The sequence below is a fragment of the Calliphora vicina genome, chromosome 5, assembly GCF_958450345.1.
Source record: "Calliphora vicina chromosome 5, idCalVici1.1, whole genome shotgun sequence".
Lineage (NCBI taxonomy): Eukaryota > Metazoa > Arthropoda > Insecta > Diptera > Calliphoridae > Calliphora > Calliphora vicina.
Genome location: NC_088784.1, coordinates 18,450,699 through 18,559,672, shown reverse-complemented (window position 1 = coordinate 18,559,672; position 108,974 = coordinate 18,450,699). Strand labels below are relative to the sequence as shown.

The 108,974-nt window shown below is 28.8% G+C and overlaps 2 protein-coding genes across 2 annotated transcripts; both read left to right on the top strand.

Moving 5' to 3' along the window:
- The first annotated feature begins 23,156 nt into the window (after positions 1-23,156).
- Positions 23,157-25,514, top strand: LOC135962096 (P protein-like). Its single transcript, XM_065513836.1, has 2 exons — positions 23,157-23,310; positions 23,370-25,514. Exons 1-2 carry the CDS (start codon positions 23,212-23,214, stop codon positions 25,512-25,514), a joined length of 2,244 nt encoding a protein of 747 aa, XP_065369908.1. The 5' UTR covers positions 23,157-23,211.
- An 11,126-nt stretch (positions 25,515-36,640) lies between these two features.
- LOC135961913 (D-beta-hydroxybutyrate dehydrogenase, mitochondrial) lies at positions 36,641-108,357 on the top strand. The gene is made up of 9 exons (XM_065513561.1): positions 36,641-36,726; positions 41,295-41,366; positions 48,306-48,551; positions 97,960-98,166; positions 98,225-98,393; positions 98,478-98,552; positions 102,827-103,008; positions 107,376-107,477; positions 107,885-108,357. Exons 2-9 carry the CDS (start codon positions 41,343-41,345, stop codon positions 108,050-108,052), a joined length of 1,173 nt encoding a protein of 390 aa, XP_065369633.1. The 5' UTR covers positions 36,641-36,726; positions 41,295-41,342; the 3' UTR covers positions 108,053-108,357.
- The last annotated feature ends 617 nt before the right edge of the window (positions 108,358-108,974 follow it).

The following is a 108,974-nucleotide window of genomic DNA, read 5'->3' as shown; positions in this document are numbered from 1 at the left end:
TTTTAATTAAAAATTCGGTTTAACAAATTTGACTAATAGCAGCCACTAAGAGCCAATTAAATAGAATATTTGTTTTAATTTTATTTTTCTAAAAATAAAAATAAAAACACAAAATAACTGTTGTGTTAAAACTTACAGCTCAATTATAACAATCAATCAATTATGCATGCAAATATTTTATTTGATTTTCAGTTTTTAAATAAAAATATGAAAATATTTCATTTTATTATTTTTCGTTTTTGTTGCATTCTAAAAGCTTTTTTGCAATATATATAAAATACATATGTTAGTAATTGCAACAGGAAGTTATTGATATAAAATACACAAATACTCACTCACTCACTCATACATTTACCACAAAATCTTTTCACTCACACTCAAGCACTCAATCCTCGTCCCTCACTCACTCACACTCATACATAACACTTATACACATTTGAGAAGCAATTTAAAAGTCAATTTCTTTTGCACTTGAAATAAATAAATAATGAATTAAAAATCCTTAATAAATATTAAACAATTATAAAAAAAAAGTGTTTTAATTTAAATGTAAATAATAACAAGATAAAAAAATTATAAAATATTTAATTTGATAAAAATTAAAGTTTATTAAAAAAATAAAATGAAAACAAACTTTTTTATTTCTTTAAATATAAATGTATTTGAATTAATGTTTAAATTAAATTTTCGTTTAAATAAAATGGGTTGTTTTAAATATTGTTAAAACAAAATATTAAAAAAAAATAAATTTAAGAAATGTGGAAAAAAAATTTCAAAATATTTGAAAAAAATTTTGAAAAAGAAAATATAAATTTTCAAAAATAAAACCAAATTTTGAAATTTACCCAATAAGCATTTTTTACTGGAACTCAAGTTCAAGGCAAGTGTAATTCAAGCCTTGAATTACAGCTGTTTACACTTTATTTCAACAGCATGCTCCAGTAAAAAGGTAACATAAATTCAATTAATAAATTCTGAAATTTAGAAAAAATTAAATCAATACTCTTTAGAAAAAAATTATAAATCTTGAGATTTTGAATTTGAATATTTTAAATATTTTAATTTAAAAATCTAAATTAAAATTCAAGTTTAGAAAAAAACAATTAAAAAATTGTATTCAAATCAATTTTAAAAAACTTTATTTAATTTTGAAATTTGAATAAGTTTTAAAATATTAAAAACTGTTTAAAAATTTTTTTAAATTTTTTAAAAAAAAATATATTTTTTACAAATTTTGGGAAAATAAAAACAGTTTAAAAAATATATCCAAAAAATTTTGAAATTTTAAAAAATTGTTATTTATTTGCAAATAAAATAAAAATTTGCAAATATTTATTAAAATTTAAATAAAGCAATTCTGAAATTAAATAATTATTGGATAAGCTTTGTGTTAAAGAAATTTACAAATATTTAAATTTAAATTATTGACATTTTTAAGAATTTGAACTAATTTCGAAATTAATAAATTTCTATATTTTGAAAGATTAAAACTTAAAAAAAAATTGGACATTTGAATGAGTTTAATAAAAATTGTTCAAAAAAATTTACAATTTTAAGATTTTGAATTTGAAAATTTAATAAATTTTGAATTAATTTGACATTTCTAAAATTTAAATAAAACAGTTTTGAAATTAATAAATTTTTAAATACAAAAAAATAAAAATTCTGAAATTTAAAATTTTTAAGATTTTTTAATTTATAAAATTAAAATTTAAATTAATTTTGAAATTTTAAAAAATTTTAATTATTTTGAAAATTTTTAATAATAATTTCAATAAATTTTGAAATTAATTTGACATTTCTAAAATTTAAATAAAACAGTTTTGAAATTAATAAATTTTTAAATGCAAAAAAATAAAAATTCTGAAATTTAAAATTTTTAATTTATAAAATTTAAATTAATTTTGAAATTTTAAAAAATTTTAATTATTTTGAAAATTTTTAATAATAATTTCAATAAATTTTGAAATTAAAAAACATTAAAAAATTAATTATTAATTTTAATAAATTTTTTAAAAAAAATTTTTGAAAAATTGTAATTGACACCAAGTCTGGTTATGTGTTAAGTAGTAGTTATAGTGACAGTTTTCACACAAAAATAATTTTAACCGAAAGTATAACTATTAGTTAACACATAACCAGGATTTGTGTTAATGGGCGGGATAAGAAATTTAAAAATATTTAGTTAAATTAAATTCATTTTTAAATTTTAAAACAAAATTTTATTAATTTCAAGATTTGAATATTTTTTTTTTTTGAAAGTAAATAAATTTTTAAATTTTGAAAAAAAAAATGTTGACATTCGAATTAATTTGAAATATTTAAGCATGTAAAAGAAGTTGAATTAATTTGAAATTTTAAAAATATTTAATTAATTTCAAGATTTTAAAGAATTTGAATAATTTTCTTTGGAAAAAAAATTTCAATAATTTTTCTTTTGAAAGTAAATAAATTTCTATACTTTGAAATATTTAAGAATTAAAGAGAAATTTTAATTTTGAAATTTTAAAAAATTTTAATTAATTTTTTAAATTTTTAAAAAAAATTTAATTAATTTCGAAATTTAATAATTTCAATTATTTAAAAATATTTACTAAATTTAAATGAAAAATTTTTGAAAAATATTGAATAAATTCTGAAAATTTTGGAATTCGAATTATTTAGAAATTTGAATTAATATCAAAATAAAAATTCTAAAAAGAATTTTTTGGATTTAACTAATTTTAAAGAATTTGAAATAATTTTGAAAATTTAAAAATATTTTGTAAAATATGAATAAAATAGTTTTGAAATAAATTAAATTTTGAAAATAATTTAAATAATTTAAACTTTGTATGTCAAAAAATATAAAAAAGATTTTAATTAATTTTAAAATATTTAAGAGTTTAAATTTTAATTGAAAAGAAGTTTAATTAATTTTGAAATTTTTAAAATACTTGAATTAATATCGAAATAAAAAAAAATATTTTGAGTTAATTTTGAAGATATTTACTAAATTAAAAAAAAAAACAGTTTGAAAATTTCAATAAATTTGAAAAGAATTTGAATAATTTTATTTTTTGAAAGTAAATAAATTTCTATATTTTGAAAATATAAAACTTTGAAATATATAAGAATTTAATTTTGAAATTTTAAAAAATTTGAATTAATTTTTAAATTTTAAAAAAATTTTAATTAATTTCGAAATTTAAGAAAAAATTCCATTATTTAAAAATATTTAGTAAATTTAAATAAAAAAGTTTTAAAAATATTGAATAAATTCTGAAATTTGAATTCTGAAAATTTTGGAATTCGAATTATTTTGAAATTTGAATTAATATCAAAATAAAAATTTTAAAAAGAATCTGCGATTTAAATTAAATTTTTTTGAATTTAACTAATTTTAAAGAATTTGAATTAATTTTGAAAATTTAAAAATATTTTGTAAAATATGAATAAAACAATTTTGAAATAAAATAAATTTTGAAAATAATTTAAATAAAACAGTTTTAAAACTAAATAAATTTCTAAATTAAAAACTTTATATGTCAAAAAATATAAAAAAGATTTTAATTAATTTTGAAATATTTAACAGTTTAAATTTTAATTGAAAAGAAGTTTAATTAATTTTGAAATTTTTAAAATACTTGAATTAATATCGAAATATAAAAAAAATATTTTGAAATAATTTTACAAATATTTAGTAAATTTTAAATAAAACAGTTTGAAAATTTCAACAAATTTGAAAAGATTTTTTCAAAAAAATCTGTAATTTGAGTTTATTTTGATATTTTTTAGAATTTTAATACATAAATTCAAAAAAAATCTGAAGTTTGAATTAATTTAGAAACTTTTTAGAATTTTAATCTATAATTTGAAAATAAAAAAAAATTGATTTAACTTTAAAATTTTAAAAATATTTAGTAAATTTTTACTAAATTCAATAAATTTTTAAAAGATTTCTTCAAAATATCGAATTTTTTTAGAATTCCAAAATTCATTAATTTTGAAATTTTAAGCATTTTAATTATTTTTGAAATTTTAAAAATGTTTTGTTAATTATAAATAAAACAGTTTTGAAATTAAATAAATTTTGAAAATATTTTTTTAAAAAAATTTAAAAAAAAAAAAAATTTGAAAATATTTTGTTAAAAAATTTTGAAATTTTGAAATTTCAAAAAATTTAAAAATCTTGTAAAACTTCAAACAATTTTCAAAACAACCCATTTTTTATATTTTTATAGTTTTATGATTTCTTTAAAACTAAACAACAAAAACCAAATTAAAAAAAAAAACTTTAAAAATACTTGATGTCTACTAAATTTAACAAATTATAAAAAAAAAACACAAAAATTCGCACCTTAGCACTGCACTGTATTAATGTGATATTACACCACAATTGCACTTAATTATTAATATACAAATATAATTTTTGAGTTTTAAAAATAAAAACAAAAAAAATAAATTTTAAACCAAAAAATATTCGTAAAAAACAACAAAAATTAGCACCGTTTTTTGGCAAATATTTATTATTATTACAATTATAATTATACAACAGCACGTTTTAAAATTTAAAATTTACAAAAACCAAATATTTTAAATATAATTATTAAAGTTAAACAAAATGCACCAATTTTTATTATGATTTTTTTTAAATTTTGAAAAAAAAAATTTATAAAATTTAAATATCAGTTGCCTAATTAAACTCAAGAAAGGTAAAAAAAAACACATAATAAAATAAAACCTAAAAAGTAAAAAAATAAAAGTCACATGTACCTAATGATGATATAAAGAATTAATAACAAAACTAACAGTTTTAAAGATAACTAAAGGAAATTTTAAATTTTTAATTCATTTTCACTTAAAAAGTTTCATTATTAAGCTTGTCTTTTGAATTCCTTTTTTTTTGCAAAATTCTCCAACTAACAAGTTTTGCTTTCCTTCGATATTCTAACATAATCCGTCCTTAACTCAAATAAAACATTTTTCAAAACTTTTATTTTCCCCAAAAAACATTTTGTGTTTGCCCACAGTGTTTTCGTTTAACCAAAATGCTTAAACAAACATTCAACAAAATGAACCTCACGTTTAAACAAAAAGCTAAAAAGAAGACATTTAATAAAAAAAGAAGAAAAGAAAATGCATTAAATAAACAAACATAAAAAGCCTTAAATGTAAAATCAAACAGTTCTCTTTACAACATAAAATTTACCAAAAAAAGCAAATAATTTATATTAAAAAAGCCACAAATTATTAACCAAAGAACAAAAAAGCCTTAAAAAAACACACACAAACTTTAACATTAAAAATTTCATAAAAATTTAAACAGAGAAAGATATAATTTTTATCCCTATTTACCCAGAATACAAGTATACAAGAAATATAGAAAAAAAACTGAAGTCTTAAAGGAGTTTAAAATGTATGTATGTAGCTTTAAATGAAGAAAATTATTAAACAAAAAAAAAATTAAAAAAGAAATAATACATTCGTATTTATTTATTTATCTATCTTTTTAAATAATGTCATTAAAACAATTTGCCTTCTAGTTCTGTTCTAGTTCTGTTCTAGTTCTGTTCTAGTTCTGTTCTAGTTCTGTTCTAGTTCTGTTCTAGTTCTGTTCTAGTTCTGTTCTAGTTCTGTTCTAGTTCTGTTCTAGTTCTGTTCTAGTTCTGTTCTAGTTCTGTTCTAGTTCTGTTCTAGTTCTGTTCTAGTTCTGTTCTAGTTCTGTTCTAGTTCTGTTCTAGTTCTGTTCTAGTTCTGTTCTAGTTCTGTTCTAGTTCTGTTCTAGTTCTGTTCTAGTTCTGTTCTAGTTCTGTTCTAGTTCTGTTCTAGTTCTGTTCTAGTTCTGTTCTAGTTCTGTTCTAGTTCTGTTCTAGTTCTGTTCTAGTTCTGTTCTAGTTCTGTTCTAGTTCTGTTCTAGTTCTGTTCTAGTTCTGTTCTAGTTCTGTTCTAGTTCTGTTCTAGTTCTGTTCTAGTTCTGTTCTAGTTCTGTTCTAGTTCTGTTCTAGTTCTGTTCTAGTTCTGTTCTAGTTCTGTTCTAGTTCTGTTCTAGTTCTGTTCTAGTTCTGTTCTAGTTCTGTTCTAGTTCTGTTCTAGTTCTGTTCTAGTTCTGTTCTAGTTCTGTTCTAGTTCTGTTCTAGTTCTGTTCTAGTTCTGTTCTAGTTCTGTTCTAGTTCTGTTCTAGTTCTGTTCTAGTTCTGTTCTAGTTCTGTTCTAGTTCTGTTCTAGTTCTGTTCTAGTTCTGTTCTAGTTCTGTTCTAGTTCTGTTCTAGTTCTGTTCTAGTTCTGTTCTAGTTCTGTTCTAGTTCTGTTCTAGTTCTGTTCTAGTTCTGTTCTAGTTCTGTTCTAGTTCTGTTCTAGTTCTGTTCTAGTTCTGTTCTAGTTCTGTTCTAGTTCTGTTCTAGTTCTGTTCTAGTTCTGTTCTAGTTCTGTTCTAGTTCTGTTCTAGTTCTGTTCTAGTTCTGTTCTAGTTCTGTTCTAGTTCTGTTCTAGTTCTGTTCTAGTTCTGTTCTAGTTCTGTTCTAGTTCTGTTCTAGTTCTGTTCTAGTTCTGTTCTAGTTCTGTTCTAGTTCTGTTCTAGTTCTGTTCTAGTTCTGTTCTAGTTCTGTTCTAGTTCTGTTCTAGTTCTGTTCTAGTTCTGTTCTAGTTCTGTTCTAGTTCTGTTCTAGTTCTGTTCTAGTTCTGTTCTAGTTCTGTTCTAGTTCTGTTCTAGTTCTGTTCTAGTTCTGTTCTAGTTCTGTTCTAGTTCTGTTCTAGTTCTGTTCTAGTTCTGTTCTAGTTCTGTTCTAGTTCTGTTCTAGTTCTGTTCTAGTTCTGTTCTAGTTCTGTTCTAGTTCTGTTCTAGTTCTGTTCTAGTTCTGTTCTAGTTCTGTTCTAGTTCTGTTCTAGTTCTGTTCTAGTTCTGTTCTAGTTCGGTTCTAGTTCTGTTCTAGTTCTGTTCTAGTTCTGTTCTAGTTTTGTTCTAGTTCTGTTCTAGTTCATAGCTTCTTCAAACTAAAAGTACTTTAGTGACATTTTTACTATAATTTTGTTTTAATTTTCGATAATTCTAAAATATATATATACTAGCTGCACTTTTTAGTCCATAAATGTTGTGATTTTTTGCACCGCCTTTTAATATTTAATAGAACAAACAAAAAAACCCTAGAAACCATAATAATGTAGAACCTAAAACTAAATTTAAAAATTTTTGCACTTTTTATAAAAAAATTAAATTTTATAAACATAAAATGTCAGCACAAATTTATTTATTTTACAAATTAAAACAAAAAGTATTAAAATTTATAAAATTAAAACCAATTATTACAGAAATATAAAAATTTGATTTTAAGGAGAGATTTTCTTTAACAAAAAACCTTTATGATTTTTAATTCTGAAGAAAACATTTTAAGAAAACTTAATATTAAATAATAAAAATTATATATATAAAACAAAACAAATAAAACTTTATTAAATGTTTATTTCGTACTGATAAAAATTTAAGTATAAAGAATTTGTCTGAAATACAAAAAGTCTGCAATTATTTCTTATGTAAATTTAACAAAAAAAATATATAAAATTACCAAAAAAATCCTAAGAAAATTTAAAATTTTTTTCAATTAAGTTTAATGTAAATATATTTTTTTTTAATAAAATATAAAAAATAACATGTAAATACTTAAATAAAAAAAAAACACTTGATACCTAACTTTTTTTCTCCCCCTTTAACGAAACAAAAAAACCAAAATATTTTTAATTTTATTTTTTTATTTAAAATTTATGTTCGAAATTCCTTAAAAAGTATCTAAAAAAAACAAACAAAATTATACATACCTTAGATATTATATTATATATACATAAAAAAATATATATAACAACAAAATAAAAGAAAAACAGACCTCCTTCCCTTTTTGAAATTCCACAGAGATTCAATTCAAACTTAAGCAAAAAGATATGCAGTCAAATCAGTTGTAGGATTTAATGAACCCAAGACAAAATGTAAAGTCTTTTACTATATATTTAAACAAAAAATGTATTTGATTTAGTAAAAAGTTGTTTAAAGAAAATTAAAATAAACAAATGAATTACCAAAAGTATGTATAATGTAAAAACAAACAAATCCCAATTGAGAAAAAAAGTATGGTACGAGTATTAATAGAGCAAACAAAACAGTATGTCGTAAATATTAACTGAAAAAAAAAAAATATCTTAATAAAAAATTGAAATAAAATACAAAAAAAAAAAAAAATATTTATGAAATTATATATGTAAAAAAATAAAAACCAAAAAAAAAATAAATAAAATGCCTCAGTCAGTATAAAAAAAATAATTCAAAATGTCTTTGATTTTGTAAAGGAAATTGCAGATAATAATGGTAAAGTATAAACTTTTAGTTCAGGTTCTTATTCAAGTTCTAGTTCAGTTCTAGTTCAGTTCTAGTTCAGTTCTAGTTCAGTTCTAGTTCAGTTCTAGTTCAGTTCTAGTTCAGTTCTAGTTCAGTTCTAGTTCAGTTCTAGTTCAGTTCTAGTTCAGTTCTAGTTCAGTTCTAGTTCAGTTCTAGTTCAGTTCTAGTTCAGTTCTAGTTCAGTTCTAGTTCAGTTCTAGTTCAGTTCTAGTTCAGTTCTAGTTCAGTTCTAGTTCAGTTCTAGTTCAGTTCTAGTTCAGTTCTAGTTCAGTTCTAGTTCAGTTCTAGTTCAGTTCTAGTTCAGTTCTAGTTCAGTTCTAGTTCAGTTCTAGTTCAGTTCTAGTTCAGTTCTAGTTCAGTTCTAGTTCAGTTCTAGTTCAGTTCTAGTTCAGTTCTAGTTCAGTTCTAGTTCAGTTCTAGTTCAGTTCTAGTTCAGTTCTAGTTCAGTTCTAGTTCAGTTCTAGTTCAGTTCTAGTTCAGTTCTAGTTCAGTTCTAGTTCAGTTCTAGTTCAGTTCTAGTTCAGTTCTAGTTCAGTTCTAGTTCAGTTCTAGTTCAGTTCTAGTTCAGTTCTAGTTCAGTTCTAGTTCAGTTCTAGTTCAGTTCTAGTTCAGTTCTAGTTCAGTTCTAGTTCAGTTCTAGTTCAGTTCTAGTTCAGTTCTAGTTCAGTTCTAGTTCAGTTCTAGTTCAGTTCTAGTTCAGTTCTAGTTCAGTTCTAGTTCAGTTCTAGTTCAGTTCTAGTTCAGTTCTAGTTCAGTTCTAGTTCAGTTCTAGTTCAGTTCTAGTTCAGTTCTAGTTCAGTTCTAGTTCAGTTCTAGTTCAGTTCTAGTTCAGTTCTAGTTCAGTTCTAGTTCAGTTCTAGTTCAGTTCTAGTTCAGTTCTAGTTCAGTTCTAGTTCAGTTCTAGTTCAGTTCTAGTTCAGTTCTAGTTCAGTTCTAGTTCAGTTCTAGTTCAGTTCTAGTTCAGTTCTAGTTTAGTTCTAGTTCAGTTCTAGTTCAGTTCTAGTTCAGTTCTAGTTTAGTTCTAGTTCAGTTCTAGTTCAGTTCTAGTTCAGTTCTAGTTCAGTTCTAGTTCAGTTCTAGTTCAGTTCTAGTTCAGTTCTAGTTCAGGTTCTATTTCAGGTTCTATTTCAGGTTCTATTTCAGGTTTTATTTCAGGTTCTATTTCAGGTTCTATTTCAGGATCTATTTCAGGTTCTATTTCAGGTTCTATTTCAGGTTCTATTTCAGGTTCTAGTTCAGGTTCTAGTTCAGGTTCTAGTTCAGGTTCTAGTTCAGGTTCTATTTCAGGTTCTAGTTCTGGTTCTAGTTCAGGTTCTAGTTCAGGTTCTAGTTCTAGTTCAGGTTCTAGTTCTAGTTCAGGTTCTAGTTCTGGTTCTAGTTCAGGTTCTAGTTCAGGTTCTAGTTCTAGTTCAGGTTCTAGTTATCCGTTATCTCTCTATTACCCTGAATTTTTTGTCTCCTTCCTTAGTTTTACTTACGCCAAACGATAATGCTAAGCTATTGAACTGCCTTCAGTACATAACCAGAGATATAGTTAAATAATTACCAACAGCCAACTAATGGACTGAATATTTGCAGCTGATATCTGATTGAATTAAATAATATGAAATTAATTTGTTTGTTTAACCATTCAGTTCTCTATTTCAGTTACTTTCACTGTCTGCCGTTCTCTGTATGGTGTTTATTCATAATTAAATATTAAAAATAATTAAAATTTATGACACCTGTTAGTGAATATTTGTACACTACTTACATACAAGCAAACATATGAACAATGTACAAACCTATGTACATATAAATTGTTTATGCTGCTACATAATATGTTTGTATTTTACAAAAACCAGGAAAAAAAAACACTCGGAAATTCAATTATGTATATCGTGAATATACATGCAAACATCCTTGTACATGTGGATATTTACATATCTACTTTGCCTTGTCGTTACTGTTGTAAATTTTAATATTAATTTAAAACAACATAAATAATGAGAAAATTGCCTTTAAGCCGTTAATAAATAAAACATTGTACTATCATCCAAAGCCTGGCAATTTGATCACAGACAACATCAATGCAAATTATGAAAAAAAAAACAAAAACAAAAGCTGATTAATTGAAAGCTAAATGAAAGGGAAATGGATGAAAGCCAGATACAAAAGAATATGATTTAAAAAAAGAAAATTAAAAAAAAATGAAGAAAAAATCTATAAATAAAACTAGGGGAATTAACAATTCAAAGTATAAGCAGGAAGTAAATAAGATGCAAATTAAAGAAAATAATATACAAGAGACTACACTACAGCCTATACTACAGACTAGACTAGAAACAAGAGACTAGCCTAGAGACTAGAGAATAGACTAGAGACTAGACTAGAGACTACACTACAGCCTATACTACAGGCTAGACTAGAGACTAGACTAGAGACTAGACTAGAGACTACACTACAGCCTATACTACAGGCTAGACTAGAGACTAGACTAGAGACTAGACTAGAGACTAGACTAGAGACTATACTAGAGACTAGACTAGAGACTAGACTAGAGACTAGACTAGAGACTAGACTAGAGACTAGACTAGAGACTAGACTAGAAACTAGACTAGAGACTAGACTAGAGACTAGACTAGAGACTAGACTAGAGACTAGACTAGAGACTAGACTAGAGACTAGACTAGAGACTAGACTAGAGACTAGACTAGAGACTAGACTAGAGACTAGACTAGAGACTAGACTAGAGACTAGACTAGAGACTAGACTAGAGACTAGACTAGAGACTAGACTAGAGACTAGACTAGAGACTAGACTAGAGACTAGACTAGAGACTAGACTAGAGACTAGACTAGAGACTAGACTAGAGACTAGACTAGAGACTAGAGACTAGACTAGAGACTAGACTAGAGACTAGACTAGAGACTAGACTAGAGACTAGACTAGAGACTAGACTAGAGACTAGACTAGAGACTAGACTAGAGACTAGACTAGAGACTAGACTAGAGACTAGACTAGAGACTAGACTAGAGACTAGACTAGAGACTAGACTAGAGACTAGACTAGAGACTAGACTAGAGACTAGACTAGAGACTAGACTAGAGACTAGACTAGAGACTAGACTAGAGACTAGACTAGAGACTAGACTAGAGACTAGACTAGAGACTAGACTAGAGACTAGACTAGAGACTAGACTAGAGACTAGACTAGAGACTAGACTAGAGACTAGACTAGAGACTAGACTAGAGACTAGACTAGAGACTAGACTAGAGACTAGACTAGAGGCTAGACTAGAGACTAGACTAGAGGCTAGACTTGAGACTAGACTTGAGACTAGACTAGAGGCTAGACTTGAGACTAGACTAGAGACTAGACTAGAGACTAGACTAGAGACTAGACTAGAGACTAGACTAGAGACTAGACTAGAGACTAGACTAGAGACTAGACTAGAGACTAGACTAGAGACTAGACTAGAGACTAGACTAGAGACTAGACTAGAGACTAGACTAGACTAGAGACTAGACTAGAGACTAGACTAGAGACTAGACTAGAGACTAGACTAGACTAGAGACTAGACTAGAGACTAGACTAGACTAGAGACTAGACTAGAGACTAGTTTAGAGACTAGACTAGAGACTAGACTAGAGACTAGACTAGAGACTAGAGACTACACTAGAGACTACACTAGACTAGAGACTAGACTAGAGACTACACTAGACTAGAGACTAGACTAGAGACTAGACTAGAGACTAGACTAGAGACTAGACTAGAGACTAGACTAGAGACTAGACTAGAGACTAGACTAGAGACTAGACTAGAGACTAGACTAGAGACTAGACTAGAGACTAGACTAGAGACTAGACTAGAGACTAGACTAGAGACTAGACTAGAGACTAGACTAGAGACTAGACTAGAGACTAGACTAGAGACTAGACTAGAGACTAGACTAGAGACTAGACTAGAGACTAGACTAGAGACTAGACTAGAGACTAGACTAGAGACTAGACTAGACTAGAGACTAGACTAGAGACTAGACTAGACTAGAGACTAGAGACTAGACTAGAGACTAGACTAGAGACTAGACTAGAGACTAGACTAGAGACTAGACTAGAGACTAGACTAGAGACTAGACTAGACTAGAGACTAGACTAGACTAGAGACTAGACTAGAGACTAGACTAGAGACTAGACTAGACTAGAGACTAGACTAGACTAGAGACTAGACTAGACTAGACTAGAGACTAGACTAGAGACTAGACTAGAGACTAGACTAGAGACTAGACTAGAGACTAGACTAGAGACTAGACTAGAGACTAGACTAGAGACTAGACTAGAGACTAGACTAGAGACTAGACTAGAGACTAGACTAGAGACTAGACTAGAGACTAGACTAGAGACTAGACTAGAGACTAGACTAGAGACTAGACTAGAGACTAGACTAGAGACTAGACTAGAGACTAGACTAGAGACTAGACTAGAGACTAGACTAGAGACTAGACTAGAGGCTAGACTAGAGACTAGACTAGAGGCTAGACTTGAGACTAGACTTGAGACTAGACTAGAGGCTAGACTTGAGACTAGACTAGAGACTAGACTAGAGACTAGACTAGAGACTAGACTAGAGACTAGACTAGAGACTAGACTAGAGACTAGACTAGAGACTAGACTAGAGACTAGACTAGAGACTAGACTAGAGACTAGACTAGAGACTAGACTAGAGACTAGACTAGAGACTAGACTAGAGACTAGACTAGACTAGAGACTAGTTTAGAGACTAGACTAGAGACTAGACTAGAGACTAGACTAGAGACTAGACTAGAGACTAGACTAGAGACTAGACTAGAGACTAGACTAGAGACTAGACTAGAGACTAGACTAGAGACTAGACTAGAGACTAGACTAGAGACTAGACTAGAGACTAGACTAGAGACTAGACTAGAGACTAGACTAGAGACTAGACTAGAGACTAGACTAGAGACTAGACTAGAGACTAGACTAGAGACTAGACTAGAGACTAGACTAGAGACTAGACTAGAGACTAGACTAGAGACTAGACTAGAGACTAGACTAGAGACTAGACTAGAGACTAGACTAGAGACTAGACTAGAGACTAGACTAGAGACTAGACTAGAGACTAGACTAGAGACTAGACTAGAGACTAGACTAGAGACTAGACTAGAGACTAGACTAGAGACTAGACTAGACTAGAGACTAGACTAGAGACTAGACTAGACTAGAGACTAGAGACTAGACTAGAGACTAGACTAGAGACTAGACTAGAGACTAGACTAGAGACTAGACTAGAGACTAGACTAGACTAGAGACTAGACTAGACTAGAGACTAGACTAGACTAGAGACTAGACTAGAGACTAGACTAGAGACTAGACTAGACTAGAGACTAGACTAGACTAGAGACTAGACTAGACTAGACTAGAGACTAGACTAGAGACTAGACTAGAGACTAGACTAGAGACTAGACTAGAGACTAGACTAGAGACTAGACTAGAGACTAGACTAGAGACTAGACTAGAGACTAGACTAGAGACTAGACTAGAGACTAGACTAGAGACTAGACTAGAGACTAGACTAGAGACTAGACTAGAGACTAGACTAGAGACTAGACTAGAGACTAGACTAGAGACTAGACTAGAGACTAGACTAGAGACTAGACTAGAGACTAGACTAGAGACTAGACTAGAGGCTAGACTAGAGACTAGACTAGAGGCTAGACTTGAGACTAGACTTGAGACTAGACTAGAGGCTAGACTTGAGACTAGACTAGAGACTAGACTAGAGACTAGACTAGAGACTAGACTAGAGACTAGACTAGAGACTAGACTAGAGACTAGACTAGAGACTAGACTAGAGACTAGACTAGAGACTAGACTAGAGACTAGACTAGAGACTAGACTAGAGACTAGACTAGAGACTAGACTAGAGACTAGACTAGAGACTAGACTAGAGACTAGACTAGACTAGAGACTAGTTTAGAGACTAGACTAGAGACTAGACTAGAGACTAGACTAGAGACTAGACTAGAGACTAGACTAGAGACTAGACTAGAGACTAGACTAGAGACTAGACTAGAGACTAGACTAGAGACTAGACTAGAGACTAGACTAGAGACTAGACTAGAGACTAGACTAGAGACTAGACTAGAGACTAGACTAGAGACTAGACTAGAGACTAGACTAGAGACTAGACTAGAGACTAGACTAGAGACTAGACTAGAGACTAGACTAGAGACTAGACTAGAGACTAGACTAGAGACTAGACTAGAGACTAGACTAGAGACTAGACTAGAGACTAGACTAGAGACTAGACTAGAGACTAGACTAGAGACTAGACTAGAGACTAGACTAGAGACTAGACTAGAGACTAGACTAGACTAGAGACTAGACTAGAGACTAGACTAGAGACTAGACTAGAGACTAGACTAGAGACTAGACTAGACTAGAGACTAGACTAGAGACTAGACTAGAGACTAGACTAGAGACTAGACTAGAGACTAGACTAGAGACTAGACTAGAGACTAGACTAGAGATTAGACTTGAGACTAAAATTGTTTTTTTTTAATATTTTGCTTAAAATTATTTGTTGGGTTGTGACCAATTGTTATGTTACAATTGTTCGGATGCAACAAACATGATTTGATTTATGATATCAGAAGGTTTTACAAATGTGCAAAAATTACTTGATTAAAATTCAAAACAATAATACATTTATAACTAAATAACAATAAAAACAAAAAAAATAAAATGAAATATTGTGGTAGAGTTGTAATAAAATAATAAATGTACAACCATAATACCAATAATTTGTTTTCGTTTGGAATTTGTAAAGTTTTATTAGAAAATTATTTAGTTTGCTTTGTTGTTGTATTTTTTAATTGGTTTTGGTTGAATTGTTGAAATTTGTTTAATGTTTACAATAGAACTTGCAAGCATCGTATGTAATATGTAAATATTGAAAATTAGTAAAACCAGCAGGTCGTTTAAAATAAATTCTGGATGTTTGCTGACATATGTATATAAATAGCTATAATCTAGTTTGTGTTTACATAGGCCTTGCCAATTACAGACGACTAAAAAATTCCATAAATTATTTATCCACATACATTGACTCTTTCAAGTTTCTTTAAATAAACACCAGAATATTAATTTAGTTATTTAAGTATTTGCTTACATTTTCATAATACATTTCACAATACATTTAGTATTTTAATCAAAAGGTTCTTTTATAAAATTCTTAAATAAATCATTGTTTATTTTTTGACACATACATCCCGAAAATTCGTTTCATTTTATTTTAAATCTCTGATGAACATGTTCATTTATATGACATGTATGTCTGCCTTCTTGTCTGTTTGTTTATATGATTTTGTCTTAATAATTCAGCAGAGTTGAAGTTACTTAATAACTGGATTAAATGATGAAACAAAATCATTTTAAGAATGAAAACTTAGAAGGACTTGTCAAATCCATTAACAGGATTTAGACAAAAACACATGAGCTTAGACAAAATAAATTCATAAGCGGACTTCAATGAAACTACAGGGAAATATTACAAGAGGTTCACAAACAATACAATATGTTTTATTTTTTTCGGTTATAATGGACATTTAAATAGTAAAATTTCAATACAACCGTGGTTCTTTTAATACTAAATTCTTTCTATAATCAAGGTTCTTTTAATACAAAATTTTACTTCACAATCGAGGTTCTTTTAATAAAAAAATTTGCTCCACAATCGTGGATCTTTTAATACAAAATTTGGACCCAAAATCACGATATTTTAATACAAAAATTTTTCTCAACAATCGTGGTTCTTTTAATACAAAATTTTGCTCCACAATCGTGGTTCTTTTAATACAAAGTTTGCTCCACAATCGTGGTTCTTTTAATAAAAAATTTTGCTCCACAATCGCGGTTCTTTCAATACAAAATTTTGCTCCATAATCGTGGTTCTTTTAATACAAAATTTTGCTCCACAATCGTGGTTCTTTTAATACAAAATTTTGCTCCACAATCGTATTTCCTTTAATACAAAATATTGCTTCACAATCGTGGTTCTTTTAATACAAAATTTTGCTCCACAATCGTGGTTTTTTTAATACAAAATTTTGCTCCACAATCGTGGTTCCTTTAATACAAAAGTTTGCTCCATAATCGTGGTTCTTTTAATACAAAATTTTGTTCAACAATCGTGGTTTTTTTAATACAAAATTTTGCTCCACAATCGTTGTTCTTTTAATACAAAATTTTGCTCCACAATCGTGGTTCTTTTAATACATAATTTTAGTCCACAATCGTGCTTCTTAAAAACAAAATATTGCTCCACAATCGTGGTTCTTTTAATACAAAATTTTGCTCCACAATCGTGGTTCTTTTACCACAAAATTTTGCTCTACAATCGTGGTTCTTTTAATACAAAATTTTGCTCCACAATCGTGGTTCTTTTACCACAAAATTTTGCTCTATAATCGTGGTTCTTTTAATACAAAATTTTGCTCCATAATCGTGGTTCTTTTAATACAAAATTTTGCTCTATAATCGTGGTTCCTTTAATACTGAAATTGCTTCTATAATCGTGGTTCTTTTACTACAAAATTTTGCTCCACAATGGTGGTTCTTTTAATACAAAATTTTGCTCCATAATCGTGGTTCTTTTAATACAAAATTTTGCTCCACAATGGTGGTTCTTTTAATACAAAATTTTGCTCCACAATGGTGGTTCTTTTAATACAAAATTTTGCTCCATAATCGTGGTTCTTTTAATACAAAATTTTGCTCCACAATGGTGGTTCTTTTAATACAAAATTTTGCTCCACAATGGTGGTTCTTTTAATACAAAATTTTTGGTCCATAATCGTGATTCTTTTAATACCAAATTTTGCTCCACAATCTTTGTTCTTTTAATACCAAATTTTGCTCCACAATCGTGATTCTTTTAACAAAAAATTTTGTTTCACAATCGTGGTTATTTTATTATAAAATTTTCTTTTTTCAATCGTGGTTCTTTTAATACAAACTTTTGCTCCACAATCGAAGCTCTTTTAAACAAAAGTTTGCTCCACAATCGTGGTTCTTTTAATACAAACTTTTGCTCCACAATCGAAGCTCTTTTAAACAAAAGTTTGCTCCACAATCGTGGTTCTTTTAATACAAACTTAATACAAAATTTGGATCCAATATCGTAATATTTTAATACAAAATTATGCTTCACAATCGTGGTTCTTTTAATACAAAATTTTGCTCCACAATCGTGATTCTTTTAATACAACATTTTGCTCCACAATCGTGGTTCTTTTAATACAAAATTTTGCTCCACAATCGTGATTCTTTTAATACAACATTTTGCTCCACAATCGTGGTTCTTTTAATACAATATTTTGCTCCACAATGGTGGTTCTTTTAATACAAAATTTTGCTCTTCAATCGAGCTTCTTTTAATAGTCAAATTCCGTCTTCAATAGTGGATCTTTCAGTAGTTAAATTCCTTCTTCAAACGTGGTTCTTTTAATAGCCAAATTCCTTCTTCAACATGGTCAATTTGATAGTCAAATTCTTTCTTCAAAAGTGGTTCTTTTAATATTCAAATTTCTTCTTGAATCGTGGTTCTTTTAACAGTCGAATTCTTCCACAATCGTGGTTCTTTTATTAGTCAAATTCCTTCTTGAATCGTGGTACCTTTAATAGCAAAATTGCTGCTACATTCGTGGTTCCTTTAATAGTCAAATTTCTGCTATAATCGTGATTCCTTTAATAGCAAAATTGCTGCTACATTCGTGGTTCCTTTAATAGTCAAATTTCTGCTACAATCGTGATTCCTTTAAAAGTTAAATTTCTTCTTTTTGTGAGTGGTATTAAATTCGGCTCAACCAAAGATTTTAGTGATGAAATATTTGTTATTTGAATTTATGAATGAATTTACATTTTTAAGCATTTAATGTCAACAGTTATTTAAATATTTATTTACTTGTGTGACAGTGAATAACAAACAATTGCTAAATTCATAATATTTCTTCAGCAGTTCTTCAACAAATTTCAACTAAAATCCTAGTTCAATTAAAACAAAAATTAATACTACTATCGTAGTTCTTTTAAAATAATATTCGTGTTTATTTTGTCGAACTTTAATGATTTAATATTGTGTTAGTAAATGATTAGGGCTAAATATTAAAAGAAATTATCTCAATATTTTGTCAGCCACTGTTGCTGAAATATTTACATTTGAAAATATTTCGAACAAAAAAACAACAACTCACACATCACCAATGAATGGAAATTTTATATAATTTTGTTGTTAATTTTATTTTTAATATTTTCAAAAAGCACAATATTTGTGTTTATTTCTATTTAGTTCATTCATATTTAAATTCAAGTAAAAAATCTATTTTTTCTTCATCTTTTTTCTGCTCACTTTTAGTTGTGTGTAATGTAAATAAATGTGCATGAATGAATTTTGACAATTAGTATTTATGAGAATTTAAACATTTCAATTCTAATGAAGTTTTCAAAGCTAAAAATAGCTCATGTTCATATGCCGCATGCTAACACAAATCTTAGAATAGGGCATAATTTCCTAGGGTTTGTGGCTATAGAAGAAGAAACTTTAATTTTGTTAAACTTAGAAATGTTTGTGTGAGACCTTATAAAATATTTGTCTAGATTCTAAGATTATGTGAAATTCTAAGACAATCTAATTAGGGGGGTCTAGATGCACATCTGTATATTTTATTTACTAAAACAACCACGATTGTAGAGGAGATTTCAGTATTAAAAGAACCACGATTGTAGAGGAGACTTCAGTATTAAAAGAACCACAATTGTAGAAGAGATTTCAGTATTAAAAGAACCACAATTGTAGAGGAGATTTCAGTATTAAAAGATCCGCTATTGTAGAGAAGGTTTCAGTATTAAAAGAACCACGATTGTAGAGGAGATTTCAGTATTAAAAGAACCACCATTGTAGAGGAGATTTCAGTATTAAAAGAACTATGATTGTAGAAGGAATTTTAGTATTGAAAGATCCACGATCATAGAGGATATTTTTTTATATTAAAAGAACCATGATTGTAGAGGAGATTTCAGTATTAAAAGAACCATGAGTGTAGAGGAAATTTCAGTATTAAAAGCTCCGCTATTGTAGAGAAGATTTCAATATTAAAAGAACCACGATTGTAGAGCAGATTTCAGTACTAAAAGATCCACGATCGTAGAGGATATTTTAGTATTAAAAGAACCACGATTATAGAGGAGATTTCAGTATTAAAAGAACCACGATTGTATAGGAGATTTCAGAATTAAAAGAACCACGATTGTATAGGAGATTTCAGTATTGAAAGATCCATGATCGTAGAGGATATTTTAGTATTAAAAGAACCTCGATTGTAGAGGAGATTTCAGTATTAAAAGAACCACGATTGTAGAGGAGATTTCAGAATTAAAAGAACCACGATTGTATAGGAGATTTCAGTATTGAAAGATCCATGATCGTAGAGGATATTTTAGTATTAAAAGAACCTCGATTGTAGAGGAGATTTCAGTATTAAAAGAACCACGATTGTAGAGGAGATTTCAGTACTAAAAGAACCACGATTGTAGAGGAGATTTCAGCATTAAAAGAACCACGATTGTAGAGGATATTTTAATATTAAAAGAACCACGATTGTAGAGGAGATTTCAATATTAAAAGAACCACGATTGTAGAGGAGATTTCAGTATTAAAAGAACTATGATTGTAGAAGGAATTTTAGTATTGAAAGATCCACGATCATAGAGGATATTTTTTTATATTAAAAGAACCATGATTGTAGAGGAGATTTCAGTATTAAAAGAACCACGATTGTAGAGGAGATTTCAGTATTAAAAGAACCACCATTGTAGAGGAGATTTCAGTATTAAATGAACCACGATTGTAGAGGAGATTTCAGTATTAAAAGAACCACAATTGTAGAGGACATTTCAGTATTAAAAGAACCACGATTGTAGAGGAGATTTCAGTATTGAAAAAACCACGATTGTAGAGGAGATTTCAATATTAAAAGAGCCACGATTGTAGAGGAGATTTCAGTATTAAAAGAACCATGATTGTACAGGAAATTTTAGATGTAAAAGAACCAATATTATCGAGGAGATTTCAGTATTAAAAGAACCATGATTGTAGAGTAGATTTCAGTATTGAAAGAACCACGATTGTAGAGGAGATTTCAGTATTAAAAGAACCACAATTGTAGAGGAGATTTCAGTATTAAAAGAACCACAATTGTAGAGGAGATTTCAGTATTAAATGAACCACGATTGTAGAGGAGATTTCAGTATTAAAAGAACCACAATTGTAGAGGAGATTTCAGTATTGAAAGAACCACGATTGTAGAGGAGATTTCAGTATTGAAAGAACCACGATTGTAGAGGAGATTTCAATATTAGAAGAGCCACGAATGTAGAGGAGATTTCAGTATTAAAAGAACCATGATTGTACAGGAAATTTTAGATGTAAAAGAACCAATATTATCGAGGAGATTTCAGTATTAAAAGAACCATGATTGTAGAGTAGATTTCAGTATTGAAAGAACTACGATTGTAGAGGAGATTTCAGTATTAAAAGAACTACGATTGTAGAAGGAATTTTAGTATTGAAAGATCCACGATCATAGAGGATATTTTAATATTAAAAGATCCACGATCATAGAGGATATTTTAATATTAAAAAACCATGATTGTAGAGGAGATTTCAGTATTAAAAGAACCACGATTGTAGAGGAGATTTCAGTATTGAAAGAACCACGATTGTAGAGGAGATTTCAGTTTTAAAAGAACCACGATTGTAGAGGAGATTTCAGTATTAAAAGAACCACGATTGTAGAGGAGATTTCAGTATTAAAAGAACCACGATTGTAGAGGAGATTTCAGTATTGAAAGAACCACGATTGTAGAGGAGACTTCAGTTTTAAAAGAACCACGATTGTAGAGGAGATTTCAGTATTAAAAGAACCACGATTGTAGAGGAGATTTCAGTATTAAAAGAACCACGATTGTAGAGGAGATTTCAGTATTAAAAGAACCACGATTGTAGAGGAGATTTCAGTATTAAAAGAACCACCATTGTAGAGGAGATTTCAGTTTTAAAAGAACCACGATTGTAGAGGAGATTTCAGTATTAAAAGAACTACGATTGTAGAGGAGATTTCAGTATTAAAAGAACTACGATTGTAGAAGGAATTTTAGTGTTGAAAGATCCACGATCATAGAGGATATTTTTTTATATTAAAAGAACCATGATTGTAGAGGAGATTTCAGTATTAAAAGAACCACGATTGTAGGGGAGATTTCAGTATTGAAAGAACCACGATTGTAAAGGAGATTTCAGTTTTAAAAGATCCACGATTGTAGAGGAGATTTCAGTATTAAAAGAACCACGATTGTAGAGAAGATTTCAGTATTAAAAGAACCACGATTGTAGAGGAGATTTCAGTATTAAAAGAACCACGATTGTAGAGGAGATTTCAGTATTAAAAGAACCACCATTGTAGAGGAGATTTCAGTATTAAAAGAACCACGATTTTAGAGGAGATTTCAGTATTAAATGAACCACGATTGTAGAGGAGCTTTTAGTATTAAAAGAACTACGATTGTAGAGGACATTTCAGTATTAAAAGAACTACGATTGTAAAGGAGATTTCAGTATTAAAAGAACCACGATTGTTGAGGAGATTTTAGTATTAAAATAACCACAATTGTAGAGGAGATTTCAGTATTAAAAGAACCACGATTGTAGAGGAGCTTTTGGTATTAAAAGAACACGATTGTAGAGGAGCCTTTAGTATTAAAAGAACCACGATTGTAGAGGAGCTTTTAGTATTAAGAGAACTACGATTGTAGAGGAGATTTCAGTATTAAAAGAACGACGATTGTAGAGGATATTTCAGTATTAGAATAACCACGATTGTAAAAGGAATTTTACTATTAAAAGAACGACGATTGTAGCGGATATTTCAGTATTAGAAGAACCACGATTGTAAAAGGAATTTTACTATTAAAAGAACCACGATTGTTGAACGAATTTCAGTATTAAAAGAACGAATATTGTTGAGGAAATTTTAGTATTAAAAGAACTACGATTCTAGAAGGAATATTAGTATTGAAAGATCCACGATCGTAGAGGATATCTTACTATTAAAAGAACAACGATTGTAGAGGAGATTTTAGTATTGGAGATTTCAATATTAAAAGGATATTATAGTATTAAAAGAACCATAATCGTAGAGGAAATTTTAGTATTAAAAGAGCCACGATTGTAGAAGGAATATTAGTATTGAAAGATCCACGATCGTAGAGGATATTTTACTATTAAAAGAACCACGATTGTAGAGGAGATTTCAGTATTAAAAGAACCACGATTGTATAGGAGATTTCAGTATTGAAAGATCCATGATCGTAGAGGATATTTTAGTATTAAAAGAACCTCGATTGTAGAGGAGATTTCAGTATTAAAAGAACCACGATTGTAGAGGAGATTTCAGTATTAAAAAAACCACGATTGTGGATGAAATTTGACTATAAAAGCTGAGTTTTAAGCAGTAGCTTAGTATTATATTTTTGATTTATAAAATGTGGTTTTGTCTCAAAAAATGTAGTGTTGTAAAATTATTATATTGTTCAAAAACTCTGGCATTTTCCTATTGTTTATAGAAAATCATAACAAAAAGTCATTAAAAATAGAAAAAAAATTAAATTTTGTTAAGAAAATTTATTTAAAAGAATACAAAAATCATTTACAAATGTAAAAAATTATAACAGGAATTTAATAAAATCAATATTTTGCTATAAATTTCAAGAATCTTTTATATAAGAACATATTATATGGCCACAGGGAGCAATAAAACAATTAATAACAATTTAAATTTACAAGAGAAATCCTTAGAAATTAAACCAATAATCATAGAGTTACAAAAGGAAAGGGTAATTTATATTTTGGAAAAAATGCAAGCTAAATATTTAACTTATAAAATGTTTTGAAGGGTCATTATGATTTCGATGATTTGCGCCTAAGAGCTGGCATGGAGGCTACAACTTCGGAAGATAGTTTGTCTTTGAGTGATATCCCGGAGGAGGAAACATTTGGCTCTACAAGACATTCTAAGCTGTTGCACAAATTACTGCTTTATGGCCAACAACTCATTATGTTGATATGTTGGCTGACCTTTACCTATTTTCTAATGGCCAATAATGAAACTGAATATGAAGCCAAGACACTAACCGTGCCAGCTGGCAAAGAAGGTCTTAAATATCTTATAACAAAGGAGGTGCATGATTCAAGTTTGTGCCTGAGATTATATGGTCCTTTTACCAAGACCACTTTTAGATTCAAAGAACTGCAGACAAGTCATTTTGAGAGTCCTTTTATGGCGGTGGTTTTGCAAGAGTTGGGTAATGGTGGTTCTGTGAGAACTATAAAATCTGTGCTGCATCTGCACTTGGCAGACCAGCAATTGTGGCAGCTGCCCAAAATCGAAATGGTGGAAAAGATTATAGAAGATGTCACCCTAGACAATGGCAAATATCAATTGCATTTTTATACCAACATTAATGCAAGCATACCCTTGCAAGTGGCCTATGAATTTACCATGGTGTCCAAGAAATCGGGCCTAATATTAGGTTTGATTTTACTATTCATTATCTATATAGCCATTGTATTTGAGCTGGTGCATCGTACGGTGGCGGGAGTAATATGCTCCACTTTGGCGGTGGGCATTATAGCAGCGGTCCATTTAAGACCTCCATTGTCCATAATATTCAATGAATGGGGTAATATCGATACCATTATGCTGTTTTTTGGTGCCTCCATTATTATAGAAATGTTGTCGGAAACAGGTTTGCAAGATCATTTGGCTGCAGTCAGCTATGAACTGTCGAATGGCCATATATGGCCCATGCTGAATTGTGTACTACTGGCTACATGCCTGCTCTCCAATGTGTTTGATGAAATATTGCTGGTGCTATTCATTGCCCCCATTTGTTTGCGTTTATGTGAAATTATGCAATTAGATTGTACTCCTGTTTTAAGCTGTCTGATAATAGCCATAAATGTGGGCTCCACTTTAACACCCATCAGTTCCATAAGCAATAATCTCATAGCAAATTCTCCGTTTCTACCCAAGGCTCATATCCAATTTAGTGAATTCATGGCTCACATGTTTCCAGCCACCATACTCACCTTGGCCCAGTCCTATATACACCTAAGACTACAGTTCCATGACTCCGATAAAATGCGCAATTTTGAACCCTTCCAGATAAGAAGGCTTAAGCGTTTGATAAAGGTATGGCGTCGAGCTTCCTTGCGCATGGGTGATTATACCTGGGATGATAGTTTGGCTCGCCAGACGGTGAATAGACGCATAGGCAGTCTGCGTAAACGTTTAAAGCGTTTGGGTAAAATGCCCGAAAAACCTGCTGGTTTTGAGGAGAAAGTCCAAAATCTACGTGCAAATTTTCCCATCAAAAATATCTCCCTACTCGCTGTCTGCCTAATGGCTTTATTTATAACTCTGCTGTTCTCAATTTTGGCCAGGATTCCCAATCTCCTAAAAGTCTCCAAAGGTTGGATTGCTATTTTATCCGCCTTATTGGCTTTATCCCTGACCAACTATGAAAACATTGAGGGCATGCTAACACGCATAGATTGGTCCACCATGCTATTCTTTGTTACCCTCTCCATACTCATGCAAGTCTTAATCAGTTTGGGTCTATTGGAAAATATTGGCCTGATGCTGGAGCATTTAATCATTAATGTCAGTGAAGACAATCGTTTGACTGTGGCAATTCTAGCTATCATATGGATTTCGGCCATTTTAACCACCTTTATCGATAATGTACCCGTGGCCGATATGATGATGCGCATTATTGGCACTTTGTCGCTTAATCAACACATTAATCTACCCATTATGCCTCTGGTATGGTCTCTGGCATTGGGCTGTACCTTGGGTGGCAATGGTTCGATTTTGGGTGCCTTTGCCAATATCGCTTGTGCTGGAGTAGCTTCTCGTCATGGCTATAGATTGACGTTTTTTGGTTATTTTAAAATTGGCTTCTTTGTAATGCTGGGTAATGTTGTAATGGCTTCTGGTTATTTGCTGTTGGTGCATGTGGGCTGCCAGTGGCACTGAGAAATAAAAAATAATAAAATTTTGTAAAAGTGAAAAACAACATAAAAAATTTGGGTTTTATTATGCATTAAAGAAGAACGTATTCATTTTGCCGGAATTCGCCCTAAACTTGTTTAACATAAATTTATGTCTGATATAAATTTTTTGTCTGACATAAGTTTTTTTTAGAAAATTTTATGGCCGACATAAAGTTTTTATAGAAAATTGTATGGCCGACATAAAGTTTTTATAGAAAATTTTATGGCCGACATAAATTTTTTATATAAAATTTTATGGCCGACATAAAGTTTCTATAGAAAATTTTATGTCCGACAAAGTTTTTTTATAGAAAATTTTATGTCCGACATAAAGTTTTTATAGAAAATTTTATGTCCGACATAAATTTTTTATAGAAAATTTTATGGCCGACATAAAGTTTTTGTAGAAAATTTTAATGCCGCCAAAAAGTTTTTATAGAAAATTTTATGGCCGACATAAAGTTTTTATAGAAAATTTTATGGCCGACATAAAGTTTTTATAGAAAATTTTATGGCCGACATAAAGTTTTTATAGAAAATTTTATGGCCGACATAAAGTTTTTATAGAAAATTTTATGTCCGACATAAAGTTTTTTTATAGAAAATTTTATGGCCGCCATAAAATTTTTTATAGAAAATTTTATGTCCGACATAAAGTTTTTTATAAAAAATTTTATGTCCGACATAAAGTTTTTTATAAAATATTTTATGTCCGACATAAAGTTTTTTATAGAAAATTTTATGTCCGACATAAAGTTTTTTATAGAAAATTTTATGTCCGACATAAAGTTTTTTATAGAAAATTTTATTTCCGACATAAAGTTTTTTATAGAAAATTTTATGTCCGACATGTTTTTTATAGAAAATTTTATGTCCGACATAAAGTTTTTTATAGAAAATTTTATGTCCGACATAAAGTTTTTTATAGAAAATTTTATGTCCGACATAAAGTTTTTTATAGAAAATTTTATGTCCGACATAAAGTTTTTTATAGAAAATTTTATGTCCGACATAAAGTTTTTTATAGAAAATTTTATGTCCGACATAAAGTTTTTTATAGAAAATTTTATGTCCGACATAAAGTTTTTTATAGAAAATTTTATGTCCGACATAAAGTTTTTTTATAGAAAATTTTATGGCCGCCATAAAGTTTTTTATAGAAAATTTTATGTCCGACATAAAGTTTTTTATAGAAAATTTTATGTCCGACATAAAGTTTTCATAGAAAATTGTATGTCCGACATAAAGTTTTCATAGAAAATTTTATGTCCGACATAAAGTTTTCATAGAAAATTTTATGTCCGACATAAAGTTTTCATAGAAAATTTTATGTCAGACATAAAGTTTTCATAGAAAATTTTATGTCAGACATAAAGTTTTCATAGAAAATTTTATGTCCGACATAAAGTTTTTTATAGAAAATTTTATGTCCGACATAAAGTTTTTTATAGAAAATTTTATGTCCGACATAAAGTTTTTTATAGAAAATTTTATGTCCGACATAAAGTTTTTTATAGAAAATTTTATGTCCGACATAAAGTTTTTTATAGAAAATTTTATGTCCGTCATAAAGTTTTTTAAAGAAAATTTTATGTCCGACATAAAGTTTTTTAAAGAAAATTTTATGTCCGACATAAAGTTTTCATAGAAAATTTTATGTCCGACATAAAGTTTTCAAAGAAAATTTTATGTCCGACATAAAGTTTTCATAGAAAATTTTATGTCCGACATAAAGTTTTTATAGAAAATTTTATGTCCGACATAAAGTTTTTATAGAAAATTTTATGTCCGACATAAAGTTTTCATAGAAAATTTTATCTATAAAATTTATGTCGGACATAAAATTATCTATAAAAATTTATGTCGGACATAAATTTACCTATACAAATTTATGTCAAATACAAAATTTTCTGTAAAAATTTATGTCAGACAAACAATTGTCTATAAAAACTTATGTCGGACATAAAATTGTCTATGAACATTTATGTCGGACATAAAATTGTCTATAAACATTTATGTCGGACATAAAATAATCTAGAAATTTTAGCAGCACGAGCTACTATAACAGCAAAAGTAATAGTAGTTCCATAGTAAAACATGTATATCCCAATAATATTCTTATTTATCAGTTTTTTTTTATCTATAAATATTAATTTAGTTCCCTAATGTCTTTCGCAAATGTTAGCACATGTCAAAAACATTCTATTCCCCTTTCCAGTGAAGCATATGTAATTGTTGAAAATAAATTTCAACACATATATTCATAAACACAAACAGTCAACTTTTGACATTCAAACCCACTAAAAATGAGAAATTGAATGAATGAAATGAAATGAGTGACTGGGTGAGGAATGAATAGATAAAAACAACAATACAATAAAATTTACAAATATCTCGATCTAATATTGAAACAAATAATAAAAACAAAACTACAAAACTAAATTGAACTATAACAATTTGCGCTGTTGTTATTTTTCAATCAACTTTTGACACACAAACACACCGAAACAATCAGCCCTATGCGGAAAAATGTGAAGTAGGTATGATTAAGAAATGGTAAATCATTAAATCATGTTTTAGAAAAGATTTAAATATATTTTATTTATACAAACCAGGAGCTAAAATTGCTAAAATTTCATATTTCAAAATGGTGCAGGTGACAACAGGAATATGGCTGAATATTTGGTGTACACCTTCACTTCCAACTTGTGTTGGCAATGTCAAAATATTGTCATGTTTTGTTTGTGTCATTATGAAACATAAACACCCGCCTACACTCACACATTTCCATAATTTTCGAATCCTAAACTAGACTTTTTTTTCCTATATATTTTTTTATTATTTTCTAACATTAAAAAAAGATAGCAAAGGTACTATGGTTGTAAAAGGAATAGCATCTGAGAGAAGAGAGTGTGAATTTACGACGACAATACATTTTTATGTCATTTGTATTATGCCACCTAAATATGTCAGCTGGTATTGAAAGAGTATTAGGAAATTTTAGGATTAACTTTTCACATTTTTTGCTGTTTTTATTTTTCGCAAAAAAATTAAATAAAAAAAGTATTTTTCTGAACGAAAAAAAAAAAGAAAAGTTTCCTGCTTTGGAAGCTGCTATTATGTTTTTCTTTATGCTTTCATTAGAAATATTTTAATAAAATCAAAATTATGTGTAACAATAATAATAACAATTACATCAAATCAAAATTAACACACGTGTAAATCTGGGTACAGTGGATAAAGGAAAAATGTGGTTAAATTAACTAAATATTTTTATATACAAATTTACTATGGACATTTGAAAATTTTATACAGAAACTTAGGAACGACATAAAAATGTAGGACATAAAATTGTCTATAAAATGTATGACTATGAATATTTATGTCAGACAAAAAAATTTTCCATAAAATTTTCTGCCAGACGAAAACTTTTTCTATAAAATTTTATGTCAGACATAAATAAAATGTCTATAAAAATTTATGTCCGACATATAAATGTCAATAAAAATTTGGATATAAAGTTTTCTATGAAAACTTTATGTCGGACATAAAATTTTCTATGAAAACTTTATGTCGGACATAAAATTTTCTATGAAAACTTTATGTCGGACATAAAATTTTCTATGAAAACTTTATGTCGGACATAAAATTTTCTATGAAAACTTTATGTCGGACATAAAATTTTCTATAAAAAAACTTTATGTCGGACATAAAATTTTCTATAAAAAAACTTTATGTCGGACATAAAATTTTCTATAAAAAAACTTTATGTCGGACATAAAATTTTCTATAAAAAAACTTTATGTCGGACATAAAATTTTCTATAAAAAAACTTTATGTCGGACATAAAATTTTCTATAAAAAAACTTTATGTCGGACATAAAATTTTCTATGAAAACTTTATGTCGGACATAAAATTTTCTATAAAAAAACTTTATGTCGGACATAAAATTTTCTATAAAAAAACTTTATGTCGGACATAAAATTTTCTATAAAAAAACTTTATGTCGGACATAAAATTTTCTATAAAAAACTTTATGTCGGCCATAAAATTTTCTATAAAAAACGTTATGTCGGCCATAAAATTTTCTATAAAAAACTTAATGTCTGCCATAAAATTTTCTATAAAAAACTTTATGTCGGCCATAAAATTTTCTATAAAAAACTTTATGTCGGCCATAAAATTTTCTATAAAAAACTTTATGTCGGCCATAAAATTTTCTATAAAAGCTTTATGTCGGCCATAAAATTTTCTATAAAAACTTTATGTCGGACATAAGATTTTCTATAAAAACTTTATGTCGGACATAAAATTTTCTATAAAAACTTTATGTCGGACATAAAATTTTCTATAAAAACTTTATGTCGGACATAAAATTTTCTATAAAAACTTTATGTCGGACATAAAATTTTCTATAAAAATTTTATGTCGGAAATAAAGTTTTCTATAAAAACTTTATGTCGGACATAAAATTTTCTATAAAAACTTTATGTCGGACATAAAATTGTCTATAAAAACTTTATGTCGGACATAAAATTGTCTATTAAAACTTTATGTCGGACATAAAATTTTCTATAAAAACTTTATGTCGGACATAAAATTTTCTATAAAAACTTTATGTCGGACACACAATTTTCTAAAAAGTAATTATCTCGGACATTTTATTTTCTATAGAAATTTATGTCTGCCAAAAATGTTTAAAAAAAAGTATTCAATATCATATAGAATTTATTTCAGACATAAAACTGTTAATTGAAATTTTGTCAGACATAAATATTTCAATATTTTCTATAAAAACTTTATGTCAAACAAAAAAATGTTTAGAAAAATGTTCATTCACATTTGCTCAACTTTTGTCATTCACTATACAATTATGTAGGATTGCCTTAGGATTTAAGATTTCAATTTGCATGTATGTTAATTTGATGTTCCTTGATAGGGCTTCCTTTGTACGCCTCTTTCTTTTTTAAATGCTAATGAAGTCAAAAAATTTAAAAAAAAAAACAACCCAAAATAATATTTCATTAATAATTCGGCAACATTTTCGACATAAAATAAACAATAAGATTAATATGTTGATGTATGTATTTAAGACAAAAACAAAGGAAAATTAATTTTAAAACTCGTGTGGAATGTTTATAATGCTTTACAATTTTTGGCGGTTTTGACAATTTAATTAAAGAACAGCTAAAAATATTGTGTTTGTGCTTAATTTTTAATTTAATTAATTAACTAATTAATGAACAGAAATAAATAATAAATGAAAATAAAATTGGTTTAAAAATTATATTGTAACGATGATTAAAGGCCAGCCAAATAATTGACAAAAAAAGTAAAAAATCTTACAACCAAAATAGCAAAAGTAGTCTATTTTTAGTTATTTTTTTTTTTTGACTTTAAAAAACAGCTTTACTTGTTACAATTTACTTACATTTTTGACAAGCGTATTGAGGTTAATGGCTTTAAAAAGAAACTAAACTGGCCGCCACACCACATGCCACATACTATTTACTAGACACACATAAGTAAGTAAAAAATAATAATTGTATTGAAAATCAGGTTAAGACGCATTGACTGGACAACAACGACAACAACAAGCAATCGGAAAAAAAATATCAAATCATTTATTTGTATGTTTTTAATAAAAGAAAATTTTTGTTCAATATTTTGCATTTTGCGTTAAAAGAAATAAAATTCCAAGGACGTTTATTGCCACTTTAAAAGTGTTACAAGGGGTTGCCAAAAATAAAAGAAAGCAATATAAATAATTTGGAATAAAATAATATTTGTCGAGAAAAACTGGTCAATATTCTTAAATAAATACAAAATAAAATTTATGATGTTTTATTTTTCGACATGAAACAAATGCAAATTTAGCTGCAAAAAAAAAATAACATGCATACTGAAAATGTTTAACATAAAAAACAAATAGAGCAAAAATGATGGAGTAATTTGACAAATGGTCAAAAGAGAATAATGGGGAAAAAACAGAAAAAATGCATTAAAAAGGATTTAGCACATATGAGTAATAACATATAACAATTTTAAAGAACGGCCACAGTAGAGGGGACATGAAAGAAATGTGAGAAAACATATTAAACATAAAGACAGTATAAAAATGTGTGTCAGACTAAAACATTCAATAAAAATGTATGTCGGACATAAAATATTCTATTGAATTTTATATCAGACATAAAATTTTCTATACAAATTTATGTCGGACATAAAACTTTCCATACAATTTTATGTGTGACATAAAATTTTCTAAAAAAATTTATGTCTGACATAAAATTTTCAATAAAAAATGTTCAATACAAATTTATGTCTGACATAAAATTTTCAATAAAAATTGATCTCGAATATAAAATTCGAGATCATTTTATGTCGGACATAAAATTTTCTATGAAAACTTTATGTCGGACATAAAATTTTCTATGAAAACTTTATGTCGGACATAAAATTTTCTATGAAAACTTTATGTCGGACATAAAATTTTCTATGAAAACTTTATGTCTGACATAAAATTTTCTATGAAAACTTTATGTCGGACATAAAATTTTCTATGAAAACTTTATGTCGGACATAAAATTTTCTATGAAAACTTTATGTCGGACATAAAATTTTCTATGAAAACTTTATGTCTGACATAAAATTTTCTATGAAAACTTTATGTCGGACATAAAATTTTCTATGAAAACTTTATGTCGGACATAAAATTTTCTATGAAAACTTTATGTCGGACATAAAATTTTCTATGAAAACTTTATCGGACATAAAATTTTCTATGAAAACTTTATCGGACATAAAATTTTCTATGAAAACTTTATGTCGGACATAAAATTTTCTATGAAAACTTTATGTCGGACATAAAATTATCTATGAAAACTTTATGTCGGACATAAAATTTTCTATAAAAACTTTATGTCGGACATAAAATTTTCTATAAAAACTTTATGTCGGACATAAAATTTTCTATAAAAACTTTATGTCGGACATAAAATTTTCTTTAAAACTTTATGTCGGACATAAAATTTTCTACAAAAACTTTATGTCGGACATAAAATTTTCTATAAAAACTTTATGTCAGACATAAAATTTTCTTTAAAACTTTATGTCGGACATAAAATTTTCTATAAAAACTTTATGTCGGACATAAAATTTTCTATAAAAACTTTATGTCGGACATAAAATTTTCTATAAAAACTTTATGTCGGACATAAAATTTTCTATAAAAACTTTATGTCGGACATAAAATTTTCTATAAAAACTTTATGTCGGACATAAAATTTTCTATAAAAACTTTATGTCGGACATAAAATTTTCTATAAAAACTTTATGTCGGACATAAAATTTTCTATAAAAACTTTATGTCGGACATAAAATTTTCTATAAAAACTTTATGTCGGACATAAAATTTTCTATAAACACTTTATGTCGGACATAAAATATTCTATAAAAACTTTATGTCGGACATAAAATTTTCTATAAAAACTTTATGTCGGACATAAAATTTTCTATAAAAGCTTTATGTCGGACATAAAATTTTCTGTAAAAACTTTATTTCGGACATAAAATTTTCTATAAAAATTTATGTCGGACATAAAATGTTCTATAAAAATTTATGTCGGACATAATATTTTCTATACAAATTTACGTCGGGCATAAAATTTTTTACAAAAATGTATGTCGGATATGAAATGGTCCATAGAATTTTATGTCTGACATAAAATGTTCTATAAAAATTTATGCCTGACATATAATGTTCTATAAAATAGCATGTCTGACTAAAATGTTCTATAAAAATTTATGGCAGACATAAAATTTTCAATAAATATTTATATTTATAAATTTTCTATAAAAATGTATGTCGGGCAATTATTTTCTATTTCATTTTAATTTTTTACACTACCAATAAAACTCTCCCCAGGTTTTCTAAAATTTTCATCATACATAATTTCGCTTAATTAAAATAAATCTACTTTCAAATTGCGTGTTAACAGATATATTAATAATTTGCTTGTTTCTTAATTACTCAGACATAAAATAAAAAACATTAAACCAATAATTAAAATTTACACAATTTGTTTGTTGAAACAGCTCATTAGGCACACTTTGTAAATAAATAATAGTTTTTTTTATAGCTCTAAATTTTAAAAGAAATTATTACTTTAGAAATTTTAATAATATATTTTGTTGGAGGAAATAAATTTGCCTCGAACCCAAAAGCAAAGAAAATATTGCAGTATTTAGAATTTTAATGAATATATTTCAAATACTTGTATAATATTATTCAATCTAATACAGCTAAGTACCCACACACATGTGGTTTACTAATGGTTAATCATAAGCATTAGGCTGGTAGGTTATTTTTGCAAGTTTTCAAATTCTTGTATGATTATTTATCTAAATAATAGCAAGTTCTTTTGGATATCTTTGGTACGGCCTTAATAATTTTGTACATCTTTTATTAATATCTTTATTATAAAAATAAATACGTTGTTTTTGCACATTTATAATATTTTCACTTTAAAAAAAAATACCTCACAAAAATGTTTACATATACACATAAATAATACACATACATTTTACGAGTATTCCAGCTGTTTTATTTGTATTCGAAGGAAAAAATTTGGTTGCCACAGCATTTATAACGAATTTTGTGAATCCCTACAGAACTAGAACAAGAACAGAACAGAACTAGAACAGAACTAGAACAGAACTAGAACAGAACTAGAACAGAACTAGAACAGAACTAGAACAGAACTAGAACAGAACTAGAACAGAACTAGAACAGAACTAGAACAGAACTAGAACAGAACTAGAACAGAACTAGAACAGAACTAGAACAGAACTAGAACAGAACTAGAACAGAACTAGAACAGAACTAGAACAGAACTAGAACAGAACTAGAACAGAACTAGAACAGAACTAGAACAGAACTAGAACAGAACTAGAACAGAACTAGAACAGAACTAGAACAGAACTAGAACAGAACTAGAACAGAACTAGAACAGAACTAGAACAGAACTAGAACAGAACTAGAACAGAACTAGAACAGAACTAGAACAGAACTAGAACAGAACTAGAACAGAACTAGAACAGAACTAGAACAGAACTAGAACAGAACTAGAACAGAACTAGAACAGAACTAGAACAGAACTAGAACAGAACTAGAACAGAACTAGAACAGAACTAGAACAGAACTAGAACAGAACTAGAACAGAACTAGAACAGAACTAGAACAGAACTAGAACAGAACTAGAACAGAACTAGAACAGAACTAGAACAGAACTAGAACAGAACTAGAACAGAACTAGAACAGAACTAGAACAGAACTAGAACAGAACTAGAACAGAACAGAACTAGAACAGAACTAGAACAGAACTAGAACAGAACTAGAACAGAACTAGAACAGAACTAGAACAGAACTAGAACAGAACTAGAACAGAACTAGAACAGAACTAGAACAGAACTAGAACAGAACTAGAACAGAACTAGAACAGAACTAGAACAGAACTAGAACAGAACTAGAACAGAACTAGAACAGAACTAGAACAGAACTAGAACAGAACTAGAACAGAACTAGAACAGAACTACATGTTACATATAATATATTATACCATCTTTACCTCAAAAAGTAATACAAATCTATCTTAAGGACAGGAAAAAACAACATTTAACAAGTTGAAGAAACAAACAAATAAAAAATAAAAGAAATCATGTTAATTGTGTTGATATTTTTGATTCATTTTATTTTTTTTCTTGCTGCTTCTACATATTTCCATTTTCTTTGTTTTTTTGCTAATGAAAATATGTAGATTTTTGTTGTGCGTTCGTTTTTATTTTCCCTCTCAGCTTGTTTTTCTTGGCAACAGTAGAACTTAAGGCTTTTTCTTCAGTTTTCAATTCTATGCTTTTTTCTATTTACTTTCGAGTTGTTTTTTTTGTTAATAATTTTAATACATGCATAATGTTTATGATTTTATTTGAAACAGTTTATTAATATTTTATGAGTGTTTATGATAGCAAATTGAATATATTTCAGAGATTTTGAATAAGTAAGATAAAAGTTAATGGAAAATGTTAATAATAGTATGCTGATTGTTATTATTAAGACAATAAAAATCTGTTTAAATTGTCTCCACTTATTTGTGGAATAATTGTGGTCTACAATAGGGCTGTATTATACAGATATTTTAGTGCATTCTGAAGGATTCTTTTGTTTTAATTTGTTCTTGTTCAGTTTTACTTAATGTATTGTCTTAAATATTAATATTTGCTGTCAGTTTATTGGTCCTATTGTGTCATGCTGCTGTCAAACCCCATTAAGAATGTGTTGCCACATAATTCAGCTATGATTAGATTGCACCTACCTCCACTGCCTGCTTTGCTTTCAAAAATAATTTATTAATGTTTCACCTCCACTACTAATTTAGTGAAAATCTGAGGCATGTAAATTGGAATATTTTACGCTTAAAAACTTTGTCATTTTAAATAAATATTCCCAAAACATAAAGTGTCTATGCCTTTATTTTCAACAATAATTACAAATAAAGCTAAAAATAAAATTTAGTAAAGAAAAAAAATGATAATTTTTGTGTGGGTTTGGAAAAACATTTTTTAAAAATATATGCAGCATACATATAAAATATGTAGCTAAAGGCACGGCACGTATTCTTATAAAAAATATTAAAAAAAAAATTTTAAATAATTTTTCTTTATACTTTTTAAAAACTGTCTCCATATTATATGAAATAGATTTATATATCTATATATATTTAAACGAATGTAGCTATCCAAAATGTTGCCTGCAGTTAGCACTGCTGAAATGAAAATATTTTGTTGTTGAAAGCAAACACACAAAACGATCATGTACCACAATCATATTGAATAAATGATCTTCTATGTATTATATAGCTAATAGGAACTACAACAACAACAACAGCAACAATATGATGATCTATATCTGCAAAGACTACTGTGTGTTTTTGTTTTTGTTATTGTTGTACTTTTGTTGTTGTTTGAATGATTCGTTTGGTCTCATCTTCAACAAAATTGTTGGCCACTTTAGTTGTACGACGCGATTCAAAACGTAAATATCGGCCACAGACACACAATTTTTATTGTCAAAAAGTATTTAAACAAACAAAAGTTTTTTTTTTTTTTGAAAAACTTTATACATTTAGTTAAAAAGGTGAAAAATATTAAAATGTTAATTATTTCATTTAAAAAATAATAAACAAATACAAATCGAAATGGAAAAAGAAAATTAAAATACTTTTAAATATAAAAGAAATTCAAATAATTATTAATAACTGAATTTGAAAAAAAATATTAAAAAATAAAATATGAATTCAAAATTATGACATAATAGTGCTAAAATTAAATTTAAAAAAAACATTTTTATAAAAAAAATTTATAGAGATTTTTTACCAATTTGTAGATATGAATAGTGAAAATATTATTTAAAATACCGAAATAAAAACCACTCATTCAAATTAAGGGACATTTTAAACAATATTAATAATAATATAAAACATATTAAAATGAAAAATAAAGAAATATTTTAAATGAATTTCAATATTATCAATAACAAAATATGCATATAAATTGTGATCCATTAAAAACTGTTGAAATAAATAATCAAACACATTCTCGGCTATAGAATATACTATAGAATCGAATATAGGCACGACTATAGAATCGACTAAAGATTCGTCTATAGACTTGTCCAAAGACTAGGCTATAGATGAGACTGTAGACTCGATTATAGACTTGACTATTGACTAAATTATACATTTGCGTATAGATTCGATTATAGATTCGACTATAGTGTCGACTATAGACACGTCTTTAGACTCGGAAATAGACTCAACTATAGACTCGACTAACGACTCGACCATAGACTCGACTATAGACTGGACTATAGACTCGACCATAGACTCGACTGTAGACTCTCCTATAGATTCGACTATAGATTCGAGAATAGACTTGATTATAGACTCGACTATAGACTCGACTACAGACTCGATTAAAAACTCGACTATAGACCCGACTATAGACTCGATAATAGACTCGATTAAAGACTCGACTATAGACTCGAAAATAGACTTGACTATAGACTCGATTATAGACTCGACTATAGACTCGACTATAGCCTCGACTATAGACTCGATTAAAGACTCGACTATAGACCCGACTATTGACTCGATTATAGACTCGATTAAAGACTCGACTATAGACCCGACTGTAGACTCGATTATAGACTCGATTAAAGACTCGACTATAGACCCGACTATAGACTCGATTATAGACTAAACTATAGACTCGATTGTAGAATCCACTGCAGACTCAACTATAAACTCGAATATAGACTCGATTAAAGACTCGACTATAGACTCGACTAAAGACTCGGTTAAAGACACGACTATTGACTCGACAATAGACTCCAATATAGACTCGACAATAGACTAGAATATAAACTCGATTATAGACTCGACAATAGACTCGATTATAGACCCGCCAAGAGACTCGATTATAGACTCGACTATAGACTCGTCTATATACTCGATTATAGACTCGCCAAGAGACTCGATTATAGACTCGACTATAGACTTGACAATAGACTCGACTATACCTTCGATTAAAGACTCTACTGTAGACCCGACTATAGACTCGATTATAGACTCGATTATAGACTCGACTGTAGACTCGATTATAGACTCGACAATAGACTCGAATATAGACTCGACTATAGACTCGACTGTAGACTCGATTATAAACTCGACTATAGACTCGACTATAGACTCGACTATAGACTCGATAATAGACTCGACTATAGACTCGACTATAGACTCGACTATAGACTCGATTAAAGACTCGACTATAGACGCGACTATAGACTCGATTATAGACTCGATTATAGACTCGACTATAGACCCTACTATAGACTCGATTATAGACTAGACTATAGACTAGACTATAGACTCGACAATAGACTCGAATATAGACTCAACTATAGACTCGATTATAGAATCCACTGTATAGTCAACTATAGACTCGAATATAGACTCGATTAAAGACTCGACTATAGACACGACTAAAGACTCGGTTAAAGACTCGACTATAGACTCGACAATAGACTCCAGTATAGACTCGACAATAGACTCGAATATAAACTCGACTATAGACTCCAATATAGACTCGGTTAAAGACTCGACTATAGACTCGACAATAGACTCCAATATAGACTCGACAATAGACTAGAATATAAACTCGATTATAGACTAGATTATAGACTCGAATATAGATTCGACAATAGACTCGATTATAGACCCGCCAAGAGACTCGATTATAGACTGGACTATAGACTCGTCTATATACTCGATTATAGACTCGCCAAGAGACTCGATTATAGACTGGATAATAAACTCGATTATAGACTCGACTATAGACTTGACAATAGACTCGACTATACCTTCGATTAAAGACTCTACTATAGACCCGACTATAGACTCGATTATAGACTCGATTATAGACTCGACTGTAGACTCGATTATAGACTCGACAATAGACTCGAATATAGACTCGACTATAGACTCGACTGTAGACTCGATTATAAACTCGACTATAGACTCGATTATAAACTCGACTATAGACTCGACTATAGACTCGACTATAGACTCGACTATAGACTCGACTATAGACTCGATTAAAGACTCGACTATAGACGTGACTATAGACTCGATTATAGACTCGATTATAGACTCGACTATAGACTCGATAATGACTCGACTATAGACTCGACTATAGACTCGATTAAAGACTCGACTATAGACGTGACTATAGACTCGATTATAGACTCGATTATAGACTCGACTATAGACTCGATTATAGACTAGATTATAGACTAGACTATAGACTCGACAATAGACTCGAATATAGACTCAACTATAGACTCGATTATAGAATCCACTGTATACTCAACTATAGACTCGAATATAGACTCGATTAAAGACTCGACTATAGACTCGACTAAAGACTCGGTTAAAGACTCGACTATAGACTCGACAATAGACTCCAATATAGACTCGACAATAGACTCGAATATAAACTCGATTATTGACTCGATTATAGACTCGATTATAGACTCGACTATAGACTCGACTATAGACTCGACAATAGACTCGACTATAGACTCGATTATAGACTCGATTATAGACTCGATTATAGACTCGAATATAGACTGGACTATAGACTCGACTATAGAGTCGACTGTACACTCGATGGTAGCATCGACTATAGACTCGATTATAGACTCGACTATAGACTCGACTGAAGACTCGATGATAGAATCAACTATTGACTCGATTATAGACTCGACTATAGACTCGACCATAGTCTCGACAATAGACTCCAGTATAGACTCGACAATAGACTGGACTATAGACTCGACTATAAGGTCGACTGTAGACTCAGCTATATAATTGATTATGGACTCGACAATAGACTCGACTGTAGACTCGATGATATAATCGACTATAGACTCGACTATAGACTCATTTATAGAATTGATTATAGACTCGCCTATAGACTCGTCTATATACTCGATTATAGACTCGCTAAGAGACTCGATTATAGACTCGACTATAGACTCGACAATAGACTCGACTATACCATCGATTAAAGACTCGACTATAGACTCGACTATAGACTCGACTACAGACTCGACTATAGATTTGACTATACACTCGACTGTAGACTCGCCTGGAGACTCGACTATAGACGCTACTATAGACTCGACAATAGGCTCTCCTATAGTCTCGACTAAAGATTCGGCAATAGGCTCGATTATAGACTCGCCTAGATACGCGATTATAGACTCGACTATGGAATCCAATATAGAATAGACTATGGACTAGTTTGCCCTTATTGTAGAAATTACCATAGATTTGATTCTGGGCAAGATCGTAGACAAGACCGTAGTCGCGTACACGCAGAGAAAAAATATAATTGGGCATGGTTACTGTAGCCATTGAAATAGTGTTACAAGATTTTTAACAATATTATAGTCACAGTAACTATTTACATGATTGTGGTAACCATAATATGGTTAATTTATGATTCACATGATTGTATCAACCATATATATGGTTACAGTAAACAAATATATGTTTGTGGCAACCATATTTATGATGAATAATTTTATCATAATATGTTGTTCTCAGATTATGATAAGCCTTAAGCCGAGTGCAACATAATTATGGTTACCACAATCATGTAAATGGTTACTATGACTATAATATAGTTAAAAAACTTGTAACAATATTGAAATGGTTACAGTAACCATGCGCAACTATATTTTTTCTCTGCTTGTATATATGTATAAGAACATTTTTTTCTCTACTATAGACTCGAATATAATCATGACTATATAATTGACTATAGACTAGATACCAGACTAGACATCACACTAGAGAGTATACTAGATACGAGACCAGAAAATAGACAAGATATCAGACTAGACACCAGCCAAGAGGACAAACTAGACAGCAAACATGACAATACACAAGGAATCAGATAAGAGACTAGACTAGAAATCAGACTTTAGATCTTACTAAAGATGATACTACTGACTAAACCATAGTGTTAATTTTATTTAATTAATAATAAATCTTAACAAAATACTTAATGATTGAAACTTATCTCATGAATATTTAAATCAAGCCGCTTTAAACTAATAGTGTAAATTTTTGTCTAAAGGAATTTTCATCGTTTTTCTTGTGGAAACTGTGAGATCACACTGCCAACATGCAAGTGTTTGATAATACCTTAGTAAGTACTACTATTTTTTATAAATAAATATTAAAACATTTGTTTAACAATTATATTGTATTGCCTTACTTATAAACCAAACATCGATTGTAGATAAGTTAGTTGACCTTCAGATTTCTATGTCATTCCAGGACATTCACTCAATTGGCATTTATAATAATAGATATATTTTTACATTTATAAAATATTTAATAAAATCTAATTTTAAAATATTTGAAAATTAACATGACATTTTAAGTCCATTGAATTTGACTCCCACAATTACAAAACAAAGACTATAGAATTTTAACAAATCCTAAAAAAAAATTAAAAAAGTGTCAAGTAAATGTTAAAAATAAATCAACAAGAAAACAATATTGTCATTAATTCACTTGGAAAATCATTTTCATTTCAAATTCACCAACGCAGTGTTTTAAAAAAAGTATATGTAAAAAAAGAAGCCAAAACCACACCAAAAATCATAATACCAACTAAATATTTTAAAAATAAATACATGAATTTATTTTGGATTTGAATATCCCCCAATATTTGTCATAAATATAAATTTGTTTAATCATTCATAAACAAGCATTACACCAACATTACATTACATGACAAAACCACCTCTCTAAACGCCATGACGACAAAAAACCAACAAAAAACGTCAGCCAAATTAATTACAAATAATACATTTTTTGGCTAAAAACCAACTCGGTCAATGTACGTAGAAATGAAATTGAAATAAAATAAAATATTTAAGGCGTATGAGCAATAATTGAACAAAATTTTGTAGATAAAAATGAAAATTATAAAAATTGTAAATCAATATAGTAAATAAGCATTTAAAATAATTTTTAGAATTCTAGCAATATGATTTTAAGATTTAAATGCTAACGAACGGAAATGCTTAATTATCATTAGAATTTAGAGAGATATTTTTAGAATTTTGCATTTTAGAATAAGTTAATATATTACATTCTTTGGTTTAAATAAATATCCAATGAAGCAAATATTGAAAATAAACGTTCGCTGTTCAAGATACTGAAGTTGAAAAGACACACAGGCGATTTCTTAATAGACTATTTGCATGATCCTCTGACATGATCACTTCTTACTTTAAGCATAGATCTTTAAGTCAATCAACATTTATTTTAATGTGGTATCTGTGGTATCTCTTAATCAATAAAAGCAGAGGTTTTCAAAAGCCTTCGCTTATTGCACTTTACATCTGATCAGAAAATAATTAAAGTCAATCGAAGACTCACTAAATAACACAGTGATACAAAACAACTAAGAGAGATATATTCGGCAGTGCTGAATCTTATATACCTTTCACCAAATTATACCTTAAAATACAAATTTTAAATTTTTTTTAACCTTTATGTCAACAGCAGAACTGCTTTACGCACGTCAACAGCAACATACCTGGTTATGTTCATTAGGGTGGCCCTTAATAAACAAAAGTTGGATTTTGGCCATTCTCACCCTCCAGTTTGGTGAACATTGGTAAAAAAAATCATCCTGAAAAAATGTTAGGTAAATCGGTTGGGGATAAGGCACGTCTTAAGTTTTGAGATTCATTTACAAGGGGAAAAAATGCATTTTTTTTTAGTTTTTGTAAAAATTTTGCCATTAAAAAATTACTTTTGCAATTTAATTTAAAAGAATCGAAATGTGTACGTAATTGTCGTTCTAATAAGATATAAAAAACAGAAATTGGACAAAAAATGTTAAAGTTATTAAAAATTCGCCAGGCCATTAACGTGTCCCAGGCAACTAGAATAAGAAAGGTAGGAACAAAATTAACATATTTTGATAAATATTAAAATTAAAGCTCATTTTTACTTAAAATATGTCCATATTTACTTGTATATGAGTTTTTGTCTTTGTAGGATAAATATTTTGACCCATTGTCGGTCCAAGTTACTCGCATCAATAGGACTTAGAAATATCTATCATTAGATATCCATATTGTCTATATTAACGACTTATTAATCCAGATATAGGTCAAAAATAGGCCAAAAATCGGGGTTGTATATTTCAGCCGATTTGTAATTTCCACATTTTTCATTTGCGAACCCACAAGTATGTACATATATAAATTCTGGATCTTTATAGATAGCGGTGTCGATATAGGCATGTCCGTCTGTCCGTCTGTATGTTGAAATCAACGTTCCGTAGCCCCCATATAACTTACATACATGAATCATACATCAATATATACGCTATAGTTCCGGTTCGGTTAATATTTAAAATCGAAAAAATCGGCCGACAAATGGCTAAGATATACGATAAACAGTACAACCTCGATTTATTACCTAATCGGAAAAAATATTTTTTAAACCTATTTTTTTTTCACCAAAAATTTTTTTTCCCATAACATTTCTTTTCACAAATAAATTAAAGAAAAAAAAATTTAATAAAAAAAAAAATTCAAATTTTTTTCGGGAAAAATTTATTTATAAAAAAAAAAAAAAATTTCACTAATAAATTAGAAAAAAATTTAATAAAAAATAAATTTTAAAAAAAAATTCTAAATTTTTTTTGGAAAATCCTAAATTTTTTTCACCAGAAACACATTTTTTTTAATCAAATATTTTTATTTTATACAAACATTTTTTTCATCAAAAATTGTTTTTAATATTTGTCTTAAAGTATGTATACTAGAGCTGTAAATGAATTAGTCTTTTTGATTTCAATTCGTTACGAATTAGCTAAATTTTGAATTAATTCTTTTCACAACAAAAAATAATTGAATGAAATTTGAATCAATTCAAACGAATTAGGCAGAAATGAGTATCAATTAATTTCCAAATCAAATGAATTTGTAAAAAGGAGTTGCAATTCGTTTTCAATTCAATGGATTTTGAATTCATTCAAATGAATTAGAACAATGAATCGCATTTCAAGTGAATGAAATCAAAATGAGTTGAAATCAATCAAATTCAAGAGCAGATCTAGGGGGAATGAAAAATAAAAATTTAACAGCTATTCGAAAGAATTTTAAAAACTGAGTGTTTTTCATACAAATTTTTTCGACTCATTTATCTTTCGACATCGTGGGCCAGGCTGTAAGTTTCTTTAAGCAAATAAACAAAATTTCACTAATCTGTGATTTGAGTCATTCAATAAAGTTGTCAATATTGTTTGTAACATTTATGCAATTTTTACGTTAAATGTGTTCAATTTTTGCATTTTCCTGTCCCATATCTTTCTTTTAATCCCAGTAGAGTCAGTTATATCCATTGATGGTTATTTTATGTATCCAGCCTTTAGCTTATTCAAGGCTGTTTTAGTCGTCTAAATACTTGAGATATATTTATATAGATAACTTATTCAAATAACATTTGCCAATAGAATTTTAGCAAATCTCTTTTTTCATATCTTTTAAAAACATTTTTAAATTTTTTTTAAAATAAAAAAAAAATGAATACTTTTGCATGGATTTGTCTAGAGGTGGGGGGTCTAGTCAAATTGAAATGTATTTTTTCGAATTTTATCTTAAACAAAATAAATGCGATTATTGGCATTCAAATCAAAAAAGATTTATAAACAAACACATTCTATTCTATATATTCTTGTGCAAACATGTGTAAACATGTCTGTATATAATTTTAGGAAAACAAAAAACAAAATTGAAATAATTTTTTCAAAACAATAAAATTCTGCTTTAAGTAAATAATATTGATTTGTTTGCAATGAATTTTGGCTGAGCACAAATTTTTAAATAAATTGGCATTTAAATTTATGTTTTTTTTTTTAATTTAATTTGACCTTAACTTACTAAACGAATTTGTATACCCTACATTCATATAATGGGGGAAGGGGGAATATTATGCGTTTGTGCTGATGTTGGTAACATAGACAAATATTAGTTTAAACTAATATTAAACCTCAAAATATACCGATTGAATCAGAATCACTAGCTGAGTCCAACAATTTTTTTTGCTCATTTACTCAAAGTAGGGTATTATATGGTAGGGCTTGACCGACCGTCTGTATGTTGAAATCAACTCTCCGTAGTCCCCAAATAACATACAAACTTGATTCATACATCAATATATCCGCTTTTTTTTGTTCCGGTTCAGTTGCTATATAAAATCGAAAAAATCGGCCCACAAATGGCTGAGATATAATGAAAATACCAGAACAACCTCGACTTTGGAACTATTTTTATACCCTTCACCTTCGTGAGAAGGGTATATATAAGTTTGTCATTCCGTTTGTAATTTCTACATTTTTCATTTCCGACCCTATAAAGTATATATATTCTGGATCCTTATAGATAGCGGAGTCGATTAAGCCATGTCCGTCTGTCTGTCTGTCTGTCTGTCTGTCTGTCTGTCTGTCTGTCTGTCTGTCTGTCTGTCTGTCTGTCTGTCTGTCTGTCTGTCTGTCCGTCTGTCTGTCTGTCTGTCTGTCTGTTGAAATCAGTTTTCTGAAGACCCCAGATATCTTCGGGATCCAAATCTTCAATAATTCTGTCAGACATGCTTTCGAGAATTTTGCTATTTAAAATCAGCAAAATCGGTCCACAAATGGCTGAGATATGAGGAAAAAACCAAGACAACCTCTATTTTTGACCTATTTTTTACATATATCTGGATTACTAAGACATTAATAGACAATATGGATATCTAATGATAGATATTTCAAAGACATTTGCAACGACGTATATAAGACCATAGTAAGTTGGACCTACAATGGGTCAAAATCGGGAAAAAAATTTTGAACCCGAATTTTTTTAAAAAAAAAAAAAAAATTTAAAAACAAAAAAAAAATTTTAAAAATTTAAAAAAAAAATTTTAAAATTTAAAAAAAAAAATTTTTTAAAATTTAAAAAAAAAATTTTTTAAAATTTTAAAAAAAATTTTTTTTTTTAAATTTAAAAAAAAAATTTTTATTAAAATTTAAAAAAAAAAATTTTTTTAAATTTAAAAAAAAAAAATTTAAAATAACAATCGAAAAAAATTTTTTTCCAAAAAATTCAAAAAACAACTGGAAAAAAAATGTAATTTTGTTTACCTAAAAATATTTAAAATTTTCAAGTATAATTTGGTGAAGGGTATATAAGATTCGGCACAGCCGAATATAGCACTCTTACTTGTTAATATATATCAAGATAATTATGTCATAAATATAGACAATATGGATATCTAATGATAGATGCAATCTTTTAAAGACCTTTGCAACGACGTACATACATATATAACGCCATAATAAGTCGGACCGACAATAGCTCAAAATCGGGAAAAATATTTTTTAACCCGTATTTTTTTCACCAAAAAATTTTTTTTTGGTACAAAATTTATTTCATTCATAAATTACAAAATAAAATTTTTTTACAAATTTAAAATTTTTTTTAAAAAAAAATTTCGAAAAAATTAAAATTTTGAAAAACAATATTTTTTAACCCCAATTTTTTTCACCAAAAACAATTTTGTTTGCCACAAAATTAACTTTATTCATAAATTTACAAAAAGTAATTTTTAAAAAAAAAATTTCAAAAAATTGAAATTTTGGAAAAAAAAATTGAAATTTTTATTTTAATGTATAATTTGCTACAAAATTTACTTCATTCCTAAATTTACAAAAAAAAAAGTTTAAAATTTTTTTTTTTTTTAAAAAATTTCAAAAAATTTAAATTTTAAAAAAAAATTTCAAAAAATTTAAATTTAAAAAAAAATATTTTTTAACCCCAATTTTTTTTTCACCAAAAAAAATTTTTTCCCACAAAATTTATTTCATTCCTAAATTTACAAAAAAAAAAGTTTACAAATTTTTTTTTTAAAAAAATTGAAATTTTGAAAAAATAAAATTTTTATTTTAATGTATAATTTGCTACAAAATTTATTTCATTCATAAATTTACAAAAAATGTTTAGAAATTTTTTTTAAAAAAAAATTTCAAAAAATTAAAATTTTAAAAAAAATATTTTAAAAAAATTAAAATTTTAAAAAAAATATTTTTTAACCCCAATTTTTTGTTCACCAAAAACTATTTTTGTTAACACAAAATTTATTTCATTCATAAATTTACAAAAAAAAATGTTTACAATTTTTTTTTATAAAAAAATTTCTAAAAATTCAAATTTTGAAAAAAAAATTGAAATTTTTATTTGAATGTATAATTTGCTAAAGGGTATATACAATTCGTTACAGCCGAATTTAGCGAATTTACTTCTTTTTTTATGAATTTGTTATTTTTAATGTTTAAATTTCATTAAGTCATTTTTATTACACGACAAATTACAACTATTTCTAGTTATTAGCCGGCCGGCCGGCTGTTTTCTGTGTCTTTTTTTTTTGTTCATTTATAAATTACTATTTTTAGCCTTTGATTTAGGCTAATTTTATTTTTATTTATTTTGTGTTCCTTTTTTCTTACTTTCTTGGTTTCTTTTTTTTATAAATTCTTTATAATGACTTTGTTGATGATGAGGAAAATGTAGAATTTGATTATTTTGTGTGTGTTTTGCGTCATTTATAAATTACAATAATTTCTGTTTTCACATACATATTTTGGCGGCAGGGGACGTTTTCAATATAATTTTTCAAAATTATTCTAGAAAATTTAATATTTTTAAAAGCTAAAATTATATTTTGTTGATATTGTTTTTTTAAACAAAAAGAAAATGTTTATGGTTTTTTGGTAAAATTCCAAAAAAAAAATAAATATTTATTTAAAAAAATGATATATAAAGCTAGAAATGTATTTTATTTAATTGCAACATAATTCTTGAAGCTGTTTAAAATGTTTTTTCTTTTATTTTTTTGTTAAACACATAAATTATTTTGTTTTGAAAACCAACCAAAATATATTTGAACTATTTTAGAATTGTCCAGGGATCTAAAGAAAATTTGAAAAATTAACAAAATTATTAAACTGCTTTTGAATTTACTTTTTTTATTTTATAATTTTCACCCAATTTTATTAATTATTTTTCTTCATTTTCTTCAGCGCCGTGCCTCCAGACGCGCCTCACTCAGACGTGGCTCAATTTCGGTTTTGCCCCAAAAATCTGCCGAAATTCCCTGGGATATTTTGGAGCGTCTTTTCATGCCATGCCTGTTCTGTCATGCAGCTGCTATTATCATTTCCAATACCTTGCATGCCATGAGCATTTCATCCATCTCAACATTTGCCGTTTTTGTGTGGTTTGCCCTGTCAACCGTGGGCGCTGTACTATTCTATCATTTCGTTAAGGTAAGTGTGGAAGATAATGGGAAATTTTTTTAAAAAACTAAATATACTTACATACGTTATACATAGATTTATTTGTATTCAAATAAAACCAACTATGTTTATAAATAGTCGAGTGTTGAAAACCTTATAAATAAAGATTTGCCCAATATTAATTATTAAATAGGACAAATCAAATATAACATAACATTAAAGTCTATACAATTTTATGTATCACTACAATCACTGTTCTTTATATAGTCAAATGTTTGCAATAATCATGGCATTTTCAGTAAATAAGGCTTATTTAACAGTAGAATTAATATAAGGAAGTAAATAATTTTTTCTCTGAATACTCTTTGACTACTTCAATTTCCTCTACAATTTCGGCCTTTTAAGTACTTAAATTTTCTTCAAAAATCGTGGATCTTTAAGTAGCCTCAATTTTTTCAAATTGTTTATCTTTTAGTTTTATAATATCCTCAATAATAATAATAATGGCTCTAGGTAGTCCAATATTCTTAGCAATCGCGGCTCTATAAGTAAATCAATTTCTTCTTAATTATGGCTCTAAAAACTCTAAAATTTCCCCTGAGAACTTGAGTCTTATGTAGTCTAACCCCCTCTCCAATTAAGGCCATTTTAGTCAACTAATTTCCTCAACAATTATGGATCTTTAAGAAGTCCAATTTCCTCATCAACATTTTTGGTTGTTTAAGCAAAAACAAAAATGCCTCTGCAATCGTAGCTCCTTAAGTGGTCCAATTTCTTCTGCAATATTGGCTCTTTAAGTAGTTCAATATCCTATTCAATGGTGGCTCTTTAAGTAGTTCAATTTCCAATGCAATCTTGGCTCATTAAGAAGTTCAATTTCCTCTGCAGTCTTTGCTCTTTAAGTAGTCCAATTTCTTCTGCAATCTTGGCTCATTAAGAAGTTCAATTTCTTCTGCAGTCTTTGCTCTTTAAGTAGTCCAATTTCCTCTGCAATCTTGGCTCTTTAAGCAGTCTTTTTTCATCTACAATCATGGCTCTTTATGTAGTCTTCTGTAATCATGGTTCATTAAGTAGTTCAATTACCTTTAAGTAGTTCAATTTCCTATGCAATCGTGGCTCATTAAGTATTTAAATTCTATCTGTACTATTGACTCATTAAGTAGTCCATTTTCATCTGTAATCTTGGGCCTTTAAGTAGTCCAATTTCTTCTGAAATCGTGGCTTATTAAGCAGTTCAATTTCCTCTGCAATATTGCCTCTTTAAGTAGTTCAATTTCCTCTGCACTCTTGGTTCATTCATTAGTTCAATTACCTCTCCAATTTTGACTCTTTAAGTGATCTAATTTCCTCTGTAATCTTAGCTCTTTAACTAGTCCAATTTCCTCTACAATCTTGGCTGTTTAAGTAGTTCAATTTCCTCTGCAATCTTGGCTCGTGTAGTAGTTCAATTTCCTCTGCAATCTTGTCTCTTCAAGTAGTTCATTTTCCTCTGCAATATTGTCTCTTCAAGTAGTTCAATTTCCTCTGCAATCTTGGCTCATGTAGTAGTTCAATTATCTTTGCAAACTGTGCTCTTTGAGTAGTCTAATTTTCTCTGCAATCTTGGCTCTTAAAGTAGTCCAATTTCCTCTCCAATCTTGGCTCTGTAAGTAGTTCAATTACCTCTGCAATCTTGGTTCTTTAAGTAGTCCAATTTCCTCAGTAATATTGGCTTTTTAAGTAGTCCAATTTCCTCTCCAATGTTGGCTCAGTAAGCATTTCAATTTCCTCTGCAATCTTGGTTCTTTAAGTAGTCTAATTTCCTCTGCAATATTGGCTCTTTAAGTAGTTCAATTTCCTCAGTAATATTGGCTCTTTAAGTAGTAGAATTTCCTCTACAATCTTGGCTCATTAGGCATTTCAATTTAATCTGCAATCTTGGTTCTTTAAGTAGTCCAATTTCCTCTGCAATCTTGGCTCATTAAGTAGTGCAATTTCCTCTGCAATCTTGGCTCATTAAGCATTTCAATCTCCTCTGCAATCTTGGTTCTTTAAGTAGTCTAATTTCCTCTGCAATATTGGCTCTTTAAGTAGTTCAATTTCCTCAGTAATATTGGCTCTTTAAGTAGTAGAATTTCCTCTGCAATCTTGGTTCTTTAAGTAGTCCAATTTCTTCTGCAATCTTGCCTCATTAAGTAGTCTAATTTCCTCTGCAATCTTGGTACTTTAAGTAGTAGAACTTTCTCTGCAATTTTGGCTCTTTAAGTAGTCCAATTTCCTCTCCAATGTTGGCTCAGTAAGTAGTTCAATTACCTCCGCAATCTTGGTTCTTTAAGTAGTCTAATTTCAACAGTAATATTGGCTCTTTAAGTAGTCCAATTTCCTCTGCAATCTTGGCTCAATAAGTAGTCCAAATTCCTCTGCAATCTTGGGTCTTTAAGTAACAGAACTTCCTCTTCAATCTTGACTCTTAATGTAATCCAATTTCCTCTGCATTTTGGCTCTTTAAGTAGTCCAATTTCTTCTCCAATCTTGGCTCATTAAGTAGTTCAATTACCTCTGCAATCTTTGTTCTTTAAGTAGTCTAATTTCCTCAGTAATATTGGCTCTTTAAGTCATCCAATTTTCTCTGCAATCTTGGATCATTAAGCAGTTCAATTTCCTCTGGAATATTGGCTCCTTAAGTAGTTCAATTTCCTCTGCAATCTTGATTACTTAAGTAGTTCCATTACCTATGAAACCTTGGCAACTGAAGTAGTCATATTTCTTCATTAAATAGTTAAATTTCTTTAACACTTATTATTTAAACAGTGAAATTTCTTCTTCAGACAGCAATAAAATTTGTACAGAAATTGTTGTTCTTTGGGAAGTCAAATTTCAGTTCTTATTGTGGACAAGTTTCCACTTCAACTGAGTATTCTCAAGTAGTAAACTTTCACCTGCAATCATAACTCATTATAACTTCAATTTCTTCTGAGATTGTAGCTTTTTAAAAAGAAATTGCTAGTCTTTAGGCAGATTAATTTCCATTCCAATCATTAATAGTGTTTCCTCAACCGCTCCACCATAATCATTGATCTTGCTTCCGTTCAGCCTGCATACAAAAAACTTCTGTAATTTCTTTTCTTCTCCCATTGATGTTATCACTTCTTTAAAAAAAATTCTTTTAACCCAAAATATTAATATTTCTCCTAATGTAGTTGCCGGCATAAAACCAGCAAACCATTGTAATTAAAATTTATGAAAAAAAATACAGGAAAATTTAATTAGAAAACTTTTATTTTCCTTTTGTTTTCAAACACAACTTAAAGGAGAAAAAAAAGTAAACAGCAACTACAAAAAAGGATCCTTTTTTAAATGACTTATGACTTCATAAAAAAATTAAAATACATTTTTTTGTTGTTTAACACATTTCCACATTTTTGCAATAGAATTATAATTTGACACCCTATTAGTATCAGGTTTTTATGGTTAACCGCAAAATATAAGCCAAGACAGCATGCAATCTACACAACCCACCAGCTCAAACACCTTTTTTTTTGCTGTTTACATATAAGCATATTAAGGACAATAGCAAGAAAATGTAGAGAGAAAAAACCCAAAGGGAAAAAAATATTTAAACTTAATAGGTATAAGGTATAAGGAAAGGTCTATGAAATAGGAGATTTTATGGTTTTTGAAAAAATTAAGAAAAAATAGTGAATTAAGGTTGCAATGCTTAGTTTTCTTCAATTCTAGGAAAAATAGCATATAAAGTATAAAATGTATTTACATTTAATCAATAGTAAAGCCTGGCATATAATTAAAGCTTTTAGTTAAGCAAAATATTATTTTATTGTAAGCAAATGTATACAATAAATTCAAATTATTTTTTAAGCCTTTCGAAGTGCTGGGTATAAATGAAAATTATGCAAATTAGTTGAAATATGTAATAACATCTATTGAATTGAAAATTGTTAAATGTTAAGGTATGGGAATTATTAAAAGCTGCTTATGTTTACCTTGAAAGTAGCTATTGAAATTCTTAGGATTTTGTTAAGGAGAATATTTATAATTAAACAAACTGCGCAATTAAATTTTTGTTATGAGAATGAAAGTAAGTAGTTATTATAACATATTAAGTAAGTTTGAGAGGAAGGCATAAGTCTAGGTAAACTGAACTTAAATAAAAGATAATTGTGAATATTTAAATTGAATTAAAAGTTATATTTATTTGGAACAATAAGTATAGAGAACTTTCAACTTCAATCGATGGTCTTTAAGTAGTTAAAAGTTCTCTAAAATCATAGCTCTTTAAAATGTTCCTTTGAAATTCCGGCACATTTTTAATTTTTAATCAGTGCAATGTCCTCTTCAATGTCATAAAGTAGCCCAACTTTCTATGCAATTATGTCTTTTTAAGAAGTTCAATATCCTCACTTTGGAGTCTCCTTAATAAGATCAATTTCCTCTGCAATCTAGGCTCATTAAATAGTCCTACTTTCTATTTGATTGTAGCTCTTTAAGTAGCCCAATTTCCTTTGCAAACATGGCTCATTAGAAAGTCAAAATTTCTATCTAATTATAGATCCTTAAAATGTCCAATTTGCTCTGCAATCGTGGATCTTTAAGCTAATTAATTATCTCAAAAATCGTAGCTCTTTAAATACTCCAATTCCCCCTGAAATCATGTCACTTTCCTCTTCAATCGCAGCACTATTAATAGCTCAGTTTCATGTGCAATTAAGGCCAATTAAATATACAATTTCCTTTAAAATCGAGGGTAATCGTGGTAATCGTGGCTCTTTAAGTAGTTCAATTTCCTTAGCAATCTGTGCTCTTTAAGTAGTCCAATTTCCTCTGCAATCTTGGCTCTTTAAATAGTCCAATTTCCTCTGCAATCTTGGCTCTTTAAGTAGTTCAATTTTCAAGGTAATCGTGGCCCTTCAAGTAGTTCAATTTCCTTAGCAATCTGTGCTCTTTAAGTAGTCCAATTTCCTCTGCAATCCTGGCTCTTTAAGTAGTCCAATTTCCAAGGTAATCGTGGCTCTTTAAGTAGTTCAATTTCCAAGGTAATCGTGGCTCTTCAAGTAGTTCGATTTCCTTAGCAATCTGTGCTCTTTAAGTAGTCCAATTTCCTCTTCAATTTTGGCTATTTAAGTAGTCCAATTTCCTCTGCAATCTTGGCTCGTTAAGCAGTTCAATTTCCTCTGCAATCGTAACTCTTTAAGTAATCCAAATGCCAATGCAATTGTTGCTCTTTAAGTAGTCCTATTTTCTCCGCAATCTAGGTTCATTAAGCAGTCAAATATACAATGCAATTGTAGCTCTTTAAGAAGTCCAATTTCCTCTGCAAATATGGCCTATAATTTGAGCAATTTACTCTAGAATCATAGCTATCTATGTAGTCCAATATTGTGACTCCGCAATCGTGGCCCCATTATAATGAATTTTCTCTGAAATTTCGGATCTGTAAGTTATCCAATTTCCTCTACAATCGTCGTTTGTAAGTTATCCTATTTCCTCTACAATGTTAGTTCTTTGTGTAAACAAATAGTCCAGTTTATTCCTCAATCATGAATATTTAAGTTGCCCAATTTCCTCTGGAATTGTGTCTCTTTAAGTAGTCCAATATCCTCTGCAATCATAGCTTATTTAGCAGTCCAACTTCTTATGTAATTGCAGCTCTATAACTAGTCCTATTTCCTCTGTAGATTTGTTCTTTAGGTTATCCAATTTCCCATAGGATAGGAACATTCTATATGGACTAATTAACTTTAAAATCGTGTCTCCATAAATAGTAAATTTCCTCTGCAATCTTCGATATATAAGTTGTCCAATTTCCTCTAAAATGGTAGTTCTTTATGTTAATATATAGTCCAATTTCCCCTGCTGTCTTGGCTGTTTAAATAGTCCAACTTATAATGAAATCGTAGCTCTTTAAGAAGTCTGTAATTATGGTCTGTAAGATATCCAATTTCCTCTGGAATCGTAGCTATCTATGTAGTCCAATTTACTCTGCAATCGTGGCTTCATAAATACTAAATTTGCTCTGCAATTTTGTAGCTTTTGGTAGAGCTATTTCATCTTCAATTGCACTCATTGAGTAGTTGAATTTTCTCTGAAATTCTTGTTCTTTACGAAGTCCAATTTCCTCTGTATTCCTAGCTCTTTAAGCAATCCAATTTCCTCTGGATTCGTTGCTTTTGAAATAGTCCAATTTTCTCTTTAATCGTTGTTAATTAGGTTATCCAATTTCTTGTACAATCATAGCGATTTAAGTAATCTAATTTCCTCTACAATCCTAGTTCTTTATATAGTTGAATTTACTGAGCAATCGTGGCTCCTTATGTGGTCCAATTTCGTATATAATTGAGGATCTTACAGCTATCAAAGTTTATCTACAACCGAAGATCTTTTTTCTCCACAATCGTAGTTCTTTATGTACTTAGTTTTACTCAGCATCTTGAGATGTTTTGAATAACAAAGTTTTAGGCTTATATTTCAGTCATTCCTGAACCGATCGTGATGATCCTGAAAATATATGTGACTTATGATTGCTATCTTCAATGCCTAGATTCAATATGTTCCTACGATAAAGTGCTTAACAACTGGAAAACACTTGCCTTTTAATCTCTATTCTTTCTCCATACTATACAAGAGATTTAAGGTTTCTTCTTTTCATTTTCTCCACATTTTTTTTCAAACTTAATTTTTTTCCACATAAAAATTGCTTTCAATTTTCATATATTTTTCAATTAATGTGCCCTCCAATTACAAGGTAAATTTGTTTAAAGTATTTATAAGACAAATGCGTTTTGTTTTTCCTTACGTAACCCCAAAAGTAAATATTGTCTTTTTGGAGGTTACTTTAGCAGCTCAATAATGGAGATGAGTGTGTTAGAGGGTGTATGACCTGTTCCTTTAGCAATTGTTTTCTTAGAAAGCTGTTAAAATTTATGTTCTTTTGGCTTTCCTTCCATTTACAATTTGTTTTCATTTTTCGATGTGGTATTGAAAATTTTCCTGCTTTTATTTTTCTGTTGTAAATATTTCTTATTATTATCTTTGCTAATAATTTTTTCAACTATTGTATTACGATTTTGTTTTACTCTTTATACACACAATGATGATGATGATGATGCTGCTGCTATTGTACAAAACAATATATAAGTGAAAGCAATCAGGAGTTGAAAAAAAATCTATATTCAGAAGTCATGTATATAGGGAGGAGGAGGTAGTGGTGTAAACCAGCAGTTGTAAAGACTTTATAAAGCAGTACAGGATAAAGTCTAATTATGCTACACATTTATAAATACAGACTTGAAAATAGACTAAACTACAGTAGAGACTAGACAACAGTCAAGTCCAGAGTTTAGATTACAGTCAGGATTTAAGGCTAGACAAGAGACTGGACTATAGTCAAGATTAGAGTCTTGACTACAATCAAGACTATCGTAGACTACAGGCAATACTATAGCTAAGACTAGATCATAGGCTACCGTCAAGACTAAACAATAGTCAAGAATTGAGACTAGACTACAATCAAGACTATACTACAGCCAGCACTATAGGCCAGACTACATTGAACACTAGACAGTCTAGATTAGAGACTAAACTACAGTCAATACTAGAAACTAGACTTCAGACAAGACTAGACTAGATCACAACAAGGACTATAGACTAGACTTCAGTCAAGACGAAAGACAAGATTAAAGACTACACTACAGTCCAGATAATATACTATGCTACAGTCTAGTCCGGACTAGTTTAGACTATAGTCAGTCTATTACAATTTAAAAGTTACGACTTTAAGCTCTTTACATAAGAAGCCACTAATTAAGTCCCATCATTTATATTATTGGAACATTGCCTCAAACTTTGCTAATTTTGAAAGGAAAGACCAATTGTTACCAAATTCACACTAAACCTAAAATATCTAACTCAATCATTTCAATAAGGTAGGGGCTCTGGCCAATATAATATTAAACCTTGTAGCTAAAAATAGCTTTAACTCCAGGAGCTCTCTATACACTATTACACTTCCCTCTTCCCCTCTCGTTTCCTCTCTCACTCTCTTCCTATTTGCTCCATTATACCTCAAGTTAAAAACTGTAAAACAACAAAACACAAAGAACAAGGAAAATCTAAAACTTCCACCTTTTTCCTTTCCTACAAAACATTAACGCCTGCAATAATATTCTGCTGTTGTTGCTTTATCCTTATTCTACGGTTTGTTCTAAATAACTTGTTTTTCCTTTTTACATTCATTCTTCCTTTTTCAAAGCGAAACAATAACAAAGCAGCCAATGTTAACAACAGCACAAACGTTAAAGTTGAAGTAGCAAATGACTACAACAATATTAAAACTACAATACACTTTGCTGGCCTTTTGCCTCAAATGAATCAAATGTAACTAGAAACGAGCAGGTAGAGAAAAATCAAATAAAAATAAAGAAATAAAATAATTCCTCCATCTATACATATTTTCTTCTTAAAGTAAAATGAAATCTTACTAACATACTCTAAGCTGTAAAGAATCTTTACTATAAGAGATAATTTTTTTTTCTATATATGTGTGTATTTCATATCATTTTATAGGAAACGGAAATAAAATTCTTAGCCTGGCACAAGTAATTGTGTAGTATAGCTCTTAATGTATGGAATTTTAACACATGATTTTCTGCATCAAGTTAATATGAAACCACTGTATTTGTGTTTGCTTTTAAGGCCAATACGTGTAGATTTTTTTTCAGGCAGCAAGAGATAATAAAGCGCATTTTTATGAGGTTTAGTGTGGAATACTGATGCAGTTTAATAGTACGTAGCAGAGATGCTGAAATTTTATGTTTGATATAAAGAAGATGATGGTGAATAAGATTAGATTCCAAAGACTATACTATAGTCAAGACTATACTATAGTCCAGACTGTACTATAGTCCAGACTGTACTATAGTCCAGACTGTACTATAGTCCAGACTATACTATAGTCCAGACTAAACTATAGTCCAGACTATACTATAGTCCAGACTAAACTATAGTCCAGACTATACTATAGTCCAGACTAAACTATAGTCCAGACTATACTATAGTCCAGACTAAACTATAATCCAGACTATACTATAGTCCAGACTAAACTATAGTCCAGACTATACTATAGTCCAGACTAAACTATAGTCCAGACTATACTATACTCCAGACTATACTATAGTCCAGACAGACTATACTATAGTCTGGACTATAGTCCAGACAGACTATACTATAGTCTGGACTATAGTCCAGACAGACTATACTATAGTCTGGACTATAGTATAGTCTGGACTATAGTATAGTCTGGACTATAGTATAGTCTGGACTATAGTATAGTCTGGACTATAGTATAGTCTGGACTATAGTATAGTCTGGACTATAGTATAGTCTGGACTATAGTTTAGTCTGGACTATAGTATAGTCTGGACTATAGTTTAGTCTGGACTATAGTTTAGTCTGGACTATAGTATAGTCTGGACTATAGTTTAGTCTGGACTATAGTATAGTCTGGACTATAGTATAGTCTGGACTATAGTATAGTCTGGACTATAGTATAGTCTGGACTATAGTATAGTCTGGACTATAGTATAGTCTGGACTATAGTATAGTCTGGACTATAGTATAGTCTGGACTATAGTTTAGTCTGGACTATAGTATAGTCTGGACTATACTATAGTCTGGACTATAGTATAGTCTGGACTATAGTATAGTCTGGACTATACTATAGTCTGGACTATAGTATAGTCTGGACTATACTATAGTCTGGACTATAGTATAGTCTGGACTATAGTATAGTCTGGACTATAGTATAGTCTGGACTATAGTATAGTCTGGACTATAGTATAGTCTGGACTATAGTATAGTCTGGACTATAGTATAGTCTGGACTATAGTATAGTCTGGACTATAGTTTAGTCTGGACTATAGTATAGTCTGGACTATAGTTTAGTCTGGACTATAGTATAGTCTGGACTTTACTATAGTCTGGACTATAGTATAGTCTGGACTATAGTATAGTCTGGACTATAGTATAGTCTGGACTATAGTATAGTCTGGACTATATGATAGTCTGGACTATAGTATAGTCTGGACTATAGTATAGTCTGGACTATAGTATAGTCTGGACTATAGTATAGTCTGGACTATAGTATAGTCTGGACTATAGTATAGTCTGGACTATAGTATAGTCTGGACTATAGTATAGTCTGGACTATAGTATAGTCTGGACTATAGTATAGTCTGGACTATAGTATAGTCTGGACTATAGTATAGTCTGGACTATAGTATAGTCTGGACTATAGTATAGTCTGGACTATAGTTTAGTCTGGACTATAGTATAGTCTGGACTATAGTTTAGTCTGGACTATAGTATAGTCTGGACTTTACTATAGTCTGGACTATAGTATAGTCTGGACTATAGTATAGTCTGGACTATAGTATAGTCTGGACTATAGTATAGTCTGGACTATATGATAGTCTGGACTATAGTATAGTCTGGACTATAGTATAGTCTGGACTATAGTATAGTCTGGACTATAGTATAGTCTGGACTATAGTATAGTCTGGACTATAGTATAGTCTGGACTATAGTATAGTCTGGACTATAGTATAGTCTGGACTATAGTATAGTCTGGACTATAGTATAGTCTGGACTATAGTATAGTCTGGACTATAGTATAGTCTGGACTATAGTATAGTCTGGACTATAGTATAGTCTGGACTATAGTATAGTCTGGACTATAGTATAGTCTGGACTATAGTATAGTCTGGACTATAGTATAGTCTGGACTATAGTATAGTCTGGACTATAGTATAGTCTGGACTATAGTTTAGTCTGGACTATAGTATAGTCTGGACTATAGTATAGTCTGGACTATAGTATAGTCTGGACTATAGTATAGTCTGGACTATAGTATAGTCTGGACTATAGTATAGTCTGGACTATAGTATAGTCTGGACTATAGTATAGTCTGGACTATAGTATAGTCTGGACTATAGTATTGTCTGGACTATAGTATAGTCTGGACTATAGTATAGTCTGGACTATAGTATAGTCTGGACTATAGTATAGTCTGGACTATAGTATAGTCTGGACTATAGTATAGTCTGGACTATAGTATAGTCTGGACTATAGTATAGTCTGGACTATAGTATAGTCTGGACTATAGTATAGTCTGGACTATAGTATAGTCTGGACTATAGTATAGTCTGGACTATAGTATAGTCTGGACTATAGTATAGTCTGGACTATAGTATAGTCTGAACTATAGTATAGTCTGGACTATAGTATAGTCTGGACTATAGTATAGTCTGGACTATAGTATAGTCTGCTAAAATACAACAACAAACAAAGCTACAACAAACATTTTTTTCTAATAAATACAAATTACAACAACTTAGTAGACTATACTATAGTGTAGTCTGGACTATAGTATAGTCTGGACTATAGTATAATCTGGACTATAGTATAGTCCAGACTATAGTATAGTCCAGACTATAGTATAGTCCAGACTATACTATAGTCCAGACTATACTATAGTCCAGACTATACTATAGTCCAGACTATACTACTATAGTCCAGACTATACTACTATAGTCCAGACTATACTACTATAGTCCAGACTATACTACTATAGTCCATACTATACTACTATAGTCCAGACTATACTATAGTCCAGACTATACTATAGTCCAGACTACACTATAGTATAGTCTACTAAGTTGTTGTAATTTGTATTTATTAGAAAAAAATGTTTGTTGTAGCTTTGTTTGTTGTTGTATTTTAGCATTTTTTAAGCTGAAAAGGCAGCTAGATGAGATTAGTATTGCGATATGTGTGTGTAAATCACGATCACGTCCAAAATAAGACACCGAAATTACTGAGATTTATTTTTAATGTTGATCATTATCCTAAGTTGTTTGCTATTCAAAATCAGTCAAATTGGTGGAAAAGAAAAAAAGTTATTTATTAAAATTTAAGACAATATCGAAAGAATTTGGTTTTTTCTCAAAATTTATTCTAAAGCTTAGTTTGTTGTAGCAATTTATGTTTGTTTTTGTTGTAGCTTTGATTTTTATTGTTATTTAAGTTTAAAATGTCACTGAGTGAGACTAGTGTTATGGACTGTGTGTGTAAATCACGCACTCGACCAAGATACTAATGCGATATTATTATTACTCGCATAGATTGTTTGTCATTGACCTAAGTCCTTTGTTATTGAATATCATGCAAATCGTTTAATTAGAAAAAAAATTATTAAACAAAATGTGAGATGACATAAAAAAAATCGATTATTTTTTTAAATTTCTTAATACTGATACAACGAGTTTTGCCTGAGATTAAAGTAAAGACATAATTTATTTTAATTTGATTTTCTTCTCACTCACACCACTTGCACTTTTCTTATCACACATACTTGTTTATTTATCTTAAAATTATTTCCCAGAATTTCTGTTTTGAGGGCGTGCATGGACTAGAGTTTCCTGAGTGTAAATTTAAATGTAGATGTATTTTTATTTTTAACTCTCTGCTCTTATTTCCGTTGCTCGGCTTTATCCGTTTGTTTTAAGTAGCGCGAATTCCTTACACAATAATTTTTTTTTTATTTATTTATTTATTTTATTTTTATTTGTACTTATTTGCTGGTTATTTGTGTGTAATGCTTTCAACAAATACTATAGAAGTAATACACAGATGTGAAATGGATGCTGTGAAAAAGCAGAGCTAACGTTTATTATTCATGCTAGACACATACGCTTTTAGCATTGAAATCAAATTATATGTTTCACGAATACATATGTATGTAAAACAATTGTATTATTTTAAGCTGTATTACGTTACACACAACAAAAAAATAAAATAAAAGAAAAAATGTTGTCAGCTGAAGGTCACATGATGAAGAGTTTCAAAGTTATAGAAATCTTTTGCAGAATTTTGAAAAAGTTAAGTGTCTATTTTTAGAAAAGTTTACTAGGAAATATAGGAAATTATTTAGGCGAGTTAGGTTTTATTATACAAACTTTTTTGTAACAATTTTTTTATAAAACTTTAAATTTATTTCAGTTTAATGTAATATTCCAAAGTCCCATTTAATTTTAATTAAAATTTCGGTTCCTTGAATTTTCCTATTATTTTCATATATAGATTTAAATTCGATTGCATACTTTAAGGCTGACATTTAAAATTCCTTATTTTATTAAATTTTAGTGATTTGTTTTTAATTTTTTATAAACCTTTTAACTATTATTTGTATAGAAAACCAGAAAATGTTCAGTTGACATTTAAAAATGTTTAATTTTAGTTATTTTCTTTAATAAATATTTGTTTTTTTTTAATGAATATTTAAATATTTTATTAAATTTTAACAATAAACAAGTAAGAAAGTATGGTCGGTCAAGCCCGACCATATAATACCCTACACTAAGTAAAAGAGCAAAAATATTTTTCTTTTAAAATTTCAATAATTTATAATTTTGAGTGATTTTCGGAAGTTGGCCTTATATGGGAGCTATGACCAATTATGGACCGATCACCATGAAATCAGGCCGTGTGATTTATGTCTATATTAAAGTTAACTTTGTTGAATTTTGTGTGTTTACCAACATTTTTAAGCGATTTATGCACGTTAAAGTGATTTTCGAAAGCGGGTCTATATGAGAGCTATGACTAATTATGGACCGATCGTAACAAAATTTGGTGACATGAATTTTGTATATATAAAACTTATTTGGAGCGCAATTTGTGGAGATACATATATAAATTAAACATTTATGACCGATAAAGTCCAATTTCGGAAGGACATTTGTATGGGGGCTAGGTGGAATAATGGACCGATTTCAGCCAGTTTCAATGGACTTCGTCCCTGGGCCAAAAAAAATAATATGTACAAAATTTGATCGAAATATCTTCAAAATTGCGACCTGTACTCTGCGCACAAGGTTTACATGGACAGCCAGCCGACCAGTCAGCCAGACAGACGGACGGACGGTATACTTTCAGGTGGGTGTTAGACTAATATTTTTGGGCGTTACAAACATCTGCACAAACGCATTATATCCTCCCCACTATGATGGTGTAGGGTATAAAAAACCACCAAAACTTTTTTTCTATACAACATTCTTCTCATTGTTTCTCATGTGTTTCACTCTTTTACGCTGATTGTGTGCATTATTTTGTGAATTGCATCTAAATTGCTACTTAGTTAAACATTATTTCTGGTTGCTTATACTGACTGTAAAATACCACCATTATGTACATGTGAACATATCTAGTTATCCCTGAATGTACAGGAAGTATTAGTAGCAGTTAATATGTTCATACATAAGTATGTACAATATCTATGGTTATTTTAACATATGTATAGGCTAAATACCATATAAGTTCAAATTATAGATGAATAAATATCTGTGTATGTATGCGTTTAAAGGATAATAACAATTACATTCTATGCTGCATGGCCACAATTACACATGATCATACATACAGAGATATGTATGTACATTAGGAGGTCTCCAAACAAAAAGTTATAGTTTTTTTCTTTAGTTTTGAAAAAATATTTCTTGAAGAATACAACAACAATCAAACAAAATAAAAAAAAAATTTACATGTTAAAACCCTATATAAATTACAAGAACAAGCTAAACAATAGTCTTAATATTGACAAAAGAATTTGTTAAAAAAAAATATTTTTTTAATGTCTCAAATTTTGTTCAATAACTTTTTTCTTGCAAAACGAATTTGGCTGATTTTCAATACCGCACGACTTAGGACAATAATAAGTATTATAGCTAAATTTTAATAATTTCCGTTGTGTATTTTGACCCACAGCATGATTTACACACACAAGTCACATTTAAAGGGCTAATGTTTACCCTAAATACAACAACAATCAGAAAAAAATTACAACAATTTTTCACACTCTAAACTCCTATATAAATTGCAACAACAAGCTAATCAATAGTGTTAATATTGAGAATTGTTTTGTTAAAAAAAAAAAAATATTTTTTTTTAATGTCTCAAATTTTGTTCAATAACTTTTTTTCTGCTAAAACAATTTAACTGATTTTCAATACCGAACGACCTAGGACACTAATAAGTATTATAGCTAAATTTTAATAGTTTCGGTTTTGTATTTTGACCCACAGCATGATTTACACACACAAGTCATATTTAAAGGGCTTAATGTTTAATGTTTACCCTAAATACAACAAAAATCATAAAAATACAACAATTTTTTACACTCTAAGCTCCTATATAAATTACAACAACATACTAAGCAAAAGTCTTAATTGAGAATTGTTTTGTTAAAAAAAATTAATGTCTCAAATTTTGCTCAATAACTTTTTTTCTGCTAAACCAATTAAACTGATTTTCAATACCGAACGACCTAGGACACTAATAAGTATTATAGCTAAATTTTATTAATTTCGGTTGAGTATTATGACCCACAGCGTGATTTACACACACATGCCACAGCACAAGTCACATTTAAATGACTTTACAACTGAATAAACGTAAAAAATTCAACAAAAATTAAAGCTACAACATTATGCTTTCCCATATATACGAATAATACAACAACACACATTATAATTTATAATTATTTGTTAAACAAATTTTTTTACATTTTAATGAACAACTTTTTTTCCTGTAAACAAATTTGTGTGATTTTCAATACCATACGACTTAGTACAATAATAACATTTATAGCTGAATTTTATTAATTTCTGTTGTGTATTACATTACATGTCGAAAGTACCCTACTTTGAGCCACCATATAGCCGCCCCTGGATCATTTGTAGGACCCATTTTATCCATATCGGTCAAGCCGTTTAGAAATGCCAGATTTATTTCCAAAAAATTTCGATTCTGCCCCACTGTGCGCTCTTTTTTTTTATCAAATTGCCAATCGGCCACCTGCAAGGACATGTCCATTTTAAAGTGACAAGTCAATAACGTTGCTAGTAGGTTGAATACTCACTAGTAGTAGGTAAAAAGTATTAGAAATATTATCTAAACCTCTAGATTAGGAACCCTCCTACTACAGCTTATTACGAGTGCAAAAATTCCACTGATTGTGTGAGCACAATTTCAAAATGGTCATCACATAATGGTCATTTATCTAAATCTTTATGTGATGGTAGTATGCCTGGCAAATGTATGTATGTATGTGTGTATTATATGAATAAATAGTGCAATCATTGCCACTTAACTGGCCTCTGCAAAAAAAAAACGAACCAGTAAATGAACACAAAACAATATAAGCACGTTTAAAACAAAGCTAAATATAATATAAAAAAAAGATTTATAACAAGCCTCAACTGCTTAATATAAAAAAAATGTGAGGCATTTTGTTATCATTTAAATGGGATTTTGCAGTTAAATGAAATTTAAAAAATTTTATAAAAAAAATGGAGAATTTTAAAAAGCTGCATTCTTTCAGATGACTTTCTGTTATGATTTTAAAGTTTCTTATTAAAAAAAAACAAGTTAGATCAGTCTTAAATCAGCCTCCCTACATCCACAATTTAAATAATACACATTAAACTATACATTTCTTTATTAATCCTCTGCTAGGATCTCTCACATTTAGCTTCATAACTTTTTTTGTACTAAACCAATATTGACGATTTTCTATACCAAACTGCCTAGAACTTTAGTAAATATTTTAAATGAATTTCAATTAATTCGCTTTTGTATATTGGACGTGAGCGTGATTTACACAAACATGTCGACGATAAAAGTTAAATAATTTTACATTAAGATAACCTGTAAGGTCTTGGATACAATTTTCACAACTAAGTAACCAGCAGTTAAGCAAGTAGTTAATGTATCCCTTACAGATAGAGTGTCCAAAAAACCGGCAAATTTGAAAAACCGGTTTCCGGTTTAACCGAAAAAGTGTGTTTTTGAAAAAACCGGTTTTCATTATAGTATTTTAAAAAAACCGGTTAAACGGTTTCGGTTTTTGTCTTCAAAAAAACCGGTTAACCGGTTTATATTAAATTTTTATTTAATATGAAAAAGTTCTCCTTAAATTTATTTTTATTTGTGGACGCTATTGGGAAATGTGTTGTGAATTGTGTACTAAATCTTCGGAAATTTTGCATTTTTTAATTCTTAATAATCTATCTTTATGTAATTATTTTATATCTTTTACGAAATATTGTCAAAGAAAATATATTTCATTAAAACCGGTTAACCGTCTTACAAAAATCGGTTTGTAAAAAAAACGAAAAGTTAAAAAAACCGAAACCGGTGAAGTTTACAATGATGAAAAAACCGGTTGACTGGTTTTCGGTTTCGGTTTTGGATACTCTACTTACAGACTAATGTCTGATCACTTGACTGACTTCAATTTATATACTTTGGGTCATTTGACAAGTATGTGCGCTTTTGTAGAGCAGAGAGAGTTTATATATCACAGGTAATCTAGCGTGAAGACAATTGTCACTTAAGTGTCTCCAAGTAATTTATAGTGTAGTCACTTTAAACGTCAACGTTTTCTATGAGTACCCAGCAGTTAAACAAGTAGTCAATTTATCCCTTAAAGACAGTAATTGTCACAAATGTTTTATCACATGGCTGACTCCAATTTATATATTTTGGATCATTTGACAAGTATGTGCTCTTTGTAAAACAGAGCGAGGACAATTAGTTACTTTATACATCCCTATGTAATCTAGAGTGAATTTCTTACAATTGGTTCTTTATATATCCCAGGTAATCTAGCTTGAAGTCAATTGTCACTTAAGTGTCTCTAAGTAATCTAGAGTGTAGTCACTTTAAACGTTTTGTGAGTAATTCGTACAAACTGGTTTTATAGAAATTGTGTTCATATAATTCTCATACAGTTTATTTTTATTTTTGCTTAACATAACATCAACATGAAGTCAATAGTCACTTTAGTGTCTCTTAGTAACCTATAGTGAAGTCACTTTAAACGTAAGGTTTGTTTACAAGCAATCCTTTATTAGACTGTTTATTACATGTCTTTTTAGCTGACTATTTGAGGTCAATTAGCACACGTACATGTTAAAATAACTAGTTATATAGCTGATCAAGTAAACAGTTTGTTAGCTAGAAAGGTAACTGTGTAAACGGTATGCGAATCCAATGCTATCAGACAGTCTCATAGTAATCAAAAAGAGTCAATTGATTCCCTGCTTAGGACATGCACGTGAGCAAATAAATAGTCACGTAACTATTTGAGGGTGGGAACTAGCCACCCTAAATGATGAGTAAAATCACTAGTTTAATTAATTCAAAAGCTGAACATTATCTACCACAGTCATGTTTGGTATGCGGTAAAAGTGCATTAAATTCTACATCACTAACTGCTAAAATCTGAAGTGTGAGTTGCCTACTTTGTTGGTAGTGAGCGCTCAAATTCAAATAATTTTTACAAATTTTTCGGCTGGCTGTCCATGTAAACCTTGTGCGCAGAGTACAGGTCGCAATTTTGAAGATATTTCGATAAAATTTGGTACATATTATTCCTTCGGCCCAAGGACCAAGCCTATTGAAACTGGCTGAAATCGGTCCATTATTTCACCTAGCCCCCATACAAATGTCCTTCCGAAATTGGACTTTATCGGTCATAAATGTTTAATTTATATATGTATCTCCACAAATTGCGCTCCAAATAAGTTTTCTATATACGAAATTCATGTCACCAAATTTTGTTACGATCGGTCCATAATTAGTCATAGCTCCCATATAGACCCGCTTCCGAAAATCACTTTAACGTGCACAAATCGCTTAAAAATGTTGGTATACTCACAAAATTCAACATAATAAACTTTCATAGAGACATAAATCACACGACCTAATTTAATTGTGATCGGTCCATAATTGGTCATAGCCCCCATATAAGGCCCACTTCCGAAAATCACTCAAAAATATAAATTATTGAAATTTTAAAAGAAAAATGTTTTTACTTTTTTACTTAGTGTAGGGTATTATATGGTCGGGCTTGACCGACCATATATTTTTTAATAGCACATTAAGTATGCTTTAATTTCCAATTTAATTCATTAATTTATCGCTTTCCATTCCAAAGTTAAAGCATAAATTGTGAACTAAGGTATTTTTTTCCATAAAACAATAATGCGCTTAACGGGTTAAAATTTCTTTTTTCTAAAATGCTGTGTTTTTTATGCTTCTAATAACTCATCAATAAAAAATATAATATTTTAAAACTACGACTTCTATGAATTAATCGCCACTTTGGGTACCACAGTGCGATGCCATTAAAATCAAACTCGTCCTAACTTTAAATAATACTCCCCAAAGTATGCACTAGTTTTAACACCGCATAACAATAACCCAGGGAAAACTACTTATAATTTTAAGCAGGACATCAGCAAAGAATATTAATTAAATTTCAATAAATTGTATTGAATTCTAATAATGAAAATTTACATAAAATGAAAAAAAAATAAATAACTACTCCAATAGATTGTAATTTGTTTAGAAAAATTGTCCATTTGCTTAAAAGTTTAAGGCGAACTGTTAAATTATAATTCATACTTAAGTTAAGTGTTTCTAAGCCAAAAGACATGTACAATAATTATATATGAATGTATGTATTTTTGAGAGAGTATGTGTGTGTTTTTGTGTCTGTATATGTGTGTGATTATACAGTGTATTATACACATTTAGCAAATATTAATCTCAAGTGTTTTAGACACTCTATGAAAATGTAATTTATGCTGATGCCATGACAATTCCAAGCACAAAATGTGTTTTGTATTTGAAATGATGATGTTAGTGTTGATGAAATTTGTATAAAAGTACTAATGTTTGAAGGTACTTTGAGTAAACAAAATGTACCAAAGAATTTTAGGATTTTGGTATGTTTATATTCCTGTCGGTGTAAATCAAGCCCACATTCAAAAACCCTTAGCAAAAAATTCTCCTTCGTGAGAAGGGTATATATAAGTTTGTCATTCCGTTTGTAATTTCTACATTTTTCATTTCCGACCCTATAAAGTATATATATTCTGGATCCTTATAGATAGCGGAGTCGATTAAGCCATGTCCGTCTGTCTGTCCGTCTATCTGTCTGTTGAAATCAATTTTCTGAAGTCCCCAGATATCTTCGGGATCCAAATCTTCAATAATTCTGTCAGACATGCTTTCTAGAAGTTTGCTATTTAAAATCAGCAAAAATCGGTCCATAAATAACGGAGATCTGAGCAAAAAACCGGGACAACCTCGATTTTTGACCTATTTTTGATCTATATCTGGATTACTAAGTCATTGATATAGACAATATGGATATCTAATGATAGATATTTCAAAGTCCATTGCAACGATGTAGTTAATTCTATAGTAAGTTGGACCTACAATGGGTCAAAATCGGGAAAAATATTTTTTTATAAAGACCTAAGATTTAAGCTAAAATATATTATAGAAAGACCTACTATTCAGGCAAAAAAATAAAGATTTATGTTAAAATATGAAGCAAGATATAAATTTTCAATTTAGTTGGGGCCATACCAATATCGATAGGGAAAGGTGTACTTGTGTGTATAAGCGATTTATTTAGCCACTCTGATTTGTTTAACAATGTTAAAGTGTTGTTTGTGTTAAAGCCTCTAACCAACAAAATCATTACAAAATCTTTAGCTAAGTGTGGCTGTATTAAATACTCTTGGTTAAGAGCAGAGGTCGGCAGCCATAGCATTTAGAAGCCGAAGGAAAATATTAGATTATCATATACATGACATGAATGCTAAAGAGCCTTTTAGTAGTTAGCAATTACAAGAGAAACAAGGACTTTAATTATTAAATTAATTAAATTAATGGCATAAGATCTGTATGCCGACCACTGCTTTAGTTTGATAAAACTAGAGAATGTTTGTTTTGTTATAGTTGCCTTTATTTAAGTAAAATTTATGTTGTCTTTGCTAATATATTTTACTTGAATTATTGCACCAAATAGTTAGTTTAGTATATTAAACTAATAGCAACAATTTTTATTATTTTCCTTATATAAGGTGCTAGAGTACAATATTTGGAGAGAAATTAGAATTTATTAGAAATTTTAAAAGCATATTTTCACACTTGAGAAACAAATTAAAGTATAAACTAAACAAGTAAGTAAGGTCGGGCTTGACCGACCATATAATACCCTACACTAAGTAAAAGAGCAAAAACATTTTTCTTTTAAAATTTCAATAATTTATATTTTTGAGTGATTTTCGGAAGTGGGGTTATATGGGGGCTATGACCAATTATGGACCGATCACCATGAAATTAGGTCGTGTGATTTATGTCTATATTAAAGTTAACTATGTTGAATTTTGTGTGTATACCAACATTTTTAAGTGATTTAAGCACGTTAAAGTGATTTTCGGAAGCGGATCTATATGGGAGCTATGACTAATTATGGACCGATCGTAACAAAATTTGGTGACATGAATTTTGTGTATATAAAACTTATTTGAAGTGGAATTTGTGGAGATACATACATAAATTAAACATTTATGACCGATAAAGTTCAATTTCGGGAGGACATTTGTATGGGGGCTAGGTGAAATAATGGACCGATTTTAAGCCAGTTTCAATAGGCTTGGTCCTTGAGCCGAAAAAATAATATGTACCAAATTTCATCGAAATATCTTCAAAATTGCGACCTGTACTCTGCGCGCAAGGTTTACATGGACAGCCAGCCAGCCAGACGGACGGACATTGTTTAATCGACTCAGAAAGTGATTCTAAGTCGATCGGTATACTTTAAGGTGGTGTTAGACTAATATTTTTGGGCGTTACAAACATCTGCACAAACGCATTATACCCTCCCCACTATTGTGGTGTAGGGTACAAAAACTACAACAATGCTTATTTATACACATTAAACTCATTTATGGACTACAACAACAAACTAAGAAACTGTTTCGATTCCGTTAATTGTTGCGATTAAATTTCTAATTGGTTCTAGGTTGTGTCACATTTTGTTGCATAACTTTTATTCTACTAAACCGATTTTGCTGATTTTTAATACCAATGAGCCTAGGATAATAATTAATATTATAAATGATTTTCAAAGATTTTCATTTTGTAGTTTACAGGTGAGCGTGATTTACACACACGACCCTAGCAAAATCTAATATAATTGCATACAAATTAAGTAGTCTTAGTTGCATATGTCTTATTTTTATTATTCTTAATATATCCAAATATTGAGAATTTCTTAAAATATATTTTCCACAAAAACCTGCAATGTGAGCTACAAATTTAAATTATACTTTAATACTCTTAAGTGTGAGTTTTTCAATTAACCTTTTGGATTTAAGCACGTACCGGAATATGCTCTATTTCTTATATTTTTTGTTCATTTGTTTGTTAAACTTTAGCGGAAACGGAAATTGTAACAGGAAAAGCGACTATAAACTTTTGAAAACAAAACAAAACAAACACACAAAAACGTATACCATAAACAATAAACAACAATGTCTTAATTAATTATTCATTTCAACTACAAAACTAAAAATAACAAAAATAAATGAAACACAAGATAGTAAAACTAACTAAGAAATTTTAAGAAACTCCTGAATTTTTTTGTAAATTATTTCAAAACAATGCAGCTCTTAATTCACCTTGTATGAAAAAAAAACTTACAAGCTGCTTTCTATGAATAGCCGTACTACGTTTACTTTATAAGTATATGTGATTTACCATCAAATAAAAACAGACTTAAATTAATGAAGTGCAAAATGTTAAAGTGTACTATTGTTATTGTTATTACTATGATTTGGTTCACTCTATTGTATAAACAACAGATGTCCTTTTTATTTACAATTATTCTTCGTGAACAACTTGTTTTATGGTGACATTTCAATACAACAAAGACTGTCAGTTATTAATGCTTTCCTTTTTTTTTTGTTATCGCCCGACTAAAATTTTTATTTACCCCATATGTATGTACTGGATTTGTGCAACAGTTTAATTTGTTTAATCACAACTGAACTTTCAAATGACACGAGTTTGTTTTATTTTTCTACAACAGAGTTTGTAAAACCCGCTGAAATGCAGTGCAGCATGTGTTAAGGCTGACATTTGTTATACAAACACACGTGTATGGTTGGTTGTTTAGATAAAGAATTGTGTTGACATTTCATTACCGTATGACATTTGGAAGAGTTTACATTTGTGTTCGATAAACTAAGGCTTTAAAGTGGTTTTTGAATGAGTTATAGAAGGTATTCTAGTCCAGTTTAAGTTCTGTTCTAGTTCTGTTCTAGTTCTGTTCTAGTTCCGTTCTAGTTCTGTTCTAGTTCTGTTCTAGTTCTGTTCTAGTTCTGTTCTAGTTCTGCTCTAGTTCTGCTCTAGTTCTGTTCTAGTTCTGTTCTAGTTCTGTTCTAGTTCTGTTCTAGTTCTGTTCTAGTTCTGCTCTAGTTCTGTTCTAGTTCTGTTCTAGTTCTGTTCTAGTTCTGTTCTAGTTCTGTTCTAGTTCTGTTCTAGTTCTGTTCTGTTCTAGTTCTGTTCTAGTTCTGTTCTAGTTCTGTTCTAGTTCTGTTCTAGTTCTGTTCTAGTTCTGTTCTAGTTCTGTTCTAGTTCTGTTCTAGTTCTGTTCTAGTTCTGTTCTAGTTCTGTTCTAGTTCTGTTCTAGTTCTGTTCTAGTTCTGTTCTAGTTCTGTTCTAGTTCTGTTCTAGTTCTGTTCTAGTTCTGTTCTAGTTCTGTTCTAGTTCTGTTCTAGTTCTGTTCTAGTTCTGTTCTAGTTCTGTTCTAGTTCTGTTCTAGTTCTGTTCTAGTTCTGTTCTAGTTCTGTTCTAGTTCTGTTCTAGTTCTGTTCTAGTTCTGTTCTAGTTCTGTTCTAGTTCTGTTCTAGTTCTGTTCTAGTTCTGTTCTAGTTCTGTTCTAGTTCTGTTCTAGTTCTGTTCTAGTTCTGTTCTAGTTCTGTTCTAGTTCTGTTCTAGTTCTGTTCTAGTTCTGTTCTAGTTCTGTTCTAGTTCTGTTCTAGTTCTGTTCTAGTTCTGTTCTAGTTCTGTTCTAGTTCTGTTCTAGTTCTGTTCTAGTTCTGTTCTAGTTCTGTTCTAGTTCTGTTCTAGTTCTGTTCTAGTTCTGTTCTAGTTCTGTTCTAGTTCTGTTCTAGTTCTGTTCTAGTTCTGTTCTAGTTCTGTTCTAGTTCTGTTCTAGTTCTGTTCTAGTTCTGTTCTAGTTCTGTTCTAGTTCTGTTCTAGTTCTGTTCTAGTTCTGTTCTAGTTCTGTTCTAGTTCTGTTCTAGTTCTGTTCTAGTTCTGTTCTAGTTCTGTTCTAGTTCTGTTCTAGTTCTGTTCTAGTTCTGTTCTAGTTCTGTTCTAGTTCTGTTCTAGTTCTGTTCTAGTTCTGTTCTAGTTCTGTTCTAGTTCTGTTCTAGTTCTGTTCTAGTTCTGTTCTAGTTCTGTTCTAGTTCTGTTCTAGTTCTGTTCTAGTTCTGTTCTAGTTCTGTTCTAGTTCTGTTCTAGTTCTGTTCTAGTTCTGTTCTAGTTCTGTTCTAGTTCTGTTCTAGTTCTGTTCTAGTTCTGTTCTAGTTCTGTTCTAGTTCTGTTCTAGTTCTGTTCTAGTTCTGTTCTAGTTCTGTTCTAGTTCTGTTCTAGTTCTGTTCTAGTTCTGTTCTAGTTCTGTTCTAGTTCTGTTCTAGTTCTGTTCTAGTTCTGTTCTAGTTCTGTTCTAGTTCTGTTCTAGTTCTGTTCTAGTTCTGTTCTAGTTCTGTTCTAGTTCTGTTCTAGTTCTGTTCTAGTTCTGTTCTAGTTCTGTTCTAGTTCTGTTCTAGTTCTGTTCTAGTTCTGTTCTAGTTCTGTTCTAGTTCTGTTCTAGTTCTGTTCTAGTTCTGTTCTAGTTCTGTTCTAGTTCTGTTCTAGTTCTGTTCTAGTTCTGTTCTAGTTCTGTTCTAGTTCTGTTCTAGTTCTGTTCTAGTTCTGTTCTAGTTCTGTTCTAGTTCTGTTCTAGTTCTGTTCTAGTTCTGTTCTAGTTCTGTTCTAGTTCTGTTCTAGTTCTGTTCTAGTTCTGTTCTAGTTCTGTTCTAGTTCTGTTCTAGTTCTGTTCTAGTTCTGTTCTGTTCTAGTTCTGTTCTAGTTCTGTTCTGTTCTAGTTCTGTTCTAGTTCTGTTCTAGTTCTGTTCTAGTTCTGTTCTAGTTCTGTTCTAGTTCTGTTCTAGTTCTGTTCTAGTTCTGTTCTAGTTCTGTTCTAGTTCTGTTCTAGTTCTGTTCTAGTTCTGTTCTAGTTCTGTTCTAGTTCTGTTCTAGTTCTGTTCTAGTTCTGTTCTAGTTCTGTTCTAGTTCTGTTCTAGTTCTGTTCTAGTTCTGTTCTAGTTCTGTTCTAGTTCTGTTCTAGTTCTGTTCTAGTTCTGTTCTAGTTCTGTTCTAGTTCTGTTCTAGTTCTGTTCTAGTTCTGTTCTAGTTCTGTTCTAGTTCTGTTCTAGTTCTGTTCTAGTTCTGTTCTAGTTCTGTTCTAGTTCTGTTCTAGTTCTGTTCTAGTTCTGTTCTAGTTCTGTTCTAGTTCTGTTCTAGTTCTGTTCTAGTTCTGTTCTAGTTCTGTTCTAGTTCTGTTCTAGTTCTGTTCTAGTTCTGTTCTAGTTCTGTTCTAGTTCTGTTCTAGTTCTGTTCTAGTTCTGTTCTAGTTCTGTTCTAGTTCTGTTCTAGTTCTGTTCTAGTTCTGTTCTAGTTCTGTTCTAGTTCTGTTCTAGTTCTGTTCTAGTTCTGTTCTAGTTCTGTTCTAGTTCTGTTCTAGTTCTGTTCTAGTTCTGTTCTAGTTCTGTTCTAGTTCTGTTCTAGTTCTGTTCTAGTTCTGTTCTAGTTCTGTTCTAGTTCTGTTCTAGTTCTGTTCTAGTTCTGTTCTAGTTCTGTTCTAGTTCTGTTCTAGTTCTGTTCTAGTTCTGTTCTAGTTCTGTTCTAGTTCTGTTCTAGTTCTGTTCTAGTTCTGTTCTAGTTCTGTTCTAGTTCTGTTCTAGTTCTGTTCTAGTTCTGTTCTAGTTCTGTTCTAGTTCTGTTCTAGTTCTGTTCTAGTTCTGTTCTAGTTCTGTTCTAGTTCTGTTCTAGTTCTGTTCTAGTTCTGTTCTAGTTCTGTTCTAGTTCTGTTCTAGTTCTGTTCTAGTTCTGTTCTAGTTCTGTTCTAGTTCTGTTCTAGTTCTGTTCTAGTTCTGTTCTAGTTCTGTTCTAGTTCTGTTCTAGTTCTGTTCTAGTTCTGTTCTAGTTCTGTTCTAGTTCTGTTCTAGTTCTGTTCTAGTTCTGTTCTAGTTCTGTTCTAGTTCTGTTCTAGTTCTGTTCTAGTTCTGTTCTAGTTCTGTTCTAGTTCTGTTCTAGTTCTGTTCTAGTTCTGTTCTAGTTCTGTTCTAGTTCTGTTCTAGTTCTGTTCTAGTTCTGTTCTAGTTCTGTTCTAGTTCTGTTCTAGTTCTGTTCTAGTTCTGTTCTAGTTCTGTTCTAGTTCTGTTCTAGTTCTGTTCTAGTTCTGTTCTAGTTCTGTTCTAGTTCTGTTCTAGTTCTGTTCTAGTTCTGTTCTAGTTCTGTTCTAGTTCTGTTCTAGTTCTGTTCTAGTTCTGTTCTAGTTCTGTTCTAGTTCTGTTCTAGTTCTGTTCTAGTTCTGTTCTAGTTCTGTTCTAGTTCTGTTCTAGTTCTAATTCTATATTTAGAAAAACTGCTGTTGATTTATTTCTCTAATTTAGGAAGTCTTTATCAAGGTTATTTAGTTATTTTTTCCCATTAACTCTAACTTCATGTATACCACACCACATTTTTCTGTTGGGCAAAAACCTTAGCATACATTAAGGCATTATAAATTTTAAATTAATTTATACATTTCACGTGCAGCAGCAGTAAACATAGAAAGCAAACACCCACAACTAACAAACGAAAAAAACACAAATAAATTTATCAAGGACATAGAAAGAAAGAAAGAAACATAACATACTCAACTAAGAAATAATATTCAATTCCCAATTATGCTGTCATTTCTTTTGATTTTTATTAACCGAAACAATTTTATATAATTTTGTGCTTTTTTTTGGGTAAATTTTCTGTTACTTAAATATACTGGCCTACAGATGCTTGTGGGTTCTAGAGGAATTCCCTTAAAATTATTTACTTGCTCTTGTAATAACTACCTTAAATGCTGCATCATCAAAAAAATTACACACCAGCAGATAAGTATGCTAAGGAAACCACTAAATACCTGCTTCATACTTCAATGTATGAGTGCAGGGGCGTATGTGTGTATGACTGACTGCTTTTGGTTTATTTTTGTTTCTCTTCTCTTGCTTTTACGTACCATTGTGGCCAGTGTACTAACTTAGCATTTAACCAACACTTGTTTGCAGTTCATTTAAGCCTAGTTCTGGCATCAGCAACAACTTTATGAAAATTATGACACGTATTCTTCTTGTTTCTTAGTTTCCATTTGGCATTTGCAGTTTTCTCACATGGAATTTTTAGAATTTTTCTGAAATTTTGTTTTTAGGTGGGCTTTCTTTTCTAGTCATTCTTTGTTTTCTCGCCCATTATTTTTTGGTTGTTGCATGTTTAACGTGCTACATATATGTATGTAATCAGTTGTAAGTGTGTGAGTGTTTGAAAGAAGGTGGCACTCACGTTTAGTTTTTCGTTTCGTTTTTTTTTGTTTTTGCTTTATTGTATTTCTCAGCATTTACGTGTACGGCATGTTTAAATACAATCATGTTTACAGATTGTTAACGATTCAATTTATGCTGCGCGTTATAGTTTGGCGAAATTATATGAGTTTGAGGGTACATTATGTGACAGCTTAAAATAAAGAATCAAATTACACATTAAATGGAATCGGGAACGTATGAGTAATATTTTTCCAAAATATGATTTTTTGTTTTTCGCGAAATTTAACAGAGTACTTTAATTTTTATCAGCTTTCACAATACAGAGCTTTTGGAAGTTGGAGTTTTCCTCTTTCAAATTAAAATTAATGTTAAGTAGGGCACCCTTAGCATTCCTCACATCCTGGTTAAATGAAAAATAACTCCCATCAAATACTCTGCTTAATATTTTGTATTTGTTTGCTGCTAGTTTTTTTCTATAGCACTCTTCTTGTAAGTACACGTATGGACTCAAGAAAGTTCTGCCAACACGTTTTTCTATTTGAGCATAAACATTTATATTAGCAGGTGTGAGTACGTTTAATATTGTTCAAGGTATTTTCAAAAAAACAAACTTACTATTTACCTACGAAAATACTTATTTATATACAAAAACTTTAAGATGCTAAAGAAATTATAACTACGATTCCGATTGCCTTGAGTAGGTGGTGTTAGGTGAGGTTGCAAGATTTTAATTTTAGACCATAATCAACAACATGTGAATCAAACTCAGAATTACAAAATGGTTTGTTGGTATTTTTAAAACAGTTTGCCACTTAATTAAGGAGTGATACTATATTTTTAAAATTAGAAACTAGAACAGAACTAGAACAGAACTAGAACAGAACTAGAACAGAACTAGAACAGAACTAGAACAGAACTAGAACAGAACTAGAACAGAACTAGAACAGAACTAGAACAGAACTAGAACAGAACTAGAACTAGAACTAGAACAGAACTAGAACAGAACTAGAACAGAACTAGAACAGAACTAGAACAGAACTAGAACAGAACTAGAACAGAACTAGAACAGAACTAGAACAGAACTAGAACAGAACTAGAACAGAACTAGAACAGAACTAGAACAGAACTAGAACAGAACTAGAACAGAACTAGAACAGAACTAGAACAGAACTAGAACAGAACTAGAACAGAACTAGAACAGAACTAGAACAGAACTAGAACAGAACTAGAACAGAACTAGAACAGAACTAGAACAGAACTAGAACAGAACTAGAACAGAACTAGAACAGAACTAGAACAGAACTAGAACAGAACTAGAACAGAACTAGAACTAGAACAGAACTAGAACAGAACTAGAACAGAACTAGAACAGAACTAGAACAGAACTAGAACAGAACTAGAACAGAACTAGAACAGAACTAGAACAGAACTAGAACAGAACTAGAACAGAACTAGAACAGAACTAGAACAGAACTAGAACAGAACTAGAACAGAACTAGAACAGAACTAGAACAGAACTAGAACAGAACTAGAACAGAACTAGAACAGAACTAGAACAGAACTAGAACAGAACTAGAACAGAACTAGAACAGAACTAGAACAGAACTAGAACAGAACTAGAACAGAACTAGAACAGAACTAGAACAGAACTAGAACAGAACTAGAACAGAACTAGAACAGAACTAGAACAGAACTAGAACAGAACTAGAACAGAACTAGAACAGAACTAGAACAGAACTAGAACAGAACTAGAACAGAACTAGAACAGAACTAGAACAGAACTAGAACAGAACTAGAACAGAACTAGAACAGAACTAGAACAGAACTAGAACAGAACTAGAACAGAACTAGAACAGAACTAGAACAGAACTAGAACAGAACTAGAACAGAACTAGAACAGAACTAGAACAGAACTAGAACAGAACTAGAACAGAACTAGAACAGAACTAGAACAGAACTAGAACAGAACTAGAACAGAACTAGAACAGAACTAGAACAGAACTAGAACAGAACTAGAACAGAACTAGAACAGAACTAGAACAGAACTAGAACAGAACTAGAACAGAACTAGAACAGAACTAGAACAGAACTAGAACAGAACTAGAACAGAACTAGAACAGAACTAGAACAGAACTAGAACAGAACTAGAACAGAACTAGAACAGAACTAGAACAGAACTAGAACAGAACTAGAACAGAACTAGAACAGAACTAGAACAGAACTAGAACAGAACTAGAACAGAACTAGAACAGAACTAGAACAGAACTAGAACAGAACTAGAACAGAACTAGAACAGAACTAGAACAGAACTAGAACAGAACTAGAACAGAACTAGAACAGAACTAGAACAGAACTAGAACAGAACTAGAACAGAACTAGAACAGAACTAGAACAGAACTAGAACAGAACTAGAACAGAACTAGAACAGAACTAGAACAGAACTAGAACAGAACTAGAACAGAACTAGAACAGAACTAGAACAGAACTAGAACAGAACTAGAACAGAACTAGAACAGAACTAGAACAGAACTAGAACAGAACTAGAACAGAACTAGAACAGAACTAGAACAGAACTAGAACAGAACTAGAACAGAACTAGAACAGAACTAGAACAGAACTAGAACAGAACTAGAACAGAACTAGAACAGAACTAGAACAGAACTAGAACAGAACTAGAACAGAACTAGAACAGAACTAGAACAGAACTAGAACAGAACTAGAACAGAACTAGAACAGAACTAGAACAGAACTAGAACAGAACTAGAACAGAACTAGAACAGAACTAGAACAGAACTAGAACAGAACTAGAACAGAACTAGAACAGAACTAGAACAGAACTAGAACAGAACTAGAACAGAACTAGAACAGAACTAGAACAGAACTAGAACAGAACTAGAACAGAACTAGAACAGAACTAGAACAGAACTAGAACAGAACTAGAACAGAACTAGAACAGAACTAGAACAGAACTAGAACAGAACTAGAACAGAACTAGAACAGAACTAGAACAGAACTAGAACAGAACTAGAACAGAACTAGAACAGAACTAGAACAGAACTAGAACAGAACTAGAACAGAACTAGAACAGAACTAGAACAGAACTAGAACAGAACTAGAACAGAACTAGAACAGAACTAGAACAGAACTAGAACAGAACTAGAACAGAACTAGAACAGAACTAGAACAGAACTAGAACAGAACTAGAACAGAACTAGAACAGAACTAGAACAGAACTAGAACAGAACTAGAACAGAACTAGAACAGAACTAGAACAGAACTAGAACAGAACTAGAACAGAACTAGAACAGAACTAGAACAGAACTAGAACAGAACTAGAACAGAACTAGAACAGAACTAGAACAGAACTAGAACAGAACTAGAACAGAACTAGAACAGAACTAGAACAGAACTAGAACAGAACTAGAACAGAACTAGAACAGAACTAGAACAGAACTAGAACAGAACTAGAACAGAACTAGAACAGAACTAGAACAGAACTAGAACAGAACTAGAACAGAACTAGAACAGAACTAGAACAGAACTAGAACAGAACTAGAACAGAACTAGAACAGAACTAGAACAGAACTAGAACAGAACTAGAACAGAACTAGAACAGAACTAGAACAGAACTAGAACAGAACTAGAACAGAACTAGAACAGAACTAGAACAGAACTAGAACAGAACTAGAACAGAACTAAAACAGAACTAGAACAGAACTAGAACAGAACTAGAACAGAACTAGAACAGAACTAGAACAGAACTAGAACAGAACTAGAACAGAACTAGAACAGAACTAGAACAGAACTAGAACAGAACTAGAACAGAACTAGAACAGAACTAGAACAGAACTAGAACAGAACTAGAACAGAACTAGAACAGAACTAGAACAGAACTAGAACAGAACTAGAACAGAACTAGAACAGAACTAGAACAGAACTAGAACAGAACTAGAACAGAACTAGAACAGAACTAGAACAGAACTAGAACAGAACTAGAACAGAACTAGAACAGAACTAGAACAGAACTAGAACAGAACTAGAACAGAACTAGAACAGAACTAGAACAGAACTAGAACAGAACTTCTCTCATAGATGACCTTCCAGCTCTTCCTACAGACCTATTTGTTGCATCACCACATATATTTTATTCAATTATTTAGCAAATTTATTGCCTTTCTCTTAAAAACAAAAGATTTCATTTCCTGTTTATTTTTACTTTTCAAATTATGTTCACTAAATTAGTTTGTTTCTATAAATTAAAGTTATGTACCAAAGAATTCTATTTTAAGGCTTAAAGTAGCCTCCTGTGTTTGGCATACATGCATTTTCACTTAACTTAACATTTTTGCTTAGAACTCTTTTATTTATTCTCCTTTTTATTTTCATTTTTTTCTAAATGTTTCTTATGAGACATAATTCTCTAGCACTTTATTTCTATATATATATGCAATATTTTCACATTAGTGTTTTTTCTTTGCATTTTATTATAATATAATTTTTTATGCTAAAACACGATCTAGGATATTCCTTTTGTCTGCAAACGAGTGCTCAAAAAGGTACTTTATATATTGTAGAAATATAAAAATACCAAACAACTACAAACAACTAACCTTTTTTTTATTTAACTGACAATATAGACACCTATACCTAAGCATTATGCAAAACAAGTAAAGAATATAAAGAAGACCATAGTGCAAGCTATTTTTAAGTGAGCCCAACAAACAGTTTTCTTTATATAAAGTTTTCCAGAAAATATTAAAGTTTTCAATAAAATTGTTACCTGGTTTGTCGGACACATACAAAATAATGCATATTGTTATTTTTATTTAGAAACAAGTGTGTGGGAGTATTTTTATGTTTGCAGAGCAGAAATTGCATTGTGTATACAGAAATATGTATATTGGGGTAACTCTTTAACTAACTATGAATAATTCAGCCAAAACGCAAGGGCTCTAAAAGTTTCCAATTCCAATCAATAGACTGTAAATTCGCCTACAGATTCAACCACAGAATTGACAAGATTCAACCACAGAATTGACAACAGGCTCGAATATAGACTTGACTATAGATTCAAATATAGACTCTACTATAGACTCGACTATAGAATGGACTATAGGCTCGACCATAGCCTCGAATATAGACTCAACTATAGGCTCGACAATTGATTCGATTATATACTCGACTATAGACTCGACTATAGACTCGACTATAGAGACGATTATAGACTCCACTATAGACTACACTATAGGCTCGACTATAGACTCGATTATAACCTCGACAATTGATTCGATTATAGACACGACTATAGACTCGACTATAGACTCGATTATAGACTCGACTATAGACTCGATTATAGATTCGACTGTAAACTCGACTATAGACTCGATTATAGACTCGACTATAGACTCGACTATATACTCGACTGTAGACTCGACTATAGACTCGACTATAGACTCGATTATTGACTCGATTATAGATTCGACTGTAAACTCGACTATAGACTCGACTATATACTCGACTGTAGACTCGACTATAGACTCGGCTATAGACTCGATTATTGACTCGATTATAGATTCGACTGTAAACTCGACTATAGACTCGACTATATACTCGACTGTAGACTCGACTATAGACTCGACTATAGACTCGATTATAGACTCGACTATAGACTCGACTATAGACTCGACTATAGACTCGATTATAGACTCGCCAATAGACTCGACTATAGACTCGATTATAGACTCGATTATAGACTCGACTAGAGACTCGACTAGAGACTCGATTATAGACTCGACTATAGACTCGATTATAGACTCGACTGTTGACTCGACTATAGACTCGACTATAGACTCGACTATAGACTCGACTATAGACTCGACTATAGACTCGACTATAGATTCGACTATAGACTCGACTATAGACTCGACTATAGACTCGACTATAGACTCGACTATAGACTCGACTATAGACTCGACTATAGACTCGACTATAGACTCGACTATAGACTCGACTATAGACTCGACTATAGACTCGACTATAGACTCGACTATAGACTCGACTATAGACTCGACTATAGACTCGACTATAGACTCGACTATAGACTCGACTATAGACTCGACTATAGACTCGACTATAGACTCGACTATAGACTCGACTATAGACTCGACTATAGACTCGACTATAGACTCGACTATAGACTCGACTATAGACTCGACTATAGACTCGACTATAGACTCGACTATAGACTCGACTATAGACTCGACTATAGACTCGACTATAGACTCGACTATAGACTCGACTATAGACTCGACTATAGACTCGACTATAGACTCGACTATAGACTCGACTAAGGACTCGACTAAGGACTCGACTATAGACGCGACTATGGACTCGACTATAGACTCGACTATAGACTCGACTATAGACTCGACTATAGACTCGACTATAGACTCGACTATAGACTCGACTATAGACTCGACTATAGACTCGACTATAGACTCGACTATAGACTCGACTATAGATTCGACTATAGACTCGACTATAGACTCGACTATAGACTCGACTATAGACTCGACTATAGACTCGACTATAGACTCGACTATAGACTCGACTATAGACTCGACTATAGACTCGACTATAGACTCGACTATAGACTCGACTATAGACTCGACTATAGACTCGACTATAGACTCGACTATAGATTCGAATATAGACTCCACTATAGACTCCACTATAGACTCGACTATAGACTCGACTATAGACTCGACTATAGACTCGACTATAGACTCGACTATAGACTCGACTATAGACTCGACTATAGATTCGACTATAGACTCCACTATAGACTCGACTATAGACTCGACTATAGACTCGACTATAGACTCGACTATAGACTCGACTATAGACTCGACTATAGTCTCGACTATAGACTCGACTATAGACTCGACTATAGACTCGACTATAGACTCGACTATAGTCTCGACTATAGACTCGACTATAGATTCCACTATAGACTCGACTATAGACTCGACTATAGTCTCGACTATAGACTCGACTATAGACTCGATTATAGACTCGACTATAGACTCGACTATAGACTCGACTATAGACTCGATTATAGACTCGACTATAGACTCGACTATAGACTCTACTATAGACTCGACTATAGACTCGACTATAGACTCGATTATAGACTCGACTATAGACTCGATTATAGACTCGCCTGTTGACTCGACTATAGACTCGATTATAGACCCGACTATAGACACGATTATAGACTATAGATTATAGACTCGACTATAGACTCGATTATAGATTCGAGTGTAAACTCGACTATAGACTCTATTATAGACTCGACTGTAGACTCGACTATAGACTCGACTGTAGACTCGACTGTAGACTCGACTATAGACTCGACTATAGACTCGACTATAGACTCCACTATAGACTCGACTATAGACTCGACTATAGACTCGACTATAGACTCGACTATAGACTCGACTATAGACTCGACTATAGACTCGACTATAGACTCGACTATAGACTCGACTATAGACTCGACTATAGTCTCGACTATAGACTCGACTATAGACTCGACTATAGACTCGACTATAGACTCGACTATAGTCTCGACTATAGACTCGACTATAGACTCCACTATAGACTCGACTATAGACTCGACTATAGTCTCGACTATAGACTCGACTATAGACTCGATTATAGACTCGACTATAGACTCGACTATAGACTCGACTATAGACTCGATTATAGACTCGACTATAGACTCGACTATAGACTCGGCTATAGACTCGACTATAGACTCGACTATAGACTCGATTATAGACTCGACTATAGACTCGATTATAGACTCGCCTGTTGACTCGACTATAGACTCGATTATAGACCCGACTATAGACACGATTATAGACTATAGATTATAGACTCGACTATAGACTCGATTATAGATTCGAGTGTAAACTCGACTATAGACTCTATTATAGACTCGACTGTAGACTCGACTATAGACTCGACTGTAGACTCGATTATGGACTCGACTATAGACTCGACTATAGACTCGACTATAGACTCTATTATAGACTTGACTGTTGACTCGACTATAGACTCGATTATAGACTCGACAATAGACTCGACTATAGACTCGATTATAGACTCAACTTTAGACTCGACTACAGACTCGACCATAGACTCGATTATAGACTTGACTATAGACTCGATTATAGATTCGAGTGTAAACTCGACTATAGACTCTATTATAGACTCGACTGTAGACTCGACTATAGACTCGACTTTAGACTCGACTATAGACTCGACTATAGACTCGATTATAGACTCGACTGTAGACTCGACTATATACTCGACTATAGACTCGACTATAGACTCGATTATAGACTCGACTATAGACTCGACTATAGACACGATTATAGACTCGACTATAGACTCCATTATAGACTCCACTATAGTGGAGTGAATATAGTCGTTATTTGAATCTACTATATAATTGACTCAACTCAAATATATACAGCCGCCCTAGTGTTTTTATTTAAATTTGCTTTTGGTTCATGTGTGTGTTTGCACACGTGCATAATTTGTTATATATTTTTTTTTTCGCCATAAAACAAACTTTTAGTATATAAATATAATACAATTAGTTTATTTTATTTACATGCTGGCATATATTTTGCTGCTAGCTCAAAGTTTATATTTTACAAACAAAAACCATAAATAGATTTTTAATAAAATTTACTTTTATTATGAAATAAACATAGTTCCACATATAATTCAGAAAACTATAAAACTTTGTTAAGAAAATGCAATAATTAGAAACAAAACTGTTACCTGTAGCATGCAATGAACTTTTGAGTTATTTTGGTAATAAATGTGGCATACTTTTAGGCATAATAGCAAAATTACAAAACTGCTTACAGCTCGTACATTTTTCAAGCTAATTGTGTGATTTTGGAATGGTATAAACAGATTTGTGTAGCCGAAAATGTTAAAAATTATTTAAGTCATATAAGTAAAGATTTCTGTACAATTTTATTGAATTACTTTTACATAAACGTTTCCATTATTGTTTATGATTTCCTTAAAAACATTTACCACCATAAAATTATCCAAAACAAACATTTCCCTATTTGTTGTTTTGCCTACTAAAAATATGCCTCATTTTGATTCAATAAAAAACCTTAATTTTGAGCATAACAAAGTTTTATAGTTATGTACTTATATATATATCTTTTAATATTCATTCCTTAACAGGAAATTTTAATGCAAAACAAATTTATATTATCATATTTACGGCACAAAAACGAACACAAGAGAAACAAACAACAAACATATTAATGAAATACGCCAGCTCCCCCTAAAATAGGCAACGCTATTATAAAAATTAGATTATTACCAGCACTGTGATATTTGAACATCATAATAATTTATGATATTACAATAAAAATAATAACAAAAAATATACCTAATAAGACATAAATATTAGGCGTATTTATTAAGGCATAAAACAGGTTTATGGCTTAAACAGAAAAGCACATAATGTGTGTCTTAAGTATTTTGGCGTTTTAAGAAGGAAATTAAAAAATTTTAATATTAATAAAACATTATAACATAAAAGAAACAAGGCGGCTAGGCTAAATAACACAAATAAAAATGTTTTCACAGTTTACAATTTAATTAGGTTTGAAACAAGAGTCCATAGGCAAATGACGCACTTTAGGTGTAAATCACGTAATAATAAAAATTCTTTTTTAAATGTAACAAATAATTATACTCTCAAGATCATTAAAACAATTTTAGAGACAATACCCCTCATTATATTTTAAAAATAAATCGAAATCTCTTTTCTAACACCCAACTAAGAATGAATGTCCAAACTAATTTAAACCTGCTCGAAATAATTTGGTTTTTAAAATGCTATTTTTAGCATTTTATTTTCACAATTATCTACTTTTTTTGCAAAAGTATTCTGGTATTTTTTTTTTTTTTTGTTTTGCTCCATTCTCACTCACACATAAAACATCCGTTATTAAGCTTTAATTGTGCCAACAAAAGCATTATTAAAAGGCCATATACTCAGACACCTGAAGACAAGGCAATGAACAATAACTATTTCATGATAAATTGAAAATAAAAAGCAAAAAAAAGAAAATTCATACAAAACTAGCAAAACTGCTGAACATAACAAACGGAAGAGCAAAACAATACGGTATTTTATACAAACACTGTAGAGAATTCTCACATACAAACTCATTTGAGGGTAAAACTAACTAAAACTGAATACAACAATTGTCTGCACGAAATGAAAATAATAGCAACAATAGTCGTGCAGAAAAATAATGAAAGAAGCTTTATGAACAATTTTGAAATTCTATATTTGTAATGAAATGCACAATGTATGGGAAGACAGTGGGAAAAATTAACAAACTACTTTATAGTCTAAACTATAGCACAGACTACTTTATAGTTTACTATTACAATCTACACTATAGACAGCTCTATAGTCGAGACAAAAAATTAACTTATTTTGAAAAAAACCGCTAAAATTATTTAAGCGATTTTTAAACAAACCTTCGATATAAACAAAAAAAATAAATTTTATATAAATATAAACAAAAAAAATAAATTTTGTTTTAGTTTAAGCTAAAATTAAATGTTTAAAATATTTGATAAAAAACGCCAAAATATTTTAGCGATTTTTCTTAATTTTTTATTTTGTCCACAAAATTCAAATGTTGATTTAATTTTATGATAAAAGATGGAATTTTCGTTGAAAAAAACGCCAATAAAAATTTTAGCGATTTCAATTTTATTTCATTTAAAAGTTTAAAATATTTAAAAAAAAACGCCAAAAATATTTTAGCGATTTTTCATAAATTTTTATTTACTCCACAAAATTAAAATGTTGATTTACTTTTATGATAAAAGACAAAAATGTTGATTTAATTTTATGATAAAAGATCGAATTTTAAATTAAAATTCTCTTTAATTTTTAAAATTTAAAAACTCTAAAAAAAAACGCCACACATATTTTAGCGATTTTTCATAAATTTTTATTTACTTTACAAAATTGAAATGTTGATTTACTTTTATGATAAAAGATGGAATTTTCTTTGAAAAAAACAGCAATAAAAATTTAAGTTATTTTTTTAAACTTTCGAAATGTTAAACAAAAATAAAATTCTCTTTCATTTTTAAAATTTACTTAAAAGATTAAAAATTTTAAGAAAAAAAACGCCAAAACTATTTTAGCGATTTTTCATAATTTTTTATTTACTCCACAAAATTAAAATGTTGATTTACTTTTCTGATAAAACACTAAAATTTTGATTTAATTTTATCATAAAAGATGGAATTTTCTTTAAAAAAAAACGCCAATAAAAATTTAAGCGATTTTTTTAAACCTTCGAAATGCTAAAAAAAAACTAAAATTTTCTTTCATTTTTAAAATTTAAAAATTTTAACAAATATTAAAAATTTTAAGGAAAAAAAAACGCCAAAAATATTTTATCGATTTTTCATAAATTTTTTTTACTCCACAAAATTAAAATTTAGTTTTATGATAAAAGACTAAATTGTTGATTTAATTTTATGATAAAAGATGGAATTTTCTTTGAAAAAAACGCCAATAAAAATTTAAGCGATTTTTTTAAACTTTCGAAAGTTTAAAAAAAAATAAAATTCTCTTTAATTTTTAAAATTTAAAAACTTGACCCAATTTACTTAAAAGATTAAAAATTTTATGAATAAAAAAACGCCAAAAATATTTTAGTGATTTTTCCAAATTTTACTGAAAATAATTAAACTTTTTCTTACAATAACATTTTTAAACGTAAAATATCAAAGTAGAGTAAGTAAGATACAATTTCTAATAATATAATAATTTAAGCGATTTTTCAAAATTATTTTTTTTTAAAAAAAGTTTTATAAATAAATAATAAATTCCATAAATATATTTTATTATTAAAAAGACGCCTAAATAATTTAGGCGATTTTTGGAAATAAATTTCAATTTATTTAAAAAATAAGATTTTTTAGTTTTTAAAACGAGATAATTTTTCTATTCAAAAATTATTAAAAAAAAGCGCCTAAACAATTTAAGCGATTTTTGGAAATAAATTTAAATTTACTAAAAACTAAGATTTATTTTAGTTTTATTAAAAGAAATAAATTTTTGTAGTAAAATTTTTATCAAAATCAATTAAAAAATGCCAGATTAATTTAAGCGATTTTTCAAAATTGTAACGTTTTTATTAAAAACAAGTACAAAATGTTTAATTTTTATATAAAAAACTAAATTTCTAATAAATATCATGATTATTTAAAAAAACGCCTAAACAATTTAGACGATTTTTGGAAATAAATTTCAATTTACTTAAAAAATAAGATTTATTTTAGTTTTATTAAAATAAATAAATTTTCTAGTAGATTTTTATCAAAATTAAAAAAACGCCTAAATATTTTAAGCGATTTTTCAAAATTGTAACGATTTTATTAAAAACAAGTACTTAATTTTTAATTTTTATTATAAAAAACAAAATTTCTAATAAAATATAAAAATATTTAATTATTTAAAAAAAACGCCTAAACAATTTAAGCGATTTTTGGAAATTAATTTCAATTACTTAAAAAATAAGATTTTTTAGTTTTATTAAAGCTAAATTTTATATTTTTAATTATTTAAAAAAACGCCTAAACAGTTTTAGCGATTTTTGGTAATAAATTTCAACCTACTTAAAAAATAAGATTTTTCAGTTTTTAAAACAAGATAAATTTTCTATTCAAAAATTATTTTAAAAAAACGCCTAACAATTTAAGCGATTTTTTTTTAAATAAATTTCAACTTAAAAAATACGATTTTTTAGTTTTATTAAAAGAAATAAATTTTCTAATAACATTGTTATCAAAATTATTTAAAAAAAACACCTAAATAATTTAATCGATTTTTAGCTAGTTTTGGCAAAAAATCAGAAATTCTCTTTAATTTTATAATAAATATAAAAATTAAAGTCTATAGACAAGTTATGTACCTTCCATTCTATATTTTCTCCTTTCTTCCCACTGTTCTTTCAAAGGTATTTAAAAGCTATGAATTGCTGTGAACTAAAACTGTGGCGTATTGTACGCTCATTTCAAGTTGTTTAGCTGCGTTTTCATTTTGTTGCTTTCCTTTTTTTTGCACTACACACATACGAGTATGAACAAGTACTAGAATATTTCCTATTTTTTGTATTATTCAGTATGTTATCTAACAATTACGTTATGTATGTAAGAGTAACACAATTTTAAGTGTGTTTTATATTTTTTTTGGTTGCAAAGAGTATAAGAGCTAGCAAACTGTTTTAACATGCTGCCACAATGAGCAAAGTTAGTTTCAGGTATTTTTATGAGCTGTTGGCTACAAATGATAAATTGTATTCGAACACGCTATAACTTGCTCAAGCAGCAATCAGGAAGGGGAAGTACTGAAGCAAACAAAAAAAAAAACAAACACAAAATAATAATATCTATTTTTAGCATTTTAAGGTATATTTTTGGATTTAAATGGAAATAATTAAAAAGAAATAAGTTTATGAAAATTAAAGTATTAATTCTATGTATGGTGCTGTTGATTGTTTCTAAATTAAATTTTCATTATTTTCGAAATGAATTTAAAGTTTTCGTTTTTTGTAATTTTTCCGTTTCATTGTAAAATTTCCTGCCAACATGCAATTTATGGATTAGAAGTTTTAATTTTCTATGTAATTGATATTAATGACTACAAAAGTGTTGGAAACTGCCTAACAACATAACAACACACAAGAAAAAAACCTAAAAAATTTATTAGCAAAAAGTCAATGACTTGTTTAGTTACTTTTGTATCTTCTTTTTTTCTAATGCCAAGACAACGTAAATTTAATTAATTTTTGTCTTGTTTTTATGTAGAGCTTAAAATTTAATATGTACGTTTTTCATTCATTATATTTTTTTGCGTTTATTTCGGGTCCTTTCCCAGAATTTTTTATTATTAAAAGTGTAGGCAAGTGTTCAAGAATGAGTAAGTGGTTTAATTGATTTAATGTAGCGAGCTAGCTAGCGGAGCGGAGCGGCTCTTTGTTTTTGCTACTTTCCTTTTTTTATGAAAGTTTGTATTAAGTTTAATTTATAGTGTATACTTTTGGGCGTTTTAATGTTTATTTTTTGTGGTTCGTTTTAAGCATGTGTGTGCAAGGTATAAAATATGTGTTTAATGACCCTTTTTTTTTGGTCACTGATAATGATGATACATACTACATCTACAATTGTTGGCATGAGACTTACACGGCTACAAACATATTCCCCGCCTTACAGATAAACGAAAAAAAAACCACATCTACGCCGAAACATTGAAGTATTTAAAAGTTAATGACCTTAATTACGTTTAATCTATAAATAAAGAATAAGTGAAAGCGAGATTATATACTGCTGCGATTAAGGCATAAAATTTAAGCACGAAGTTTTTTCTTATATGAGCTAGAACAACTGGGAAATTCATTAATTGAATTAGCCAATTTTTTGTATTGTAATTTTCATGTAGTGTTTATGTTGTAGCTTGAATTATAAATGGAGTTTTAATGAAGCAATTTCTTACAAATAATTTTTATTTTACTGAGCTTTATTTTGTATGTCTAGGTTGGTTGTCTTTTTATACTTTTAACATTAAAATTTTTCATTTGCAAACCCATAAAGTATATATTCTGTATCGTTATAGAGAGCAGAGTCGATATAACCATGTCCATAAATATATCCTCTAAACAGTTCATTGAAAAAAATCTCTAAAATTATTTTGGCGATTTTTTAAATTTCATTATATGTTTATGTTTGGCGTTTTTTAAATATTTGATTGATAATTTGTTGATTAATCAACAATTTTACAAAAATTCTTAAATCTTTTCAATAAATAATGAAATTAAAAAAAAAATCGCTAAAACAATTTTGGCGTTTTTTAAAAATTTAAACATTTTTTATATGAAATTTGTTTTCTATTGTTTTTGATGTTTAATTTCAAATAATTTAAAGAAATTCTTATTTCTTTTGAATAAATAGTGAAATTAAAGAAAATCGCTAAAACAATTTTGCAGTTTTTTTTTTAATTATAAAATTTTGTATTGAAATTTTTCAAAAATTTTATATTTAATCATCAAATTTAGGAAAATTAACTATGTAATTTTACATTAACTTAAAATTGAACAATTTTCTTTCATTTTGTTATAAAACATAACATTTTAAAAAAATTTCGAATAAAAATTTAATTATTCAGCAAAAACTGATAAAATTATTTAAGTGATTTTTAACTTTTATTATGAAAGATAAAATTTTTATTAAAATTTATATAGAAATTGGATTATTTAGAAAAAAACACCAAAATTATTTAGCGATTTTTTTAAAATTTTGATTGATAATTTGTTGATTAATCTAAAATTTTACAAAAATTCTTAATTCTTTTCAATAAATAATGAAATTAAAAAAAAAATCGCTAAAACAATTTTGGCGTTTTTTAAAAATTTAAAAATTTTTTATATGAAATTTAGAAATTTTATTGTTTTTGGATTTAATTTCAAATTATTTGTTGATATATCAAAAAATTTAAAAAAATTCTTACTTCTTTTTAAATAAATATTGAAATTAAAGAAAAGCGCTAAAACAATTTTGGCGTTTATTTTAAATTTTGTAAAAAGATTTATAGTTAATCATCGAATATATTTTTATTATGAAAGCTAAAATTTTTAATAAAATTTATATAAAAATTTTATCATTAAAAAAATCTCCAAAATAATTTAGCGATTTTTTTAAAATTCGTTCAAAAAAAATTATTAATTTTCTTCAATTTATTTATAAAAGTCAAAATTTTCTATAAATTTCTTATAAAAATTAAAAGTTTTGAAAAAACGCCAAAATTGGTTAAGCGATTTTTCAAAAAGATTCTATGTTCTATGAAAAAATACAAATTGAAATAAATTTCGTATTAAAAATAAATTTTATAGAAAAAAAGCCAACATTTTTCAAGCGATTTAAAAACACGACAAAATTATATAAGCGATTTTTTTAAAAAAAAATTCTATGTCTACGAAAAATATACAAATTACAATAAATTTCATATTAAAAATAAGCGTTTTTTCCAAAAAAAATGTATATGTTCTATGAGAAAAATACAAATTCTTATAAAGTTCGCATTAAAAGTAAATTGTATACAAAAAAAACGCCAACATTTTCCAAACAATTTAAAAGAACGCCAAAATTATTTAAGCGATTTTTCCAAAAACAATGTCTATGTTCTACATCTCTTTTCTATTATAGGCTTTCTTTTATAGCTTTTCTTTACTTAAAACAAAACATGCCATTTTTCCCACAAAATTCTTACTAATTTGAAAACGGAAATTAATAAACCTATTTTTATGGCCTAAATTTAAGTGCTAAATATTACACATATTTTAGGGCTGCAAACATTTAAGGCTCATTAATGTCTTTGTAAAAAAATTCTCCATATTTCGAAACAAAATATGTGAATTTTTTTTAGTTATATTTTAGGTGGTTTATTAAACTATTTTTAGTTTTTTTAAATGTAAACAAAACAATCCTTTACAAACCTTCTCTTGCTGTTTTTTTTTAATTTTGTTGCTTATAAAAAAAATATAGTTTAAATTTCCTAAAATGTTACAGGTTTTTCAAAATACTACAAAATCTATTAAAGTACTTTTTGAAGCATACTTTAAGCTGCAAACAACATGCTAAATAATTTAGCACTTCAAAAACAGTATAAAACAAAAATTCTTTTGTTTTTGTAGCATAGATTTAGGTGTTGCAGGAAACTCACTTAACTAAACACACTAAACAATAATTTAGTTATTTGAGTGTTATATTATTTTCCACTAAACTATAAGTATATTTTCAAAATTCCTTTATCATGAGGTTAGTTGAGTGTTTATTGTACATTAACCAACTTTAAAACAGACAAGATATCCTTCCTGTGTGAGTGAGTGTTGCGTTTGAGTGTTCAGTCAATGAAGACGCCTTTAAGCGTCTGTATTATATGAAAATTTATATACATATATCCACAACAACTTCAACCAGGTATTGTCGATAATTTCATGTTAGAGGTGTTATATACATAACACAAACTAAATATTGTCTACTTTTAGGCTTTATATTTAACAACATAGTTTAAGGAGTTGAAATTTTGCCTATTGTTAGCTTTTATGCATATTTAATGAGAAGCCTTAGGTTTGTTAAACAAATTCTTTTGTTTAAATTATTCGTTTAATATATAAACAGTTTATGGGGTTTATTATGGGTTTGTTAAGTCAGCCATAAAACATCATAGATTTAGAGATTTTTAAGTTTTTTTCTTTAAACAAAGAATAGTGATGATATATTTAAGGAAGAGTAATTGATTTCAAACACATACTCTAAATAGGTTAAATTAATTAAATAGAAAATCAATCAAATGAATAAACTAGCATAAAATATAGAATATTTTAAAGCCTATTTTAAGGTAAAACTTGGCATACTTTTAGGAATCTTCAATGAATAGTAAATTTCTATTTCAGTTTAATTCTAACTCAGCTGCACCACGAATGTTCTCAATTTTCATTTTCCCAGACAGGTTTGATTCAATAGGATTTTTAATTTTCAGCCGAAATTCGCCAACCTCATGCCATGATTACAGCATGAGTGAGTAATAATTTGAAACATGTGAATGATAAGTGGGTGTGCATGAACATGATGACGATGATGATATGCAAAAGTGTTTGACATAACAAATCTACACCTGCCGTAATTTCGTGTTGTTTGATGATCTGTAGCCATTTTCCCAGTTTGAAAAATACAGAAAATTATAGTGAATTATTGAAAAAAGACTTAAGAGGAAATATTTTTCAAATCCCCAAAATTTATCATGAAATTTTTATTTTATTCAAAGAAATAGTGCTTTTGATAGCAAAAACTGTTTTTAATTAACACGCCTAAAAATAGGCAACATTATTTTAAAGTCTTTAAAATACCATCTATCTCAAAGTAGAACTTAGTGTTTTAATTCACTTAAGTTAAAACTATAATTTTTATTGAAAGAAATTTTATATTTTACACTAAAAACTGTTATTTAATATCATGCCTGAAGGTAGGCAACATTATTTAAAAATCGTTAAATTAAAATAAACTTTAAGTTATGCTGTAGTTTTTAATAACCAACCTAAGAGTATGCTCTTCTTTTTAATAACATAACTAAATACTAAAATATTGTAAAGTGTCTATTCCCAGAAAATAAGCAATCAAATTTATTAATTTTTCAACAACAGTATGCAGTGGTTTTTTATCTTTTTTATATTTCAAAACAAATTTTGTTTCCAAGCACTTGAAAATAAATTTTTCAAACTTTGTTCATTAAGTTAAACACCAGTTCTATTGGTACAAAAATATATATTTTTTTTGATTATACAAGTACTTTAAGCAGTTCACTAGTTTCTTATGGTTTTCTAAAATTCTCAATAATTTTTCTATATAAATTTAATTTCCAAGAACTAAATACTTTGTGCAAGCAACAAACCAAATACTTTTTTTGTTTATGTTCTTCGCAAGTGCCTGAAAATATGCTTTACATATTTTTCTCCATTAACTTAACAAAGGCTACATTGTTAACTTTTCTGGTAAATTCTACAAATTGTCTAAATTTATACAATTTATTTTTAATGATTTGTAGAGAAATTCTTTAGATTTCCCTTGAAATTTTTAACCATAATTTACTTGAAAATAAGCAATTTGTTTTGAGAGCTTAAAACTATACAATAAAATAGTGGATATTTTAACATTTATATCTCATTATGGAGGGGAAAGTTCGGTCAGTTTATCATTTTCCTAAAGTACATTAATTTCAGTTTATTTATAAGTAGTTAGGCAAGAAATTTGTTAACCATAATGTGCATGTTTAAGTCTTAATACAGTAACATTTTAGCTGCAATAGCAGGTTTTATACAGTAGGATTTTAGCTTTAATCGTTGGTATTTATTCAGTACAATTTTTGCTTCAATCGTAGGTCTGTATACAGTACAATTTTAGCTTTAATCGTAGGTCTTTATTCAGCACAATTTTAGCTTCAATCTTAGGTCTTTATTCAGTACAATTTTAGCTTCAATCGTATGCCTTTATTCAGTAGAATTTTTGCTTCAATCGTAGGTCTTTATACAGTACAATTTTAGCTTCAATCGTAGGTCTTTATTCAGCACAATTTTAGCTTCAATCGTAGGCCTTTATTCAGCACAATTTTAGCTTCAATCGTAGGTCTTTATTCAGTACAATTTTAGCTTCAATCGTAGGTCTTTATTCAGTACAATTTTAGCTTCAATCGTAGGTCTGTATACAGTACAATTTTAGCTTCAATCCCAGGTCTTTATTCAGTACAATTTTAGCTTCAATCTTAGGTCTTTATTCAGTAAAATTTTAGCTTCAATCGTATGCCTTTATTCAGTAGAATTTTTGCTTCAATCGTAGGTCTTTATACAGTACAATTTTAGCTTCAATCGTTGGTCTTTATACAGTACAATTATAGCTTCAATCAGATGTCTTTATTCAGTATAGTTTTAGCTTCAATCGTAGGTCTTTATTCAGTACAATTTTTGATTCATCGTAGGTCTTTATTCAGTACAATTTTAGCTTCAATCGTTGGTCTTTATACAGAACAATTACAGCTTCAATCGTATGTCTTTATTCAGTACAATTTTAGCTTCAATCGTAGGTCTTTATTCAGTACAATTTTTTCTTCAATCGTATGTCTGTATACAGTACAATTTTAGCTTCAATCGTAGGTCTTTATTCAGTACATTTTTAGCTTCAAGCGTAGGTCTTTATTCAGTACAATTTTTGCTTCAATCGTATGTCTTTATACAGTACAATAACAGCTTCAATCGTAGGTCTTTTTTCAGTACAATTTTAGCTTCAATCGCTGGTCTTTACTCAGTACATTTTTTGCTTCTTTCTACAGTACAAATATAGCTTCAATCGTATGTCTTTATTCAGTACAATGATAGCTTCAATAGTTGGTCTTTTTTCAGTACAATTTTAGCTTCAATTGTAGGTTTTTATTCGGTACAATTTTTTACTCAATCGTAGGTCTTCATACAGTACAATTTTACCTTCATTCTTAGGTCTTTATTCAAAGGGATTTTTGCTTCAATCGTAGGTCTTTATACAGTACAATTTTCGCTTCAATCGTATGTCTTTATTCAGTACAATTTTAGCTTCAATCTTAGGTCTTTATTCAGTACAATTTCAGCTTCAAGCGTTGGTCTTTATACAGTACAATTATAGCTTCAATCGTAGGTCTTTATTCAGTACAATTTTTGCTTCAATCGTAGGGGTTTATTCAGTACAATTTTATCTTCAATCATTGGTCTTTATACAGTACAATTACAGCTTCAATCGTATGTCTATATACAGTACAATTACAGCTTCAATGATTGGTGTTTATACAGTACAATTATAGCTTCAATCGTAGGTTTTTATTCAGTACAATTTTAGCTTCAATTGTAGGTCTTTATACAGTACAATTTTAGCTTCAATCGTTGGTCTTTATACAGTACAATTATTCAGTAGGATTTTTATAATTATATACAATTATCGTAGATCATTATTCAGTAGGATTTTAGCTTCAATTGTAGATCATTATTCAGTACAATTTTTGCTTCATTCGTAGGTTTTTATTCAGTAGGATTTTAGCTTCATTCGTAGATCATTATTCAGTAGGATTTTAGCTTCAGTCGTAGATCTTTATTGGTGGGATTTTAGCTCCAAACGTTTTCCCATCTTTCTGGCAACATATGGAGTGCGAACCAAACGAAACTAATAGTAGTCGGAAATTTGTTTTCTATTTTGTTTAAAATCTGTCTTTAAGACCTTTTTCTCAAAACAAACTTGTAGCTCTATTGCACAAAAAAAAAACAACAAAATTGTCATCCAGTTTATAATTGTGAACTGACAACATTTTAGTCAATTTTATGCCATTAACAACTTGGTTAGTCGTGGCTACAGCTATAAAGGTTCTCACCATCAAACCAAAGTGTACAAATGTCTATATATTGCACATAACTAGCATATGGTTGTTTTGGTTTTCCTATTCATTAAAATTTTGCTGGAAAATTGTTGACCATATAACAATAGCAACAGCAGCGACAGCACCAACATCAATAACAACCCAGACCTCTGTGTCCATATAGACTTGTAATTGTGGAAATTTTATTGCGGGCATAACGATGATGATCTGATAACTGCTGATGATGTTTCTGCCGTTGTTGCTGTTTCCAAATGTTATTTTTTAATGGGAAAACAAAAAATGTTTGTGTGGAAATTTCATATTCATTTTTGGTTACTTGAAGGCAGCATAAAATTATAATAAATAAGTAAAAGTTGGGGTTTTTTGGAAAAATTGCTGGCAAATTATGAACATGTAAATGAAGGGGAAATGAAAAGTAGACAGGTTGAATAAGAGTAAATTGGGTAAATTTAAAGTGATACATTTGAAGTGAATTTTTAAAAATAGAGAGAAAAATTCCAGCTAAAAGTATAATGATGTTTATATTTTTGAACATTTTTATATAGCTAATGAACTATAGTTTAGAAAAACAAGTTTTTATACTCCCAGAGATGTATATTTCTTAGAGAATTACAAAAAATATTCCCATACAAATCTATAAAAAATTACCCCTAAAACTATACTTCAGTTTTTGTGTAATTTTTTACTATTTAAAGCTCCATTAAAAACTTTCAATTTCATTTCAAAAATAGCTTTATTTTCCCTTAAACCACCTTAAGTTTTCATAATTTCAATTTACTAATCTTTCTCAACTTTCTTATTTGTTTTATTTTAGGTTTCCGCTTCCGGCAAAGGTGTCTTGATTACTGGCTGTGAAGCTCCCATTGCTTGGTATTTGGCTAAGAAATTGGATGATTTGGGCTTTACCGTTTATGCTGGTTTCAACACACCCATCGAAGAATCAGATGAAGCTAAAATTTTGAAAGAAGAAACTTCTGGTCGCATGAAATGCATTTATCTTGATGTCACCTCGGAAAAAACTGTAAGTTTATTTCTTTACAAATATTAAAAAGATTTTATTAATTTAAACTTTTTAAAAGCTTTTGGAAGCCGCTTTATTTGTCTCCGAACATTTGCCTCACAATTCTCATGGTATCCCCGCTAAAGGTTTGTGGGCTTTGATTCATTGTGCCCACTGGGTTGCTTTGGGAGAATTGGAATGGATTCCATTTGCTGTATTGCGCAAGTCTTTGGATTTGAATTTGCTAGGTAAGTGTAAAGCTTTGCGGTAAAAGCTTTTTTTGTAGAGTTTTGTCTTAAATATTATGTTATAATTGTAAATTTTGACAATAGGTGCTGCTCGTTTAACTCAATTGATGTTGCCATTGTTGCGTGCTGGTCATGGTCGTGTTGTGTTTATGACATCTGGTAAGTCCTTTTTGTTTAATATTTAAGTTAAACTTTTTAAAGTATTATATAAATTTATCTACATTGTTTTAAGTATTCATTAAGTTATGTTGCTTTCTCTTCCAACAAATTTAATTTTTTTAAATTATTTTGAAAAAGTAGTATTTCTACTACTTTTTTAAATGTATTAGTTTTGATATTTTTCGGGTTTAATATAATAGTGGATGCTTTAGCATGAATTTTATCAACATTTTGGGGTTCACAACAATACTACTTTTTGCAGAATTAGTACTTTTTTTCTACTACTTTTTTTAAATGTTTTATATTTGATATTTATCTGGCTTAATACAATAGTGGATACTCTATTCATGATTTTTTTTACATTTTGCTGTTCAAAAAAAATACTACTTTTTGTACAATTGATACTTTTTTCATGTATTTACTTTATTTTGAGGCAATTTGATCGCTTTTAAAGTAATTTTAGCATGTAGATTCATTTTTTTGTAAAATTTTAGACAAAAAAATAATTTTTAGAAAAAAGTAGTATTTTTACTACTTTTTTAAATGTCTCATTTTTGATATTGTTCGTACTTAATATAATAGGGGATCCTTTAAGCATGAATTTTATCTACAATTTGGTGTTCAAAAAAATACTACTTTTTGTACAATTAGTACTTTCTTCATGTATTTACTTTATTTTGAGGCAATTCAATCGCTTTTAAAATAATTTTAACATGTAGATTTATTTTTTGTAATATTTCAGAAAAAAAAATAATTTTTTAAAAAAGTAGTATTTTTACTACTTTTTTAAATGTTTTATTTTTGATATTTTTCGGACCAAATATAAAAGTGGATGCTTTAAGAATGAATTTGAATTACATTTTGGTGTTCAAAAAATAGTACTTTTTGCAGATTTAGTACTTTTTTCATGTGTTCACTTTATTTTGGGGTAATTTGTCCAGTTTTAAACTAATTTTATCATGTAGATTTATTTTTTGTAATATTTTAGAAAAAAAAATAATTTTTTTAAAAAAGTAGTATTTTTACTACTTTTTGAAATGTTTTATTTTTGATATTTTTCGGACTAAATATAAAAGTGGATGCTTAAAGCATGAATTTGAATTACATTTTGGTATTCAAAAATATACTACTTTTTGTACAATTAGTACTTTTTTCATGTGTTTACATTATTTTGGGGTAATTTTATTTTGTTTTAAACTAATTTTGTCATGTAGATTTATTTTTTGTAAAATTTTAGAAAAAAAAATATTTTTTTTAAAAAAGTAGTATTTTTTACTACTTTTTTAAATGTTTTATTTATGATATTTTTCGGACTAAATATAAAAGTGGATGCTTTAAGCATGAATTTGATTTACATTTTGGTGTTCAAAAAATACTACTTTTTGCAGAATTAGTACTTTTTTCATGTGTTTACATTATTTTGGGTTAATTTGACCGGTTTTAAACTTATTTTAGCATGTAGATTTATTTTTTGTAATATTTCAGAAAAGAAATAATTTTTTAAAAAAGTAGTATTTTTACTACTTTTTTAAATGTTTTATTTTTGATATTTTTCAGGCTAAATATAAAAGTGGATGCTTTAAGCATGAATATGAATTACATTTTGGTGTTCAAAAATATACTACTTTTTGTACAATTAGTACTTTTTTCATGTGTTTACATTATTTTGGGGTAATTTGTCCGGTTTTAAACTAATTTTAGCATGTAGATTTATTTTTTGTAATATTTTAGAAAAAAAAAATAATGTTTTTAAAAAAGTAGTATTTTTACTACATTTTTAAATGTTTTATTTTTGATATTTTTAGGGCTAAATAAAAAAGTGGCTGCTTTAAGCATGAATTTGAATTACATTTTGGTGTTCAAAAAATACTACTTTTTGCAGAATTAGTACTTTTTTCATGTGTTTACTTTATTTTGGGTTAATTTGTCCGGTTTTAAACTAATTTTAGCATGTAGATTTATTTTTTGTAAAATTTTAGACAAAAAAATAATTTTTACAAAAAAGTAGTATTTTTACTACTTTTTAAAATGTTTTATTTATGATATTTTTAGGGCTAAATATAAAAGTGGATGCTTTAAGCATGAATTTGATTTACATTTTGGTGTTCAAAAATATACTACTTTTTGTACAATTAGTACTTTTTTCATGTGTTTACATTATTTTGGGTTAATTTGTCCGGTTTTAAACTTATTTTAGCATGTAGATTTATTTTTTGTAATATTTTAGAAAAAAAAAATAATGCTTTTAAAAAAGTAGTATTTTTACTACTTTTTAAAATGTTTTATTTATGATATTTTTAGGGCTAAATATAAAAGTGGATGCTTTAAGCATGAATTTGAATTAAATTTTGGTGTTCAAAAAATACTACTTTTTGCAGAATTAGTACTTTTTTCATGTGTTTACTTTATTTTGGGTTAATTTGTCCGGTTTTAAACTAATTTTAGAATGTAGATTTATTTTTTGTAATAATTTAGAAAGAAAAAAAATAATTTTTTAAAAAAGTATTTTTGCTACTTTTTTACATGTTTTATTTATGAAATTTTTAGGGCTAAATATAAAAGTGGATGCTTTCAGCATGAATTTGAATTAAATTTTGGTGCTCAAAAATATACTACTTTTTCTTGAATTAGTACTTTTTTCATGTGTTTACTTTATTTTGGGTTAATTTGTCCGGTTTTAAACTTATTTTAGCATGTAGATTTATTTTTTGTAATATTTTAGAAAAAAAAAATAATGTTTTTAAAAAAGTAGTATTTTTACTACTTTTTTAAATGTTTTATTTTTGATATTTTTAGGGCTAAATAAAAAAGTGGATGCTTTAAGCATGAATTTGAATTACATTTTGGTGTTCAAAAAATACAACTTTTTGCAGAATAAGTACTTTTTTCATGTATTTACTTTATATTGAGGCAATTTAAACGCTTTTAAAGTAATTTTAGCATGAAGATTTATTTTTTGTAAAATTAAAAAAAAATAAAGTTTTTAAAAAAGTAGTATTTTTACTACTTTATTAAATGTTTTATTTTTGATATTTTTAGGGCTAAATATAATAGTGGATACTTTAGGCATGAATTTGATTTACATGTTCAAAAAATACTACTTTTTGTACAATTAGTACTTTTTACATGTGTTTACTTTATTTTGGGGTAATTTATCCGGTTTTAAACTAATTTTAGCATACAGATTTATTTTAGAAAAAAAAATATTTTTTTTAAAAAAGTAGTATTTTTACTACTTTTTTAAATGTTTTATTTTTGATATTTTTCGGACTAAATATAAAAGTGGATGCTTTAAGCATGAATTTAATTTACATTTTGGTGTTCAAAAAATACTACTTTTTGCAGATTTAGTACTTTTTTCATGTGTTTACTTTATTTTGGGTTAATTTGTCCAGTTTTAAACTAATTTGCATGTAGATTTATTTTTTGTAATATTTTAGAAAAACAAATTAATTTTTGTATGTATGTATTTTTGGTAGCAATTTTGAAAAAAATTTTTTTCTTTTTTTGTAGGTACTTTTAATATCAATTTTATTTATATTTTGGTTTGATTTGTTTGATTTTAAACTAGTTTTAGCATGTAGATTTATTTTTTGTAATATTTTAGAAAAAAACAATAATTTTTAGAAAAAAGTAGTATTTTACTACTTATTTCTTAAACTTTATTTTTCTCAATTTTATAGTGTAAGATGGTAATATGAATCTGTGAAATTGTTATTCGCAATAACTAAGAACAAAATGTTTACTACTTTTTTTATTTTGTTAGTAACAATGAAATTTTACAGCTATAACATTGAATGCGAATGAATTTGACCCAAAATTATACAAAATTAAAAATTTAAAAAATATATTTTTTGGTACTTTTTTGTAAAAAAGAATTTTTTTAAGAAATTTTGTCTTTAAAGGGTCTTTAAATATGTATTTGTAGCTTATTTTTCAAAAATGTTGTATTTTTACTACTATTTAAAAAAATGTTTTTTTATAATTTTATAGCTATTAATGTTAATATAAGGCTTAAAAGTTATTTCTTGCTTTATTATGAACATATAACTACTACTTTTTGCTTGATTTAGAAAAATAGTTGATTTTCTTCAAACTTTTCTTAAATAATTTGTTGTACCAAAACTTCTGAATTTTCCATTGTTTGTTTAGCATTCTCTCCAAACCCCTTAAAATATGCAATGAATTTTTAATACTTCTATTATTATTTTTATAGCTGTCTTCATTTATTATTACTAATTTGTTGGTTTCTCTTTTCTATTTTCTTCCTAAAGGTCTCAACAAAATCCCAGCACCCGCACGTGGCATTCAATGTGCCACCCAAGCTGCTGTTGAATCCTTTGCTGCCTGTTTGCGCCAAGAAATGCGTCCACGTTGCGTTGATGTCTCTGTTGTGGCTGCTGGAGAATTTGCTCCTGGTAACGGCTGGCTAAATGAGACCGATCTACGTGAACAGGTAAATTTATAAAAACAAATAAAATATGGTAGTTATTTTTATTAAAATTAGTAACTTGTACAGCAATAAAGCCAGCACATAATATTAGCCACTAGTTGCCAACAATTTAATTACAAAAAAAAAAAAAAACAACAGAAAGGTAAACTATTTAGAAAAATTGCAACAAAACTATATACTACAATGGCAAATGTTTAAAAAAGTAAATAGAAAACTATGTGAGAGTTTTTACACAAGGTCGTCTTCATAATTAGCTTCCTAGAAAACCATTATGATAAACATTGTAAGCAAACTTGGCCATAAATGCCAGCACACAGGCAGGCTTAGGCTACCAAACATACATACATTTACTTTTTTGTTATAGACATATACACAGACTGATTTAACACATGTGTTAGGCCAACGAAACCCCAGAGCCTTTGAGCTGTTCCTTGAAATCTCATTACGATGTCTGGCAAAACAAATAATACTACTTTTTTCTTCTTTTTTTTTAGTTTTAAATCATAATAAAAGTCTTTTTTTTTAAAAAAAAAACCTCATATTATAAACTCAACAATGGCTAAGGCCAGTACAAATGAATATTAAATATTGAGAGCTTAACAAAAGCATACTTTAGGGGTTTAAAATCAAATTAAAAATTCTTAGCATAACTGTTTGGAGAAGGTAATTAAACGTGTAGTAAATGTTGTTTTTGCCAGCAGAAAAAAAGTCTTAATTGTAGCAATTTATATTATTTGCAAATATTTATTAAACATTAAGTTATTGCTTTATTGTTGGTAAAACCTAAGGCTATAATTATGAATGTTTTGAAGATGTTTAGTTGGATTTATGTTCAATTAAGTAATGGAATAGACAAATAACAACATCTGTTTTTTGTGTTGTTTTCCAATCATTTATGGCTTGCCCAGAAAGTAAACGTGTGATGGATATGTAAATGTAGAAATATTACAGACATTTTTCTCAGAAACATTTGTTTAAGAAATTTTTTTGCTGCCTACATGAGATAAATAATTATAGCATTTTTAATTATCATTTATGGCTGTCAAATAAATTTTTTGCTGCTTAACGAGAAAAATAATTATAGCATTTTTAATTATCATTTATGCCGGCCAAATATATTTTTTGTTTATCAATTTTTATAAAGACATTAAATTATTAAATTTTATATATAAACAAATTTTAAACGATAATTAAGAGAAAAAACTCTTAAAATAATAAATTTTTATTAATTTTTTATTAGAAGTTATAAATTTTTAACGTATGTTTAATATTTGTATTAAATAGTAATCATACGCCACCGTACTATTTTTTAAGCCAAAAAGTATGCCATACATTTAATGATACAGAAATTCTAAGAACTAGGTAGCGTATACTTAATATTTTCAGTATTAAATAATTAAATAATAATCATACGTTAAGTAGTTACAGCTGAAAATGTATTTTACACTAATTTAAATGAATTATACAATTTTTGTATGCATTCTTAGTAAAAATTAAAAACCAAGCAAAAAGCCTTTTAAAATAGTTTAAAAAATACATAAATATTTAAACTCTTAGGCTAAAATTAAGAGTGTTTAGAAGTTGTTCACGTTCAAATAAGTAATGGCATAGAATAATGTATTTTGTGTGATTTTCCAAACAGCACTGCACAGTATTTTACAAAAATGTTTACATTTATTTATATTAGCATAATTAAATTTTGAAAAGCAAACAACTTCTTAAGTAATTTATAAACACAATGCTGTTTTCTTTCTATGGTATATATAAATTTATGCTTTCTCACTGCTTGTTAAGTATAATGTTTTCCATAGCAAATTGGGCACGAAGAGCAAAATTTGTTATCATACTTATAGGCTTAATTGTTATAATGAAAGTTGAAGCTTTATTTAGCAAACAATGTTAGCAAAACATAACAAAAAACAAAATTGAAAAAAATCATTGTTTTCATCGTTTTTTTTTAATATTTCAGATTATTTTCACTATTATGTATTTCAAAACAGAAAAAGTTCTATTTATACAGAAAGTTTTTCTTACAGTTTCATTAAACTCATTATTTTAAAATAATTTGTATGTTTCCCGCATAATATTTGCCTAGACATCAATTAGTTATGTAATAATTTCAATATTTCCTACAATTTTTGAAAAGTTAGTATTTTTACTACAATTTTTTAAAGTGTTATTATTCATAATTTCTTGGTATAAGTTGATATATACATAATGTGAGCGAACTGTATTTGATTTCTTGATGTAAAAAAAGGAATTTTTGTACCAAAAGTACCTTTTTTGAATATTTTTTTTGAATTTTTGCCTAAATTTTATATTTCTATGTAAGCATTATCGCAAAAATCACTATTTTGAAAAATTTCGATGTTTTCTACAATTTAAAAAAAGTAGTATTTTTTACTACTTTTTTAAAAATTTTATTTTTCTTGCTTAACTTGAAAAATGTAGATTTTTTTTTATATTCCTATGTAAGCATTATCGCGAAAATCATAATTTTTTAAATAATTTTGATGTTTTCTACAATTTAAAAAAAGTAGTTTTTTTACTACTTTTTTAAAAATTTAATTTTTCTTACATAACCTGAAAAATGTAGATTTTTTACAAATTTTGCACTACAAAAAAAAATATTTTTGTAATAAATAGTAGTAAAATTTTTATGTTTTTAAAATTTTTTGAGCTATTTCCTACTTTTTAAAATAAATTTTTTTACTATTTATATTTTTAATCATAGTTTGAAAACATAATTTTACAGACTTTTAAAAATGTAGTATTTTTACTACTTATTTTTAGAAAATAACTTTTTCTAATTTTATTATAAGTTTTAGATTTTTAATGACTTTTAAGGCAACTGATACTTTTTAAATTATTTATTCTATTTAAAATCATAATTTAACAGATTTTTAAATTTAGTTTTTCATAATTTTATCTAATTTTATTGTTGGTTTTAAGGTTTTAAGTATTTTAGAAATATTTTATACCTTTTAAAACAATTTGTCCATATAAAATCATTATTTAACAGACTTTTTAAAAAGTAGTATTTTTACTACTTTTTTCAGAAAATCTATAATTTATGGTTTTTAGATTTTCTAGGATTTCTAAGTTATTTAGTGGATTTTAATACAAATTATGCATATAAAATCATAACTTGAGATATTTTTTAAAAAAGTAGTAGATATTTTTTCAAATTTAATTTCTATTTATATGTTTTTTTTACCAATTTTAAGGTATTCCATACTTTTAAAAACTATTTTTTCATATAAAATCATAATTTACAGATATTTAAAAAAGTAGTATTTCTACTACTTTTTTAAAAAATATTTTGTTTTCTAATTTGTAGCATTTTTTGGTATTTTATGCTTTTAAAACAAATTTTTAATATGTTTGTAAACATTTAATCAATAAATTATACTATTTAAATTGATAATTGACAGATTTTCAAGCAAGTAATATTTTTCCACATATTTTTTTTTAAATATTTATTTTTAATTGTATTAGTATTTCTTTTTTTTTGGAAGTATTTCATATCTTTTAAAATAATTATTCTTTAAAAATGCATAATTTAACAGATTTTTAAAAAAGTAGTATTTTTACTACTATTTTTCAAAAAATAATTATATAAATTTTTTAAGGTTTTTAAGCATTTCTAAGTTATTTTACATATTTTAATACTACTTTTTTATATAAAATCATAATCTGGCACATTTTTAAAAAAGTAGTATTTTTACTACTTTTTTCAGAAAAGATTTTTTTTAGGTTTCAACTATTTTTAAAACCGTTTTTTCATATAAAATCATAATTAGTCATATTTTTACAAAAGTACTTTCTTAATATTTCTAGATATGTTAATATTTTTGAGGTATTTTGTGTATTTTAAAACGATATTTAAAACAGTATTATTATTTTTTAGAAAATTTCTATTAAGGATCATAATTTTTCAAATTTTTAAAAAAGTAGTATTTCTACTACTATTTTTTTTGTTCGTATTTTACTTACCTATTATCATAGCAGCTACCATTAACATTAGTTTTAATTGATTTTTTGCCACCAACATCTGCCTAGGACTATATAAGTTCTCCCATTAAATTCTACAAATTCAAGATGTTCTTTTTCATTTCATTGTGATATTAAGTCAATTAACTTGTTTTTAAATGTAAACCTTAACAACAATAACAAATACTTACTTTGTTTTTGTTGAATAGCATTTACACATTTAGCAGTCTATTAAAGTACAGCCTACTTAAGGGTGTGGGTTTTTATTTCTTTACCATAGCCTAACCTAAGGCTATAAATTTTGTATACTCTTACTCTTGTCATATTTATTTTTATTATGTTTGTTTTATTTACTTTAATTTCTTTTGTTTTTACAGGCTAAAGAAATGTGGTCTCAAATGACCTACGAACAAAAACAAACTTATGGTGAGGATTATTATGAAGCTGCCATGACAGCTGTCGAAAAATATTCCAAAGAAGTAAGTAATTGTGAAGAAAAACAATAAAAAAAAATTGTGCCTACAATTTGACAGTATTAAGAGCAACAGTTGAAGTTAAAATTTTAATGTATAAACAGCTAAATTTTGTGCGATAACATGACTATACAAAGACCTTTAACTGAAGCTAAAATATGACTTTATAAAGATAAATGACTGTAGTACAAATATGACTATAATTCAAGCTAAAATAAGATTGATATTGAAGCTACAATATTTCTGTATAAATCCTTAAGATTCAATCTAAAATATGACGGTTTAAAAACTATGAATTGTATATGGCTTTACAAACCCTTTAATCAAAGCTTAAATATGACTTTATACACCCCTTCAATTGAAGCTAAACTATTTAAACACCTACAATTAATGCTGCTTGTTATTATTTTCAGGGCGCCGACATTCAACCCACTTTGCGTGTTTTGATCGATGCTGTTACCCGCACCTTCCCCATGGCCCGTTATACCCCAGTTACCCCCAAGGAAAAGATTCAAATCTTTATGGCTGAACATTTGGCTCCATCTTTGTACGAAGTTTTGTACGGTGTGCCCAGAAAGTAAACATGTGAATGATGCTTTGAATCGAAAGTCGATATGTGAATGTAGAAATTTTAGAGCAAATTTGTTTGTCAGAAACTTTTGTTTAAGAATTTTTTTGTTTTTTACTCGAGAAAAAAAAATATAATATAATAGCATTTTTAATTAGCATTTATGTCAGTAAAATATATTTTGTTTGTTTTATAAGATTTTTTTTTTGTTTAATTTTATCATTCTATTTAATTTTATAAAATTTTTTTGTTATTCTGATTTTTTAATTTTAAAATAAAAACAAAAATAAACAAATTTTAAAACATAATTAAGAACAAGTCTCTGAAAAGCATTAATTTGTATTCAATTTGTTAAAGAAAAATATAAAAATTCAACGTATGTTTAATATTTGTATTAAATAGTAATCATACGCCTGCGTAATATTTATTTAAGCCAAAAAGTATGCTATAAATTTAATGGCAAAGAAATTCTAAGAACTGCTTAGCTTATACTTAATATTTTCAGTATTAAATAATTAAATAACAATCATACGCTAAGTGTATTATATCAGAAAATTTATTTAAGTCAATTTAAATGAATTATACAGTTTTTGCCTGCAATTCTTACAAAAATTATTTATTAATTCAAAACTAGAAACAAAACAACAAACACTTTTAAAATAGTTCTTAATATCAAATTCATAAATATTTAAATGCTTAAGTGCTGGCGCTGTTATTGGCCATTTGTGGCAGTTGCTATATATAAAACACATTTAGCTTACTACAGGGGAAGGAGGTTATGCTGCACTTAAAATGATTATAGTATTATTGTACCCATGCTGCACACTGTGTTATCATCCAAAATGTGTCTCATATTATAATATAAACAAATGTAAAGCTTATTTCTATATGCTTTGTCATGCTAGTGTTTCTTTGCATATTTTCAAGCGTTATAT

Bases quoted from the DNA above. Each gene is read 5' to 3' on its own strand.
- LOC135962096 (XM_065513836.1), top strand. From the start codon at position 23,212: ATGGCCACAGGGAGCAATAAAACAATTAATAACAATTTAAATTTACAA. The intron at 23,311-23,369 runs GTAATTTATATT...AATGTTTTGAAG, and splicing joins TAGAGTTACAAAAGGAAAGG to GGTCATTATGATTTCGATGA.
- LOC135961913 (XM_065513561.1), top strand. From the start codon at position 41,343: ATGCAAGTGTTTGATAATACCTTA. The intron at 41,367-48,305 runs GTAAGTACTACT...CATTTTCTTCAG, and splicing joins AAGTGTTTGATAATACCTTA to CGCCGTGCCTCCAGACGCGC. The intron at 98,394-98,477 runs GTAAGTGTAAAG...TTTTGACAATAG, and splicing joins TTTGGATTTGAATTTGCTAG to GTGCTGCTCGTTTAACTCAA.